Source organism: Capsicum annuum, chromosome 10 (genome assembly GCF_002878395.1).
Source record: "Capsicum annuum cultivar UCD-10X-F1 chromosome 10, UCD10Xv1.1, whole genome shotgun sequence".
Lineage (NCBI taxonomy): Eukaryota > Viridiplantae > Streptophyta > Magnoliopsida > Solanales > Solanaceae > Capsicum > Capsicum annuum.
The window spans coordinates 67,984,974-68,129,152 of NC_061120.1; the positions used below are offsets into that span (position 1 = coordinate 67,984,974).

The 144,179-nt window shown below is 36.1% G+C and overlaps 1 pseudogene; it reads left to right on the plus strand.

The window, feature by feature from the left end:
* The first annotated feature begins 20,672 nt into the window (after positions 1–20,672).
* On the plus strand, positions 20,673–81,193 carry LOC107844268 (annotated as a pseudogene).
* Positions 81,194–144,179: the final 62,986 nt, after the last annotated feature.

Genomic DNA, 144,179 nt, shown 5'->3' on the forward strand with positions numbered 1-144,179 from the left:
CAAATGATAGACTTGACATACACATACTAATGATACATTTGCAAAGAATGACACATTTCATAATTATATATTTAGACTCAAGTAAATACAATTAATTCATATATTTATTTATATACAAATACAATTGATAAATTTTATTCACAGCTAAAATAATCAAATAAAAATAATAAATTTATTTAAAATATATAGTATAATACGAATAAATATAAATATAAAAAGCATATAAAATATTAAATACGACAACAACAACAACAAAAAAATGAGAGAAAAAAAATAAATACAAAAAATAAAAAAAAGGAGAAAAATGACAAAAAAAGAAAAAAACAAAACAGGAATGAAAAAAGAAAAAAGAAAATTAAAAAAAGGCTCCAAAGGAAAAAGAAATAAAAATAAAGAACAAAATAGATGTAAAAAAATGAAAAGGAAACAAGAGAAAGAAAAAAAATATAAAAAATAGAAAAATAAAAAGTAAAAAGAAACAAAAAAGAAAGAAGTAGAATAGAAAAAATAGAAAAAGAAAAAGTAAAAGGACAGAAAAAATGAAAAGAGGAAAAAAAAAACTGAAAAAGAAAGAGAAATAGAGAAAGAAAGAAAATTATGGGAGAAATAAAGTAGGGAGTCTATAAATTGTAATTAATTGAAACCGAGGGTATACATGGTACCATGTAGTTATCCCATATATTTATAGGATAAAGGAATACAAAACATTAGAATCGCTATACCTTGAAATTTTTTTAATAGTTCATATTTGGATGGTCATTTAAGCTAAAATGGGTTAACATGCAAAAACGGCCTAAGATCCTTTCCTAACGCCTATCCTATGACTATGGTACGACTAACCGGGTAGGTTCTAGATTCAACGCATAATGAAAACTGAGTAAGACCTTACACGCACATAGCACACAAGTATATAGCACATCACTACTCATCCGTTTCATGCATTTATTTTCTACAGGTTATTTATTTGCCATACTAATGCCATAAACAGATACACAGTGGTCACGCTAGATGTAATTTACACAATTCATGACAGATTAGACCACTGGAGAGGTACTCAAAAATTATAAAACAAGCTAACTGCCTTAAGTACTTGTACTATTCCTAATTATTTACAAAACATGTTACAACAACAGTTTCCCTATACCCTCAACTTAAAATCAAAAATAAAATGCACTAAGGGTTAGGATATACCTGAAGACAGTTAAGCCTGTGGATCCTGGGTCTCCGAACCTGCTACAACATCATCTACTGTCTTTTTCCCACTCGTAGTATCTGCCTTTGCAGTGGCTGAAGCCTGGCTTGATGAAGCACTTGCAGCCCTAGCTTTGATGGCTACTTCCCATTTTTCTGTGTTAGCTAGGGACTCCAATCTTTTCCTTTTCAAATCTTCCTTCTCTACTTTCTTCTTTGCTTTCTTTTTAGCTTTTCTCTCTTCTTCACTATCTGGCTCATCTCTCTTATTCTTGCCTTTCTTTTCCCCTTTATTCTTCTTTTTCTTCGGGGAATTCGCAATGAGATCGAGTGTATGAATTTCTTCCTCTACATCGTGCATAGTTGAACCTGTTGGCACCATAATTTGGTGCTGTTGCATCATCCCAACCTTAGCTTTCACCTTATCCAACGCATCCCTAAAAGTGGTAAGATTAGCACCGGCCATCTCTCTTACACGGTCATCGAATCTGTTCTTTAGATTTGCCACTCGCTCAGGCAAAGTCATGAAAGGTTCGAGTGCAGTTTTGATTATTTTGTCCACAGCGGTAGAAAACTGTTTGGCGAAGGCCTGTAGTTTCACCTCATACCAATTTGCTTGCTTAGCCACCTTCCTGATATCAATCGGCTGAAATGTCGAACCTGTTGCTGTCGGAGGGACTGAAGTAGTCGGCTCACTTTGAGGCACTGAGCTTGACTGGGCTGAATATGCTGGTGGTAGTGGTATAGCTTCAAAGATTTGCACCCCCATATCTGGTGCTGACACAGTCTCAGTGACTGGAGTATCTGCTGCACGAACTGCATCTTGATTAAGTCGTAAGCCTGATCGAATTTTATTTTTTACTGACAGGGTTGTGAGTTTTCTTGGCATGTATCTCATCATCAATACCTAAAATCTCAGGTACATTAGCTGCTTTACACAACTTAGTAATCAGATATGGGAATGGATATGCAGCATCGGGTCTTGCGAGCCGAATATTGATCTCTTCCGCTATCATTTCTCTAAAATCCAAGGAAGTTTTGTCTATCAAGCTTGCAACTAATATTGCTCGATCATCCCCTAATATGTTGTCTCCCTCGGTGGGTATCAGATGAACCCGTTCTAAACCCCACCAAAATTTGGCCTCTAAATTTAGAGACGCTTTGGTAATCTTTTCTGCTGGATTATTCAGCCACTCAGGTTCCCCATCAGCTATGAGAGTTGCTAGCCATTTGCACTGGTTTTCCCAATATTTTAACTGGGCATAGAAGGTGGGTGAAGTGGATCGTGGGACAAAGGCTGGCCCATGAAGAAAACTGTTTATGGTGGCATCTGAAATATCCACCCTCACTCCACGTACTGAAACTTTGGTCAGCAGAGGCTTATCTGAAGTTCTATTTTCTTTTTTCCACATATTTTACATCGTAACTGGTAGTTCTTGTAGAACTTCCGGACTAATGAAGGACAGTAAACACCGCTTCCCCTGGTAGTCCACTCCAAGCCATACTCCTTAAGTTTTTGCATCACCTCAGGGTATCTGATCAATCCTGTAGTGATGATTTTCTTTTCTTCTAGAATTGTCCTTATGGCACTTCGTCGATCTGTTCTGCGAAGTCCATCCAAATAAATCGTTTCAGCCCTAGGGATTTTCCATCTCGCATTGTTCCTAACCTTGGGGTTTTTGGATTTTACCAAAGTTCCCCGTACTGGAGAATCCTTATCACCTTGCTACTCTGATGATGGTGATTCAAACTTAGTTTTTTTAGTTGTAGGCCTTTCAGAATCTTCAGTTTCAACTTCTTGTCCAGTGCCCTCAGACTCCTGTTCAGTGTGTTCTGACTCTTGTTCCTTCGATGCTTGCTAGATGAGGTTATTACCTCAGTATCATCAGTATTCTCCACCTCAATAGGATTAGGTGGAGGTGGTGTATTTAGACCAACCCTCTTTCTCGTCCATCTGAGCAAGGGTTCATCATCTTCATAATCAGAGTCCTCATTGACAAGCTATCGAGGTACATTCTCTTTAGCTGCTTTCTTTGGTGTGGTTGGATTCTTCTTCTTGGGTGCCATTACCAGTTCTGTAACAACATATAAATCCTCAATTAGTGTCCATAATCACACAAAAGAAGAAGAAGGATCACCTCAGTTTAACATCATCACTATTTTCAGTTCACAGGTTTGACGACCTTTCTGATTTGCCATCACAGGTGTGACGACGCTTCGAAAGGTCGTCAACCTTTTCCAGAATTTGCAAATTTTTCTCAGCTTTTGACGATATTTTTGAATGGCCGTCACACAGGTGCAAAGCCGTAAACATTGTCGTCAGGCAACATTATAACTTTTAACTTCTTTTTACTTGATTTTTCTTCTACCATTATTCTCAATTTCAACTTAGGTTGTGTTCTTTACTGATATTTCTACGAAATTATACCACATTCTCCTACAAACCCTAGGTTTTGAAGGAACTTGAAGAATGTCAATGGGTTTAGCCCACTCTTTTGAAACCAAGGTCTCTTATAGTTCACAATTGATTTTAAAAAAATAAAGTTGAAGTTTTTCTCATACCTGAGTGTCGATATTTAGTTGATGCACTTTGCGCACTTAGAATTTTGAGTGAAAGAAGACTGAGATGAGAGAGAGAGAAGGTTTCTTGACTTAATTCTTAGGCTTCAACAAGGAAAGTTTTAAAATTTTTGTCTTAAATGGAAATAACTTTGACAAAGGAAGGTAAATAACTGACTAAGGAAAGAAAATTAAAACTAATAGGAAAAGACCTATGGCACGCGGGAATATGAACAACTGTGGCTAGGCTGGGTTAGCCCAAAATTTTTAAGCTGGGTTCAACTCCTTTGATGACATTTTTGACGGTGCTTTAGATACCTGACGACGCTTCAAAATTGTCGTCAGCCTTAACAGAATAGGGCTTTAACTTGAGTATTTTGACACTATTTCTCACAACTTGTCATACTTATGACAGCCCGTCAAAATTGACATTAATCCTTCTTAAGTTGACTGAAACCAGTTCACCTCCTTTGTATGACTCTTAGCTACAAATATTAAAAACACAAGTGCAATAAAATTAAAACATTAGGTTGTCTCCCAAACAGCGCCTGATTTAACGTCGCGACACGACTTGATTATCTTGACTACTCAGACTTTGTCATGATACCGTATAGATACCTCATTATCATTTTCCTAGAATACATCCACAACCGAAAAGATATTTATCTCCTCTAACTGCTTCATAGGAGGGTGCATTTTGAATCTGGCCTCCCTTTTTCCATACCTAAACTTTAGCTCATTGAGCTCTATATCAACTAATACTCTTCCCGTGGCTAATAGTGGTCTACCCAAAATGATGGGTACCTCAAAATCAACATCATAATCCAATATCATAAAATCTGCAGGCAGAATAAAGTCATCCACCTTTACCGGCACATCATGTAATATACCAACTAGTCGTTTCACCGATCTGTTTGCCATCACAAGATGCATCGTTGTGGGGGTAGGTTCCCCCAATCCAATCTTCTTGTAGATATCAAGTGGCATAGATTAATACTTGCTCCTAAGTCACATAATGCTTTAGTAAACTTCATGGACCCAACTGTGCACGGTATGGTAAATGCTCTAGGATCAGGCTTTTTCTGCACTAAGGATTGTGAAGAAACAGCACTACAGTGGCGGATGTTGTCCACCGGCTCACAACTTACCTTCCACTTCTTTGTTAACAGTTCCTTCATAAATTTAGCATAGTTCGGCATTTGCTCAAGTGCCTCCATCAATGGAACATTCACCGTCAGTTGTTTCATTATTACCATGAATTTTCTAAATGTTTTGTTATCTACTTTCTTCTTCAATCTCTAAGGAAAGGGAGGTGGTGATCTTGGCATTTCTTTCAATACCACTTCCCCTTTATTTTTGTATTCTTTCTCTAAAATATCAAAAAAACCATCCATCTTCTCAGACTCCACTGGATTACTTTCTTCTGATTTATCAATATCTACCTCCTTCTTTACATCTTTGCCCATAGAAGGGCCAGATAACATCTTTCCACTCTGAGTGGTAATCTCCAAATAAGAGCCATCAATCCGCGGGTTCTGAACTGTATTACTAAGTAAAGTAACAATTTTTCTCTGGTTTAGAGTAGTCGATAGTTGGCTCATTTGTTGCTCCAACTGCTTAATAAAAGCAGAGTGTGAGCTAACCAACTAACTGAGATTAGAAGATTCGCTTTTCATAGTAGTTAACCTCGAGTTGGTAGCTTCAACTCCCTTCAACTGCTTTTCCATCATGTCTTCCATGGATATCTTTCCAGAACTAGTCGTCGCAGCATCACGACTTCCAGGAGAAATATACAAACCACTCCTGTCATTATTATTTCTCCAATGTCCCTGCTTCCTATCTTTATAATCAGGCTTGTCATAGAAAGTCCGACCTTGGTTCCCTTGACTATTGCCTTGGAAACCCTCTGATTACTCACGTAGTTTGCCTCAGTATCAGCACCTGTAGACACAGTACCCTGAGATTCCACAGCCTTAACCATGTCAGTCTTGCCAGATAACAAGTGCTTAGCCAGTAAGTCCATCTGCGTCTTCAAGTGGGCTATGTCCCAATCTCACTCCTTATCTCTTCTACGCTGCTCTGCAGTAATACCACTAGCAACAGTCAGTCTAGCCACTACAGAATCCCTAGTGTGTGAAGCCCGACTCTGCTTGGTCGTTCTATTCAGTATGTCAGAAGCATCTAGAAAAGAGAGGTCAATGAATGAACCACCTGCAGCGTTGTCAACAATAGGCTTCGTCATAGAGTTGAAAGCTCTGTACAAAGTTTCCATCAAGTGCAGATCCAACATATTGTGGTTCGGACATTGTGCAAGTTTTTTGTTAAATCTTTTCCAGGTTTTGTGAAGTGCTTCAGTCGGAAGCTGTTTGAAGTTACTAATTTCATCCCTCAACTGTACCCTTCTAGAGGGTGGAAAGAACCGTTCTAGTAATGCATCTTTTAACTGTCTTCAGTTGGTTATAGAATCGGGCTCTAACTCATTCAACTATATTGTTGCGTCCCCAGACAGAGACAAAGAAAACAATCTCAACCTGATCGTATTCTATCTCACTCCCGAATTATCAAAGGATTTGCAAATGGTGATGAAGTTCACCAAATGCATGTTAGGATCATCACCAGGCAAGCCACCAAATAACTCCTTCAGATTCAGGAGTTAGATCATGGTACTTGTTGTGCTGAATTTTGCACCTGGTGCCAACGATGGAGGAATGATAGCACCCGTTGCACCAACTCCGTCCATTCCATCATCATCTTTATCAGCCTCATATTGCACAGGCTGTTGCCCATATCTTCCTCGGATTGGATGATTTCTGTTGATATTTTGCTGCTCTAGTGCAGCAACTTGTTCAGCTCGCCTTGGGTTTTGAGGATTCAACAATTCCTCATCACCTAAGTCTTCATCATCAGGGTTCTAGTGACGTGCCTGTTGACCAAAATTTTGCATATTTACCTGAGCCCTGGCCATAGCAGCGAGTTTTTCTGCTTCTTGTTGTTCAGCCATTCTTCCTATCAGTTGAGGTTTCAGATTGATTGGTAATAGTGGTACTCCAGAACTTCTTGTGTTTGGCATAAACAACATAGTACCTAAGATAAACAAAAAGAACAAATAAATGTAAATCAAGGAAACTTAACTATCAATAAATTTTTGCACACAAACTTTTAGTCTACAACCGTATTCCCCGACAACGGTGCCATTTTTGATAACACTCAAATTATACTCTTGAATGGATGTAAACGATCGTTGTCAATATTAAACCCAACTAGGTTGGGATCGAATCCCATAGGGAATAGGGTGTGAACTTCGATTTATTTATGAAATGCTTTACTGATAGTTTACTATTTTCGAAGATAGGGGTTTAAATTTCACAGAGAGTTAATTGTCACTTTTAATATTTTAGTGTTGTAATCAATATAAATGAGAAACTAGAGTTATGTTCACTATGGGTATTGGGAGTTAACAAATACTAGGTAATGCTTGGGATTCTTGGAGTAAGTAGAAACAACAGAATATCCTTGACTATGATACTTTCTGACTTATCTGTCGACCACACCAGACAATTTATTATCTAATTCTCTTGAACTTAGATAACTTATCTATTTCCAATAGGATGTTATCTCAGGTAGATTAATCCAGTTACGACATCAATCATTAAACAGAAGGTTGGTAGCTTCTGAGTCCCTATTGATAATGCACGACCTCTAGTCTATTTCTCTGTTAGAAGCAAATAAAACCTAAGGCATAATCTAATGTTTGCAACCACTAGATTTCAGTTAAAACAATAGAATTTGAAGACGTTCTACTACTCTTTGAATCCGTTAAACACCTAGTATCATATGAAACCCTAATCCATGGATTCCATAACTCCGACTAATGGAATTAGCCACTCATGATTTGATGAACAAACTAACTAGTTGAATTCATGATGATAAGGATCAACTTACGAATGGATGAAAAACAACAAGTAGTTCCTTTAATTTAATCACAAGGTGGAAGACCAAAAATAGTTGATAAGAAATAAGAAGAATAATTGATGAAAGAGAGAAATGCACGTCCCTCTCTTCTCAGAGTTAATGTATAATAGATAATGACCAATTCCTTTTTAAAAAAACTAAAATAAGTCTTTAAATAGTCAACCCTAATTAAGGAAACAAAATTAAAGTTTCAGTTTTCTCTTCGGATTAGACGACGATGCTTTTAACGGCGCATCAGACACTGACGACGTGTGCAAAATATCGTCAAAGGTTCTAGTGAATTGTTATATTCTGACTCTTCAGACGGTAATCCTGATGGCGTGTCAAAGATTTCAACGGCACTTGCAAACTGGCGTCATACTTCACTGGAAATCATCCTAGTCTGCCCTCTGGTTGACGACAATTTTGATTAGATGTCAAATATTTGATGGTCCTTCCGAATCATCATCACAGATCTTCTAATCTTCTCAGGTTCTGTCTAATCTTGATGGTGACTTTGACAGTCTATCCCATGTATGACGGCGCTTCGAAATGATCGTCAGATATATTTCAGCTTATTTCCACCAGATTTCAACTATTTTATTATTTTCCTTTGGTTTTCTCCCCGATCACTTGTATCTGCATTAACACACAAAAACGGTCAAAAACAACAAAAGTTTCTTAATACTTTGCAATTGTTTAGATTTAAAAGCTTTAAATGTGTTAGCATCGGTTCACACATCAATATATATATATATATATATATATATATATATATATATATATATATATATATACACACACACACATAAGATTGGATAATTACCTGGGGGAACTTTGGTGAATTCTTGGACACAATGAAGATGTTTGGACATTGCTGCTGCTAGCATTTTTTAGGTTTATTAATTTTAAATTTAGCTTTTAATTTTTTAAATCATGTATTCAATTAATTGGATCGTGATTATGAATATTATCGGCTAAACCCCCTCTTTCTGAGGTTTAAGCCAAGAACATAATTATTATTGTTTTGGATTAATTTTAATTAATTTTGATTATCATATTTGGTTGTTTGTTTATTTTTAATTTAATTATTTTATGGATTGCTCACCCATAAAATACATATATTATCAACCTTTTGATCTCGGGAGAGGGAATAGGAAGATAGAACACGGGAATAAACAAAGTTTGAATTTTTATTCTTTTATAAAATAAAGAATTGAACTTAGCGTCTAGGATAGGGATGCACTTAGATTCCTTACTTGATTCAAACGTATGATGATAGCTTTAATTAACTTAATTGAATTATTACATCTTTGCTCAATGATGTAGTTGTAATATCCATATTTGGTAACATATTAGAGGTTGGGAAACCATGATCATGCAATTAACCATACGAATCAACGACCAAGATAAGCAAAGTAACAAATAAAATTCAATAACATAGTATGATTGTTCGAAATGCTTTAACCTTGGGATTTAATTCATTGATTGTTTCAAGAATTTTAATTTTTGCATTATTTACTTTTAATTTACAAAATTACAAACTTTTTTTGGTTACCTTTGCATCAAATTAATCTTTGAAGTTAAACTAGAATTAAATCATTGTTAAATCAAGTCATTGTGGGATCGATACTTGGCTTTTATTAGTCCACTTTACTACTTTATAAGACCACATACACTTGCGTGTGTGTTTAAGTGCTGTCAAAAGGCTAAGAAAGGAGTTTAGGCCTTCTGAGAGTAGTGATGGATATTGTGGAAAGTGTCCATAAAAGAAGTGGGCGAGTTCGGGTTCATTTTCCTCAGCTTGTATTTTCTCTCCTTACCTAAAGTCATTGGGTGATCGCCAGTCTCAGTTTAGTGATGGTTTCAGGCATCGAGTACCCAATTCCAGACTAGAGTTGCTCATTCGGCTCTACCCCGTTCTTCTTGTAGATTCTATGGTTAGAGTCATCGTGTTCAGTGTGAGAAGAGGATAAATTAGTGTTTTCATTATGGCTAGGTTAGGCATATGCAGTGTGAGTTCCCCTCTCTAGTAGCTTTTTGGGCCAACAGGCCCCTCCTATTTTTACTCTAGCTCCTCTCACACCAAAGGGTGCTATGTCTCCCTCGACTTCTATTTTTGGTACCAGTGTTGGCCAGAGTCTCTTGTATGAACTTGCTACTCGCTAGGATTCTAAGGCATCTCTTGATATTGTCACAGGTATGTTGAGACTTTTCTCTCGTGATGTGTATTATTTGATTGATTCAGGGTCTACTCTTTTTTATGTGACCCTGTATGCGGCTGTGCATCTTGATTATGGTCCCAAGAGTCTGTCAATTCCTTTTTCTATTTCTACCTCGATAGCAGACTCGATTATTATTTACCGAGTTTATGGGGGTGTATGGTATCTGTTAGTGGAAAAGATTCTCTTACTGACTTTATAGAGTTAGAAATGATTAATTTTGATGTCATTTTGGGGATGGATTATTTGCACTCTTTCTATGCTACCTTAGATTGTTGGACCCGCAGGGTCATGTTCAAATTTCCTAATGAGTTAGTCATTGTATGGGAAGGTGGTTCCCTAGTTTCTAAAGGAAGATTCATTTCTTATCTTAAATCTTGAAAGTTGATTGCAAAGGGGTGTTTGTTTCATGTAGTTTGAGTTAAAGATTCTAACTCAGAAGAGCTTTCACTAGAATCCATCCCCATGTTTAATGACTTTCCCAAGGTGTTTCCTGATGATCCTTTTGGTGTTTCTCCCATAGGGAAATTAATTTTAGCATTGATCTTGTTTCAGTAACTCATTCTATTTCTATCCCTCATTTTGGAATGGCTCCGGCGGAGCTAAAAAGCTGAAGGAGCAATTAAAGACCTCTTAGATAAAGGTTTTATCCACCCTAGAGCATCTTTATGGGGTTCTCCCGCATTGTTTATGCATAAGAAGTATCGTTCCCTACGTATGTGCATTGATTATCATCAGTTGAACAAAGTGACCATAAAGAATAAGTATCCTCTTTCTAGGATCAATGATTTGTTTGATCAACTTCAGGGTTTGAAGTGTTTCTCTAAGATTGATCTTAGATCGGGTTATTATCATCTTAAGATTAGGGATGCGAATATCCCTAAGACTACATTTAGAATCTGGTATAGTCCCTATAAATTTCTTGTCATGTCCTTTGGGTTGACTAATGCCCTAGTGGCATTCATAGATTTGATGAATAGGGTCTTTAGTCTGTTGTTAGACATGTTTGTCAATATCTTCATTGATAATGTCTTAGTGTATTATAAGAGTGCGGTGGATCATGTAGATCACCTCCGTGCCATGTTGCAAACTTTCTGATCATCATATGACTCATACTTACTTATCGTATGGTGTGGGTGTGGTTTAGGGGTCTTAGTTGTATATTACATAATGTGGTTTTAGTTGTTTACTGTCCAAGGTATGACTAGACTTTATACTAGTTGTATGGAGATGGAATGAGATAGGAGATTCACTAGTATGTTGATTACTTTGTCAAGCCCTTGCTAGGCTGCCTAGGGTACAGTTCTAGGGTACTAATTATATGTTGTGGATACGATTTGCCCTATGAAGTCGTATGTTAGATAGGATTGGATACTAATATTTTGTCTAGGGTACGAGTAGTGGGTACCACTCGTATGTTGTGTGTACGAGTTAGGAGGAGTCGTGCCCTCCTGTGCATATTTTCAGCTTTTAAGGTAAGGACATTTTAGACATTCCCACCCCAAAACCCTTAAGACCCCACATCTTAAAATACATTGTAGACTCAAATAACACATTTTGAAAGATCAAATAACTCCGAAAACTCTGTTAAGAAGATTTGGCTAGGGTTTTCTTCAAGTATTCATCTAGAGGCTCAAGAGTCAAGTTCTTTCCATAAATCTTCATGAATAAGGTATGCAAATATTGCCTCATTGTTAGTTCATGAAAATCATGTGTTTAAAGCTTTATTTATGATTTATTAATAGTGATTTTGAAAACCAATGTTGAGGGTTTTGTTGCATATTGTTGAGCATTGTTTACTCTTGGTTTTAATTGTGTTTATACATGTTTTAAGGATTTTTTTACATATCTGGTGCTTGGTAATTGTTGTTTAATAATTGGGTAAATGTTCACTCTAAACTTGATGGCTTTTACCTTAGTTTTTGTCTTGATAATGGTATGCTTCAGCATGTTTGTGAAAATGTCTAAGAGAATAAACTAGTTATATGTTAAATGTGTTTTGAACCAAGGCAATGGCCAAATGAATATGAATGATTGGTAAATGGTTTTGTGAAGGACTTGTTGTTCCTGTAATGATTTAAATGGTAGCCTTGGTGATTTAATTATCTAAAAGGGCTTAAGTCCCTAAATATTAAATTGATTTATGCCTTCATTAGACAATGGGTTTAAGTCCCTAAACTTTGAATTGAATTGGTGTCTTTGTTAGACAATGGTTTGAGTCCTAAAGTTAAATGAATGCTTGGTTGATTGATAATGGTAATGATATGTGGTACACTTACAAGTGGTGTTGGTATGATGATACCAATGAAGTGCCTTTGTAAGTAATTGGCTTAATTATTATGTATGTGAAATGATGGTTTTAAATTGGGCTTTAAAGCGGGATGTGTAGTCGGGCCATGGAAGTAGAAGTCCAAAGGACTAACACTAGAAATCGCGCTAGCTATTGCGGGTGTCTTTGTGATCGGGTGGTTCAAGTCCCCTAAATGAATATATGAATCGAGACCCCCATAATATATGTATTGGTGCTTAAGTAACCTTGGTTATGCTGGGAGGTTCGAGTCACCCATAGGCATATGCAGTTATGGATATTTTCTAGTTCAGCGGCTATATGCATTGAGTCCCTTCTAGCTAGGGGAGAGCTGGGTCCATATAGCTCATGGGTGCCTTGATATATGATGATTATGCTACATAACCCAAGTTAATATTTTCAAAGTTCATGCTAATCTTGTTCCCTATCCTGACATAGTAAATATGTATGTATGTATGTATATATATGCATGTATATATGTATTGCATTGGTTATGTGCATTAGATGATTGGTTTTGAACTGTTGGCATTATATTATCCTTATTCTTAAGTTATATACTAGCACTCCATCCACTAACCGTCTTTGACACTATATCCCTATGAGATTTAGGGACTAGTCATACTATCACCCTTCCTGCTCAGTGACTTAGATTAGGGGACAACTTATGTTTACTTGAAGTGGTGAACTTTCATACTTCAAAACACTTCATTTCTTTCTTTGAGTTTTCTTAGGTCTTTATTGATTTAGATTTGGATATTGGTTTTCGGGCTATGGTCGGTGGCATATCCCAATCGGATATTCTTATTTTATTTTAGAACCTTTGTATGGATAAACTATGGACTTGGGTATGTTATGGAATGGATATGGATTTGGTTAGGTTATGGTTGTTGGTTTGGTATTGTATGGTTTGACTTATTTGGTTTTGTAATGGTTATGGTCCTATCCTAAGGTCTTTAGGTTATAGATTACTTTATCTTGTTATAGAGTCGAAACTTACCCAACTCAGGATACATATTGATTGGTTAGATTAGGTCGCAGGGTAATCTTTGGTCCTCGTTGGACTTGAGATTCCCAATACAACAAAGCCCATTTTGGGTCGTTTCAAGTTGGCATCAGAGCCCAAGTTCATGTTTAGTTGGGCGTCCACAAAGCCGTGTCAAGTAGAGTCTCTTTTATGGGTGTGTAATGCTCTACTCTTATAAGAGAAAGGCTATGATATATTTTGGAATATTTTACTTTCTTATTGTTTTATTTTGACTTATAGAGTCTAACGTCTTAGATTTTTCTGATTTTTGTTTGCTCATCTTTCATATCATGCCTCCAAGAGGATCTGATGTTCATGCAAACTCTTCGATATCGATTAAGGACAATGTGGACTGAGCTCATCTAGCTTCTGGAGTCTAGACTTATTCATGGGTCGCTCCATCTGACTGTCCTCATGGGGTTCCACCTATCCCCACTGATCCTACTTTAGAGGTTGATACTCATACTCAGTTGCCTCAATAAGAGGACACTAATGCTGAGTTCCGTCACTCTATTACCTTGTTGACTCAGTTGGTAGTTTCTTAGTATGAGTGGGGTATTCTTGTTACTCTATCTTTTGAGGCCACACAGGTTGGACAGTTCATGAGGTTGCATCCTCTTACGTTCACTGGTACAAAGGATGAGAAGTATTCTCAAAATTTCATTGATGAAATAAAGAAGATCTTTCGGGTTATGTATGCTTCAAAGGTTGAAGGTGTTAAGTTTTTTGCCTACCAATTGAAAAATGTGGTACACTAGTGGTATAAAGAATGGGAATAGTCGAGGGGAGAGAATGGTGGTTCTACCTTGTAGGAGGATTTCTTTAGTATATTTATGGATTGCTTCTTTCCTCGAGAGTTGAGAGAGGCAAAAGTAGAGGAGTTTGTAAATTTGAGGTAAAGTAGGAGTCTATCAAGGAGTATGCCTTGAAATTTCATCAGTTTTCCTAGTATACTCCTGAGTTGGTCTCTAGCATGAGGTCTAGAATATGTAAGTTCACTTTAGGATTATCTCGTGAGTTGATCCTTGAGAGTAAGGCTTCCTTGTTGGTCAAGGACATGGATACCCCCAGATTGGTTATGTATAGACAACGGGTAGAGAAAGAGAAGTGGAAGCAGACTGAGTTTAGTTAGAGGCAGGGGAAGAAATTTAGGCCTTTTAAGTAAAGTGGTAGAGATGATGGTAAGTGGTCAAAGAAGAAGTGGGAGAGTTTTGGTTCTTTCTCCATGGTTAGTGCTCCTCACCTGAAGTTGTTGGGTAATTATCGGTCTTAGCATGATGGTGTGTTTTAAGCATAGGGTGCCTAATCTCAGTATAGTAGGGCTCAGTCAGCTCCGTCCTACCTCTTTCTAGATTTTATGGGTGGTCACATCTTGGGTTCTATGAGGAAGGGAAGAACAAATATTTTTATTGTGGTCAGATTGGTCATATGTAGCATGACTGCCATACTATAATAGCTTCTGGGGCAAACAATGTCTCTATTGCCTCTTCATATGCTCTTTCTCTAAAGGGTGTTGTTACTACATCTGTTTCTGTTTTTGGTATCAACACTAGCCAAAATTGCTTATATGCTCTTGCATCTCATTAGGATTTTGAGGCATCTCCTGATGTCGTTACTGGTATGTTGAAACTCTTCTCCCTTGATGTGTATTATTTACTTGATACAGGGTCCACTCTTTCTTATATGACCCTATTTATGGCTGTGCATTTTTGGTTTTGTACCTGAGTCTTTTTCAGATCCTTTTTCTGTATCTACCTCGATTGGTGACTCTGTGATTGCTAAAAGAGTTTATAGGGTGTGAGTTTTCTATTAGTGGTTGAGAAACTCTTATGGATTTGATAGAGTTGGATATGATTAACTTTGATATCATATTTAGGATGGATTGGTTGCATTTATGCTATGCCTCTTTAGATTGTCGGACCCATAAGGTCATATTTAATTTCCCTAATAATCCGGTCATTGTATGGAATGGGTTTTTTTAGTGCCCCAAAAAAGGTTCATCTCATATTTTAAGGCCCAAAAGTTGATTTTCGAAGAGTGTTTGTATCGTTTTGTTCGGTTTAAAGATTCTAACTTGGAAGGTCCTTCTTTAGAATCCGTTTCTATGGTTAATGAGTTTCCTAAGGTTTTCCCTAATGATCTTCCTAGTGTTTCTCCCAATAGGGAAATTGATTTTGGAATTGATCTTGTTCCGGACACTCGTCCTATCTCTATCCCTCCTTATAGAATGGCTTCAATTGAGTTGAAGGAGCTTAAGGAGCAATTGAAGGATCTCTTAGATAAAGATTTTATCCATCCTAGTGTATCTCCTTGGGGAACTCCTATTTTGTTTGTGCATAAGAATGATGGTTCCCTTCAGATGTGTATTAATTACCGTCAGCTGAATAAAGTGACTGTAAAGAATAAATATCCTCTTTCAAGTATCGATGAATTGTTTGATCAACTTCAAGGTGTGAAGTGTTTCTCTAAGATTAATCTTAGGTCGGTCTATTATCAACTTAAGATTAGGGAAGTTGATATCCCTAAGACTGCCTTCAGGACCCAGTATGGTCATTATGAGTTCATAGTTATTATTTTAGGTTGACCAATGCTTCAATGACATTTATGGATTTGATGAATAGGGTCTTCCACTAATTTTTAGATATGTTCGTCACTGTCTTCATAGATGATATTTTGGTATACTCTAAGAGTAAGGGAGATGATGTCTATCACCTTTGTGCTTTGTTATAGACCTTGAAAGATCAACATTTGTATACCAAGTTCTCATAGTGTGGTTTTTGGTTGAAGGCTATGACTTTTTGTGGTCATGTTATCTCTAGTGAAGGGATCATAATGGATCCATAGAAGGTTGTAGTGGTTAAGAAATGTCCTAGACCCGCGATTCAAATCAATAGTCAGAGCTTCTTAGGTTTATCCGGCTACTATAGGAGATTTGTGGAAAGTTTTTTTTTTACTATAGCTGCCCCATTGGCTATATTGACCCAAAAAAAGGTAAAGTTCTTATGGTCCGATGCGTGTGAGGGTAGTTTTGAGAATTTAAAGAATAGGTTGACTTCAACTTTGATTTTGATCTTGCATAAGGGTAATGATTGTTTCATAGTGTATTATGATGCTTTTCGTGTTGGGCTTGGTTGTGTGTTGATGCAGCATGGTAGGGTGGTGGCTTATTCTTCTAAGCAGTTGAAAGCTTATGAGAAAAACTACCTTACTCACGATTTGGAGTTGTTGGCTGTGGTATTTGCGTTGAAGATTTGGCGTCGCTATCTTTATGGGGTTCATGTTGACATCTTTTCTAATCATAAGAGACTGCAGTATGTGTTTACTCAGATAGAGTTAAATCTCAGGCAAATGAGGTGGCTTGAATTGCTGAAGGACTACGATATGAGTCTCTATTACAATCTAGGTAAATCTAACGTAGTTTTTGTTGCTCTTAGCAGGTTATCCATGGGGAGTCTAGCACATGTGGATGAAGATAAGCGGGAGTTGGTGAAGGGCATTCACTGTTTGGCTAATCTTGGAGTTCGTCTCATGGACTCTAGGGATTGTGGTGTGTTTGTGTATCAAGTATTGCAGTCGTTTCTTATTGTTGAGATAAAGGAAAAACAGATGTTGGATCCTGACTTGATAAAGAAGAAAAATATGGTTTGGCAAACGGTTGTTGACTTTGAGATTAGTGGTGATGGTATCTTGAGGTACCAAGGCAGGTTATGTGTTCCCGATATCGATGGTTGAGGGAAAGGATTTTGGATGAAGCTCATGGATCTCGTTATGCGATTCATCCTGGTTCTATAAAGATGTACCATGATCTTAAAGAGTTTATAGGTGGAATAATATGAAGCAAGATGTGGCTAACTATGTGACTAAGTGTATGGTTTGTCAACAAGTAAAAGTTGAGCACATGAGACTTAGAGGTTTGTGCCAATTTCTTTCCTGTGAGGGATAGTTGTCTGGCGGAGGATTATGTTAAGTTGTATCTTGTTGAGATTGTGAAGTTGGATGGTGCTCCCATTTTTATCATTTTGGATCATGGTACTTTGTTTTCAACTCATATTTTGAGGTCATTTCAGAAAGGTTTGGGGACTAAGGTGTGCCTTAGCACCGCTTTCCATCCGCAGTCGGATGGACAAGAGGAGAGGACCATTTTGACATTAGAAGATATGCTTTGTGCTCATGTGATTGACTACGGTGTTAGTTGGATTGACCATTTTCCACTTATAGAGTTTGCTTATAATAATTGTTATCACTCTAGCATTGGTATGGCTTCTCTTGAGGCGTTGTATGGTAGGAGATGTCGTTCTCCTATTGGGTGATATGAGGTTGGTGAGGGTAATATGTTTGGCCTTTATTTGATTCAACAATCCTTGGAGAAGGTGAAGGTGATTAGTAATAGATTGAAAGCCGCTCAAAGTTGCCAAAAGTCCTATGCGGATGTGAGGCGTAGGGAGTTGAAGTTTAATGTTGGTGATTGGGTGTTTTTAAAGGTGTCTCCCATGAAGGGAGTAATGCAATTTGGTAAGAAAGGGAAGCTTAGTCTCAGGTATGTTCACTACAACAAATTTGATTATTTGAGACGAATTATTTTGTCACTTATAAATCATATTTTGTCGCAAAGGATTTGGCGTCACGAAAAAAAATTTGTCAATCAATCGTCTCCAAAAGTGGGTCACTAAAAGTTGACAAAGACAAATTAGTGCTTCGCCGCTAAAAAAATTAAATTAGCTACAAAAAAAAAATCATCCCCAAATGTGTAACATTTATGACGAATATGTTTGTCATAAAAATATAATTTCTTTTGTAGTTGATGATATGCTTTTGTCACTATAAATTTATCAATATCGATAAAATTTCATCGTCCCTAATTATTTAGTTCAATCAGCGACGCTATTAATTGTCTCTAGAGTTATATATATTTCGTGGTTGAACAAATATATTTTTGCTTTATTGACAACTTTTTGTATACAACAAAAATTTTCGTCCTTAAATCTATGAATTAGTGACACATTTATTATTATAATTTTGTCATTAAATCTATTATTATGTCATTAAAAATAGTATTTTTTATCGACGATGTAGAATCATCACTAAATTATTATGATTACCGACAATTATGATTGTCATAAAATACAAAATAAATTTGTATCAAATAAAAAGGAAGATATTGAGACAAATACATTTGTCACTAAATATAGTCAAACTTATGATGAACTTTTTTATTTCGTGGCGAAAATAATTGTCTTTAAAAATCTAATTTAATCATTGCTAAAAGTTATCTTTGATAATTTAATCTTTTGTCACCAATTTAGAAAAGGCTTAATTATTTCATATTGGTATTATTTTTAATTAGAATTGAATAAATAAAAAATAAAATAATAAAACATGTCAGATTGATAAAATTCACTCACAATCATACAATTAAAAAATCTAAAACTGTACTAAGGTAATATCTCCTCACAAGGCAAAGAAAAGTAAAATAAGTCCAACACAAAAGAAATCTAACTGAAATATAGTACTAAATATTACTCCTATTCTAAACTAAGGTAGATATATAGAAGTTTCTTCCAAAGTAACAATAACGTGTTGAGCTTGCAATTGGTCTTCATTCAACTCTCACTTCTACACCTGGAAAAAAGAGAAGAAGATTAAAATTGATGATGATGCTTTCAGATTTAATAGTCAAAATGATTGTACATGCTACTGCTATTCCATGCCACAACTAGAATCCATTAAAAGTGTAATTACGAAAAGCAAGGCTACCCAAAAATTAGATAAATACTATCCAGTAAACACATCAAACTTTGATAACAACAACAATAACATACCCGATGTATACCCACAAAGTGGGATTTGGAGAGGGAAAAGTGTTTATACTTTCCATAAGTTACTAATCTAAACTCTTGCACGCACTATATCAATCATAATAAACCATTTCCCTAAAACTAGTATCATCACCTTCATACGGTCATTTTTTCAAAGCAGTAATCATGTAAAGTTCATGCATACTGTCTAGTACTAAACATAAATGTAAGAAATTATCCTTTATTCACAAAGTTATATCTGTTAAAGGAAAATCAAGAAATACTAGTCTATTAAAAGTTCATCAAATGGTCGATCTTAATCACTCGACTATCTAATTACAACTTGTCAGCACATTCTACTTCACAACATCATTATTACTTATTCACAATACATATTTTTTCTAAACTATGTTCTTAAACCTGCAAGTATCATAGGGTCCTTTCTTAAAAATCATAAAAATATAGCCTAAATCTGTCAATTTTTGACTACTTTATCCTTTCGCTCACAATTTATACTTGCACTTTACTAACACATAACGTGCCATCATAAACTTCTTCCCTATTTCAAGCATACTCTAAGTTATTTTAACCAATAATCAAATCTCTACTTACTACCACGAAATCTCCACAACAACAACAAAAACAACAACAACAGTGTATTTCCACATAATGGGTCTGGGGAGGATAAAATTTATATAGTCTATACCACTACCTCCGAAGAAGTAGAGAGGCTATTTCCAATAGACCCTCAGCTCAGAACAAAGGACAATAAATACAGTCGTAATAAAATATGCCCCTTTTTAGATTCCACTTACCAATACTCCTCCAACTTTCCCTCTCTGCTCAATCACTTTCTCCCTCATCTTTAATTTGCTTCAATATTTTCCTCCTTTCTTTTCTACTCTTCTGAATCTCTCCTTCCAAACTCTTTTCTGCAACTGTTTTGTTTCTTCCATCTCAATACTTTTTCCCCTAACACACGGTGACATCCTCAGATTGGAGGGAAAATATCCTCTATTATCCTCACCCTAAAAATAAACTACCTCCTTATAAAAACAAGAAACTTCACCAGGAACTCACTTCAAAAAGAAAAAAATACCAACGATCTCCTATGTATAAACAACACGAGACATTCACCAACATAAAACTATCCGCTCACTGAACCATCAGAGGAGATTCAAGGTTCATATATACACTATTTTTTTTCAAACTCCATTTTATTGATTGCTTAGAATTTATTGTTTATCTTTAAGTTGTTCTCAATTACATTTCTAGCTTTTTAAAAGAAACTCAAATAATGAATACAACAACAATAACAACAAACCCAGTGTATTCCCATAAAGTGAGGTCTGGGGAGGGCAAGATGTACACAATCCATACCTCTTCCTTCAAAGAAGTAGAGAGGTGGTTTCCAATATACCCCCGGCTCAAGTTAAAGAATAGTATAGGAACCAAATGCATAATCTTTCTGTCTACTAGAAAAGTAAATTTTTCTGTCATACCTTGATCTGAGGACATCCTAATCCTCTTCTTTTTGGCTTTCTCTAATTAGTTCACCCACCTGTATAGGAATGCAAATATTTGGTTGTGTATAGGCAGACAAATTTACTCATGATATTGAAATGAAAAATTGTAAAGGGGATGCTGGAATGGCCACTGCAGGTAAGTGATATGTTCTTTGTGAAAGAAATACAACTGATTCTTTTGCTCTAATTAACTTCCCTGAAATACTAAAGGCGGTGGCAGCCAGGTCAGTCTGTTATCACTCCTTAGATGCCAATAGTAGTTACTGCACTAGTTAATTGCAGTGATTATTTTCTTGTAGTAGGAAACTACAGCAGTAGTTAGTGCACTAGTTAATTGTAGTTTATAAGTCCAGAAGTAGTTACTTTTTTGGTAGTTTTGCAGTTTTTCATTCCAGTAATTCTATGAAGTCATGTACTCATTTCTAAGGTAAGTTATCTTATCAATATTTTATATTTAGACTCTTATGTTTATCCCAGGAAATCTAGGTAGAAAATATTTCAGTTTTTGAGTACTTTAACTCAAGAGATTGTAGGTTTTGTCTTAATGAACCATCATCGTAGGTCATAGAAATAAAACACCATATTTCATCTTACAACATCCCATAACTATATCCATATCCGGGACCGTAAGCAGTCATACAATTTCTTTCACTATATCCAAAATGAGGTTTAATTGGGTCAAGAAACAGTATGTTTGATTTAGTTTGTAACCAAAAAATTTACAATTCTGCAAGTACAACAATGTTTAAGTGAGATCAAGAGACAGCAACACATACATTTGGACAATTTTTAGGAACTGCTTTTTGGAAACTTATTGGAGAAAAGGTTAGTGAAAAAATGTGTTTAGATGTAGTTTTTGTCAAGATTTGTATGTGGTCAAGAAGATTTTTTAAAATTATGCCAAGGCTTCTTGGAGAAAAGGTTAGTGAAAAAATGTGTTTAGATGTAGTTTTTGTCAAGATTTGTATGTGGTCAAGAAGAATTTTTAAAATTATGCCAAGGCTTCTTGAAAATTATGAGTTTGTCCCCAACATTATCGATTCATATGTACGAGATAGTCACTTCAATTTCGGAAAAAAAAATCTCAAATTAGTGCTATTCATCCAAAATATTTTATTAAAAAGGCTTAAAGTCATTTACCTTGAGCTTTTGAACAATAACAAAGGACAAATGTTTGAATTTGCAAGAGAAAAACCACCATGTATGTATACGTTAAGAGTCACATATCTAACTGTGGCATATTTTTGGAAGGTTATTTTTACCAATATGCAGTCTGTTGCATATCAGTTGACATGTCCAGTGTTGTTTACTAATGCCATTAATCAATTATATGAGTCATCTAACATGTTCCCTATTTCATATGTCTATGTGGTACATTGGATCAAATTTTGTTTTTTCTACAAATAGGGAATGAGGCCACACTAACGCCGCCTCAGTTAGTAAGGTCGTGGAATCCCTAAACACTTCTCTGGAACAACCGATTTGGAACCATTTTGGACAAATCTAATATCTTTATAGCTTCAGGAATGATCCAACCGGATGTATTACAGTGGATTCAATGAAGCTAATCCATTAACTACTTTGCTGCTACTTTTTGGCCTTTTCACTAGTGGAGCTGAACCCTCAGAAAAAGGCATATCCAGTACAAATAAAAGCTAACTAAATTAGTGTCATCCTGAAAAAAGTCTCTAATTTGTAGTCTTTGTGGTTTCTATTTTCTTTCAGCTGGACCTAGTCCTTTCCAGTCAATATTTGTAAAACCCATCTAGAATATGTTGGAACATATTGATGCACATAATTTATATATTTAATAAAGATAAATTAAATAGAACTTATCATATAAATTTATGTTACCTCTAGCCTTGACGACGATGGGCTAACAAGAAGTTGTATTTTCTTAAGCATTTTCTTTTAGCGTGCCGCTACAGTATTCAACTAAAAATTTAATGCTTTGATCTGCGACTAATGGTCTTGTATTTGTGATTGCTGGCTTTCAACCACAGTTTCAGCTGTATTTAATCATTTCTATAACTCATTTTGGGCACTAGTAGCTTCCAGTTTTGCCTTTTTGAGGGAATCTTCTAACTCTGCCATTTTCCTTTGTGTTACCCTTGTAGTATTAGATTTAGGATCATAACCAAGACCTTTTATGTACCCTAACTTAGTACTAAGTACAACATCCATAATTTTATCAATAGTCATGGAAGACTTTCCTGAAGTATATAGAGATTTCAAATCATTCATGTTGTTCTGCATAAAATAATAACATATTTAAAGAAGAAATGAAGAATATTAATCAAATAAATGCAATGGTATGTTACTAATATATTAATTTTTTACATAGTTAGTCTCATCTTCCTTAGATGACCATCCTTTTTCACTCGTGTAATGAGTATGCTTGTAGAACTCAATTTTGTCAGGCTCTATACCTTCAGATTCCTTTTTACCCTGTATAACAAGAAAACAATATAAAATAGTGTTTAGAGATATTTGACTGAAATGGGCTACAACTTACATGCCTGTTCTCTTATTTACCAAACAACACAATATTAAATAGTACCAAAGTGTCACTAGTGAAAAGTGTAAAAATGATATAACTTACAATTTCAGCACGAGCTACTACAAATACTTTTGATCCCATGAAATGGTTAGATTTAAGCTTTGTTCGATTGCCCTTGTTTATTTTTCATCGTTTCTACAAAGAAAATATAAACATCATAACTTAAATATCAACGAGAATAACATGAGTATAAATTACCTTGTGCTCTACATCGTTCCACATGTTGCTAAGCTTATTTCATTTTTTTGAGGTCAACTATTTGACTTCTATTTTACGATCCTCTTCCACGGAGTGTACACTTTCAAATTTTTGTTTTAACTTGTAGTGCCATTGTCGGCTTCTATTTTTCAGAATATTCTCACAGCTATCTTTCACATAATGCTTATCAAAATTAAAGTCAAACCTCTCCTAAAAAACAAATAAGTATTAAAGAAACACACAAAACAACCGAAATCCCTTTTAATTTAAAAATTAAAATCATAACATCTGCTAACATGCTTATTACCTTAAAACTCCAATGTTCTTAAAAGCATAGATTTTCGTTTGTCATGTAATATATAAATTTTAAAAGAGTACAAAATCCTTATGTGGCATCTAATTAGTGTTGCATCTTTGTCCTATCTTGTAAGTTCCTTCCACTTGTTTGGAAGTGGAAGAAAATTTCAAGCAATTATCCCTAATTCATTGGATAGTTTGGCTAATTGAATTGGCTTAGTTGGCCTTCCTTTACAAATTGGGATCTCTATTTTCATATTGCTTCCCATAGCCTTCTTCATTTTTTCAAGAACTTTCTCTCTAGTCTTTCCATGACTTTTCCTGAGTCTAGAAGAATCAATTGATAAAAAAACATCAGTACAAAATACCACCTAAATCTAAAAATGGTAGAGTATATACGTAGATATATTTACACATATATTAATAATACACAAGATAAAGACTGAAAATCCTTAAATTTTGGTTTATTTTGTAGTGTCTAAACAACCAATTCAAGAAATGCATTGACAAAAAGGAGAAAATATAGGAGAGCTAATAGCATTTCTTTGAACTATTAGAAAATTGATGAGCACATAAAACAATTATCTGTTTCTATGTAGCATTAGATTTGCTCAAATACTTTTATTACTCTTAAAACTTGGTGTCCAAGTTGGCCTTGTTACTGTCAAATGTCAATGATATCTTTTACTTGATCGAAAAAAACTTGATGTAAAAAATAGAGTACCTTTACAATTATGTCTTGATCACTATGGTGTGTACAGGTTATTTCATTTTAGTACCTTTGGATCAATATGTAATATATATTTTTTTGAGAAGGTTGTTGACATGTAATATATTTGCAAATCCTTTCAAGGAGGCAATGGTATAACTTGTTTTATCCCTCTGGATATTTGTAACTAGCTTATGATTGTTCCTCTGGTAGAATATTAGATCAAATTTTGTTGATGTCATAGTTTTCAAGAAAGTGAGTACAGAGTTAAATTACTCTCTCCCTTTCATTATAAAAAATACTGAGATTGACTTAAAATGGTGATCTACTCCCTGACTCTTGGTGTCAGCTACTATCAGTAAAATTGCATAGTTACGATTATTTTTTCTCTAAAAATACAAAATCCTATTAGTATAACTTTATAGTTACAATTATTTTTTCTCTAAAAATACAAAATCTCTCTCTTCATAAGAATGCATGGTGTTTGTATATCTATAAGATGCTTCTCTATGCGCTGTAGGTGGGGGGACTAGGTCAATCTACCAGGTTTCTGTGGCATTTCACTTCAGATTATTTTCTAGATTCTTTGTGGCACATTTAACTTTGTACTTCCAATGTACTATTTTTCAGATCCACTTTTGGTGAAGGTTGCAAGAAGAGAACGGGTGATTCGTCCACTTGCATGGAAGATGCGTCAAGTGGGAAGGTATATTGATGTTTATAGAAATCTTACAGAGAAGCATACATCCTTCAGAGAGAGATCAGAGTCACTCAAACTCATTGAGGAAATTTCTTTGCAGCCTTGGGAAGCTTTTTTTCTAGATGGAATAATCATCTTTTCGGACCCCCCCCGCATTTGGTGTTCAATTTGACATTGAAGATGTTAGAGACCCAGTCATTCCGTATCTCATTTGTTTTGAAGAGGAATTGAAATCATTGCACTCCATTGGATTGGAGAAACTAAAATTTATGGGAGACTCACTTATGATATTGCGGAAGGATATATTTGTATTGGTTCCATATTATTTATGCTGATAGGATGTTTATTGTGATGTCTCTTAATGTAAAGTTAAATGGGACAAAATGTTAAAAGCTAAGGTATTTACTCACCTCCCATAAAATTTCAGGTTGGAGAGCAAGCTCCAATTTTGGGTTTTGTCGGAGCTCCTTCACCAATTGCTACCTACATAGTTGATGGAGGTACAAATCGCGCGTAGAAAAAAATTAAGTACATGTGTCATACTGCTCCACATATTTTGAGGGCTCTGTTATCTCATTAATCAAAATAAATTGCTGAGTATATTGTTTATCGAGTGGAGTATGGAGCTTATTGTATCTAGAAATTTGATTCATGGGTTGGGCAACTCCTACCTTATATGTAGGACTGCTGGTTAAAGCCTTATATTAATGAGGTTATGGAGTTGCTGGAACAATTAGGTTGTTGGCAGGTATCAACTGAACTGAATCTTCATCAGTTTCAAAAAATCAACTAAAATGAATCTTCATCATATACTACCTCCATTGAATTTTACTTGTCACTTTTTGCTTCACGAGAGTCAATTTGACTAATCTTTGCGGTTAAGTTCAATTAGATTAGTTCTATATCTTAAATTTAAAATTTAGATGTTCGAAAGCTATATGATAACTACTATACGTTACAATATTTCTCATAATAATAAGGTGAAAAACTACATCTTAAAATGTTGGTCAAAGTTTATACAGTTTGACTCTCTATAAGTGAAATGACAAGTAAAAGTAAATGGAGGGAGTACTTGGTTGTTAGTGAATAAATGAAAGTCCAGTAATTTGAATGCTATGAATAAGTTTAAGGTAGTTGATAGGCACAACCTGTAAACTATGGGTTGTATGGATATTGATTTTTTCTTTGTCAAACAGTTCTAGGGTTATATTCAATATCTTTTTTTCCTTTTAAATTTGATGAAGTGTTCAATAGCTAGAGGCATGTATAAGGTAAAACCTAGGATTGACGAGTAATCAAATAAAGGATCAACACATGGAATATCTAGATTAGGTATAAGAACATCTGAGGCTGGTGTAATTCCATCTAGCTTCAGAGATACGATATCGGGTTCAAGTAATTGCCCCGACCAAGATCTCTTAAGCAAACCAACTATTATGTAGGATCTTGAGATCCCTCCCAACTATTGGCTGGGGATAAAGGAAACAATTAACCCTAGTGTTTAGATATAAATAGTCCTCATTATCATTTGTTGTAACCATTGCATGCTCACTATTCTATAATTATAACAACAAAAATTCTTTGTATTCAAGGCTATTTAGCTTGCATTGTTCTAGGGTACTGATTTTTCTTTCAGGGCGGCCACGCAGGACCCTTATTCAAGATTTCATACTTTGATACTTTTATTATTGATCTATTAATTGTTTACCATTTGATTGTTGCAATCTATTTCATTATATATTCATAATTATGTGGATCTATTTCATTATATATTCATTATCATGTAAATTTAATACACATGACCTTAAACTACACTTACAAATTCAACTGTATCTGTTTGAGGGTACATCTTAATTCTAAATAGTTCACTATTAGTTTCTTTGGAAGGGTTGGGTATTTCAGATTCCTTATCTTATGGGGTAGTCCCAATTGAGATCATGGTTCATTAAGTTTTTCGGTTGTTGATGAAGGATGTGGCTTTTGTAAAGCTTCTTTGGAGGAACCATAGGGTTGAGAAAGCTACTTAGGAAGTGTAATAGGACATGAAGTCCAAGTATCCACACTTGTTCCCCATTTCAGAAATTCATGATTGAGGTACATGTTGTTCTTAATATCTTTGTTTCATGTCTTTCTTAAAGGGAATGGTGATTCCTTAATGTCTTTATTTTCTAACTTAGTTAAGAGGTGGTTTGATGGGTAATAAAGTATTAAATCATGCTCATGCTTGCCTTTACCCATCATTCAAGGAAAAATGATCCAAGTGGGATAGAATTGAACCACCTTGGCTTTTGACCCTCAAAAAATTTCTTGAGTTTGAGCTTTCTTATCTTGACACGACTCATTGTTACTTGTCGTATGATGTAGGTACGGTTTTGGGGTCTTGGTAGTATGTTAGTCAGTGTGATTTTGGTTGTTTACTGTCTAAGGTGTAACTATACTCATTATGAGTCATATGGATATGGTACGAGATAGGAGTTCTACTCATATGTTGATCAGTGTGTCAATTCCTTGCTAGGCTGTCTAAGGTACAATTCAGGTACTTATTGTATGCTGTGGATATGAGTTGTCCTGTGAAGTCATATTTTGGATAGGATTGGAGTCCAACATTATGTCTACGATACGAGTGGTGGGTACCACTTATATGTTGTGTCTATAGGTTGGGGGTTGTACCATCCTGCACAATTTTAGCTTTTAAGCTGAGGATACTTTAGACATTTCCCACCTAAAAACCCTTAAAACCCTACGTATTAAAACACATTATATCCTCTTACAACACACTTTGACAAATCAAATCACTCCTAAAACTCTCTCAAGAAGATTGACCTAGGGTTTTCTTCAAGTGTTTATTTAGAGGTTCAATAGTCAAGTTCTTTCCATGAATCTTCGTGAATAAGGCATGCGACTCTTCCCTCATTGTTAGTTCATGAAAATTATGTGTTCAAAGCTTTGTTTATGATTTATTAATGGTGGTTTTAAAAAACAATGTTGAGGGTTTTGTTGCATATTGTTCAATATTGTTTACTCTTGGTTTTAATTATGTTTATACATGTTATAATGATGGTTTTGGATATATGGGTGCTTGGTAATTATGGTTTAACAATTGGGTAATGGTTTACCCTAAACTTGATTGTTTTAACCTTGGTTTTAGTCTTGATAATGGTATGCCCTCAACATATTTGTGAAAATGTCTAAAGAATAAACAAGTCACATGTTAAATGGTGTTTTGAACTAATGTATTGGCCTAATGAATATGAATGGTTGGAAAATGATTTTCTGAAGGCCTTGTTGGCAATATAATGATTTAAATTGTAACCTTGGTGGTTTAATTGGATAAAAGGGTTTGATTCCCTAAATATTAAATTAATTTATGTCCTGATTAGACAATGGTTTTGAGTCCTTAAACTTTGATTTGAATTGGTGTCTTTGTTAGACAGTAGGTTCAAGTCCCAAAGTCAAATGAATGATTGGTTGATTGATAAAGGTAATGGCATGTGGTACACTTGCAAGTGGTGTTGGTATGATGATATCAGCGAAGTGCCTTTGGTAATTAATTATCCTATGGTTGTGTATGTGAAATGATGGTTTTAAATAGGGCTTTAAAGTGGGATGTGTACTATGCCATGAAAGTGGAAGTCCGAACGACTGGCACTAGAAACTGCTAGCTGGTGCAGGTGTCTTTGTGACTGCGTGGTTTGAGTCCCCCAAATAAATATATAAATGGGAGGTTTGAGTCCCCCATAATATATATATTGGTGGTTAAGTCACCTTGATTATGCCGGGAGGTTCAAGTGCCCCATATAGGCATATACAGTTATGGATATTCTATAGTACGTGTAGCTACACACACTTAGGCCCTTCCAGCTAGGGGAGATTTGGTCCCATATATCCCATGGGTGCCTTGATATATGAAGGTTATACTACACAACCCAAATTAATGTTTTCAAAGTTCATGCTAATCTTGTCCCCTATCCTAGCATAGTAAATATGTATATATATGTGTGTATTGTATTGGTTATGTATATTTGATGATTGGTTTTGAACTATTGGCATTATATTATCCATATCCTTGAGTTATATGCTAGTGCTCCAACCACTAACTGTCTTCGACACTGTATCCCCATGCGATGCAGGATTTGGTCATACTATCATCCTTCCAGCTCAGTGACTTGGATTTGGGGGCAGCTTGAGTTGACTTGAAGTGGTGAGCTTTCATACTTTGGAAAGCTCAATTTCTTGCTTTGAGTTTTCTTAGGTCTTTATTGGTTTAGACTTGGATATTGGTTTTTGGGATATGGTTGGGGGTATGTCCCGACTGAATATTCTTGTTTTGTTTTAGAGGTTTTGTATGGACAAACTGTGGACTTAGGTATGTTATGGAATGGATATGGATTTGGTTAAGTTATGGGTTCTGGTTTGGCATTGGATGGTTTTAATTTTTTGGGTTAGTCATCGTCATGGACCTATCCCAAGGTCTGTGGGTTGTAGATTACTGTAATACCCCATACTATTCTTAGCTCAGTTCAGCTTCTAGTTACATGCATAAAGGGATTAAGCCATGAAAATTTCACCAAGTGTTGGGGACTTAGTCATTTTTAAGGCCTCTTAAATTTTGGGATTTTTAATTTGGTCTTCCCAACCCCGAGATGTTGGGTTTTGAGTCAATTCATGTTCAGGGGTGTAAGGAGCATGTCTTAGAGAAGTTTTAGATTTTTTAACCAGAGGTTTATTGCGATAATCTTGAGTCACGGTGTTATTCCTATTGTTATGCAGACCGTGTCACAATGAGGGAAATGAACTACCACAATAGGGCCGTGTCTCGGTAGGCTTGTTGTGTCCAGTTTCGACTTTAAATGCTTGAAGGGAAATTGGGTCTTTTCCCCCTCAACCCAATCATTTTAAACACAACTTAAGCATTAGTTAGGGCATAATTTTTCCCTTCTTCTCCAATTTTCCTCCCAAGAAAGCCATTCCCTTTCCCCAAGAACACAAATTCTATTCCTTTCTCCCCAAGAAATCAAGAATTCAAGTTTCCCAAGTCAAGCCTTCAAGAAAGCATCAGGATTGGTGTTTCTCTTTCAAGTTAAAGGTTTAAGGTATGTGGGATGTACATTCATTGGTTTCTTTCACCCATGGAGCCCAAAAATCCTTTTTTCAATTAAAGATTGAATTTTTCTATCCTTATTGTATTTTGCATTGCTTAAGACGAGTTTTATTTATGTTTTCATTGTAATTTAAATGCAATTCAGTATTTTGAATTCCCCATGCTATGAATTTGAGTTTCCCATGCTCTATTCAAGTGAATTTTATAATGAATTCTAAATTTATTATTCTTAGTAGCATTCCCATGTTAAATTCATAATCCCTATATATTTGATGAAATGTCTATGCTTATTGGTTTTGAAACATGATCCTTTACTACAGTTTTAAGCTTGTTATTATATTTAGTGGTTATTCAGTGCTGGTGGGTTATGAACACCTGATACCTATGTGTTTTACATAATTTTTAGATTTTTAAGTATGATTCAGATAAACCATGTTTTTTTTTTATTTATGGACAAGAGGCTATGAGACATTTTAGGAAAAAGACTCCCTTCTTTCAGTATTTATGACGTGTGAACTAGAATGGGCTCTATTTAAACTATCTTTCTAACTCATACTTCATTTTGTTACAGACTATGCCTCCCATAAAGAAGAAGGGATGAGGACCAACCCACACCTCTATCTGTTCAGGAAGATCCCCTGAATGAGCATGTTTCTCATGCTGAGTTCAGAGCTTGTTTCACTACCTTATCTCATTCAGTCGTGGCTCAGAACAACCAGCGAGATGTTACCCCATCGAACCTTATGGAAAATATAGCTGAATCAAGGATTTGGGATTTCACCCGAATGAATCCCTCTTTATTTTCAAGATCCAGGTCTGAAGAGGATCCATAAGAATTTCTTGATAAATTTTAAAAGGTGACTGATATCATGGGTGTCACATCGAGAGTACAGAGTTGGTTGCATATTAGTTGCAGGATGTAGCTCACACCTAGTTCAAGAATTAAAAGGATGTAGGGCTTATTAAGTAGGAGGATTTTTCCATGGCTTTTCTAGATGGGTTCTTTCCATTAGAGTTGAGGGAGGCTATGCTTCAGGAGTTCATTAGTTTGAAGCAGGGTAGCATGAGTATGAAGGAGTACTCACTTAAGTTTACTCAGCAGGCGAGGTATGCTCCTAATGTTGTTGCAGACAATAGGTCTAGAATGAGTAAGTTCATGTCTGGTGTAGCTGATAGTGTGGTTAAGGAGTGTAGGACCGCAACGTTGATTAAGGAGATAGACTTATCTAGACTTATGGTTTATTCTCTGCAAATTAAGGAAGAGAAGCTTAAGAAGAATGAAAGAGAGAATACTAGGGCTATAACAGGAAGTTTTAACTTTTCTCAGCCAAGGTCGGGAGGTTGTAACCATTCTTACTTCCGTTAAAAGTTCTCAGTCCCATCTCCATCTTCAGCTAGTGCCAGTTTCTAAGTTCAGACAAAAAAGTCAAGATAGGATGCCAGGCTCTAAGTCCAAGGGTAGTGCAAACAATGGTCATACTAACACACTCTGGGGAAATGTGGTTGACATCATTTTGGTATATTTGGAGCTGGCAGTGATGTGTTTTTTAGATATGGCAATCCAGGCCACAGAGTCAGATATTGCCCAAAGATTGGTTAGCAAGGTCAGTCTAACCGTCCTCCAGTTCTAGTTGATTGCCCGACTCAGCAGGGTGCCGCTTCCAGTGCAACCAGTGGGTAGCGTCAAAATAGGTTGTATGCTCTCTAGAACTAGGATAATCAGGAAAGTTCTCCTGATAAAGTTACAGGTGTGTTACAAGTCTTTCATCTCCATGTTTATGCTTTATTAGACCCCAGAGATTCACTCTCCTTAGTAACCCCTTATGTAGCAGTCAATTTTGGTATCAGTCCCAAATCTTTAGTAGAACCTTTCTCAGTGTCTACCCCAGTAGGTAAATCTATTATAGCCATATGGGTATACAGAAATTGCCCGATCATAGTATCTCAGAAAATCATCTTAATTGATCTTGTGGATTTAGAGATGACATATTTTGATGTCATTCTCGACATTGATTGGCTCCACTCATGCTATGCCTCAGTTGATTATAGAAATAGAGTCATTCAGTTTCACTTTTCCAATGAACCCATCATTAAATGGAGGGGTAATACTTCGGTGCTTAGGGGTCAGATTATTTCTTACCTTAAGGCAAGAAAAATTATATCTAAAGGGTGCATGTACCATCTTGTCCGAGTAAAAAATGCTAGTTCTAAGACTCCAAGTCTTGAGTAAGTTTTAATAATAAGGAAATTTCTAGATGTGTTCCCTGAGGACCTTTCCAGAGTTTCTCCCAAAAAGGAAATTGACTTAAAAATAGATCTCATTCCAGATACCCAGCCTATCTCTATTCCGCCCTACCGAGTGGCTCCAACTAAGCTTAGGGAATTGAAAGAGCAGTTGAAATATCTCTTATATAAGTGATTCATCGGGCACAGTATTTTCCTATAGGGCGCTCCAGCCTTTTTCGTGCGTAAGAAAGATGGTTCTCTTAGAGCGTGAATTGATTACCGTCAGTTGAACAAAATCACAATCAAGAATAAGTATCCACTCCCCAAGATTGATGATTTGTTTGACCAACTTCTGAGTGACAGTTACTTCTCTAAGATAGACACCAGATTCGGCTATCATCAGCTCAGATTCATAGAATGTGACATTTTGAAAACAGCTTTCATAATTCATTATGGTTACTTTGAATTCCTAGTTATGTCTTTTGGACTAACGAATGCCCCTGCAGTTTTCATGGACTTGATGAACAAAGTGTTCAAGTATTACTAGAACATGTTCATCATAGTATTCATTGATGATATTCTTGTCTATTTCCATAGTGAAAATAATCATACAGACCATCCCAGAATTGTATGTAGACCCTTAGAGCCCATCTGTTGTTCGCCAAGTTCAGTAAGCGCGAGTTTTGGCTAAGATCAGTAGATTTCCTTTTCTATGTTATCTCTGATGATGCCATTCGATTTAACCTACAGAAGACTAAACAATGAGAAACTATCCCAGACTCATCATTCTGTCAGATATCAAGAGTTTTTTGAGTTTGGTTGGCTATTACAGACGGTTTGTTAAAGGGTTCTCTTTTATTAAAACTCCATGTATCGATTGACTCAGAAGAAAGTCAAATTTCAGTGGTCAGATTCATGTGAGAAGACTTTTTAGGAGTTAAAGACTCGACTCACTTCAGCCCTATATTGACTTTGTCAGATAGTTCAGATGGGTTTGTCATTTACTATGATGCTTCCTGAGTTGGTCTTGGTTATGCATTGATGCAGAGAGGTAAGGTCATAGCCTATTCCCCTAGATATCTTAAACCCTATAAAAAGAATTATCCTACCCATGATCTTGAGTTGACAGCTGTTCTTTTTGCCTTGAAAATTTAGAGGTACTATCTCTATAGGGTTCATGTTGACGTGTTCACGGATCACAAAAGTTTGTAGTATGTATTTTCAAAGAAAGATTTGAATCTTTGATAGAGATGGTGGCTATTACTGTTAAAAGATTATTACATGAGTGTTTTGTATCATTCGAGCAAGCCCAATGTAGTATCAGATACCCTTAGTAGATTATCTATGAGTAGTGTTGCTTATGTTGATGATGATAAGAAGAAGTTAGTTAGGGAGGTTCATCAGTTTGCTAGATTGGGTATCCGATTGGTTGATTCAGCTGAAGGTAGTATATGGGTTTAGAATGGTTTGGAATCTATTTTGGTTGCTGAAGTAAAGAAAAACCAAGATAGGGTTCCCAGTTTGGTTAGATTGAAGGAATCAGTCAGAGATAAGATAGTAGAGGTTTTCTCCAAAAGGGGAGATGGTGTGCATCATTGTCAGGGCAGGTTATGTGTTCTATGTGTTGATGGTTTGAGGAAGTAGATTTTGGCAGAAGCGCATAGTGCATTGTATTCCATTCATACAGAAGTCACTAAGATGTACCGTGACTTGCGGAAAATATATTGGTGGAATGGTATGTAAAAGGATATTAATGAATTTGTGGCTAAGTGTTCAAATTATCAGTAGGTTAAAGTTGAGAACCAGAGGCCTAGTGGTGCATTGCAAAAATTCAGCATCCCCACTTGGAAGTGGGAAGTAGTGAACATGGATTTTGTGATGGGTTTGGCTCATTCTCGTTGTCAGCATGATTCAATATGGGTCATTGTGGATAAAATGACTAACTCAGCTCACTTTTTGCCAGTTCATACTTTGTATTCGACTGAGGATTATGCCAGGCTTTATATTAGAGAGTTGGTTAAGTTACATGGATTTACATTGTCTATCATATCAAATAGGAGATATATGTCTCCTATTTGTTGGTTTGAAAAAGGTGAGGCTTCTTTGATAGGGCGAGATTCAGTGTTTGGGGTGATAGAGAAAGTTTGGTTGACTCAGGAGAGGCTGAAGACAACCTAAAGTTGGCAGAAATCTTATGCAGATATGAGAAGGAGAGACCTTGAGTTTGATGTTGGTGAATTACTCCATTTGAAAATCTCAACTATGAAGGGAAGGAAGAGATTTGGCTAGATGGGGAAGCTCAGTCCCTGCTATGTTGGTCCTTATATAATTTTGAATTATTTTGGGAAGGTAGCTTATAAGCTAGAGTTGCCTGCAGATTTGGCACCAGTGCATCTGGTATTTCATGTTTTTTCGTTAAAGAAATGTATTGGTGATTCAACTATTATTATTCCTTTAGAAAGTACAGGTGTTTAGGAAAACTTTTCTTTTGAAAAAGTCCCAGTTAAGATCCTTGATCGTCAGATTCGTAGGTTGAGGACCAAATAAGTTTCCTTGGTTAAAGTCCTATGGCGGAATTAGTCCGTTGAGGGAGCTACTTAGGAAGAAGAAGCAGATATGCATACCAAGTACCTTCATCTTTTCTTCGCAAACTTAGACTCAGCTTGAGGTAATAGTTTTCTTTAGATTGAATCTTTCCCATTCTCAGTTCCATCTATATAATAATTGTCATGTCATTTCATGCATTTACAAAATTAGTTCAGTTCATGTATCATATTTCAGACACAGTTATATATTTATGTTTCCAGTCATACATGTTCAGTATGTGATCTCAGTTGCCTTAGTACAGTACTCTCAGTCTAACCAGTCTTATTCGAGGGAGAATATTCCCAGGGGGAATTATTGTAATACCCCATACTATTCTTAGCTCAGTTCAGCTTCTAGTTGTATTCATAAAGGGATTAAGGCTTGAAAATTTCACTAAGTTTTGGGGACTTAGTCATTTTAAGGCCTCTAAACTTTGAGGATTTTTAATTTGGTCTACCCAACCCCGAGATGTTGGGTTTTGAGTTAATTCATGTTCATCTGTGTAAGGAGCATGTCTTGGAGAAGTTTTAGATTTTTTAGATGAGCTTTGGGGCATGTTTGGATCATAAAACTAAAGGATTATCATGATAAGTCCGTGTCACAGTGTTATTCTCGTTGTCATGCAGACTGCATCACGGTGAGGGAAATGAACAACATGCAATAGGACCGCATCGCGGTAAACCTGTCACATCTAGTTTCAAATTTAAATGCCTGGTGGTCAATTGGGTCATTTCCCCCTTAACCTAATCATTCATAACATGATTTGGGCATCAGTTAGGGTATAATTTTTCCCTTCTTCTCCAATTTTCCTCCCAAAAAAGCCATTCCCTTTCCCCAAGAACATAAATTTAATTCCTTTCTCCCCCATAAATCAAGAATTGAAGTTTCCCAAGTTCAAGAACCTTCAAAAAATCATCAATATTGGTGTTTCTCTTTCAAGTTAAAGGTTTAAGGTATGTGGGATGTTCATTCATGGGTTTCTTTCACCCATGGAGCCCAGAAACCCTCTTTTCGATTAAATATTGAATATTTTTATCCTTATTGTGTTTTGTATTGTATAAGGTGGGTTTAATTCATGTTTCCATGGTAATTTAAATGCAATTCAGCCCATGTATTATCCCATAAAGGATTTTGAATTCCTCATGCTATGAATTTGAGTTTCCCATGCTTCATTCAAGTGAATTTTATGATGAATCCTAAATTTTTGATTCTTATCAAGCATTCCCATGTTAAATTCACGTTCCCCACATATTTGATGAAAGGTCTATGCTTATGGGTTTTGAAACATGATTCTTTACTACAGTTTTAAGCTTGTTATTACATTCAGTGATTATTTAGTGCTGGTGGGTTATGAACACCTGATGCCTACGTGTTTGACATAATTTTCAGATTTTCAAGTATGATTCAGTTTAACTATGATTATTCCTATTTATTTAGTTATTATGATCATAATGAGCACTATTAGTCATGAAATAATGTTCAATTAAGCTCAGTCTATATTCAGTTCCAGTATCATTCAATTGGGAGTAGGATTTAGCACCGAGTGAACCCAAGGATGGGGGCTCATCTGCCAGTAGAGGAATGTGACCCTTAGTAGCAATCCTCGAGTTCTAGAACTATGTAGCCAGCATATGTTAGAGATGTCTACCTGCCAATTGAGGGTTGACAAAGTGTTACTTACCATTTGAGGGTGACATATATCTTAATAGAGCACCTACCAGTTGAGGGTGACTCATTAGTCCTTTGGGACACCAGTTTAGTAAACCCACACAGCCAGTGTTGGTACCCATGGCATTGTACTGACATCTTTCCAACTAGGGTTATAAGTTGGACTTTGATTAGTTAAAATTGGGGTATGTCTATTGCATGATACCTTGCACAGTCTCATTACAGTATTTAGTGTATATTCAATTCAGGTTTGATTAACCAAAGCATACAGATTTACAGTTATTTAGTTATACAGATTTTAGCCTTTCAGATTTAAGATTATTTTAGAAATATGTATATGCTTGGTCTTGCATTCTCAGATATCATAGTTTCCATGCCTTCATGCTAATTCATTTCATGCTATTCACGTAGTCCTTATCTCATACGCATAGTACCGCATGTATTTCATCTAGACCTTATCACATATACTAGTACATTCAAAGTACTGACCACATACTTTCTTTTGCACTATGATGTCTTTTATTATATGTTCAGATGCTCAGTTTCCTAACCATGCTTAGATAGTTCAGCGTACCCAACTCCAGTAGTGGTGGGTCCTCATCCATCGAGGGCAGGATTGATTATTTCAGTTATTTTAGTAGTTCCGTATTTTCAATCAATCAGCGTTAGTTGGGGTTTTGTCCCATCAATTCCTCAGTAAGTTAGAGGCTTTTCATATAGTTAGACAAGAGGACAGTCAATTAGACAGTTATTTAGTTTATCAGTATTTTCAGTATTATCAGTTTTTTTATATTGACAGTTGGATTTTAGTACTTCATCAGATGTTTCAGACTTGTGGTTAAACTACTTTTTAGTATTCAGATTAGTATTACATTTAGCAGACTATTTTTCACACACGTGTACTATTATTACTTTTCTTAATGCTCACAACTGGTTCCAGCTCATGAGTTAGCTTATGGTTACTTATGACTGTAAGCATCGTTGTTGCGACTAGTGGGTAGCCTAGGGTTAGGAAAATTACTCTATCTTGTTATATAGTCAGAACTCAGTCAACTCATGGTATATTTTGGTTGGTTGGATTAGGTAGTGGGGTGATCTCCGGTCCTTGTTGGACTTGAGATGCCCAATACGACAAGGCCCTGGTTCGGCCCATGTCAAAATGGTTAAGGAAACTATTTATAGCATTGCCTTTACAAAAATATCCTATAACAAATATAACAAAAAGTGACTATTTTTTAAATAACCCACAAAGGCCCTTTATGATATCTCAAATGGTATCTTTATCACCCATGGCTTGTGCATTTGTTTCTCCATGGCTTACTCTGGACTCCAACTATCATCTATTTGTGGAAACCCTCCTTATAGGCTTCAATGTAACCATTCTTGTATCATTCTCTCCTTCTCAAAAGAATTCATCCATGAATTCTTACCTTGCAAAATATAAGGAACAACAAGTAAACATTCCTTATAGTATGATGGTTAGCACAAAAACTATCACACTAATGATTCCCAAGGTCTAAATGTAGAAGACCATAGGTCTATAACAACAAATAGACCATATAAAACAACCCTTAACTCTATATAAAGTATATCCAATATAACTTAAGACATCATCATATGTAAAGAAGTAGTAGAGACAGGTGTTAAGAAGACTAATCTTCTCCAATATGCCCTCACTTGTGACCTCGTAAATAAAGTCATGGCTCATATCAAGAACATTACACAAGTTGAGACACAAGAAGAACATAACATGCCTTGTGGAAAAAGACCACCTTTCTTTCCCAAACAAAACTCCCAAAACGGTGGGTGACTATATGGAGTCATGTTGATAGAAAGGTGGAGGGACCTACTAGACACAAGTTCATTTAAAAACAAGTGGTCCTCCAAAAGGTTTGTCTTTCCTCTACTCATAAGTGTAAGCATGCTCCCAAGAGTCCAATCCAATACTTTAATTTGTACATCCTTGTGAAGGTGATAGCAAGTACTAAGCATGGGCTTGGTGACGCTCACATCAAAGGAATGCTCATGGCTCCCTTCCTTTGAAGTGTATTCCTTGTCATTGGATATTTAACCAATACACAATGTAGGTCCATAAAGTGGATTTTAAAAAACCAAGAAAGAACTTTCATCATGGGAAAGGTTCCGAACAACCACATCCGAGTCATTCTTTTCATTAGACCAATCATCTCATTCCAAGTGCCATAATTTAAACTATTACCAACGTCAAAGGGAAAGAAAATTCATAATCATGGGTCAAGTATACACTTTTGCTCTTATCAATAATTTCTCTCCCATACAACAAACTCCACTCAAAGGAATGAGTATCATCATATTCGAACAAATATTATAAGGTGTCACACAAGTTAACTCTATCCAAGGTGTCTTCGTGTGAAGGTTCACTCATTGATTCAAGCACGTTAAGACCTTGACTAAGAATGAGAACACACAATAATAAAAGGATGGTTGTAACACACACATCACCTTCATTTTGAACACCATCCTTTCTAATAGACGTACTATCATGTTTCAAAAAGATAGTTTTTTTTGAAAATGTGTCATCATATCATAGAGGATTCTCAATCACTTGGTAGCCTTCAAGAGGGGAAATGCCAAGACATGCCGCTATGTATTTCACCTTCATTAGTCATGTCAGTCATAAATATAAGATTATCTTAAAAAATATCCCACCTAACGTGAAATGAAATCATAATTCAAGGATTCATAATTTAGGTGCAATAAATTCACATGACTATCTTTATGATCAACTATATCGATATCGGGTACTGGCCCTATATTCAGTCCTTACTATCGAATGGCTCTAATAAAGTTGAGGGAATTCAAAACTCTATTGTAGAAACTACTTGACATAGGATTTATTCTTCCAAGTCCCTCACCTCAGGGTGCTTTAGTCTTATTTGTTAAGAAAAATGATTGTATTAAGAGGATGTGTGTTGATTATAGACAACTGAATAAGGTTACTATTAGAAATAAATATCCTTTGCCTTACATAGATGATTTGTTTGACCAGTTACAAGGTTTGATAGTGTTTTTTAAAATTGACTTGCTGTCGGGTTATCATCAACTAAAAATTAGATCGACGGACATACCATAGACAACTTTTAGAACTTGGTATGACCATTTTGAGCTTCTGGTGTTGTCTTTCAAGTTAAATAATGCATATGGAACTTTCAAGAGCTTAATGAACAGTATATTTAATTCATTCTTAGATTTCTTTGTTATTTTGTTTATTGATGACATTCTAGTGTACTCTAATAGTAAAAAAGAGCATGCAAGTCACCTTTGTATAGTTTTGTAAATTCTAAGAGAGAAATGACTATTTGTCAAGTTTTCAAAGTATAAATTCTGGTTTTCATCATTTTTCTTTTTTTGGGAATGTTATCTCTGAAAAGACAGTAATGGTGGACCCCCAAAAGATAGAGAAAGTTAAACAATGGATTTGGCCTAGTTTAGTCACTAAGGTAAGGTACTTTCTAGGTCTTGCTAGTTATTAATATAGGTTTGTTAAAAGTGTAGCATCTATTTCAACTCACTTGACAAGGTTAGCTTAGATGAAATTACCATTTATTTGGTAAGATCAATATGAAAAAACCTTCCAAAAGCTCAAGACACTCTAGAATGCAATGCCAATCCTTTCATTACCGATTAAGGACTTTTTACTATTTTATGATACTTCACTTTTGGGATTGGATGCTTTGTTGATGATGAATAGGAATTTTATTGCTTATGCTTCGAGGTAGTTGGATCCTCATGAGAATAACTTCCCAGACCGTGACTTGGAGTTGGCAGTGTTGGTATTTTAATTAAAGATATGGAGACACTATCTTTATAGTGTTAAGTGTGAGGTTTTCATGGATCATCACAGCCTACAAAATGTGTTTACTAAAAGGGATTTGAATCTAAGTGAACGACAATAGATGGAATTATTGAAGGATTTTGATGTGGTCAATCTGTACTATCCAGGTAAGGGTAATATGGTGGCAGATGCACTATGCTAAAAAGTTATAGGTATAGTAATTTCTCATTTTTGAGGGTGTCAAGGAGACCTTTAGTGAAACAACATGGTTTCTAGACCTTAGAAAATTTCTTGAAATTCTAGTTTTTGTAACTATTATGACTCATGGGTACGAGCTGCATGTTGGGGTATGGATGGGATGGTCTAATCATATGTTGACCAGTATTTGTTGGTGGGATAGAATTTTGTCACTAAAACGGGTACGACTTGGTGGTATGAGTCATATGAAATTCTTCACTTAACCTTAGACTTGGTAACTTAAGTTGGATCTGAGTACGAGTGGATCACCGAGAATAGTAAGCCAGGGTATGAGTCATACCCATGACCCATATGGTAGATAGTATTCAAATATCCTGTGATTTTATCTTGATAGGGATATGGGTTAAGGGTATGGATCGTACGCTGTCGATATGACTTAGGTAGGAGGAATCATACAGTGTATAGTATTGGGTCCAATGGTTAAGGCTTAGGATACGTGAGGTGGGTACCATACATATTGAAGGGTACAACTCGTGTGGGTCAGTCGTACCTCTATGACGTGATTTTATGTATCTTAAGTGGGGGTATTCTAGTTATTTCTCCACTTATCCTAATAAGGTCCCACGACTTCTAACCAACTTGGGAGGCTATTTAGCTTATTATTCTATTCACTAACACTTATAAACTTTCCTAAATACTTTATAATTCTCTCAAAAGCTTTTGGAAAAGGAAGCTAGGGTTTCAACTAGAGGACTAATTTGGGGATCTTTTTGGTAGTTTCTCTCGATCTACTTTGTCAATTAAGTCATGTTCTCTTCCCTCATTGTTAGTTCCAATTAAAGGCATGGTTTTATACAATGTTTTATGATTTCATTATTGTATGATTTTGGGTTTTCAACTATGATTTAGGAGTTTTGGTTATAAATGCTTGGTTATGGTTTTCCCATGCCTTAACTATCCTTTTATATTCATTAATGGTGGTTTTTGGTAATTGGTTACATGGTAATGGTTCTTTGGTAATGGTCTTTGGTTTCAAAAATACTATGCCCCCAATGTGTTTGATAAAATGCCTTTAATAATGTTTTCACTATAAAATTGGATTTTCAATGGAACTTATTCATGGTTTAAACTTGGTAATGGAACCCTAAATGATATGAATAGTTTAAATGGTTTTAAGTGGATTGGAAAGTCCTAGGTAGCCATGGTTTTGGTTAATTGAAAATCATAAAGGGTACATGGAATCCCTTAAACCTATATATAGTTGGCTATGGGCAAAACTTGCAAGTTATTATTAGTATGTCAATACCAATATTAATGGCCTTGGTTAATAAAAGGTTAATGGATTGGTTGGTTGATTGGTAATGGTTTTATTGGGCAATAATGGCGGGGTATGTAGTAAAGCCATAGAAGGTGGAGGTCCCGGGGGGACCAACATTGGAAACTCATATTTTTTGATGTGAGGTTGGTCTTGGTGGCTATGTGCATGATGTCACACTTTATATTTGGGGGATGTACTAGTCATCCCAGGTTTTCTTCCCTAGTCGTGAGTCTTCATGCACTAGGGCCCTTTCAGCAGAAAGAGCTGAACCCATATAGCTCGTGGGTGGTTTAGGATGGAAAAGATACACAACCCAGGTAAAGGTTTTAATGGCATGATAAACCTGGTTTCCTTTCCCAGCATATATATATATATGTATGGTTTTACTTGGTTTTATAAATGGCATTATTTTATCCTTATCCCGAGTTCATGCTAGTGATCACTCGCTAACCTATCTTTGGGAAACTATATACCCATGCTATGCAGGAACTAATAGTTCTACCCCTCTTACATAGTTATTAACTCGGGGACAACTATTGGATTAAAGTGGTGAGCTTCCATCTTTCTGAAAGGCTTTATTTCATGTTATGGACATTTTTAGACATTTTGGTTTATTTCTGGATATTGGTTTTGGCTACAGTTGGGGGCATTTCCCAACTTGATATTCTTACTCTTTTGGTTAGAGGCTTTGTGGTACTGCTATGGGTTGGAATGAGCGGGATCGGTATTGGTGTCAGCCTTAATATTGGTATTGCAATTGGGGTGATATCATTGGACTTAATTTCTCACTGTTCCATCATATCGTATTTTGGGATTAATCATATTATGTTTTAGAACTTATTTGGTTATGGTCTGGTTTATGGCACTTGTTTTGGTTTTGTTTGGTTTGGTATGGTGGGACGGATGGTATGGGATGGTTGAACTCGATTGGGTAGGTCACAGTTGTGATCCTATCCCAGATTCTTCATGTGAGTTGTTACACTATCTTATTATATATTATAAATTTAGCCAACTCAGGCCAGGCAACTGAAGGTTGGATTGGGTAATGGGGGTGGTCTCTGGTCCCAGTCAACTTGGGATGCCCACTATGACAAGGACCCTGGTTGGGTCGGGTCAAGTTGGTATCAGAGCTTTAGATTCATGATCAATTGGGAGTCCACAAAGTTATATCGAATAGAGTCTCTTTTAGGGGTGTGTAGCATGCCATATTCATAAAATATAGGCTACAAGGAATTTAGGAAAGTTTCATTTTCTTAGTATTCTATTTTCAAGCTTAGATTATATGTCCTAGAATTTTTATCTAATCCTTGGTTGTTCACTTTTCAAATCATGCCTCGAGGATCTGGAACATAAGGAAACTCTTCAGTCCTATCTGGGGACAATGTTGATGGGGTAGTTCCTATGTCTGAAGTTTGTTTTCAATCTCAGGGTCCTATCCTCGATAGTTTTGGAGTTCCTCCGGTTGGTACTAGTCCTCCTCAGGGTGCGGTCACTAATGCTAAAATTCGCTAGTCTATTCATGTGATCACTCAATTGGTTGCTACTTAGGCTGAGCGGGATACGTCTGGTGGGTTGTTTGCTGAGACCACAAGGGTTGGTCAGTTTATGAAACTGAATCCTCCTACTTTTACTGGTGTAAAGGTGGAAGAGGATCCTCAGGGTTTCTTGGACGAAATAGAGAATATATTTAGGGTGATGCAATCCACTAAAGTGGAAGGTGTAAACTTATAGCTTATCATCTCAAGGATGTCGTGTACCAATGGTACGGAGAGTGGGATAGGGATAGAGGAGATATGGAGGAGTCATCCTTATAGGATTTTTTTCTGGAGCTTTTCTGGATTATTTCTTTCCTCAAGAGCTGCAGGAAGTAAAAATAGAGGAGTTTGTAAATCTTAAGTAAGGGAGAATGTCGGTTAAGGAATATGCCTTGAATTTTCATAAGCTATCAAGGTATGCTCCTAATTTGGTGGCTGACATGAGAGCGAAAATGAGAAAGTTCAATTCGAGGTTGAATCGGGATTTTATATTGGAAAGCAAAAATGCCTTGATGATTAAAGATATGGATATTTCTAGGTTGACTGTTCATATACAGCAAGTAGAGGATGAGAAGAGAAAACAAGTAGAGTTCAGAGATTGGAAAGGTAAGAGGAGCAGGTTTTCTGATCAGGGAGGTTCTCAGTCTTAGGGTGGTCAGATGACAGTAAATGGTAGAAAAAAAAGTGGGGGAGTTCTGTAACCTTCGCTACTTCTAGTGATCCTTACCCAAAGCAATCGGGTGACAACATTATCAGAGTTATGATAATTTTTGGGCAAAGAGTACCTAATCTCAGGCAAGTTGGGATCAGTTGGTTTCTTCATTCCCTCCTTGCCGGCTCTGTGGTTGTCCTCATCGGGGTTATTGCAATGAAGGAAGGGACAAATTCTTCAAGTGTGGCTAGGTAGGCCATCGTCTTAGGAATTGTCCAACTATGGGAGAAAATAAGGTACCGGTGGCTACATCTTCTGCTCCTTCATCTAGTGGTTCCATAGCTACTTCTATTACTTCTCCTAGTTCTAATGTTGGCCATAAAAAGTTGTATGCTTTGGTGTCCCGATAAGAATTTGAGGCATCGCCTGATGTTTGCTTGATCTAGGGTCTACTCTTTCTTATGTGACACCATTTATGGTTGTATGTATTGGTTTTGTTCGTGAGGTTGTCTCGAATCCATTTTTTATTCTACCCTAGTAGGTGACTCAGTTATTTTTAAGAGGGTCTATAGGTGGTGTATGGTATCTGTTGGTGGTAGGCAGACTTTGGTGGATTTGTTTAAACTTGATATGGTGGATATTGACATTATTCAAGGGATGTATTGGTTATATTCTTGTTACTCGTCCTTGGATTGTCGGACCTGTAAGGTTGTCTTTAGGTTCCCTAGTAAATTAGTTATAGAATGGGAGGGTGGTTCCTTAGATCCTAGGGGGAGGTTTATTTCTTATCTTAGAGTTCGGAGGTTAGTCTCTAAAGGTTGTCTTTATTATTTGGTTTGGGTTAAAGATTCTAACTCGGAAGGTCCATCTTTTCATTTGGTTCCATTAGTAAATAAGTTTCCTGAGGTCTTTTCAGATGATCTTCCTAGTGTTTCTCTGGATAGGGAAATAGAGTTTGCTATTGATTTGGTTCTGGAAACTCATCCAATATCTATTCCACCTTATAGAATGGCTCCGGCTAAGTTGAGGGAACTCAAGGAGTAACTTAAGGATCTTCTGGATAAGGGGTTTATTCATCTTAGTGTATCCTCGCGGGGTACACCGGTGTTGTTCATGCGCAAGAAGGATGGTTCCCTTCGAATGTGCATTGACTACAAGTAGTTGAATAAGGTAACGGTCAATAACAAGTATCCTCTCCAAAGGATAGATGATCTGTTTGATCAGTTTCAAGGTGACAAATTCTTTTCTAAGATAGATCTTTGGTCTGGGTATCATTAACTTAAGATTAGGGAGGATGATATTGACGCAGGCTGAATCAGGGCCTTGTCATAATGGGCATCCCAAGTCCAACCAGGACCGAGGACCGCCCCCTTAACCCAACCCAGCCACCTTATATAGTCTTGGATGAGCTGAATTTTGAGCATATAACAAGATTGAATAATGCTTTCATAAAGCCTTTGGGATAGGGTCACAACTATAACCGACCCAACCAAGTCTAACCTACTAAACCAACCATCCATTTTGAAAATATCAAACATAATATGATGATCAAACCCAAAATGTAATACGATATCACAACTAACAATATCGTTCAATGATGTCAGCCCCAACTTCAATGCCAATGCTAAGGCCGAAACCAATACCGATCCCGCCCATCCAACCATCCAAAGTACCACAAGGCCTCTATCCAATGGACAAAACCAGTATCCATAGAGAAAGCAAAATGTCTAAGAATGTCCTACATGAAATGATGCCTTTTGAAATAATGTAAGCTCACCAATTTAGTCCAATAAGCTGTCCCCAAATCAAGTACTATGAAGGAGGAGTCAAATAGCCTGTTCCTGTAGAGCGTGGGTAAACAACCGCCAGTAGACGGGTTAGTAGGTAAACACTAGCATCAAACTCGGGATAAGGTTGAAGTAATGCAAGTTATCAAATCCAAGTGAAAAACATCCAACGCAAACAACCATATATATATATATATATAAGTGCTGGGAAAAGGGACCGGGTTTAGTATGTCATTAAAACCTTTACCTGGGTTATATAGCTTAGCCATCCTACCACCCATAGGCTATATGGGTTCATCTCTCTCTGCTGAAAGGGTCCCAGTGTATGTAGTGGCACGATCAAGCAATATCCCTAGGAAGACTAGAACATACCTCCAATATAAATATGACACTCTTACGTGGCCATTGAAGACCCCTCATATCGGTAAATATAAGTTTGGGTATTGATCCCCCCCGATACCACCACCTTCCATGGCTTAGCTTACACTCCCCGACATTAATACCCCATTAAATCCATTAACAAACAATCCAATCATCCATTTATTATCCAAGTCTATTAAATAAATTAGTGGTATCATCATACCACCATACTTGCAAGCATTATCCATAACCAAACCATTTAGATTAAGGGGACGTTCAAGTGCCCTATCATTTTCCATATTAAACCTCTTTGGAGACTAATATGTTCTCTACAAGCATAACCAATTATCCTTAAGCCTTTGTAAACCATTTAAAAACATTTAAGGTTTTATGCATAAGCCAAAAACAAGCGGGAGTTCCATTAAAATAAGCCAATGCAATGAACATATCTTTATAAGCATTTTATCAAACACCTTGGGGGCATAATATAACCAAAACCAATTCTATTTCCATGCAATTCAATTGTCCAAAACCACCGTTAATGCATAGAAAACATAATTAAAACCATAGGAAATCGTAGCCAAGCATTTAACATCAAAACCTCCACATCAATAGTTGAAAGCCATAATTATACAAGAGAAAAACCATGAAATCAACCATGTAACCATGCCTTTAATTGAAATTACAATTAGGGAAGAGAATCATTCCTTAAACCAAGACGATTGAAGGAAAGAATTCACCAAGACAAGCCTAAAAGTAATCCCTTAGTTGAAACCCTAGCTCTTTGTCCCAAAAGCTCTTGAAAGAATTATGATATGTTTAGGAAGAGTTCCTAAGTGCTTAAGAATAAAATAATAGGATAAATAGCCTTCTAAGTGTATTATAAGTCGTGTGTCCTTATTTGCGTAAGTAAGAAATTATCCAGAATACCCCCATTTAAGTCCCATAAAAACCCGACACAGGGTCACAACTGACCCACTTACGAGTCATAACCTTCCTTACGGTTGATACCCATCCTATAGTAACCAAGACCCAACCATAGATCAGACACTACCCAGTATACGACTCACCCACCCAAGTCATAACCTCAACATATGATCCATACCCATGATTCATATCCCTAGAAGAATGCAACACCAAGAGGATCAAACACTATCCACCTTACGAGTCACCTATACGACTCGTACCCAACTATACAACACTTACCCCTAAGTCGTATCCATTCCAGTGACAAAAAATATCCCACTAACTAACACTGGTCAGCTTATAACAGAACTTCACCACTCGTACACCATCATATGACTCGTACCATGAGTCGTATTTGGTCTAAAGAACGGGATTCCTAGAAATTTTCTAATGGTCCAAGCCTAAGATGCTTAAATATTCCTCACTTGGAACATTCATCCCCAAATGAGGGATAAGGTAGGGGTAACCACACACAAAGTTATTTGCATTATCAAACATCAATTCCACATTTTGATGTTTCTACTCATACCTTTAAAAAATGAAAAACACTGATGCAAAAGATGCAACTCTTCCTTTAACAAACTTAGAAAATAAAGATGTGTTCAAGAACACATACCTTCCACAAGAATATCAAGAGAAGAAAACAAGAGCGAATACTTATACTTCATTTCCTCCTATTCTTCCCACATGGCCTCTTGAACTTTGTGGTTCCATCATAGAACCTTAACCAAAGCCACATCCTTGGTCCACAACCAACGAACTTGCCTATCCAATATCTCGATTGGGACCTCTACATAAGATAGAGAATCCAATACTTCCAACCTCTCCAAAGGAACAATCAAAGATGGATCACCAACACACTTCCTCAATATAGAAACATAAAATATCGGATGAAACAAATGCAATTTGGATGGAAACTTTAACTCATAAGCAACATTATACCTCTCCAAAAAATCTCATAAGGACAAGTATACCGAGTACTGATCTTTCCCTTTTTGTCAAACCGAACTACTCCTTTCAAAGGAGATACCTTAAAAAACCTTATCCCTAACTGCAAAATCCAACTCTCTATGCCTAACTTATGTATAGGAATTTTTATAACTCTAGGCAGCCTTGATCCTATCCCGATTTGCCTTCACCTTTTCCATAGCTTGACAAACCAAATCTGTACCAAATAAATCATCTGCACCGAGCTCAAACCAACCAATAAGAGATCTACACCTCCTACCATACAACACCTCAAAATGATCCATACCAATTCTCTTATGATAGCTATTGTTGTAAGCAAAATCTACCAAAGGTAGATGCTCCACCCAACTGCCACCATAATCAATCACATAGGCTCGAAGCATATCTTCTAATGTTTGAATATTTCTATCCACCTTCCTATCTGACTGCAAATGGAAAATAGTACTTAAACTTACCATAGTCCCTTACCCTTTCTGGAAAGACTGCCAGAAGTGGGACATAAACTACGTACCATAATAAAAAATAATTGGAACGCATACCCCATGCAGTTTCACAATCTCTTAAAGATAAAGCTTTGCATAATCCTCTGCCAAAAAGTTATTCTGCTCTGACTTTGTCATCCTATACATGATGACCTAAATCAAATCAAATTAGTTCCTAAACCAAGAAAGATCAGTAATGAAATCTATATTGATCACCTCCCACTTTCATTCAGGCAACTTAATTTCTGGATACAACCAACTAGGCCTTATGTGTTCAATCTTAACTTGTTGACACACTATGTATTTAGGCATAAATTCAACCACATCCTGCTTTATGCCACTATACTAATAGATCTCCTTGAGATCATGGTACATCTTATTAGAACCAGGATGGAAAACATAGCGCGACTCATATGCCTCTGCCAAGATCTTTTGCTTCAAACCATCTACATCTAGAAAACACAACCTCCCTTGGTATTGTAAAGTACCATCATCGCTAATCTCAAAATCTGCCATCTTTTGACCACCAACTCTACCCTTGATTTTTATCAAGGCAGAATCCAATACTTGCTTCTCCTTTATCTCTTCACTAAGAGATGATCTAACCACTTTGTGAACCATCACAAAACCATATTTTTAGTCTAATATATAAACCCCAAGATTTTCCAAATGGTTAATATCCTTCACTGGTTCTCACTTTCTTTAATACCCCGTATTTCCCTAAGCATAATCTAAGTCCCAAGGCATGACTATTCATATATAAATTTTTTGAAAAAATAAATATTTTTTAGTTTAGATACTTTCATTGTGTAGGAAATTGAATTGTCTTTCCAACGATATAAAATTTACCCAAATCCGATAATTGGGTAAGAAGTTATAGCGATTTTAAGTTTTAGTCGTTAAAACTCGTCATTTGACCATTAGCGCATTACGGAAAAGGCTAGTTTCCCATTTGTCGAATTCCATAAAAGGTCCATGATATTGGCACACCAGTCCAAGGACCAAATTAACGATTGTCAATTTCCAGTAGAGCAACGTGATTTTAGCGCGCCATGCCAAGCTTTCAGGTCGCATCCAAGGTGTCAACGCGATACCACCGCGTCACACGACCATATATATTCCAAAATATCATTTTATAGAGGCTTGTCGTGGTAGTGAAGCATCGCTCTAGCCCACAAAATCAAATTTAAGGGCATTAAAGTCTTTTTCCCCTCACCCTAGTCATCCTTTAACACAAAATTCACCCTAAATAACTGATTACTTCATTATTTTAATAGCTTTTCCCTCAAATCAAAGAGGATTCTCTCTTAATAAAGAACCCTAACTCTCAAGAATCAAGGTCAACCCCAAGAATTTCTCAAAGAACTCTAAGAATTCGTCAAATTAAGGTATGATATATTTTCATCCATGGATTTGTTTTATCCATAGAGCCCAAGTAACCCATTTTAATCACCAAGTTAAAATCTTTTCAAGTTATTATGTTTTAATATGATTTCATCCATGAATCTCCGTGTACTATTGATTTTATACCATGTTACCATGAAATTATTGTTATTATTCAATCCTCCATGTTTTAATTTTATTACTTATTGAATTAAACCTTGATTTAATACTATTATGTCAAATTTATTCTATTTCTATAATTTTTATGACATTCCTATAATCGTTTTAAACCATGAATCACAAGTGTTTGATAAAATGCCTACAAGAGTAATGCATTTAATAAAAGGCTTTATGCTTTGTCTCCCAAGCTTTAGTGTCATTTTTACTATTGATGTTTTTGATCCCTGGGGGTATTGAATACCCAAAAATCATAGTTGTTTACTTATTCATGTCTCATTACATTACAAAATAGTCTTCAGGACTGTAATACCCCATACTTCTACCTAGCTTAAATTTATTTCAAAGATGTCAAAGAATTATTTTAAAAATGAATCCACTTTTATACATGTGGTATTTCTAAGATTTTCACTCTTTGTCACGTGAAAAATTGAATAAGCTTTCCATAATACCAAATTCGCCTAAATCCGATAATCGGGTAAAAAGTTATGGCAATTTAAAGTTTCAGTCGTAAAACACCATCATCTCAGTCAGTAGTGCATCGCGCCATAAGCCAAAATGACATTTTTTCAATTTCCAGTAAGACTCCATGATTTTACCGCATCGTGGAGGGATCCTAAATCCCAATTGTCAAATTCTAGTGAATCCCCGCGATGACCTCGCATCGCGCCATCGTCCAATTTCCCAGTTGTCAAATTCCAGTGACATGGCGTGATAGCGCGGCATCGTGCCAGGAGTTCAGGTTGAGAAATTTTCACAAAATTTAAATGACACATCCAGGGTTAAATGGGTCTTTTTCCATGATTTTAATTCAGACTTAAACACAAAATTTAACCCTACATGACCTAAGGATATCATTATTTACTCTATTTTTCCCCAAATTAAATTGCTCTCTCTCAAGCCAAGAAAACCTAGCTCTCAAATTCAAGGGCCAAATCACAAAAACTCTCCATCAATCCTTCTAAATTCATTATGTCAGGTATGTCATATGTTGATTCATGGGTCTCTTTCACCCTTGAATCTCAAGAATCTCTTTTCAAAATCTAAGATTTGTATATTTATGAATATTCATGATTTGATTAAACTAAAAAGTGATGTTCATGTTGTTGTTTGGTTTCATTCCATGTTATGGACTATTAATTACAAGAATTGATTCTAATATATGATGAATTATGCAATATTCATGATAAACCCTTCAATTTACAAGTTTATTGATGTATCCATGATTATGAGATGTGTTGATGATTGTATAACCAAAGCATGCTCCCCATATGTTTGATTAAATGCCTATATGAAGGAAGAGTGCCATTCTAGCATGATAATATGAAATCCCCATTTATGTACAAGTTATGTACGTTAAGTGTTTGATGAAATGTCTTAGTAAATGGATTATGGATATATGTGTCGCCATTGTTGTGCTTTATCATTCATGTCATGAATTACTCTTATGCTATCGAGTCTTGGGGGTACTTGTACCCGACAATTTAGCTGTGTGCCTAGAGCCAGTGTCATGTTTTCACGATACTCTCAGTCAAGCCATGATCCCTAGAACTCAGTTAGTCATGTGACTCAGAAAAACTCAGTGAATTTAGTATCAGTCCAGTAATCTCAGAAATTACAGTAAATCTTAGTAATCCAGTAATCTAAAAAATCTCAAACAGTTATCAGATCTTAATAGCATTCCATCAGTACACAAAATTTAATGAACTTAGTCTAGTCCAGTTCAGTTAATAATGTTCAGTGTCTATCCATATGGGAGTAGGAATTAGCACCGAGTGAACCCAAGGATGGGAACTTACCTGTTATATGAGGGTGTGATTCTTAGAAGTAATCTTTGCATTCTAGAACTACGTAGCCAGCATAAGTTGAGACATCATAGCCTATTATATGAGGGTAGATGAGGTGGCTTAGCTTGTTATATGTGGGTTCCCACCGTTCTCACTAGAGTTACCTGTTATATGAAGGTTACTCATAGATTTTCCTTCCAATTGGGGTTGCAGATTGGACCCCAACTCAGCTATATTACTATATTTGGGGCATGTTGGTTAGATGACTATTTCCTATAGTTTTAGTTATAGAATTAGGACTGTCAGATATAGTCATTCAGTCTCAGTAATAGAACTCAGATAGTTCTACAGAATTTGGGACGTCAGATACAGTCAACTCAGAACAGTACAAAACTTAGCTAGCTCCATCAGAACATATACTGTCAGATACAGTTGCTTTGTATCAGTTATTTTAGTTATACAGTTATCAATATCTCATGTTATCAGTACTCAGGCTCAGTAATCATGTTGTCACAAACTCAGTTACAGTAATAATGTATTCATGCATGCATTCTCACATTTATGTTATCTAGTCAGTTAGTATTTTGTATTCAGCCCGCCTCACATGCATACTAGTACATTTAATCGTATTGCTGCATTTGCGCTATGGTGTTTTATACCATAGGTTCAGAAGCATGAGCTCCAGAGCATCAGTAGCAACCAGATTTAGCAGTGAGTCCTTATCATTTGAGGGTGATATTATGAATTATTTCATTAATTTAGTTTAGCTTTCAGTAGATAGAGTTAGTTAGGGACATGTCCCATCAACTCCTTATTCAGACAGTTAGAGGCTTTTCAGACTATCATAATTAGAAAATTTATTTCAGTGTTTTAGGTATTTCATACCCATCCAGATGTTATGTTTTATCAATTATGTTAGAGTTTTGAACCTTATTGCCTTTCATCCTTTATTTCCACATTCATATAGTATATTATACAGTTCTCAGGTATATATATTAGTCATGGTTAGCTTATGATCCTTCGGGGTCATAAACACCATGTAGCATTTCAGGTTCCAGATTCAAGGCATTACAAACTTGGTATTAGAGCCTAAGGTTCAATAGAGTCCTAGGAAGTCTAAAATCCGCATCTAGTAGAGTATTGTACATGGGTGTGTTGCGCGCCACATTTATCTACAAAAGACTATGAGATGTTTTAGGAACGTTTCCTTTCTTTTAGTATTCATGTCATGCTAGTGAGTATGAGCTCAAATTCAACTCTCAGTCTAATCTATTTCTCCCTTTCTTCTATAGAACATGCCTCCCAAAAGAAGAAATAAGAATCAGCCAGCCCTTCAGCCCAAAGATTCTTTAGGCGAACATGTTTCTCATGCATAGTTCCGAGCTGCATTCACTACTCTTACCAATTCAGTTGCTTCTCAGAATGAATGACCAACTATTATTTTGGCTAACCCAGTGGCGAACACTGTTACATCTAGGATTCAGGACTTCACCTGAATGAATTCTCTATGTTTTTTCGAGTGTAAGTCAGATAAGGACCCTCAGGAATTTATCGATCAGGTTTAGAAGGTTACAGACATCATGGAGGTTAATTCTAGTAAGAGTGTTGAGCTAGCTTTATATCAGTTGCAGGATATTTCTCATACTTGGTACAAATAATGTAAGTCAGAGAGGTTAGTTAATGCAGGATCCATAGAGTGGGAGGAGTTTGTCACTATATTCTTAGATATATTCTTTCCATAAGAGCTGAGAGAGGCTAAGGTGTTAGAATTTATCAACCTCAGGCAGGGTAACATGATGGTGAAAGAGTATTCTATAAAGTTTACTCAATTAGCTAGATATGCCCCTTATGTAGTTGTAGACAGCAGGACCAAAATGAGTAAGTTTGTTTCAAGGGTAAACAATAATGTGGTCAATGAGTACAGGTCTATGATGTCGAATAGTGACATAACTTTAGCTAGGCTTATGACCCATGCTCAACAGATAGAAGAGCAAAATATTAAGATGATGGAGAAGCAGAATAAGAGAGCAAGGACAAGTAGTTTCAACTTTACTTAGCCTAAATTAGAAGGAGGGAATCATTCTCAATTCCATCCTAAGTCATCCATTCCATCTCTTTTATCAGCTAGTGCCCCAGATCCTAAGTTCAGGGACGACAATAGTGATAGAGGGCCAGGTCCTAACTCAGTTACAATTATTATATATTTATGGATGTATTCTCATATTTATGTTATCCAGTCAGTTAGTATAGTTCATGCATGCGAACCCTTTGCATTCAGCCTATCTCACATGCATACCAGTACATTCAATTGTACTGACGCATTTGTGGTATGGTGTTTTATACCATAGGTTCAGAAGTACGAGCTCCAGAGCATCAGCAACAGCAAGATTTAGTAGTGAGTCCTGATTATTTGAGGTCGATATTATGAGTTATTTCATTAATTTAGTTTAGCTTTCAGTAGATAGAGTTAGTTGGGGACATGTACCATCAACTCCTTGTTTAGACTATTAGAGGCTTTTCAGACTATCATGTTCAGATAATTTATTTCAGTATTTTGGGTATTTCATACCCCATCCAGATATTATGTTCTATCAGTTATGTTAGAGTTTTGAACCTTATGGCCTTTCAGCCTTTATACAGTATATTATACAATGCTCAGGTACAGATATTAGTCGTGGGTTAGCTTGTGGTCCTTCGGGGTCATGAGCACCATGTAGCATTTCGGGTACTAGATTTGGGGTATTACAAGAACATACTATGAGAATTATCAGAATAGTTAGATATCAGTCAGTTAAACTCAAAATAGTCTAGTAGTTCAGTATTTTTCAGTTGGGAGAAGGATTTACAACCGAGTGAGTGTAGGGATGGTGGATTCCCTATCAAATAGGCAGAGTCGCTAGTAGAAGTCCCTATACTCCAAAACTATATAGCTAGTTAGGATATGAGTAGTCACCCATCAGATTAGGCTTGACTATCTTGAAGGGGTCACCCTTCAGTTCAGGATTGACACCCTTAGTCCTTTGGACAATATAAAAGTTTAGTGGATCCACACAGCCATTGTTCTTACCTGTGGCATGGTATTAACACCCTTCCAGCTGGGGTTACACGTTGGACCTCGATTAGTTCAGATTGAGGCATGTAGATTAGATGATACCTCCCACAGTCTCTGATACAGTCTCAGCTACAATATTAGTTCAGTTATGTAGATCTTAGTTATTTTAGTATTTCAATTTACTGATTTTACTCAGCTCATATTATATGCTTGGTCATACATCCTTAGTGTCTACAGATTTTCATGTATCTTCAATAATTATAGATTTTTCATGGATACACAGTATTTACAAATCTCGCCTAGTTCTAGTATTTATAGATTTAATGCTTTCTATTCAGTACTCCATGTTCTATATGTGTACGCATGTTATTAGTATTCCTTTTCATGAAACCATGCATATAAGCCTACCTCATTTAGCATACCAGTATATTAAAGTACTGATTGCATACCTTTTTTTGTGCTATGATCTATTATATCATAGGTGCTGCTGCTCAGTTTTCGGCTCGTGATTAGACTTATCAGATACTTAGTAGTAGTAGTGGTGAGTCCTCACCATTCGAGGATAGATTATTATACTTTATATCTCTATTTTAGTAGTTAGTAGAGTTAGTTGGGGTCTGTCCCATCATCTCATAGTTATTCAGTTTAGACGCTTTTTAGACATTAAAGTTAGCTACTCAGTATTCAGATTTTTAGTTGATATGTTAGTTCACCAGTATTTCATTATATTCAGATAGTTTATTTCTAGATTCATAGTTCAGTATTGATTTAGTAATAAATCCTTATGGAAATATCAGTTGTTTTTCTACAATTATGATATTATTATTTAGTGCTCACAGAATGTACCAGCTTATGGGTTAGTTGTGGTCCCTTAGGACTGTAAGCACCGTATAACGCCTAGGGTGTACTCTCGAGGCATTACAAACTTGGTAGTAGAGCCTAAGGTTTTAAATTGTCCTAGAAATTTTGAAAGTCACATCGAGTAGAGTCTTGTGCATGGGTGTATAGTGCTCCACACTTATGGATGAGAGGTTACAAGGCATTTAGGAAAAGTTTCCCTTCTTTCAGTATTCTTTTCATGTAAGTGTGCATAAGCTTAAGTTAAACTCCCTGTCTAATTCATTTCTTTCTTCCATTTACAGAACATGTCTCCTAAGAAGAACAGAAAAAGAATAGAAAACCAGCCAGTATGTTGACCTATCCAGGCAGATCCTCTGGACAAACATGTCTCTCATGTAGGATTCAGGGTTGCGTTTACCACTTTAGCAAACTCTGTAGTAGCTTAGAATGAATGACCAACTACTGTTCTGGCCAACCCAGTGGCCAATACTGCTACAACTAGAATTCAAAACTTTACCCAGATGAATCCTCCTTCTTTTACGGGATCCAAGTCTAAAGAGGATCAACAGAAATTCCTAGATATGGTTCATAAGGTAACAGATGCTATGGGGGTGACATCTAGTCAGAGTGATGATTGGCTGCATATTAATTATAGGATGTAGCCTATACTTATTTTAGGCAGTGTAAAGTTGATAAGGGTGTTGTGCGGGCTTGTAGAATGGGAAGAGTTTGCCACAACTTTCTTGGATAGATTCTTCCCATTGGAGTTGAGGGAGGCTAAAGTATTAGAGTTTATTAACTTGAAGTAGGGCAGCATAAGCGTGAGGGAGTATTCCCTCAAGTTTACTCAATTATCTAGATATACTCCTCACGTGGTAGCTAATAATAGATCCAAGATAGATTTCGACGTCATTCTCAGCATGGTTGGCTTCACTCATGCTATGCCTTAGTTGATTGTAGAAACAGAATATTTTATTTTTAGTTTCCAAATAAACTGGTCCTTGAATGGAGGGGTAGTACTACAGCTCTTAGAGGTTAGTTGATTTCGTACCTTAGAGCGAGAAAAATGATATCGAAGGGGTTTATTTACCATTTTGTGCGAGTCAAAGACTCTAATTCAGAAACTTTAGCTCTTGAGTCAGTTCCAGTAGTAAATGAATTCTCAGATATATTGCCTGAAGATCTTCCCAGAGTTTCTCCTGAAAGGGAAATAGACTTCGAAATAGACCTTCTTCTAGATACTCAGCCCATATCTATTCCTCCATACAGAATGACTCCAACTAAACTCAAAGAGCTAAAGGAACAGTTAAAGGATCTTCTAGACAAGGGATTCATCAGATCTAACATCTCCTCGTGGGGTGCACCTATTCTATTCGTGCATAAGAAAAATGGTTCTCTCAGAATATGTATTGAGTACCGTCAGTTGAACAAGGTCATAGTCAAGAATAGATATCCACTTCTTAGAATCAATGATTTTTTTGACCAACTTCAGGGTGCCAACTACTTTTCCAAGATAGACCTCAGATCAGGATATCATCAGCTTAGAGTTAGGGAGTTTAAAATTCTGAAAACAGCTTTTCGAACTCGATATGGTCACATCAAACTTCTAGTCATGTCCTTTGGTCTCACAAATACCCTAGCAGCTTTCATGGACTTGATGAACCGGGTGTTTAAGTAGTACTTGGACATGGTCGTCATAGTCTTCATCGATAACATTCTTGTTTACTCCCGTAGTGAAAATGATCATGCAGACTATCTTAGAATAGTGTTGCAGACTCTTAAAGCTCATCAGCTATTCGCTAAATTTAGTAAGTGTGAATTCTGGCTAAGATCAGTAGCTTTCCTTGGCCATATTATTTTTGGTGATGGTATTAGAGTTGATCTTCAAAAGACCAAGGTGGTGAGAAACTGGCCTAGACCTATCTCTCTATTAGATATCAGGAGTTTCTTAGGTTTAGCTGGATATTATCGTCAGTTTGTTAAAGGATTTTCATCTATTTCCTTCCCCATATCCAAATTGACTCAGAAGAAAGTTAAGTATTAGTGGTCAGATTCATATGAGAAGAATTTTTAGGAGTTGAAGAGTTGACTCACCTCAACTCCAGTTCTTACCTTGCCAAATGGTTTAGATGGGTTTGTTATGTATTGTGATGTATCCAAAGTAGGTTTGGGTTGTTTCCTTATGCAAAGAGGTAAGGTCATAGACTATGTCTCCAGACAACTTAAACCTCATAATAAGAATTACCCTACTCATGATCTTGAGTTAGCAGCTGTAATGTTTGCCTTACAGATTTGGAGGCATTACTTTTATGGGGTGTATGTAGATGTGTTCATAAATCACAAAAGACTTCTGTATGTATTCTCTTAGAATAATTTGGATCTACTTTAGAGAAGGTGGTTAGAATTATTAAAGGATTAGGACATGAGTCTTTTGTATCATTAGGGCAAGGCCAATGTAGTGGCTGATGCTCTCTATAGATTGTCTATAGGTAGTGTAGCTTATGTTGAGGATGGTAAGAAGAAGTTAGCTTAAGAATTTCATCATCTTAACTGTCTATGTGTCCGCTTACTTGATTCAGCAGAAAGAAGTGTATGGGTGTATAGTAGCTCAGAATCATCTCTAGTTTCTGAGGTGAAGGAAAAGTAGGATAGAGATCCCAGTATAGTTAAGTTGAAAGAATTAATCAGAGATCAGAAAGTGGAGGTTTTCTCCCCTGGGGGAGATGGTGTATTGCGTTGTCAGGGTAGGTTGTATGTGCCTAGTGTAGATAATTTGAGGCAACGAATTCTTGCAGAGATACATGGTACGTGTTACTCTATTCATCCAGGGGTCACAAAGATGTACCGCAATTTGTGAGAGATCTATTGGTGGAGTGGGATAAAGAGAGATATTGCAGAGTTTGTAGCTAAGTACTCTACATGTCAGCAAGTTAAAATTGAGCACCAGAAACCTTGTGGGTCTAGTAGGAGTTTAGTACTCCTACTTGGAAATTAGAAGAAGTGAACATGGATTTTGTGATAGGTTTTCCTCGTACCCATCATCAGCAAGATTCTATTTGCATCATCGTAGATAGGATGACCAAATTAGCTCATTTTTTGCCAGTTCATACCTCTTATTTAGCCGAGGACTATGCCAAACTCTACGTATATATCAGAGAGTTGGTTAGGTTGCATGAAGTTCCTTTATATATCATCTTAGAAAGAGGTACCCAGTTTACCTCTCACTTTTGGAAGGCATTCCAAAAGGGTCTTGGTACCTAAGTCCACCTTAGTACAACTTTCCACCCTCAGACAGATGGTCAAGTAGAAAGGACCATTGAGACTCTTAAAGATATGCTGAGAGCATGTGTTGTTAATTCCAAGGGTAGTTGGGATGACCACTTTCCTTTAATTGAATTTGAATATAATAACAGCTATCATTCTAGTATCCATATGGCTCCATTTAAAGCTCATTATAGTCGGAGATGTAGATCTTCAATTGGTTGGTTTGAAGCAGGTGAGGTCACAATAGTAGGGCCTGACTTGGTTTTGGATGAGTTAGAGAAGGTTTAGTTGATCAGAGAAAGGCTTAGGGCTTCGCAGAGACGACAGAAATCATATGCAGGTGTGAGGAGAAAGGATCTAGAGTTTGAGGTTGGCGATTTTCTGTACTTGAAAATCTCTCCCATGAAGGGAGTGAAAAAATTTGGCAAGAAAGGGAAACTCAGTCCCTAATATGTTAGTCTTTTCAGAATTCTCAGTTGTTTTGGAAAGGTAGCTTACGAGCTTGAGTTGCCTTCAAATCTAGCTTCAGTACACCCAATTTTCTATGTCTCGTTGTCGAAGAAGTGTATTGGTGATCCAGTTGTACTTGTTCCCTTAGAAAGTATATAATCTTTCCTATGAGAAAGTTCCAGTCGAAATTCTTAGTCATCAAGTTTGTAGACTAAGGAACAAAGAAGTTCTACTAGTCAAAGTTCTTTGGCGGAATCAGTCAGTTGAGAGATCCACTTGGGAAGTAAAGGCAAATATGCAGACCAAGTACCCTCATTTTTTTTTTTGCGAATCTAGATTTAGTATAAGGTAATAATCTTCTTAAGATCTCTCTATATAATGCATAGTTTCAGTTACACATCACGTCCATGTCAGTTGTGCATTTACAAATTAGTTTAGTTATGCATTCCATGTATCAGATATGCATGTTCAGTGTGTAAGTTCAGTCCATCAGTTTTCCTCAGCTTAACTAGTTTCATTAGAGGATGAATGATCCCAACGGGGAGATATTGTAATTCCCCGTATTTCCCTAAGCATGATCGAAGTCCCAATGCATAAGTATTCATATATGAAATTTTTGAAACACTTATTATTTTATATTTAGAGCCTGTCATTGCGTAGGAAATTGAATTAGCTTTCCAATGATATAAAATTTGCCCAAATCTGATAACCAGGTAAGAAGATATGGCGATTTTAAGTTTCAGTCATTAAAACTCGTCATTTTGACCATTAGCGTGTTGCGGAGTAGGCCAGTTTCCTATTTGTCCAATTCCAAAAAAGGTCTGCGATATTGGTATGGGACCAAATTCAACATTTTAATTTCCAGTAGAGCAACGCAATGTTGGCGAGTCACGCCAAGCTTCCAGGTCGCATCCAAGGTGGCAATGCGATACTACTGCATCGCACCACCATGCATATTCCCGATTGTCATTTTCCAGTGGCTTGGAGTGATAGTGGTGCATCGCGCCAGTCCACAAAATTGGGAAATTTTCAGTAATTTTGAGTTTTAAATCTGAGGGAATTAAAGTCTTTTTCCCCTCACCCTAGTCAACCTTTAACACAAAATTCACCCTAAATAACCTATTACTTCATTATTTTAATAACTTTTCCCCCAAATCAAAGAGGATTCTCTCTTAATCAAGAACCCTAACCCTCAAGAATCAAGGTCAACCCCCAGAATTTCTCCAAGAACTCTAAGAACTCATAAAATTAAGGTATGTTAGATGTTTATCCATGGATTCCTTTCATCCATGGAGCCCAAGTAACCTATTTTAATCACCAAGTTATAATCTTTTCAAGTTATTATGTTTTAAATTATGATTTCATTCATCAATCTCCATGTACTATTGATTTTATGACATGAAATTATTGTTATTATTCAATCCTCCATGTTTTAATATTATTACTTATTGAATTAAACCATGATTTAATGCTATTATCTTGAATTCATGCTATTTCTATAAGATTCATGACATTCCTATAATCGTTTTAAACCATGAACCACAAGTGTTTGATAAACTGCCTACAAGAGTGATGTATTTAATTAAAACCTTCATGCTTTGTCCCCCAAGCTTTAGTGCCATTTTTACTATTGATATTTTTGAGTCTTGGGGGTATTGAATACCCCAAAACCATAGTTGTTTACTTAGTCTAGTCGTAGTACATTATAGAATAGTTTTCAAAACATACTATGAGCATTATCAGAACATTCAGATATCAGTCAGTTAAACTCAGAACAGTCTAGTATTCCAGTGTCTTTCAGTTGGGAGTAGGATTTAGCACCGAGCGAGTGTAGGGATGGTGGCTTCCCCATCAGATAGGCATAGTCGCCAGTAGCAGTCCCTATACTCCAGAATTATGTAGCCAGTGTAGGATATGAGTAGTCACCCATCAGATTAGGCTTGACTATCTCACAGGGGTCGCCCGTCAGTTCAGTCTTGACACCCTTAGTCCTTTGGACAATATATCAGTTTAGTGGATCAACACAACCAGTGTTCATACCCGTGGCACGGTATTAACACCCTTCTAACTGGGGTTGCAGGTTGGACCCCAATTAGCTTAGATTGGGGCATGTCGATTGGATGATACCGCTCACAGTCTCTGATATAGTCTCAGCTACAATCCTAGTTCAGTTATTCAGTCTTAGTGTTGTCTGACCAAAGCATGTAGATATTAGTTATTTTAGTTTATAGATTTTACTCAGTTCATGTTATATGCTTGGTCATGCATCCTTAGTGTCTATAGATTCTCATGTATCATCAATAATTACAAATTTTTCATGCATACAAAGTATTTACAGATCTCACTTAGTTCCAATATTTACAGATTTTATGCTTTCTATTCAGTACTCCATGTTCTATATGTGTACGCATGGAATTAGTATTCCTTTTCATGAAACCATGCATATAAGCCTACCTCATTTAGCATACCAGTACATTTAAAGTACTGATTGCATACCTTTTTTTTTATTATGATGTATTATATCATAGGTGCTAACGCTCAGTTCCCAGCTCGCAATTAGACTTATCAGATCCTCAGTAGTAATAGTGGTGATTCCTCATCATTCAAGAACAAATTATTTTACTTCATATCTCTAATTCAGTAGTTAGTGGAGTTAGTTGGGGCTTGTCCCATCAACTCATAGTTATTCAGTTTAGAGGCTTTTCAGACATTAGAGTCAGTTACTCAGTATTCAGATTTTCAGTTGACATATTGGTTCACTAGTATTTCATTATATTCATACAGTTTCTTTCTAGATTCATAGTTCATTATTGATTCATTAATAAAACCTTATGGCAATATCAATTGTTTTTCTGCAATTATGATATTATTATTCAGTGCTCACAGCAGGTACCAACTCATGGGTTAGCTTGTGGTCCCTTGGGACTGTAAGCTCTGTGTGACGCCCAAGGTGTACTCTTGAGGCGTGGCACTTCCCTTATTCCACATGAGCCAAACTACCCATGAACAACCTGCTAAGAGCATCAGCAATCACGTTAGCTTTACTTGGGTGGTAGTGAAGACTTATATCATCGTCCTTGAGAAGATCAAGCCATCTCCTCTGCCTAATATTATGCTTTTTCTGCGTGAACACATACTACAAACTCTTGTGATCAGAAAAGATATCTACTACAACACCATATAAATAATGATGCCATATCTTTAAAGCAAACACAACGGTCAACAGCTCCAAATCATGAGTAGGATAATTCCGTTCATCCACCTTCATCTGCCTAGAAGCATAGGCTATCACCTTTCCATGATGCATCAACACATAACCAAGACCAATCTGAAATAAATCACAATATACCACAAACCCATCATTGCTTTCCAGCAAGGCCAAAACTGGAGCCGAAGTCAACTTATCCCTCAACTTCTCAAAACTCCCATCACACGCATCCGACCAAGAAAACTTAACCTTCTCCTGAGTTAACTTAGTTAAAGGGGCAACTATCAATGAAAAACTCTCACAAACTACCTATAATGACCAGCTAAACCCAAAAAGCTCTGAATATCAGATGGAGTCTTAGGTCTAGGCCACTTCTTCACCACAACCACCTTCTAAGAATCTACTATGATCCCTTCTCTAGAAATGATATGACCCAAAAAATTCACAACATTCAACCAAAACTATCACTTAGAGATCTTAAAAAATAATCATTGTTCCTTTAAGGTCTACAACACCACACGGAGGTGATTATTATGATCCACCTCACTCTTTAAATACAATAGAATATCATCAATAAATACAATAACGAAGAGGTCTAAATATTGCCGAAACACGTTGTTCATCGAATCCATAAATGTTGCTGGGGCATTTGTCAATCCAAATAACATAACCAAAAACTCATAATGCCCATATCGAGTGAGAAAAGACATCTTAGGTATATCCACCTCCCTAATCTTTACTTGATGGTACCCAGACCAAAGATCTATCTTAGAAAAGATCTTAGCACCTTGCAACTAGTCAAATAGATCACCTATCCGAGGAAGAGGATATTTGTTCTTGACTGTTACCTTATTCAACTTCCTGTAGTTGATGCACATACAAAGAGAACCATCTTGCTTGCGCACGAGCAACACCGTTGCACCCAATAGAGAAATGCTAGGATGAATAAACTCTTTGTCTAGAATATCCTTAATTTGCTCCTTGAGTTTCTTTAATGTAGCTGGAGTCATTCTATATGGAGGAATAGAAATTGGATGAGTGCCCAAAAGCAAATCAATACCAAACTCTATTTCCCTATCTGGAGGAACACCTGGAAGATTATCTGGAAAAACCCCTGGAAACTCATTAACTATCAGAACTGACTGCAATTAAGGACATTCCATGTTAAAATCTTTAACCCAAACTAAGTTATAAGGACAAACCTTAGAGATTAACCTCTAAGCTCTAAGATAAGAAATAAACTTCCCCCTTGTTGTTAAGGAACAACCTTCCCATTCTATTTTTGGCTCACCAAAGATCTTAAAGATGACCTTATAGATTCGACAATTCAAATTTTCATAACAAGAATGCAACCAATCCATGCCCAAGATTACATCAAAATCTACCATACCCAACTCAAACAGATCTGCCGAAGTTTGTCTAGCACTCATAGATACCACTCCCTATACACCCATTCAATAACGACCGGATCTCCTACCAGGGTAGAAATAGAAAACGAATTTGAAATAATCTTTGAATTGAAATCAAAAGATACAGATATATAAAGAGTCACATATGAAATGGTAGAACCGGGATTAAGAAAACAATATATATCATGAGAGAAAAGATGTAACATACCAGTAACAACATCAGGTAATACCTCAGATTCCTGATGAGACTCCAAAGTATTTAACCTATTCCAACCAATACTGGAACCAGGAGCAGTAACAGAAGTAGATGCCATACCACCGGGTCAGGTGTAGGATTAAAAGATGAAGCCACCAAAATCTATTCACCCCCATTGCAACCTTGTTATATGGATAATCCATGAGTCGATGGCCTACTTGGCCACATTTGAAGCATTTATCCCTTCCCTTCTCAATGAATAATTGTTAAGAACGACTACAAAATCGACAAGGAGGATACAAAGAAATAGATTGACCTCTACTTGCCTGAGATTGAGCTGCCTGTACCAAAAAATTATCACCACCATGATGACATCTGTCGCCCGACTGCTGAGGTAAAGAGAATTGGCTGTAGAGAAGAACCAGAATTCTCATACTTTTTTTCTGCCACTTCCCACTATCTTGATCACCCTGAGACTAGGCACCTCCCTGATCATAAAACCTACCCTACTTACCCTGCTTGTCTCTATATTCTGCCTGCCTTCTTTTCTCATTCTTAACCTACCGTCTATGATTAATCAGCCTCGACATATCTATATTCTTCATGAGCAAAATAGTCTTGTTCTCTAGAATCAGATCTCTGTTTAGCCTAAAAGCAAACTTTCTCATTCTCGACCTTGTATCATCCACCAAATCAGAAGCATACATCGAAAACTAATGGAACTTTAAATCATACTCCTTCATAGATATTTTTTCTTGACTGAGGTTTACAAACTCTTCCATCTTAGCTTTCCTCAGCTCTTGTGGAAGGAACTGATTCATGAAGGCATTTGAAAAGGCCTTTCATAAACCATCCTTTTCTACACAACCGTTATCTCTATCCCACTCCTCATACCAAAGATATGCAACCTCTTTGAGCTGATAAGTTACAAAGTTTACTCTTTCCATATTAGTAGCCCTCATTACCTAAAAGATCTTCTGCATCTCACCAAGAAAATCCTATGGGTATTCCTCCACCATCACTTTCATAAAAGTTAGAGGACCCATCCTTATAAACTATCCAAGCCTAGAAAATTTAGTAGACATAACTCTAGTCGTACCTCACTTGGCCTGAGCAGTAACCAGTTCAGCAATAACATGCAAAAACTGATGAAACTCTGCATTCGTTATGTTGCCCTGAGGGACCTGAGGAGCATTAGAAGGAATGAAAGGAACTTCGGTATAATTAGGAATAGGACCATGAGATCAAAGATGAACCCTAGGAGTAGAACGTGCTCCCTCAACATCATTTCTAAATAGGAAAGAAGAATTTTCTTCTGTTCCATATCTAGGTGGCATAATCTGAAATATAAATAGACAAGGATTATAGGATATTCCAGGACTGGGAAGTCAAGCTTGAAGAAAGAATATAATAAAAGTAAAATATTCCTAAATGTATTGCATCCTCTCCCTTATGAGGATGGTATGCTACACACCCCTAAAAAAGATTCTACTCGACACAACTTTGTGGACTCTCAATTGAACATAAATCTAGGCTTTGATACTAACTTAATTCAGCCTGAACTAGGGCCTTGTCGTAATAGGCATCCCAAGTCCAATCAGGATCGAGGAACGCCCTCTTAACCCAACCTAACCACCTTATACAACCTTAGATGAGCTAAATTTTGTGCATATAAAAAGATTGCATAATGCTCTCATGAAGAATCTGGGATATGGTCACAACCATGACTATCCAACCGAGTTTAACCACACCAAACCAACCATCCATAAAATACTAAACCATGTAGAATATATCAAACATAATATGATGATTAAACCCAAAATGTAATATAATGGATGAGCCCACAATATCATCTAATGATGTAAGCCCTAACACCAATGCCAATACTAAGGTTGACACCAATACCAATCCCGCTTATACCTACCCCCAAAAGTACCACAAATCCTCTATATAAAAGATTACAAACATCCAGTTGGGACATGCCCCCAACCATGGCCAAAACTAATATTTAAAAAGAAAGAAAAATGTCTAGAATGTCCAACATAAAATGATGCCTTCAAAAAAGATAGAAGCTCACCACTTTAGTCCAATAATCTATCCCCAAATCAAGTACTATGAAGGAGAAGTCGAATAGTTGGTTCTTGTATAGCGTGGGTATATAGTCTCCAGTAGATGGATTAGTGAGAGAACACTAGATAGAAACTTGGGATAAGGATAATGTAATGCCAATTATAGAATCCTAGTGAAACTAATCCAATGCAAACAACCATACATATATACATACATATATATATATATATATAAGTGCTGGGAAAAGGGACCAGGTTTATAATGCTATTAAAACCTTTATCTGGGTTGTGTAGCTTAGCTGTCCTACTACCCATGGGCCATATGAGTTTATGTCCCCCTGCTAAGAGGGTCCTAGTGTGTGTAGCAGCATGACCAGGCAATATCCCTAGGATTACTAGTATATCTCTCTAATATAAATGTGACACTCGCATGTGGCCATCGAAGACCCTCATATCAGTAAATATGAGTTTCGGGTTTTGATCCCCCCAGGACCACAACCTTCTATGTCTTAGCTTAACACTTCACACCATTAATCCCCTATTAAAACCATGAAAAAAAATCCAATTATCCATTTATTAACCAAGGCTATTCAATAAACTAGTGGTATTGTTATACCACCATACTTGAAAGCATTATCTATAGCCAAACCATTTAGATTAAGAGGACATTCAGGTGCCCTATCACTAGCCATATTAAAAATCTTGGGAGACTACTATGTTCTCCACAAGCATAACCAATTATCCTTAAGCCTTTTTAAACCATTTAAGAACATTTAAGGTTTCATGCATAAGACAAAAACAAGCAAGAGTTCCTTTAAAATAAGTCAATAGAATGAACATATCTTTATAAGCATTTTATCAAACACCTTGGGGGCATAATATAACCAAAACCAAATTCCATTATCATTAAACCATTATCATGAAATTCAATTGTCCAAAACCACTGTTAATGCATAGAAAATATAATTAAAACCATAGGAAATCATAACCAAGCATTTAACATAAAAACCCTCAAATCAATAGTTAAAAGCCATAATCATGCAAGATAAAAACCATGAAATCAACCATGTAACCATGACTTTAATTGAAATTACAATTATAGAGGAGAATCATGCTTTAAACTAAGAAGATTGATGGAAAGAATTCTCCAAAACAAGCCCCAAAGTGATCCCTTAGTTGAAACCCTAGCTCTTTGTCCCAAAATCTCTTGAGAGAATTATGATATGTTTAGGAATATTTTCTAAGTGTTTAAGAATAAAATAATAAGAAAAATAACCTCCTAAGTATATTAGTAGTTGTGGGTCCTTATTAGGGTAAGTAGGAAAATGTCAACAATACCCCCACTTAAATCTCATAAAAACCCGTAATAGGGTCACGACTGACCCTCATATGAGTCGTAACATCCCTTATGGTTGATAACCACCCTATCGTAACCAAGCCTCAACTATGGATCAAAAACTGTCCAGTATACGATACATCTACCAAACTCGTAACCTCAGTAGGCGATTCATATCCACAGAAAAATACAACACCATAAGGATCAAACAGTGTCCACCTTACGATTAACCTATATGAGTCATACCCAACCTTAAACACTCACCCCTAACTCATATCTATTCTAGCCCACCAACTAACACTGGCCAGCTTATAATAGGACTTCACTATTCATACCCTTGCATATGGCTTATATCATGAGTCATATTGGGTCTAAAGAATGGGATTCCAAGAAATTTTCTAAGGGTCCAAATTTGGGATGCTTTAGATAACCCTAAGATGGTTTTTCATACTCAGTATACGTACTTTGAATTCGTAGTGATGTTATTTGGATTAACTAATGCCCCGACAATATTTATGGATTTGATGAATAGGGTTTTCAGGCAGTTCTTAGATCTCTTCGTCATTGTGTTTATTGATGACATTTTAGTTTATTCCAAAAGTTAGGTAGATCATTCTAATAACCTCCATGTGGTATTACAGACCTTGAAGGAACAACACTCGTATGCCAAGTTATCCAAGTGTGAGTTTTGGTTGATCATTGTGACTTTTCTTGGTCATATTATTTCTAGCGAGGGGATCATGGTGGATCCACAAAAGGTGGTTATGGTTAAGAGATGGCCTAGACCTATGAATCCAATTGACATTCGAAGCTTCTTGGGCTTGGCTGAGTATTAAAGGAAGTTTGTGGAAGGATTTATATTGATAGCTGCTCCTTTGACTAAGTTGACTCAGAAGAAGGTTAAGTTTTCTTGGTTGGATGCTTGTGAGAGAAGTTTTGAGAAGTTGAAAGACAAGCTAACTTTGGCTCTAATTTTGACTTTGCCAAAATACAATGATGGATTTGTGGTCTATTATGATACATCTTGAGTAGGTATTAGTTGTGTATTTATACATCATGGGAAGGTGATTGCCTATGCTTTTAGGCATTTGAAGGTACATGAGAAGAATTATCCTACTCATGATTTGGAGCTGTTGGCGATGGTTTTTTCCTTGAAAATATGACGACATTATTTTTATGTTGTACACATGGATATATTTTTAATCATAAGAGTCTATAGTATGTGCCTACTTAGAAGGAGCTCAATCTCAGGCAGAAGAGATGCTTAGAGCTTTCCAAAGACTATGATATGAGTTTTCACTATTACCCAGATAAGGTTAATGTGGTTGTTAATGCTCTAACTAGGTTGTCCATGAGGAGTTTGGCTCATGTGGAGGAAGGAAATAGGGAATTGGTGAAAGATATTCACCACTTGGCTAATCTTGGAGTTTGCCTCTTGGACTCCAAGGATAGAGACGTAATGGTATAGAAAGTGGTTTGGTCATCTCTCGATGTAGAGATTAAGAAGAAGTAAGATCTAGATCCTATATTTATGAAAGTGATATAGGTATGTAGAAGTTAATGGTGTTTGAGATCAATGATGATGGTACCTTATAGTACCAAAGGAGGTTATGTGTTCATGATGTCGATAGTTAGCGGCAAAAGATTTTGGCTGAGGTGTATAAGTTATGCTATGTGCTTCATCCTATATCCACAAAAATGTATCATGATCTCAAGGAGATGTATTAGTGGAATAGTATGAAGAGGGATATGGCTGATTTTTTGGCCAAGTTCTTGGTGTGTCAATAAGGTAAAGTTGAGCACATGAGACCTGGTGGGTTATATTAAGAGATTGTTTTGATCGAATAGAAATGGGTGGTAATAAATATGGATTTTTTTATCAGTATTTCTTCATCTCAGAATCAATATGATTTGATTTGGGTCATTGTGGATAGGAAGACAAAGTCTGCTCACTTTTTGCTAGTGAGGACTACCTTTTCAGCGAAGAATTATGTGAAGTTATATCTTCAGAGAATGTAAAGTTGTATGGGGTACCTATTTCAATTATTTCTGATTGCGGCACTTAGTTTATATCTCACTTATATCTCACTTCTGGAAGTCTTTTTAAAAAGGGTTGGGGACTAAGGTGAGTCTTTGTACTGCTTTTCATCTGCAAATAGATAGACAAGCAGAGAGAACTACTCAGATGTTGGAGGATATGCTTCAGTCTTGTGCGATTGATTATGGTTGAAATTGGGTTGAGAATTTACCTTTGGGAGAGTTGTCTTACAATAATAACTATCATTTTAGTATTAGTATGGATTCTTTGAGGCATTGTATGGTAGGAGGTGTAGATCTCCTATTTGTTCATTTGAGCTTGGGGAGGTATAAACCTTGCATTTTTAGGCTAGACCTTAAAGCATTATTCCTGTATGTATGAACTTTAATCCCATGATTTTTATATTAATACACGTGTCATGATCATTATCTTATGAAGTGCTTTTTAAGTGAAAAATATTCATAGGACTCACTTAGAAAATAATTGAGCTAAGAGCCATTGATTCGTCCAAAGTTTGGTATTCGATTCTACAAGGGTCTACTTTGAACGTATATAAATATATCTAGAATTTTCCATTTCAAGACCCACCAAATTTTAGATAAATGAGTCAGCTTTCCAACAATACAAATTTTTCCTTATTCCAATACCTAAGCAAAAAGTTATAGCCATTTTCGTGAGAGAGCCAGTGAGGGCATGCGATTAGCCTGTGGTGCATGCTCCATCTTCCCGCCCCTCTTTTAAAGATTTTGGTTCCACATTATTAAGGGAAAATAGGTCATTTCACCTACCTAAATTCATCCATAACGCATAATTAAAGCCCCCAAGGAGCATTATTTGTCCCTTTATTCATAATTTCTCTCTAAGAAAGCCTTTCTCTGCAAGAACAAACCCAAACCTTCACCCAAAAACTTCAACTTCAAGTTACATTCTTTTCAAGATAAATAATAATTTAAGTTCTCTAGTCCAAGAATTCCAAGAAAAGCTTTCAATAACATCTCCAAGGCTTTCAAGGTCAAGATTTCTCCATCAAATCAAGCCTATTAAGGTATATGGGGCTATGAACAAGGGTATCCTTTCACCCTTGTGCCCAAATTGCATGATTTTAAGATTTAATTCACTTGTTTTGAAATGGAGTTCATACCTAGGTTTTTATATTCTTGAAGCATAGTATTATCATGAGATTAAAGCTTTAAGTATGTCAATAAGTGCTTATGTTTATGTTTTAACTTATAAGATTTATATTATGAATGAGATTGCACAATCTTGACTTAATATTGTTGAAGTATTTCAAGATTGTTATACGGCATAAAGTTTGGTTACGAATTGACCATGAGTATAAAGCATGAATTTTAAGCCTTAAGTAAAGTGTTGAGATTTTGGGATGATCATGCTATTAAGTTTTATTTGATAAGTTTATACCAAGAATGAGTGTGAGATTTTAATAAGACTATGATCTTAAGCTTCTTTGATGGTTTTTTACCAAGATTTAAATAAAGATTGATCTTTTGATCCTCATCTAAGATATGGAATCCACATTTGTCATTTTGATTACAGTTTAATGCAAAGAGAAGCATAACTAGTTTTCATTATAAATCCTTAAGCTAAGTTATTGTAGATTTCCTACAGTATGAGCATATAAGTAATAAAGGAGTGGTATTTAACACCAAGTTAGGTATGCATCCAAGGTCGCATGTCCTAGAACTATGAGCCTCCATAGGTTTAAAGTCCCAATATGGGTTAAGTATAGTGATCACTTAAGTTATGGTCCTATTCCAATGAAAAGTGTAGGACAACTTTTCTAATCGTGAGCTCTCCCTACCATGGGTAAGACGTTAGACTCGATGTATCTCACATGGTGTATGTTGGTTAGAAGAACCTACCTAAGAAAGAATAAAATAAAGCTTTTAGAAATGAAGTGTTATGGCTCACAGAGATTGTCTTTATGATTTATTACTCATGTTTATGATTTTACAACTTTTGTTTTATTCAAATCCAAGGTGAGTCATTTACACTTAGCATGCATTGTTTAAAGGGTTATATGTAAGTTATTGTTTTTACTTATGAATTCACCCTATATACTCAGTACATTCTAGAAGTACTAATCCACATATATGTCTATGTGCTACATTGTCTCATAATGTAGGCACATGTTGCAACGCATACTTCATAATCAGACAGTTTACAACTTTCAGTCAACAGGTGATGAGTCCTTTTTATTCGAGGGCTTGAGTCAATCAATGTTCGAGTAGCATCTTGTTTTTTTATTTATTCGTATTGATTCGAGATAGCTAGGGGTCATGTCCCATCTACCTATAGTCAATACTAGTAGAGGCTTCATAGACAACTAGTAGAGTTAATGTATTTGATTTCGGTTTTGTTTTGTATAACCAGAGTTGTAATCATTTGAATAATTTTATTCTGAAGATGTTCAGCTAAAGACTTTTCTCCAGCTCATTTCTTCAAGATTTATGTATCTTATTTTGTTCCTTACGAGTTATGCCAGTACAAGGGTTAGCTTGGGATCACTTATGGTCCTAAGCACCGTGTGACGTCCAGGGGATAGTCTTGGGGCGTTACAAACTTGGTCATTTTCCCCCACCTAAATTTGTCCATAAAACGTAATTAAAGTCCCCAAGGAGTATTATTGGCCCCTTTATTCATAATTTCTCCTCCAAGAAAGCCTTCTTCTCTAAGAACAAACCCTAACCTCCTCCCAAGAACTTTTACTTCAAGTTACATTCTCTTCAAGATCAACAAGAATTTAAGTTCTCTAGTCAAGGATTTCTAAGAAAATCTTTCAAGATCATATCCAAGGAATTCAAGGTCAAGCGTTCTCCATCAAATCAAGCCTATTAAGGTATGTGGGCCTAGGAACAAGAGTATTCTTTCACCCTTGTGCCCAAATTGCATGATTTTAAGATTTAATTCACCTGTTTTGAATTAGGGTTCACACCCAAGTTTCTATATTCTTGAAGCATGTGATTATCATGAGATTTAAAACTTTAAGTATGTCAAAAAGTACTTATATTTATGTTTTAACTTGTAAGATTTATATTATGAAAGAGATTGCACTATCTTAACATGATATTGTTGAAGTATTTCAAGATTGTTATTGAGCATAAAGTTTGGTTATGAATTGACCATGAGATAAAAGCATAAATTTTAAGCCTTAATTAAAGTGTTGAGATTTCAAGAAGATCATGCTCTTAAGTTTTATTTGATAAGTTTACATCAAGAATAAGTTTGAAATTTCAAGAAGACTATGATCTTAAGATTTTTTAATGGTTTTATGCCAAGATTTAAAGAAAGATTAATGTTATGATCCTAAGCTAAGATATGGAATCCACATTGATATTTTGATTATAGTTTATATCAAAGAGAAGCATAACTAGTTTTCATTATAAATCCTTATGCTAAGTTAAGGTGGATTTCCTAAAGTATGAACATATAAGTAATAAGGGAGTAGTATTTAGCACCGAGTTGGGTATGCATCCAAGGTTGTATGCCCTAGAACTACGAGCCAGTATAGGTTTAAAGTCCCAATGTGGGTTAAGTATAGTGATAACTAAAGTAAAGGTCCTATTCTGATAGCAAAGGCAGGAAAGCTTTCCCCAACGTAAGATTTCCCCACTGTGGGTAAGACGTTGGACTCATTGATATCTCACATGGTTTATGTCGGTTAGAATGGTGTATGTCGGTTAGAAGAACCTCCCTGAGAAAGAATAAAGTCAATCTTTTATAAACAAAGTGTTATGATTCACAAATATTATCGTTTTGATTTATTACTCATGTTTATGATTTTATAGATTTTGTTTTATTCAAGTCCAAGGTGAGTCATTTATACTTAGCATTCATTGTTTAAAGGTTTATATGCAGATTAAGTTATTATTTTTACTTATTCATTCACCCCTACATTCCAGAAGTACTGATCCATATCTATGTCTATATGCAATATTGTCTCATAATGTAGGTACAAGTTGCAGCGCGTACATCATAATTAGATAGATTGTAGCTTCCAGTAAGCAGGTTATGAGTCCTTTTAATTTGAGAGATCAATTCAATCATTGTTCCAGCAGAATCTTATTTTTTAATTTAGTTGTATTGATTTGGAATAGCTGAGGGTCATGTCTCGGCTACCTATAGTCAATACTAGTAGAGGCTTCATAGATAGTTAGTAGAGTTGATATATTTGATTTCAATTTTATTTTGTAAAACCAGGTTGCAATTATTTTAATAGTTTTATTTTGAAGATGTTCAGCTAAAGACTTTTCTTTCGCTCATTTTTTCAAGATTTATGTATCTTATTTAGTTGCTCATGAGTTATGCCAGTACAAGTGTTAGCTTGGGATCACTTTTGGTCCTAAGCATTGTGTCACATCCAGGGGTTATGCTGGGGCATTACAAACTTGGTAATTTTTCCCCACCCAAATTCTTCCATAACACATAATTAAAGCCCCCAATGACCATTATTATCCCCTTTACTAATAATTTCTCTCCAAGAAAGCCTTCCCCTCCAAGAACAAACCCTAACCTCCTTCCAAGAACTTCAACTTTAAGTTACATTCTCTTCAAGATAAAAAAGAATTTAAGTTCTCTAATCCAAGAATTCCAAGAAAAGCTTCAAGATTATATCCAAGGCTTTCAAAGTCAATCTTTCTCCATCAAATTAAGCATATTAAGGTATGTGGGTCTATGAACAAGGGTTTTCTTTTACCTTTATGCTCAAATTGCATGATTTTAAGATTTAATTCACTTGTTTTAAATTATGGTTCATACCCAAGTTTCTATATTCTTGAAGTATGTGATTATTATGAGATTTAAAGCTTTAAGTATGTGAAGAAGTTCTTATATTTATGTATTAACTAATAAGATTTATATTATGAATGAGATTGCACTATCTTGACTTGATATTTTTGAAGTATTTCTAGATTGTTATTGAGCATAAAGTTTGGTTATGAATTGACCATGTGTTTAAAGAAAGTATTTTAAGCCTTAATTAAAGTGTTGAGATTTCAAGACGACCATGCTCTTAAGTTTTATTTGATAAGTTTAGACTAAGAATAAGTTTGAGATTTCAAGAAAACTATGATCTTAAGCTTCTTTGATGGTTTTATACAAAGATTTAAAGAAAGATTGATCTTTTGATCATAAGCTAAGATATGCAATCAACATTTGTCATTTTGATTATAGTTAAAAGCAAATAGAAGCATAACTGGTTTTCATTATAAACTCTTATGCTAAGTTAAAGTGAATTTCCTACAGTATGAGCATATAAGTAATATGGGAGTAGTATTTATCACCGAGTTGGGTATGCGTCCAAGGTTGCATGCCCCATAACTATGAGCCACCATAGGTTTAAAGTCCCAATATGGGTTAAGTATATTGATCACTTAAGTGAAGGTCCTATTCCGATGGCAAGGGTAGGATAGCTTTTCCCAACATGAGCTCACCCCACCGTGGGTAAGACGTTAGACTCCATGATAGCTCATATGCTATTTTTCAGTTAGAAGAACCTTCCTAAGAAAGAACAAAATAAATCTTTTAGAAATAAAATATTATGGTTCACAAAGATTGTCTTTATGATTTATTACTCATGTTTATGATTTTACAGCTTTTATTTTATTCAAGCCCACGGTGAGTCATTTATACTTAGCATGCATTATTTAATGGATTATATGTACATTAAGCTATTGTTTTTACGTATGCATTCACCCCCACATACTCAATACATTTCGTAAATACTAATCCACAAATATGTCTATGTGCTATAATGTCTCATAATGTAGGTACAAGTTGTAGCGCACATATCATAATTAGAAAGTTTGCAGCTTCCAGTTTGTAGTTGATGAGTCTTTTTAATTCAAGGGCTCGAGTCACTCATAGTTCAAGTAGCATCTTGTTTGCTTTATTCAGTCGTATTAATTTGAGATAGCTGAGGGTTGTGTCCCGGCTACCTATAGTCAATACTATAGAGGCTTCAAAGACAGTTAGTAGGGTTGATGTATTTGATTTCAGTTTTATTTTGTATAGCCAGAGTTGTAAACATTTTAATAGTTTTTCTTTGAAGATGTTTAGCTAAAAACTTTTCTTTTGCTCATTTCTTATTCAGTTGCTTATGAGTTATGCCAGTAGAAGGGTTAGCTTGGGATAACTTATGGTCCTAAGCACCATCTGACATCCGGGGGTAGTATTGGGGCATTGCAAATTTGGTATCAGAGCACAGAGTTCAAGTGTCCTAGGGTGTTTGTGAAGTTGTGTCTAGTTAAGTCTTACAGAATGGTACGCAGATGTTTTTAGTTTTCTTCAAAAGGCTAAAAGGCATTTAAGAAATATTTTCCTTCGTCATGCTCTAGGCCATGCTGTAAAGTTGTTCTCTCAAAAACTTTTGTCGATTCATGTGTTACTCCATAATCCTTCTTCTATGACTTATTCTTGTGATAACATGATTAGCAAGTTCCAATTACTCCCAAGATGATGCTCTCAGATTTACTATTAGTAACTTCAAAACTCATACAAGGGGATTGAGAGGAGCTTGCTAGTGTGTCATAAGTTCCTCAAGTTGAAAGTTATTTTCTCATCCTTATGAGTTTTTCAGTTAAGACAGAGTAAGATATGTATTCAGATTCCTAGTTAACCCTTCAATATAGATAGTGATTATGAGAGGAGATAGTGTGAACCTACATTGTTAAATAGAGTTTACATTTGAGGGATATTTCAACCTAGAGTGTTATGATTTATAAGTAGTAGAACCTTCTTATAGTTTGAAGTATGGGTTTATAAGTGTAGTGACAAGAAAGGTGGGAATGGCAATTGATCAAAAGTATATAGATGAATTTATGCATGCTATTGAGTTTGTATTAAGGTAATACGTCCTTGTGTGTCAGCTTAGGGGTAGTGAATTTAGTACTATTTTCCTAGTGGAATGCAGAGAAAAAGTTATTAGTTAATGTGAATTGTGGTCTTCTTGATGTAGGAAAAGAGATCTTGATGGTATGTTATGGTTTTAGAATAGTATAGGTCATTAATTAAGATATTAGGTTATTAAGGATTGTTAATTTAGGGTTCCCCATGTGGTTGTGAAAAAGAAATTGGTTAAGGTTTGTAGATCTAGGGGTATAATTTAAATATATGAATGGATACGTTCTAGAGATGTATGGAAGAAGGATATGCTTATGGACTATAATTAGATAGAATATAGGATTATGATCAAATATCATTATTATAAGGTTCTAGCATACTAGAGTTTCCTGATGTTTTAACATGTAAGAATGGTGTGTGATGTAGTGGTTAATCATGGCTAGCACTAGACACTAAGTAAACATGGATGATCATAAACGTCAAAATAATGATGGTTTAGTTAGTGATGCTAGTTATATGGAAGTGATCTAGTAGGGTTAAAAAGTGCATGCAAGAGTTTAAGTTCATTTATTCATAATTAAGCATGATGTTGTAGGTATAATATAGAGGTCTGCCCAAGGTGATATGGGGATTGAATTATTTTTTATGATTATTAAGTGTCATGTGTGCTTTGGTAATTCCCATGAGTTTCTAAGTGTGAATAAGGCTAGTCATATAGTATATGGCAATCTTGATGGCTATGTTAAGGAGCTAGGGATAAAGGATGCTGAACCTTTTGGTGTGATTTGAGTTAGTAAGACAGATTATGTGTCTAGTGAGGCAGGTATGTTTGTCGAGTTAATAGAGCGTAAGTCTATGATGATGATTACTGATGCTAAAGGAAGTTAAGGGTGGTATGCACTAAGAGAGTGACCAAGAATGGGATTAGTATCATTTAGATATAGTTTATTTAGGTAAGTGAACATTCATGTGTAGACCGTTAGAGCAAAGAAATTATGTGTAATAGCCCACATGTTTCTAAGCTAGGAGACGAACCATTTTTCTTACATATGAAATCTCCTATCCTGTGATTCATACTTGAGTACATAACTTAAAATGAGTATTCTAGCTATAAGATAGCTTATGATGCGTTAAGCATGTTCATATGAGTCACTTAAGGTAATACAAGCTAAGAGTTTTTGAATCCATCAAGTTTTAGTGTTCAATTTCATAAGGTTCATATTTGAACGAGTATAACTCGATCTTAATGTCATATTTCTGCATATTTCTACCCACCAAATTAAAGAGAATCGAATTAGCTTTCCAAAGATACCAATTTCATCAAAATTAGACACCTGATCTAGGAGTTATGGCTTTGCGAAGTAGAGTGCGTTGCCTAACCAATCGCACATGGCCACTGGAAAGAATATGCGATAGCATATGTGGTGCCTATGTAAATATAGGCAATAGTATATGTGGAGCCTATGTAGATATAGGCGATATCATATGCGGCGCCTATGTAAATTTAGGCGATATCATATGCGTCACCTATGTAAATTATGTGATATCATATGCGGTGCATATCTTATGGTTTCAAGTGACTTAAACACTTCGTTTTAAGTTATTTTGAGGGTAATTGAGTCTTTTAACACTCCTTACACGTCCCTAAACTTAACCCTACAAAATATATATCTCCTAATTATATTACAACCCTAATAACATCTTAAGTTCATCATCCAAGAGCACTAAAAGAGAAAAACAACTATTGTTGCATAATTAAGCTTGAAAATTCAATTTCAAGGAAATTCCTCCATCAATCATCAAGAATCTTCCTTCTAAGGTATGCATGAGTTGATTCATGGACTCTTTTCATCCACGAAGCTCAAGAACCATCTTCTAAATTATGTATTATGATGTTTATGTTGTTGGTGGTTGATGTTCATGTGGTTGGAGTTTGATGATGCCTAAGATGGGATCATTGTATGTTTTGTGTGAGGATATGGTGGTATTTAATGTATAAATATGTGAAATTGGTGGTTGAATATTTGTAATCTTGATGAATCCACCTATTCCTAAGATGTGCATGTAAGGTGTTTGTGAAAATACCTAAGGGAATAGAAATCATGCTTTTATGACATAATAAGTCCTAAATGACTATTCCATGTTCTAAGTTTATGTTCAACATGATCCCCATGCTATTGTCTTGAATTGAAGATGTTATATGAGATGCTCATGATATTGTTGTGATATGGGATGACTATGTTATTGAAGCCATGCAAGTATAAACATGTTGTGTGCATTCCCAATCATGTGATAGTTTGTTGAGAATCATTCTTATTATGAAATCCTTACTTATGATATTGTGAATTGTGGACTCTACTCTTATGATCAAGTCAGTCATGTATGTCAGTTTCCTTCCATCGAGTCCTGGAGGTACTTGTACCCTAAAACTATAGTTGTGTGCCTAGAGCTAGTGTCATGTTTTAAAACATCCTCAGTCAAGCTATGCTCCATAGATTTCAGTTAGTCACGTGACTCAGAAAAACTTAGAAATCTCAGTAGTTCAGTAGTCCCAGTAGTTTTAGTACTCTTAGTCAGACCTCAGATCTCAAGTAGATTTTCCGTCATTCAATAGAACTCAGTGAATTCAGCTTAGTTCAGCTAAGAAAATATTATCAGATCAGTTAATCAGTTTATAAATCAGTTCAGTTCAGTTAGACAGTTCAGCGCAGTTAATCTTTTTAGAGTTTTTCAGTTGGGAGTAGGGACTAGCACCGAGCGAGTGCAGGGATGGCGGTTTTTCTCGTTATAAAGACAGAGTCGTTAGCAGAAATCCCTGTACTCCAAACTGCATAGCCAGCGCAGGACAGGAGTCACCTATCAGATTAAGGCTATACTTGACTATTATATTTCCTTAGGCTTGATTTTCTATTCAGGGTCACCCGTCAGAGAGGCTTGACCATAGTAGAGGTCTCTACCCGTGGCACGGTATTGACACCCTTCCAATTACGGCAAAGATTGGACCCCACCAGTATAGTATCGGGGCATTTTGGTTAGGTTACTACTCCCACAGTCACAGTTATAGTTACAGTTTCAGTATTAGTCTTCAGAGTAGAAATCAAGAATCAGGACTGTCAGATACAGTCATCGATCTTAGTAAGGAACTCAGATAGTTCCATTGATTTCTGGACCATCCCATCAGATATACTTGGTCCCATATTCAGATGCTTATTATTAGATCTAGAGTCACCCGGCAGACAGACTTGATCTCAATCTTAGATTCAGTCGAGTATTCTCATTATCAGTTTCAGAGATCACTTGTTAGCTAGACTGATCTCAGACTTAGATGTTCAAATACAGTTTGGAACTCAGATAGTTTTCCCCAGAATTAGGACTATTAGATACAATCATCCATGTTATCAGTCCTTCAGTATCTCAGTATCACGAAACTCATGTTATCAAAGTTCAAACTCAAGTAGTTAGTATCTCCACGAGTTCAGTAGCAGTTACGTATGTATGTATGTATGTATGTATTCTCACGTTCATATTAGTCAGCATGTTCATGCATATAAACCCTATGCATTTAGCCTACCCCCACATGTACTCAGTATTTTAGTTGTACTAACGCATTTACACTAGGTGCTTTCTTTTTATGTTACACCATAGGTTCTGAGGTGCAGATTCCAGATTAGTAGTAGTAGTTCCGTAAGCAGTGAGTCCTCATCTTTTGAGGACATGATCGTTACATTTATTATTCCAGTATTTCAGTTTATTTTCAGTTTAGGAAGTTAGTTGGAGACATGTTCCTTCAACTTTTTATTCAGACAGTTTAAAGGCTTTCAGACGATTATAGAGTTTTCAGATTTAGACTTTAGTATTTTCAGTTTTGTTTTGGTCCTTTGATACCACCTTATTTCAAATATTTTATTGTTCAAGATTGAACCTTTCGCCCTCTTTGTTCATGTTTCTGCATTATATATATATATATATATATATATATATATATATATATATATATATATTATGTAGTTATAGGTATAGATATGAGTCATGGGTTAGCTTGTGGTCCTTCGAGGTTATGAGCACCGTGTAGTATTCTGCTTCAGAAAATTGGGGCGTTACAAACTTGGTATTAGAGCCTAAGGTTCGATAGAGTCCTAGGAAGTTTGAAAGCCGCATCTAGTAGTGTCTTGTACATAGGTGTGTTGCGCGCCACATTTATGTACAGGAGGTTATAAGATGTTTTAGGAATAGTTTTCCTTTTTTCAGTACTCATATCGTGCCAGTGAGCAAAAGTTTAAGTTAAACTCTCAGTTTAATCCTTGTTTTTCTTCTGGTTGCAGAATATGCCTCCTAAGAAGAGAACAGGGAATCAGTCAGCCCCGCAGCCTATAGATCATTTGAATGAGAATGTGTCACATGCAGAATTTCAGGCAGCTTTTTAGGCGCTAGCCCAGGTTGTGACCACTAGTGTTCAGGGCAACCGACGGACTGCAGCCCCACCCCAGTAAGATGGGGATTCAGCTGCAGCCAAAATCAGAAATTGTATGAGAATGAACCCTCCAAAATTCTTTAGGTCAGTAACAGGTGAGGACCCATAGTTGTATCTAAAAGAGGTAAAAAGATCACCCAAATCATATATGTGTCAGAGGAGGAGAGTGTAGAATTAACGTCCTATAGGCTGAAAGATATTTCTTATGATTGGGTAGTGTTGTAGAAGAAGAGTAGAGGGGGAGATGCAACTCCCATGACTTGGTAGATATTTCAGGATGCCTTCTTAGATAAGTTTTTCCCATTAGAGATGAGAGAAGCTAAGGTAGAAGAGTTTATCAACCTGAGACAAGGCTCTATGACGGTGAAGGAGTATTGTCTTAGGTTCAACTAGTTAGCTAAATATGCTCCTGACTTGATAGTTGACCCCAGAGCGAGTATGAGTAAGTTTGTGATTGGTATTTTTAGGTTAGTATTGAAAGAGTGTAGAACAGCTATGCTCAATAGGGACATGGACCTTGATAGGTTAATAATGCATGCTCAGCAGATAGAGGTAGATAAGTCTAAGGAGAGGGAGAGATCTAATAAGAGATTCAGAATAGGTAGTTACAGCTTTTCTCTGGTTAGGTCACAGGGTGGTAATCGTTCTCACCATAGTCAAAAAAATTCAGCCCCTGTTCCATCTTTAGCTAGTGTACCCACACCTAACTTTAGAGATGTTAGTCATGGGTGGGGAGCCAGGATCCAAAGCCTAGAGTAGTGTTAGAAGTGAGCGTACTTATCCTTTTTATGGAGAGTGGCAAGAATCATCTAGGTGCATGCAGAGATAATAGTCAAGTATGTTTTGGGTGCAGTAATCCAGGCCACAGAATGCGGGAGTGTAGAGTGTTAGCTTACAAAGGTATTCGTATGATCAGGCCGCAAATCCCAGCACCAATAGTGGTCAGCGTCAGAATCGACTCTATTCACTCCAGACTCACCATGATCCAGAAAGTTTCCCCAACCTAGATTCGGGTACGTTACAAGTTTTTCATGATAATTGTATGCATTGTTAGATATCTTGCACTCGTTTGAGCTTATGTTTCCACATAAATTAATAACATTAGAAGGTCTAGTTCAGTTCATGCATCATGCATTAGTCTCAACTCTCCAATGTTTAGTTATAATCTAGCTCGTAGATGCCCTGTGCATCACCCCAGTATCTCAACAAGTTAAACATTCCTAGAGGGACATAGTGTCCCAAGTGAGAGATACCCCACCTTTTCTTAATGCTTTCATGTTCCCATTATAAATTAGTTATCAAGTGCCATGGCATAATCAATCAAGCTTTCAAGAGTTAGCTCAGTCAGATATTCAAGCATTAGATATACGTGTTTAGTAGACAAAGTACTATTTATCAGTATCTTCACTCATACATTTTCATAACATGTCAATCATGTAATCATGCATCAGATATGTATGGATTCAGTCTTTCAGTTGTGCATTAGATATGCATTCGCATTTTGAGAAAACTCACTTTATTAGAATCCTTAGTCTTATATTCATGAATCAGCTTCCCATGCATCAGATATGCATGTTCAGTATATTGTGCTCAGTTTTCAGTTATGTCAATCATGAACCCATGTTTCAGTAGTGTATGTCTTGTACATACTTTATCTTATCATCTCTCTCGCCTTACTTAATTTCCATTCGAGGACGAATGTTCCCAAGGGAGAGATATTGTAATACCCTACATGTTTCTAAGCTAGGATACGAACCATTTTTCCTATATATGAAATCTCCTATCCTGTGATTCATACTTGAGTAAATGACTTACAATGGGTATCCTAGCGATAAGATAGCTTATGATGCATTAAGCATGTTTATATGAGTCACTTAAGGTAATACAAGCTAAGAGTTTTTGAATCCATCAAGTTTTAGAGTTTGATTTCATAAAGGTCATATTTGAATAAGTATAACTTGATGTTAATGTGGTATGTCTGCATATTTCTACCCACCAAATTAAATAGAATCGAATTAGCTTTCCAACAATACCAATTTCATCAAAATCCGACACCCAAGAAAGGAGTTATAGTTTTGCAAAGTAGAATGCGTTGCCTAATCAATTGCACATAGCCACTGGAAAGCATATGCGATAGCATATGTGGCGCCTATGTAAATATAGGCTATAGCATATGTGGTGCCTATGTAGATATAGGTGATATCATATGCGGCGCCTATGTAAATTTGGGCGATATCATATGCGGTACCTATGTAAAAATATGCGATATCATATGCGGTCCATATCTTATGGTTTCAAGTGACTTAAACACTCCTTTTTGAGTTATTTTGAGGGTAATTAAGTCTTTTAACACTCCTTACACGTCCCTAAACTTAATCCTATGAAATATATAGCTCCTAATTACATTACAACCCTACTAACATCTTAAGTTCACATCCAAGAGCACTAAAAGAGAAAAACAACTAGGGTTGCATAATTAAGCTTGAAGATCCAATTTCAAGGAAATTCCTCCGTCAATCATCAAGAATCATCCTTCTAAGTTATGCGTGAGTTGATTCATGAACTCCTTTCATCCATAAAGCTCAAGAACCATCTTCTAAATTATGTATTATGATGTTTATGTTGTTAGTGGTTGATGTTCATGTGGTTGGAGTTTGATGATGCCTAAGATGGGATCTTTGTATGTTTTGTGTGAGGATACGGTGGTATATAATGTATAAATATGTGAAATTGGTGGTTGAATATTTGTAATCTTGATGAATCCACTTATGCCTAAGATATGCATGTAAGGTGTTTGTGAAAATACCTAAGGGAATAGAAATCATGCTTTTATGACATAATAAGTCCTAAATGACTATTCCATGTTCTATGTTTATGTTCAACGTGATACCCATGCTATTGTCTTGAATTGAAAATGTTGTATGAGATGATCATGATATTGTTGTGATATGGAATGACTATGTTATTGAAGCCATGCAAGTATATATATGTTGTGTGCATTCCCGATCATGTTATAGTTTGTTGAGAATCATTCTTATTATGAAATCCTTACTTATGATATTGTGAATTGTGGACGCTACTCTTTTGATCAAGTAAGTCATGTGTGTCATTTTCCTTCCATAGAGTCCTGGGGGTACTTGTACCCTAAAACTATAGTTGTGTGCCTAGAGCTAGTATCATGTTTCAAGACATCCTCAGTCAAGCTATGCTCCATAGATTTTAGTTAGTCACGTGACTCAGAAAAAATCAGAAATCTCAGTAGTTCAGTAGTCCCAGTAGTTTAAGTCTCTCAGTCAGACCTCAGATCTCAAGTAGCTTTTCTATCAGTCAACGGAACTCAATGAATTCATCTTAGTTCAGCTAAGAAAATATTATCATCTTAATTAATCAGTTTATAAATCAGTTCTGTTCAGTTAGTCAGTTTAGTGTGGTTAATATTTTTAGAGTCTTTCAGTTGGGAATAGGGACTAGCACCGAGCGAATACAGGGATGGTGGTTTTTCCCGTTATAAAGGAAAATCCATTAGCAGCAATCCCTATACTCCAAAACTGTGTAACCAGTGTAGGACAAGAGTCACCCATTAGATTAAGGCTATACTTGACTATTATACTGCCTTAGGCTTGATTTCCAGTTCAGGGTCATCCTTCAGAGAAGCTTGACCATAGTAGAGGTCTCTACCCGTGGCACGGTATTGATACCCTTCCAATCAGGGAAAATATTGGATCCCACCAGTACAGTATTGGGGCATGTAATTTAGGTTACTACCTCCCACAGTCATAGTTAAAGTTACAGTTTCTGTATCAGTCTTTAAAGTACAAATCAGGAATTGAGACTGTCAGATACAGTCATCAATCTTAGTAAGGAACTCAGATAGTTCCATTGATTCCTGGACCATCCCATCAGATAGTCTTGGTCCCATATTCAGATGCTTGTTATTAGATCTCGAGGTCACAAAGTAGACAAGCTTGATCTCAATCTCAAATTTAGTCGAGTATTCTCATTATCAGTTTCAGAGATCACTCGTTTGCTAGGACTGATCTCAGACTTAGATGTTCAGATACAGTTTGGAACTCAGATAGTTTTCCCCAGAATTAGGACTGTTAGATACAGTCATCTATGTTATCAGTCATTCAGTATCTCAGTATCACGAAACTCATATTGTCAGAGTTCAAACTCAAGTAGTCAGTATCTCTACAAGTTCAGTACTAGTTACGTATGTATGTATGTATGTATGTATGTATGTATTCTCACATTCATATTAGTCATCATGTTCATGCATATAAAACCCATGCATTTATCCTACACCCACGTATACTCAGTATTTTAGTTGTACTAACGCATTTGCGCTATCGTGCTTTCTTTTTATATTACACCATAGGTTCTGAGGTGCAGATTCTAGATCAGCAGTAACAGTTCAGTAAGCAGTGATTCCTCATCTTTTGAGGACATGATCGTTATATTTATTATTCCAGTATTTTAATTTATTTTCAGTTTAGGGTGTTAGTTGGAGACATGTTTCTTCAACTCCTTATTCAGAAAGTTTAGAGGCTTTCAGACGATTATAGAGTTTTCAAATTTAGACTTTAGTATTTTTAGTTTTTTTTTTGGTGCTTTGATACCACCTTATTTTAGATATTTTATTATTCAAGATTGAACCTTACGCCATCTTTGTTCATGTTTTTGCATTTTACATGTATATTATGCAGTTACAGGTACAGATATCAGTCATGGGTTAGCTTACAATCCTTTAGGTTCATTAGCACCTTGTAGCATTCCGGTTTAGAAAATCAGGGCATTATATTATGGTTCAGTATTTAGGATATGGAGTAAACCCATAGGATTAGAATGTCAGCTTTGATCTAAGGGGGAGATGGTAGAGTGAAGAACCAAATCAAGTTTTGAGAGTAAATAAGAGTTGTGATGAGATATTTATCCGTTCTTACTCAAGAGTGTTCCTTGGATTTCAGTCATTATCAACCAAATTTATGTCTAGCATGATAGATCCATGCCAAAAGCCAATGCTTATACACTTTATGCATATTCAAGTCCATTCTCAGCTTCTAGTAAGTAAGTAATAGCATCACTCTGTGATTTGAGTCATCCCTCATAAATCTATGAAACTCCAACTTATGTTAAATAACTTATAAAAAGTATGAACTCATATTTCAGAGTATGATCAGTTCTCAGAACTCATGATACTAGTAAAATTCACATATATATCATGTACGTCCTCAGTTTAGGTCTCTTTAATGAATCCATGACTTTGACATTCTATTCCTCAAGCCTCAGTTAAGTGTCAAAGTGTAACGCCCCGATTTGCTGAGCTAAAATGCTATACGATTCTTATGGCCCCGCTGGACCACAAGCTAACCCATGACTGATATCTGTACATGTGCACTGCAATATATAATGTAATAATGTGGAAAACATGAACATGTAGACCATAAGGTTCAATTGAATGAAGAATCTGTAAAATAGTAACACCCAAAACAACTGAAAACTGAATCAAATCTAAACTAAATCTAAAAACCTCTAAATACTGTCTGAATAAGGAGTTAAAGAAATATGTCTCCAACTAACTCCGTCTAGCAAAACTGATCTGAAATAATAAATAAAATAGAATAATATAGTATCATCCTCGAATGAAGAGGACTCACTGCAACTCTGTATACTGGAATGCAGTAGCTACTGCTGGTCTAGAACTCGTGTCTCTGAACCTATGGTGTAACATAAAAGGAAAGAACCATAGCGCAAATGCATCAGTACATGAATAATGCTAACTGACTGACTGATATGAACGTAAGAGTACAAATATACATACATAGTAACTGAGATCGTGAGTACGTGATAGCTAAATCTGTACGCTAATACATGGTTTACTAATAACTGACATGGCTGAAACTGTACTTCTGATAACATGGGCAACTGGGTCTGAGAGTCTTTAATCTGATAGAACTTTCTGAGTCCCGTGCTATAACTGAATTTGACTGTATCTAATAGTCTTGTCATAATGATATTTGAAGAACTGTCAGAGTTCTTTTACTGAGACTAAGTCTAAAATTGTGGGAGGTAGTTGTTTAACCGACATGCCCCATGTGTGCCATTATGGCTAATCTGGGGTCTAATCTCTGCCCCGACTGGAGGGGTGTCAATACCGCGCCACTGGTAAGGACCGTTGTGAGTGACCCTTAGCTGGAAGGTACTCAAAACAAGAGCGGTGGGAACCCTGAACTGACAGGTTAATACACCTCATCAACCCTAATCTAACAGTTTAAGATGTCTCAACCTATGCTGGCTACATAGTTCTGGAATGCAAGAATGACTGCTAAGAATTACACCCTAAACTGGTAGGTGAGTTCCCATCCTTGGGTTCACTCGGTGCTAACTTCTACTCCCATGCAAGAGACTGAATATGATTCAACTGACTGTACATGGACTGATTAACTAACTTCCGTTGATTGATGGAATAGTACTACTATCTGAGAATTAACTGAGATCATGAGATTTCTGAGGTTTCCTGAGTCACATGACTGACTGAGTTCTATAGATTATAGATTGACTGAGATTATCGTGACAACATGACATGGCTCTAGGCACACAACTATATTTTTTCGGTACGAATACCCCCAGGACTCAATAGAAGGAAACGGACACACATGACATGACTTGATCACAAGATTGGAGTCCATAAGTAGGGGATCTTATACTTCATGTAGTTATTCAACATCTTAAACATTATAGGGATTGCATGGATATATTTTGTGTACATATTATACATATCCATTATCATACATGCTTCATACCACAACAATAGCAACACATCAATAGCATGGAATTCATATTTAAGTATATAGATAACATAGACTTGTCATTTAGATATCATGGAACCATGTAAACATACATTCCTATATCCCAAGCATTTTATCAAAAACCTAGCATGCATTCTTTAAGGCATAGGTGTGTTTCATAACTTGCACCATATTACACCACCTAAAGTTTAAAGTTTTCAACTAACAATCATATATATTCCATGAAAACACCTTTAGATATCATCTTAAAACTTAAAAAACAATCATCAACATGTACATGCTTATATCACCACAAAATGTTTACAAAATAGTATTTAAAACATGGTTCTTGAGCTCTATGAATGGATTGAATCCATAGATGAACAATACGCATACCTTAGATTAATAATCCGTGAAGATAGTAGTGAAATAAGCTTGGAATTTGAAACCCCCAATTGAACCCTAGACTTGTTCTTGGTTGTTCTTATGAGAATTTTGATAAAAAGTAAGGTAAAGAGTTGATTTGGTGCCTCAATCCCATGTTTAGGACTTATATAGGGGGGAAAATCACCCAAATACCCTTTTAGATGCGTCATTTAATTTCTGTGAAAATTACCCGATTTGGGCCCCTGATGCGATGCGGAGACATCGCATTTCCACCCGTTTGTGACCTGGAAACTCGCACTAGCACACTGGAATCATGGAGAGACACTGGAAATTGGTGAACGTCATTTTGTCTTACGCGATGCGCCACTGACTGAAATGACGCTGTTGAAACTTTAAATCGCCATAACTTCTTCACCGGGTATCCATTTTAGGTGAATTTGGTATCGACAAAAATCTTATTCAATTCTCTACAATTTGGAGGTTATAAATCTGCTAGAATACCACCTATAAACCAAGTTATTCTCATTTAAAGATGAGATATGTGAAATCACACACGAAAACTTGGTGGATTCAAAAGTTCTTAGCTTGGCTTACTCTAAGTGACTTTTATGAACATGCTTAACACATCATAAGCTCTATTATCACTATGATACTCATCCTAATTCATGTACTCAAATATGAATCATAGGATAGGAGGTTTCATTTGTAGGAACAATGGTTTATTTTCTAGCTTACAAAATATATGGGGTATTACAAAAGTTATGTATAGTATTTTTTCGTGCTTCAGGTATTTGTGCATTATCCCTTCGGTGACCTCTTCCTATGTTAAGATAGTGGTGATGATAATGTATAATCAATGGTTTAGATGAGAGGGGATTGATGACCCTCATTAAGAAAGATTATTTATGTTTTTGTATCTAAGAATAAAGGTTGAAGGAATTTTAAGGTAAATCTTTGGTATATGTCATACTTAGTTGAGAATTCTGGGTATTCCATCTTAAGAATAGTGCAAGAAAGTTGTTGTTGATAGAGGTTTAGATAATATGAGAAGTATACCTTTATGGGTGTTTGCCTTGAAATTCATATGTGGTTATAATTATAGGCTTGAATGTCATGTTGGGATATAAGTGAAGGAATGCAATATGCGTTAGTGAATCCATAGTAAGAGTTCAAAGTTAGTCATTGAAGTGGTAAGGCATGTTATACTTAGGTTATGAGCTCTGGAAGAGACATAGAAGATTGAATCATGTGGTTTAGACTAGTATTATGGGGTAGAGTGCTGTGTATTGTGATTTTGAGTTAGGTTTGATCATGGTGAGAGAATTTAGTTCAGTTTAGACTTTAATAGATGGATTTATCAATGCCCATGTGAAAATCTTAAGTTTAATCAAATGACTATTATATTTAAGGAGAATAGTATAGTTGAGGGATTATTTGAGACGTGTTGCTAACCTTGAAAGTAATAAGTTGCATTGACTAAGACCTAGTAATTCTATCCTAGCTTATGATTTATATGTCTATGTTCCATGCTATTGAGTAGTATCAATGATGTGATTCCTTAGTCAGATGTCTTGTTCATGATCATGCCCAAAGTTCTTTGCTTCATAATATTATTAGAATTCCTTAGAAGAGTGTTGGGGAAATACTTCATTTGAGTATGGGCAGTCTGTATGGTCCAATTCATAAAGCATGCGGTCTAGTTTAGCAAATAAGCTATTATAGATTTCCAACATTCCATATAGTCTTACTACCCAAAGTTTCATGAGTAAGGCCATTCCATGAGGTAAAATGTTTGCATTCATGCAAATTACGAATTCAGCTCAGTTCATGCATCATGCATCAATTTCAGATTTAGATATTAAGTCATGATTCAGCTCATGAGTGTTCCGTGCATAATCTTAGCGTTTCCTTAGTATTTTATCCAAGTCAGTATCATTCGGGGGAAAAACTATCCCAAGGGGGAGATATTGTAATACCCTAAGTTTTTATGTCCTAAACCTCTCAACTTTTCTTTATGAAACCAGATCCAGCCTGAGGCAATGGTTACTCATAAGTTGACATTTCAATATTAACCTTAAAACTATTTTTATGTCATTGCATGTAACCAAGAAATTAGTCCAGTCATGATATTTAGTACTCTCAGTCTAACCAGTCTCATTCAAGGACGAATGATTCCAAGGGGGAGATTATGTAATACCCCAAATTTTTGGGCTAGACCTTGAAGTGTTGTTTCTACGTATGTGAACATTAATACCATGACTTGTATGTTAATACATGTGTCATGATCATTATCTTAGTATGTGAAGTGCTTTGTAAGTCAAAAATGTTAATAGGAATCACTTAGAATAAAGTTGAGCTAAGATCCTTTGATTCGTCAAAAGTTTGCTATTTGATTCTACAAGGGTCTAATTTGAAAGTATATACTTTTAATATACATAGAATTTTGTAGCTCAAGACCCACCAAATTGTATATAATTGAGTCATCTTTCCATTGATAGCAATTTCAGCTTAATCCATTACCGTAGTAAAAAGTTATAGCCATTTTTGTGAGAGAGGCAGTGAGGGCACGATATTAGCCCATGGCGCGCGCTCCATCACCCGCCCCTATTTACAGCTTTTGGTTCCAAAATTTAAGGGCAAATGGGTTATTTTCCCCACCCAAATTCATCCACAACAACTAATTAAAGGCCCCAAGGAGCATTATTGGCCTCTTTGTCATAATTCCTCTCCAAGAACAAACCCTAACCTCCTCCCAAGAACTTCAACTTCAAGTTACATTTCCTTAAAGATAAATAAGAATTTAAGTCCTCTAGTCCAAGAATTCCAAGAAAAGCTTTTAATATTGTCTCCATAGCTTTCAAGGTCAAGCTTTCTCAATCAAATCAAGCCTATTAAGGTATACGTGGATATGAACAAGGGTATCCTTTCAACCTTGTTCCCAAATTAAATGATTTTAAGATTTAATTTACTTTTTTTGAATTAGGGTTCATACCCAAGTTTCTATATTCTTGAATAATGTGATTATCATGAGATTTAAAGCTTTAAGTATGTCAAGAAGTGCTTATGTTTTAACTTATAAGATTTATATTATGAATGAGATTAAACTATCTAGACTTGATATTGTTGAAGTATTTCAAGATTATTATTGAGCATAAAGTTTGATTATGAATTGACCATGATTTTAAAGCATGAATTTTAATCCTTAAGTAAAGTGTTGAGATTTCATGAAGATCATGCTCTTAAGTTTTATTTGAAAAGTTTATACTAAGAATGATTTTGAGATTTCAAGAAGACTATGATCTTAAGATTCTTAGATGGTTTTATACCAAGATTTAAAGAAATATTGATCTTTTGATCCTAAGCTAAGATATGGAATCCATATTTGTCATTTGATTGTAGTTTAAAGCAAAGAAAAGCATAACTGATTTTTATTTTAAACCCTTATGCTAAGTTAAGGTGAATTTTCTACAGTATGAGCATATAAGTAATAAGGGAGTAGTATTTAGCACCGAGTTGGGTATGCGTTCAAGGTCGCATGCCCTGGAACTATGAGATACCATAGGTTTAAAGTCCCAATGTGGGTTAAGTATAGTGATCACTTAATTTAACACCCTATTCTGATGACAAGGGTAGGACAGCTTTCCCCAACATGAGCTCTTCCCACCGTAGGTAAGACGTTAGATTCCATGATAGCTCACATGGTGTAGGCCAGTGAGAAGAACCTCCCTAAGAAAAAATAAAGTAAAGCTTTTAGAAAGTAAGTGTTATAGCTAGTGTTATAGCTCACAAAGATTGTCTTTATGATTTATTACTCATGTTTATGATTTTACAACTTTTATTTTATTCAAGCCCAAGGTTAGTCATTTACACTTAGGATGCATTGTTTAAAGGTTTATATGTACATTAAGTTATTATTTTTACTTATGCATTCACCCCGATATACTCAATATATTCCAGAAGTACTGATCCACATATATGTCTATGTGCTACATTGTCTCTTAATATAGGTACAAGTTATAGCGTGCACATCATAATGAAATAGTTTGCAGCTTTCAATCAACAGTTGATGAGTCCTTTTGATTCGAGGGCTTAAGTCAATCATAGTTCGCATAGCATCTTATTTTCTTTATTCAGTCATATTTATTCGGGATAGCTGGGGGTCATGTCCTGGCTACCTATAGTCAATACTAGTAGAGGCTTCATAGACAGTTAGTAAAGTTGATGTATTTGATTTTAGTTTTATTTTGTATAGCCAGAGTTGTAATCATTTTAATAGTTTTGTTTTGAAGATGTTCAGTAAAAGACTTTTCTTTCATTTATTTCTTTAAGATTTATGTATCTTATTTAGTTACTCACGAGTTATGCTAGTACGAGGGGTTTTTTGGAATTATTTATGATCCTAAGCACCGTGTGAAGTCCAAGGGTAGTCTTAGGGCATTACAAAAGGAAAATATTCTTGGTCCTGACTTTGTTTACTAGGATATGGAGAAGGTAAAGGTGATTCAGGAAAGGCTTAAAGCTGCGCAAAGTCGCCAAAATTCCTATACTGATGTTAAGCGTGGAGTCTTAGAGTTTGAGGTTGGGTATAAGGTTTTCCTCAATGTATCTCCCATAAAGAGAGTACTGTAGTTATGTAAAAGGGAGAAGCCCAGTCCCTGGTATATTATTCCTTATATGGTTTTGAGTTGGGTTGGAAATATTTCTTATGAATTGGATTTTCCTTCTAGATTGAGCTTGGTTCATCCTGTATTTCATGTCTCTATGTTGAGGAAGTGTCTTGGTGATCCTTTTTCAATTGTTCCTTTGGAGGGGTTGGGTATCCCAGAGTCACTATTTTATGAAAAGGTCCCAGTTGAGGTCTTAGATAGACAAGTTTATCAGTTGTGGACCAAGGATATAGCTTAAGTTAAGGTTCTATAGAGGAACCATAAGGAGTAAGAAGCTATATGGGAAGTGAAGGAGTACATGAAGTTCAAGTATCCGTATCTATTTTCTGCTCTTGGGATTTGTGTTAAAGGTATGTGTGTTCAACATATCTTTATTTTTTGAGTTTTTTAAAGAAAAGATTAATGTCTTTGCCTCTATATTTTCAAACTTTATTAAAGATTGGAAATATATTTTACAATGAAAATGACTCGTGCGTGTGGTTACTCCTACCTAGTCCGTCATTCGGGGACGAATGTTTCTAGTAGGGAGACTGAAACACCCTAGTTTTTGGACGTTACAAAATTTCCTGGAATTTTGGTTTCTAGACCCAATATAAATCATGGGTATGAGCCGAATATTGGGGTATGGATGGTATAGTCTAGTTGTCTGCTAACCAGTGTTGGTAGGTGGGATAGATTTTGGTCACTAGAATGGGTATGACTCAGTAGTAGAGTCATATGGTTGGATGCGTATAGTTTGGTTTCTTTACTTAACCTTAGACTTGATAACTTAAGTTGATCTGAGTATGAGTGGCTCACCAGGAACCGTAAGCCAGGGTACGAGTGGTACTCATGACTAGTATGGTGGACAATGTTCAAACCTCATATGATTCTATCTTGCTAGGGATATGGGTGAAGGGCAGGGATCATGTGTTTTTGATACGACTTGGATAGGATGAGTCATACACTGGATAGTACTGGGTCTAAGGTTAAGTCTTAGGATATAAGGGTATTGAAGGGTACGACTTGTGAGGGTCAGGCGTACCCCTATGATAGGATTTTGTGTAACTTAAGTAGGAGTATTCTGGATATTTCCCCACTTATCCTAATAATTAACCACAACTTCTAACCCACTTGGGGGGCTATTTATCCTATTATTCAATTCATTAACACTTGGAAACTTTTACTCTATAATTCTCTCAAAAGTTTTGGGGCAATGAAGCTAGGATTTCAACTAGAGGACAAATTTGGGGATCTTGTTGGTGGTTTCTCTCTATCTACTTTGTCAATTAAGGCATGTTCTCTTCCCTCATTGTTAGTTCCAATTAAAGGTAGGGTTTTATACAATGTTTTTATGATTTCATTGTTGTATGATTTCAGGTTTTCAACTATGACTTGGGGGTTTTGGTTATAAATTCTTGGCTATGGTTTTCCCATGTTTTAAGTATGCTTTTATATTATTAGTGGTGGTTTTGGATAATTGGTTGCATGGAAATGGTTCTTTGGTAATGGACTTTAATTTTGGAAATACTATGTCCCCAATGTGTTTGATAAAATGCCTTTAACAATATTTTCACTATAATATTGGTTTTTCAATAGAATTTATGCATGGTTTAAACTTGGTAATGGAACCCTAAATGGTATGAATGGTTTAAATGGTTTTTAATGGATTGGAAAGGCCTTGGTGTCCATGGTTTTGGTTAACTGGAAATCATGAAGGGTACATGAAATCCCTTAAACCTATATATGGTTGGCTATGGACAAAACATGCAAGTTATTATTGGTATGACTATACCACAATTAATGTCCTTGGTTAATAAATGGTTAATAGATTGGTTGGTTTCTTGGTAATGATTTTAATTGGGCAATAATGATAGGGTATGTAGAAAAGTTGTGGAAAATGGAGGTCCGGGGGACCAAAATAAGAAATTTAAATTTGTCGATGTGAGGTTCGTCTTGGTGACCGTGTGCATGATATCATACTTTATATTTGGGGGATGTACTAGTCATCCCAGGTCTTTTTCCCTGGTCATGAGGGTTCATCCACTGGGGCTCTTTCAGCAGGGAGAGCTGAACCCATATAGCCCGTGGGTGGTTTAGGATAGCAAAGCTACACAACCCAGGTAAAGGTTTTAATGGCATGCTAAACCCGGTTACCTTTCCCGGCATGGATATATATATATATGTATGGTTTATATGCACATGGATAGTTTTACTTGGTTTTATAAATGGCATTATTTTATCCTTAACCTTAGTTCATTTTAATGATCACTCGCTAACCCATCTTCGGGAAGCTGTATACCCATACTATGCAGGAATCGACCATTCTACTTCTCCTATATAGTGATTGACTCAGGGATAATTGTTGTATTAGAGTGGTGAGCTTCTATCTTTTCGGAAGGCTCTATTTCATGTTATTGATAATTTTAGATATTTTAGTTTATTTTTTTATTTTGTTTTTGGCTATAGTTGGGGGCATGTTCCAAACAGATATTCTTACTCTTTTGGTTAGAGGCTTTATGGTTTTGATATCGGTTAGAATGGGCGGAATCAGTATTAGTGTCATCCTTAATATTGACATTGGAATTGGGGCTGACATCATTAGACATAATTTCTTACTGTTCTATGATATCTCATTTTAGGATTAATCGTATTGTGTTTTGGCATATATTTGGTTATGGCTTGGTTGATGGCCCTTGTTTTGGTATTGGTTTAGTTTGGTATGGTGGTAAAGTTTGTATGGGATGGTTGGATTTGGTTAGGTTGGTCACAGTCGTGATCTTATCCCAGAGTCTTTATGTGAGTTCTTACACTATCTTATTATATGCTCTAAATTCAGCTAACTTAGGCAAGGCGGCTAAAGATTGTGTTGGGTAACAGGGGTGGTCTTCAGTCCTGGTCGAACATGGAAGGCTTGTTATGATAAGGCCCCCGGTCGGGTCATGTTATTTAGCTAAGAGTTTCCAACTCTAGCATATCAGATTATGTAATTTGGGATTTTAGATAGGGGTGGCGTGTTGTCTTGTGTTGAGGTAGAGTCAATTTTTTTAGAATAAATTAAAACCAAGCAATTTTAGGATAAGAAGTTGAATGCACTGTGGAATAAAGTGGTGCATTGGGAGGTGGAGGATGTCACTGTCGATGTGAGTGGTGTGTTGTGGTTTAAGGAAAGGTTATGTATTCCTTGGGTTGATGATTTGATTCATGGTGTGCTTTCCCAATCCTATGATTCTATTCATTCGGGTACAACCAAGATGTACCGTAACTTGAGGCAGCTTTATTAGTGGCCCGAGATTAAGAGGGATAGTGTATTATGTGTACAAGTGTCATAATTATTAGTAAGTAAAGTATGAACATCAAAGACCTGTGGGGTTACTTTAGAGAATGCCTATACTTATGTAGAAATGAGAGCATATCACTATGGATTTCATGGTGGGTCTTCTTAATACTTTGGAGAAGTATGACTCCTTTTGGGTAGTAGTGGATTTATTGAAAAAATTAGCTCACTTCTTACTAGTTCGAATAGATTATAGCTCTCAATAGTTAGCTAAAATCTAAGTTAAAATGATAGTGAAACTTCTCGGGGTGCTCCTTACCATCTGATAGAGACACAAAGTACACTTATAAATTTTGGGATATGTTGCATGAGGAGTTAGGAACCAAGCTTACCTTTCACGTAAATTTTTTATCCTCGAATTATTGGTTAGCTGGTGAGGACAATTCAAGTGCTAAAGGACATGTTGAGATCTTGTGTTATTGATTTTGGTGGTCTTTGGGACCAATTTCTTCCATTTTATGAGTTTTAGTATAATAATAACTAACACTCCAACATTGATATAGCACCATTCAAGTCATTCACTGAAAAAGGTGTAGGTCATCTATTGAATGGTTTGAGACTAGAGATGTAAAAGCATTGTGCACTGAATTGGAAAAGGAGGCTCAAGAGAAAGTAAGGTTAATTCAAATTAAGTTGTTGGTTGCTCAAAGTAGGCATAAAGAGATGTGGATATTCAGAAGTTAAGGATGAAAATAAATTGTTCAGTTAAGGTTTAATGTAAGCATCATCATATTAAGAAGACACTTGAAAATAGAGAAGAGCGGTATAAGTACCCTTAATTGTTTGAGGATACAAGTACTATCTTCCTTTCTTATTTTAGCTTGTTTTTCTCATTTTGATGATTTGGAGATGAACAATGGGTAATTGTTATCTATTGTAATGACCTTATAAGTTGTTATGTATTAGTCTTCCATTTAATTTTTTTTTTTGTTAAAATTTTTCCTAGATTTGAAGTTACAAATTTTAGGCTAGGCCAGTTTTGAATAAAATCAAAGCAAGGTGTAGTATAGGGAGATCTGGGAATGAGTTAGGCATATTGGATGGTATTTCATTTGATTTCTAGTTAGCTAAGATGATAAGAAATAGGTAGCAATTTTCAGAATTGAATTTAGGTGAGTAGAACACCTAGAATCGATCTTAGCATAAAGGGCATTATTTGAAATATTTTAGATTTAAGGTGTCTTGTATAAATTGAGATTTTTGGGATACTCTGGACATTATAGCCCGTTGATGTTGCTATAGCTACATGCATATCGCTATAGAGAAATTTTACTAAAAAAAAGAGAGTAGAAATTTCATAAGAGGATTTGGTAGGTCCCGTAGACTTAGGAAGTGAAGAGGCTATAAGATAATTTATTGTAATAGCTCCCCCCCCCCCCCAACTTAATAACAACTTAATAACGCTAGTCTTCTGACTTTCAAGATTTATAAGGGCTTCTCTCAAGATATTTCTTGCTTTTCTATGAGATTTCAGTTGAGGTCCAGAGGTTTAGAGTCGTGATATAATAGGTAGATTAGAGAGTCATAGGTCTGCCGCATGATACTTTTAGTCGAGCTCAATCTCAAGTCATTATGCACAAATAATCTAAATAGGAATATAGGGTGGGTCTTATCTTCTTGAAATAGCAGAGCCCGCTATAGTTATGGTCAACCCAATCAACGACCACTATAGCGATATGTGTTGCTATAGCGAGTAAAGTCATAATTTGTTTTAAATTCCTCAAAATAGTTTAATCTTTTTCAAACAAGTTTTAGAGTAAGGAAGTGACAATTTTTAGCAATTTTCATTAGATTATTATTTTTTAACTTCACAAAGGTAAGGATTTCATCTTCATTAACTAGTAACTAATTATTTATCCTTAGAATTGCTAATTTACGGAGTTCAGAGAGGGTTTAGGGCTAAATTTAATCATCTTTCTCATGTAAGGGAGCAAATTATGTATAAAGTTAATGAGTTTTAATTATTAATGGTTAATATACCCTTGCATTCTATTAATTCGCTAGCTTATCCTTGGAATTTGTAGTTTTAGGTGAATTATGATAGAAAAGCTTAGAATGGAGAGGGAATGATCATGAACTTGGCCTAGGGGTTGGGTATGAGTTATAATTTCCCATATAGTATGTCATTTTATTAATTATAGTTTTATATGTATTTTTTTTGACCGAAATCAAGCGAAAATGATAGAAAGAGCAAAGCTACACCTTAGAAAAGTTGTGCAAGCTTGGTCCGAGGTTGGTAATGTTATTATAGTTCAATCCAATTTATATTATATATGTTAACTACTTCGTAGAGTATCTTGTTAGTGCATGTTGTTTGGTGTGGTCAATTCAAATAATTTTACCTTGTTATGTGATTTTGACCACTTATTTATAATTATGAAATGTCTTAGTATTTAAGACGTTCTCATGGCTTGTTGGTGAAACAAGGCTGGCAGACACTTGTGTCTTGAATTAGGTACATGGATGGAATTTATTCCCTATAGGTCATGGATAGAAAATATTTATGATAGCAAGTATGTACGAGATTCAAGTGTGTTTGACAATTCCGTGAGTGAATTAGGGATATAGTTATATATTTTTGATATTTTCATAAGTTGCCTTAACTTGTTTGACTTGGCTTGACTGAACTTGACTTGATTGTAAGTGTACTGCCTTGTTTCTTATAAACCTAAATAGCTTATTTGATATTTATTGTGCTAGCTATAGGTTGTTGGATGATATATTAACTCGTTAAACTATGTTTTAGTTCAGTGGTCATATTGTAATCTTGGGTTGGCCAAATGACCCTACTAGTACACAATTGTTTCCTTGAATGTGATACTATACGTGCTCTTACTTTTGTGAGTGCAGTGCATATTTTAGCAGATCTTAAGAGACCTTATTTGTGATTCCAGGGGGTGATTCAGATTTTAGGGTGAGCAACATCTTTTGGATGCCATGAGATCTTTCTCTTATGACTTTGTCCTTTGTTATTCGGACTTATGAATTTTCTTAGTTTTGAGGTTGCATCCCCTTCTTGACAATCTTCATCCTTTTGAATCCTAAGGATAATTTTGTTAAGTACAATATCCCGCATTAGTTGTACTTATCTTTTGTTTTTTGGTACAGATTAGTTCATTGACTTTTCTAAGTGTTGATTATAAAATGGTTAATTGAGTTAGATAATTCTTCCACTAGGTGAGTAGTATGGGCTCAACTCATAATAGGTTTGGATCATGATGTTTTCCACCTACAAAATTAGCGAACAAGTTAGTAATAAAAAGCCTCACATCACTTGTATATGAACTCTCACCTCACCTTCTATGGCTTCTTTCCCAAATTGATAGTGTTATTAGTGTTGTCCAATCAATTCAAGGTTATCTATTTTTATGGTGGAATGGATCTTTATGACTCTTGAAAGAAGGACGACTCAAATAAAGCTAAAAGGACTTGAATCAAGAAATTAATCTGCGAACTAAAATGAGGAAAGCACACAAAGAAAAGTACAAGAAAAAAAATCAGACTCAAAGAATCTATAATATTTAGTAGAATAATATACCTATTAAAATCAACTTATGAATCTAAAAAAGGAATAACATTAGTAAAAATAAACTAACTTACCAAGATTTGAACTTTAAGAAATATTTTTAAAGAAATTTGCTTGAAATCCATGGACAAAATGCTTGAATATTGAAGAAAACCTTGAAAATGGAGTTGACAATAGCTGATGCAGGTGGTAATGCATGCGCTGATGCAAGAGCTGACATATGTTGATGCAGGAACTGATTTATGTAGGTCGACATGGCAGCCGCTGGTTGGTCCATAAAATAAATGCTGAATTTTTTTAAAAAATTTAAATTTTTAAAAATTTTCAGACCTACAAACACTTTGACCAACTTTGACTTAGAAAATTTGATTACATTATATATTTCTTCTTTTTCTTAAAGAACAAATGAAGACTTCAAAAACACCAAGAACAGACAATAATTTTCAATACCCTCTAATCAACTTAAAATTTAGGATTAGCTTCCCATCGACACAGGAAACAAACCGCAATAATTTTTAAGTTTAAATTTTAATTTAAAAATAAATTTATTTTCTCCATCTTCAAGCTATGGAGAACTCCATGAACATTCGAAATAAAATTCAACTCCAATCAAATGAGCTCAAATTGACACAAAATTTTAAATATGAGCTTCGTTCAATATCATGAACTCCAATAACTTTTAAGCTTCAATTTCAAATCAATTGCTCCCAAAAATTAAACACACTTGCAATTTCTTCAAACCATGAAGAACTAAAATTGACCCTAGTAAAATTTAATTCTGTTTTCCTTTAAATTTTATATCTGAGCTCTAATTGACTTGAAAAATAAATCCCAATCTTAATCAACAAACTCACTTCACCTTCTTAAAACTTTTTCAAACTCAATAATGACCAAATTTTCAAACAACCCCAAATCAAGTCAAATTTTAGATTTTGACCCTTAAACACAAGAGATATATGTATCTAGTGTTGGAAACTCAAACAAAAATGTGAACCACATAATTTTTTTATTTTAAATTTTTTGACAAAAAATATTTTTGACATGATTTTCAGATTTATGAACCTAGAATTAAGAGTTGTTGGAACAACTCGTTAGCCTAAGCTCTTACACCAAAACAATAATGATCTCAATTGAGTGACTAAAATCAATATAAAAAATGTATAAATTAAACAACACAAATTGAAGATAGAGCGATGGATTAAAAAGAAAGATGAGAATATAAGATTGAAAGGCCTAAATGATTCGCAAATATACCAAGGAAGAAGAGAACTCAATCAAATACACAAAAAGCCAAATCAAATCCACAATATGATAACTCAATGATCAATCAAGAGATGAATAACAAAAGCAATTTAGGAATCCACCCTAACCACTTGATCTAAGATAACAATTGAAATAGAACTCAATCACTGCCCTAACCTAGAGTACTCAAATATCAAATATATTCAATACAATTCAATCATCCAAAATCTAAGCATGAAATGGGTAAGACAACCGTTTCTGGTATTACCTTTACAAAAATAGTCTATTATAAAATAAAAAGTAACTATTTTGGATATAACTCATAAAACCCTTTTTGATTGTCCAAATGGCATTATTGCTCATGGCCTTGTGTATTTGTTTGGTCCATGAATTGCATGGGCTCCAAGCTATTATCCATATGTGGAAGCCCCTCCTAATATGATCCAAGATAACTTTGCTCATACCAAGTTAGGCTGTATCAACAAAATATATGTTGCATCGACGAATACAAGTTGTACCGACGAATATAGTCAATACAAATTTGTTCAATTTTCGTTTGATTCTTCACCATTGAGATTTAGTTCATAGTTTTGAATGAAGTGTTAGAACTTTATTTGGTTTCTCATAATTTAGTTTGAACTTAAAGTTGAAGTTCACAACATTGAATATAAATTTTATTTAACAAAAATAATAGACATAGATATGTGTTGTTTCATAGTTTCATCGATCCAAAGATATAAATCGCTCAAATTGTACTTTGCTAGATATTGATACAACAATACAAACATTGGAGAAGGAGGAGGAGAATCTACATATTATTAATAAGAGAGGATAAAACATCCATATTTAAGCAAGTGCCAACATAAGAATAAGCCACTTGGATGTTTAGGACAAAAAATAGTTAAGTTAATTGTTAGTTATAAGATACTATTTTTGAGTTTAGTCATTTTTTAAAAATCAAACTTTGATAGTTATTCAAATTGCATTTGAATTTTTCTTGATCATTTTGTCAAAATCTCTCGCCTTAGCTATTTAAATTTGAATATAAATTAAATGTTTGTTAATGAAAAATGTATCTTTACCTTAATCTTTCAACAAAAAGAAAATTAGAAAATATACCAAATACATAAGTTTTTTTGTTCTTTTTTACTAAACAATAAAGTAAATTAAAAAATTAATTGTTAAAAAAATTATAAAATTTATATTTTTTATTATAATAATTTTTTTTTGAATTGGAAAGTTATCAACATCAAATATAACTCCATTCCCTCTTTCACATTCTCATGCATCGATTTTAGAATAATGAATGCATCATATCTCTTCGGTCAATTTCTGTTTTACAACATTCTTCTTCATGTAGCATTTTTTTTCCTTTCAATTAACTTTATTTATACTCTAACAATTGAAACCCTAAGTTTTCCTAATTGAAAAGTTATAGCTTCGCCAATAATCGGATAAAATAACAACATAATTAAAGAAAAAAGAAAAATCATGTTTTCCAAACTACATGTGGATGTTACCACTTAAATCAACAGTTTCCAACACAATCCATATAATATGATAGTTATCAAGAGTTTGAATTTATGCCTGCAATCAATTCAGGTTCAACACTCAGTAGATGTCTCAGTACATGACAATCGAGTTACTTTTAATCAGCACACAACAATAGAGAAAGTAGTGATGGTGGTGGTGGTGCCGCCACTCCTCCTTATGTTTCTTTGAAATTGATCTTCTTATTAAAAAAAATTCTTTTTTTCTACTTTCTAATGATTCTATTATATCCATTGTTGTTAGATCTTTTTAGTTTCAACAAGAAGAGGATAACCTAAGGTATGTGTTACCAGCCCAACCTTTGTTGTTTTGATTTGAAACAATCACCATGTTGCAATGTGCATACATGTTGTTATGTTGTTGAGTATTTTTATCAATTTAGTTGTTATACTATTGTGAACTATTTAGATTGCAGGGTTTTTGGAAGTTAAAGTGGCTAAAGGAGAAAAGAAATACTTGGGATGGTCAAAGTTTGTTTCCAACTTTACTTTTACATTATGAACTGTTAATAAATTTTCATGCTTTAATTTTCAATACCAACACATTTATATGAACAGTAATGCCAATTTCATGAAAATATTAAGGTATTGAGCGGAAAAGTTGAATTTCTGATAGCAATTTTTTTGCACAATTTTGGATTCATAAATTTGTACTTTTGAAATTTAGTTTTGCTTATGAATATTAATTGGGGGTGAATCTCTTATTTTATACCTCTTCTCCTCAAGCAAGCAGCAACAAATTGCATTTCTTTATTGTTCTTATTTAGATACGACCCAAGACAACATTAAGTTCTACTCAATTTATGCGCAATTGAGTCAAAATAGCCTTGTATTAAGGTCCATTAATTTAATATATGTATTTTTATACATCATGGTCAAATTCTTTATGTTAGTTTTGCGTTTTGACTTAGAAGAAAACACTGGCCATATATCGATAGTTAGGGAGAGATATCAAGGGCCATGGATTTATCGAGGAGTTAGTAGTGGCGTTCTTCTCTTTCAGTGATATATAAAGTTGAGGTAAATTTACATCGAAAATCAATTGTCAAAAATGACTTGATAGTTAATTCACTATGCAAAGACACCTACAAAATATTGTGTATGAGTAATTCTTTTTAGCAGTATTGTGACAAATATTTAGATCTATATAGGATTTATATTAAGAAGAATGGAGGAAACAGATTTTCTTATTAAAACTAATATTTTTCGATCTATGAAACAAAATCAATCCAGGTCTGACACTCGCTATATGTATCAGGTGAGGTTTTTTATTGTTTCTTGGCCATTCTCTAAAATTGATCATTTTATAAAAAATAAAATACTATATTTTTCAAATTTGCTAATGATTCTGTAATATCCATTATTGTTTGGTTCTTTTAGTTTTAACAATAAATATAATAAATTTCAAAGAGGACTAAACTAGGGTAAGTGGAGAGTGATGATGTAACACTCTGTATTTTTGTGCTAGAATTCTAACCACTGTTCCTATGTGTATAAGCTCTAATCCAAATGTTTTTCATATGAATATAAGTTTTATGATCATTATCCTGTTTTATGAAGTGCTTTTGAGGTGAAAGATGTTAGCATTTCCTGTGCCATATCCCAATGTAGACGCATAAATGCACCTCCAGATACAAAATCCGCCATTTCCATAAAACTTATATTAAGGGATCTGTAGAATATCTCTAGAAAATTGGATCCTTGAATCTGGTGATTACGTATTATGCTAACCTTCTTTTTGAACCGAAACAATGCCTCATACATAGGCTCTGTAGGCAACTACCGAAAATTGTAAATTTCATCTTTTAGATATAGCATCTTAGTAAAAGGGAAGAATTAATTCACAAACCATCTACACAACTCGTTCTTTGTCATGGTTGAGCCTCTAGGAAGTTCCCCCAACATAATGATGCTTTTTCTGTCTGCAAAAAAGGGAACAACCACAACCTTAATGCTTTCTGATCCAACCCCAGAAATAGCATATGAAGTATAGATCCCAGCAAACTTTGCAAAATATGTTCTCATAATCTGTTGACAATCCCAAAAATACACCCTTTAAATTCAACAGCTGGATCATCCCGGTATGTTAATGCTAGTGATAACAAATTTAACATACCAGGATAACGCAGGAGAAATAATGACTCCTGTCTCAGCAGGCTCAACATAACCCATATCTTTATCTTCATCTTCATTATATGGCGGTAGATAGTGATAGGCTGGAATCACTCGAGATCTACTACCCACACTCTACCAAGATCATCTTTGAGTGCTACTCGACGATAAGATACTAGTCTTGGCTTGGCTTGGCTATCTCAGCCTACTAATCCAACCAGGCTTTCTCAGTCTCTCTTCTTTTCTCTTAAGCTGCCTCTACTAACATCAACTCTATCTGTCTATTAGTAATGTTTTGTGGATCACCTAGAGTAGAAAGAGGTACAACAAGAGGGTCATCCTGAAACCCTTCTAGAACACCATCATAAAAGTGCTTTATCGTCCTTCTTGGTGTTTACAGAATTTTCTTGGGTTCTGGATCAATAGGTAGTAAAGGTTTTCCTTGACTCTGAGTGCTATGCATAAATCATCATATGCCCACTAAAATAGAAAATAAAACCCTAAAACTTCAACAAATCTAATTAACAACTCCATTTATATTCCCCGGTAACAGCACCAAAATTTGATATCGCCTAAAAACTAACCTCCAAAGAAGTATGCTATGGTCGATGCCAAATATAGTAACCCGAAATAGGTTGGTGTCGAACTCACAGGTAAAATATGGAATTATATCTCAAACTTGATGAAATCACGGGCAGTATAAAAAATTTAATGGAGGGATTTGGTAGTCAATAGTAATAAGTTACCAGGGTTGAGTGCTTAAGATTGTAAACGGTATAAGATGAACACTAGGATAGTCTTCCCTCTAGTTTATCAACTCCATAAGTTTCTTGTGTTCAATTCACTTCCCTCTGGTTTATCAACTCCATAAGTTTCTTGTGTTCAATTCACCTAACCCATTGCTCTACATGAAACCTTGACAAACTATGTATTATCAACCATCTTGTGAATGCATTAATAAATCTCACCCTTCACCTTGTGAGTCTCAGGGATTCACTTTACTATCTCTTATCTATAATCTCAGTACAACTCACATCTTTTTAGTATTGAGTTGATTAGACGAGGGTTGATAGCCTTGAATTACTATCGTAATCTCCTTTTCCTAATCTTAAAATCCCTTGTGTAGACGTTCTCAAATACAAGAAATTCCTAAGCTTCTGTAATAGTTTAGGATATGATGAATATGAAGAAGATTGCAATACGCACATTTATAATAGAGTAGATAAATCTCCCACTTACATTATTAATCTACCAGGGTTCCCACAACCCTAGTCAAGAAAGTTAGTTGCTCATGATTTTCCAACAATCTGCGAAAATCAATAAAGAAGACATGCAATTAGTTGCACAATAATGAAAGATTAAAATCCAAAATCTCCACTTGAATATGAAATCGAAAACTCAAGAACAATTGTATCAATGATCAAAGTATGTGAAAGTATGATGAAAATTGTAAAACGTGTATAACATAATAAAGGAACAACCCTAGGGTATTTATACTATCTCAAAATAATAAAGTAAACCTAATCAAAACAAAATAGGATAACTTTTTTGGCAGTGGTTACGCCTCTGGCAATGAGTCATTAAATCTGGTTACGACTCATTGCCTGTTGTCAAATCTATCTTTCGACTTCAGTTGTTATGACTCGTAGAGTCTCCTTGTGGTCGTATGTTACTTGTCGTAGGAACTCCAATGAACTTTTATCTTCAGGCCTTTTGAATCTGCTATCGTTACGAATCCTCACCATGAGTAGTAATCAGTCCTTATGACTCATGGTCTTCAATCTTAACCACTGGATCATTAACCTTCAGGACTTCATATACTGTTATCAGTAAATTTTTTTAGTAGAGTAGTAGTCTAAGCGTATGACTCATAGTCTTCTATGATTTTACTTTTGAAACTCAACTTAGCTCACTATTATCTTGACAAATATGGATACGAGTCGTAAGGTGACTTAACGACTCATAGCATGACCAGTACTTTAGCTTTTTAGACTTCATTTTCTCCTTCTTAGTCCAAAACCGTTTTTGACCAAGTTTTTCTATAACACACATAAACATGCATCATATCAGAAAAACAATCTAAGTCAATACATAATTTCATTATTTTTAGCATCGAATGTGCCATATTTCTATGAAAATTAGACACCAAATAAAATCATATATCAATGTGGGAGTACCAAAATCATGATCCACTTTAATCTATAGATACTAGATAGATGCATCTATAACATATCCAAAATTTAGAATTCAAAACCTTCGACCCTAAATTTTGTCCCCCAAAGAATTTTAGATTTGCACTGTCTTGGCAAATAATTTACATATTGATGCCAAACCATTTCCATCAAAAAGTGTTTTGATTGAAATAAACTAGTATTAGGGAAATTGGAGCACTCAAAGTAGTGTTGTGATTTCAGTTATTGTAGATGTTTTAATATAGAGTAGGTCATATAGGCTATTTGCAGGATACAAAGGGGTAGTGAGACAGGGCCTGATGAGATACCTGTGTATTTTTAAAAGTTTACTGCGGGGCTGGTCTAAGGTGGTTGACTGAATTATGTAATGATATTTTCAAGACTATGAAAATGTCTGAGGCCTGGAGATGGAGTACTATGATTTCTGTATATAATAACAAGGGTGACATCCAGAGTTGCAACAACTATAGGGGTATTAAGTTGTTGAGTAACAGTATGAAGATTTGGAAGAGGTTGGTCGAGCGGAGGTTAAGGAGGATTGTGTTTATTCCAGAGAATCAGTTTGGATTTATGCCCAATTGCTCGATGACAGAGGTAATTCACCTGGTGTAGAGACTAGTGGAGTAGCACAATGAAATAAAGAGGGACTTACATACGGTGTTTATCGACCTGGAGAAGGCATAGGAAAAAGTCCTTAGAGAGGTTCTTTAGAGATGCTTGGAGGTGAGTAAGATCCTCGTGGCATAGATTAGATCGATTAAGGACATGTATGATGGAGAAAAGACTTAGGTAGGGATGGCAGGAGGAGATTTAGAGCATTTTTCTATCTTGACAGGGTTGCATCAGGGATCGATTCTTAGCCCATTTTTGTTTACGTTAGTGATGGATGTTTTAACACAGCGTATTCAAAGAGAGGTGCCTCGGTTATGCTTTTTACAAATGATGTTTTTTTAATTGATGATTTTCGAGGGTTATGAATGATAAATTGGAGGTTTAGAGACAAACCCTTGAGTTTAAAGAGTTTAGGTTGTATTTGGAGTGCAATTTTCATAACTTGAGGCAAGAAAATAAGATGGTATTACGGTTGGATTCCTAGGTCGTTTGTAAGAGGTATTATTTAAAGTATCTCGAGTCTATGATTCATGAGAATGGGGAGATTAACGAAGATATCTCCCACCATATTGGGGCAGGATAGATGAAGTGAAGGCTTACCTCGGAAGTGTTGTGTAATAAAAAGTGTCTTCCAAGCTTAAAGACAAATTATACAGAGTGACGGTTCATCTAGCCATGTTATATAGAGCGAAGTGTTGTCTAGTCAAGAACTCCCACATTCAAAAATTAAAGGTGGTAGAAATACGAATGTGGCATTGGATATATGGCTTACTAGGGGTGTAAGATTAGGAATATGACTATCCAAGAGAAGGTGGGAGTGACTTTGATAGAGGAAAAGATGCAGAAAGTTAGGCAAAGATAGTTCGGTCATATGATGATAGGGGCATGGATTCCCCAATTTATAGGTGTTAGAGGCTAGCTTTGGATGGTTTTAGGTGATATAGGGATAGGACAAATAAATACTAGAGGGAGGTGATTATATGAGATATGGAGCAGTTACAGCTTACTGAGGACATAACCCTCGATAGCAAAGTATGGAAGAGATGAATTAGGTTAGAAGGCTAGTACATATAGGTGAGTCATAGCTAGTAGTTAGGAGAGTTTTGGGGTAATTGGGATGGTAGTCTTAGGGCTATGTCCAAAGGTGTGAGTTACTAGTAGGATAGTATGGGAGTGGTGAGTGCCTTTGTGTCATTAGTAAAAGGTATTACTTTGTGGGTGTCTTATTTCTAATATTCCATCTTATTTCATGCTTTATTACGACTTGTTTACTATTCTTTTTATTGATTTCTATTGTATCTTATTTTGTTACTATTCCTTATTTTATCTTAGATTTCTTTATTTTGAACAGGGGTCTATCAGAAATAGCCTGTCTATCTCACATTTGAGGTAGTGGTATGGACATATATACTTACCTTCTCCAGGCCCCACTTGGTAGGTATATATTGGGTATGCTGTTGTTGTTGATGTTGTTTTTGTAATGACTTCAACTTAAAGACTTTGTGAACTTGAAGACTTCAATGTAGTTGATTTGTGTAACGATCCAAGTCTGTACCCCAGATGCTACACGGTACTAGAGACCTCAAAGGACCACCAGCTAAACCATGACTGGTACCTGCCGTGAGCACTGAATAACAACAACACTACAATGATAATATATCTAAAATAAATGTGTAAGATAGGCTGAAAATTGCCATAAGGTTCATAACTGAAAAAAATGCTGAATACTGAAACATCTGTCTAAAATACTCTAGTCTGAAAGCCTCTAGCTGTCTAATATGGTGTTGATGGGACAAGCCCCCAACTAACACTGACTACTGTATATTGAAATACTGAAATAATACTCTATCCTCTAACTATGAGGACTCACTAATAAGTCTGATACTGATAGATTGGGCTACTAAGTATGGTCAGGAGCCCGTATGTCTGAACCTAAGATATAAAAAATCATAGCATAAAAGAAAGGTATGTATCAGTACTTTGAATGTGCTGATATGCTAAGTGAGGTAGGCTAATATGAATGGGTTCATATGCATGAAAAAATAACTGAATGAGTAACATGAATATAACTGAATGAGAATACATGTTTAAATACATAAACTGTAATTGAGATCATGTTAACACTGGATACTGAATTTTGAATACTAATTAACTGATGTCTAAGTTTATTGATATTGTAATACTAATAACAGAGTGACTATTTCTGATTGTCCTGATTCTGTGGAACTGTTCTGAGTTCCTTACTGAGCTGAGTGACTGTGTCTAACAGTCCTGATTCTATAGAACTGAACTAAGTTCTATATTGAGACTGAAACTATGGGAGGTAATCATCTAACCGACATGCCCCTTCTCTGAACTAATTGGGGTGCAACCTATAACCCTAGTTGGAAGGGTGTCAATACCGTGCCATGGGTAAAGATAAGTGTTAAGTTACCCTCATCTGGAAGGTGCTCTGAATAAGAGCGGTGGTACCCTTAATTGGCAGGTAAGACACCTCATCATCCCTCAACTGACGAGTTGATGTCTCAACCTATGCTGGCTACATAATTCTGGAACACAAGGATTGCTTCTAAGGATCACACCCTCTACTAGCATGTGAGTCCCCATCCTTGGGTTCACTCGGTGCTGAATCCTACTCCCAATTGAATAGACACTGAACGGATTTCTAAATTGTATCAGGATGGACTGAACTATTACTAATCACGCTGTCTAACTGAACTGAACTGAGTTCACTAGATTCCGCCAACTGACGGAGTACTACTGAGTTCTATTAACTGTCTAAGTTTTTTGAGTTCTAAACTGATTACTGAACTAAGATCATGACTGATTACTGAGTATTACTATTTGTGACACTACTGATGTTATTCTATAACTACTGTAGCTCTAATTAAGTAGCTAGATTTTTTGGTATTGAATACCCCCAGGAGTAGCATGAAAAGTAAAGCATTGAATGAACTTGAAAAGCATAGCAATTCACACTTGTTCATAACTCATTCATAGAGATATTTTATCAAACACTTGTGAGATATAATCTTACACATATGCTAGCATGGCATGACAATTAATCAAGCACATTGGGAGCATAAGATATTGTAACGCCTTGAGATCTCATCCCGAGACGTCAAACGGTGCTTATGACCTCGAAGGACCACAAGCTAACCCTTTACTGAAATCTGATCCTGTACACTGCATAAAATCTAAAATAAATGTGGAAACTAGCCATAAGGTTCAACACATCTATGAATACTCAAAATAGATAACTGAATACTAATACATCTGTCTGAAATGCCTCTAAACTATCTAAACTGTGGAGTTAATGGGACATGTCCCCAACTAACTTTGTCAACTGAAAGTAAAAAAAATATGATGCAATAATAGTAAACTGAGATTCGTCCTCGAAAGAAGGGAACTCATGGCAATGGATACTACTACTGGCTAGGACTGAACTGCTGAGGAAACTCTGGATCCTGTACCTCTGAACCTATGGTGTCAAATAGAACACCATAGCGCAAATGCGTCAGTACAGGAATGTACCGAGTATGTAGATGAGGTAGGTTAAATACAAGGGCTCATGCACGGATAATATCTAAACTGAATAATCATGAAAATGCCGCATGAGAACACATACACATACACATACATGAATGCATAGACCATAGTCACAATCACCACAACTCTAGAGACTGAAACTTGGATACTGCCTTACTGCAGACTGAACTCACTGCTGACACTGAGATACTGAGATACTGACTCATCTGATACTAATAACTAAGAAACTGGATGTACTTACATCGATAACTAAATTTTGAGCTTACTGCTATCGACTGACAAGATTAAAGATCAACCTCTCTAACGGATGATTAAGGAAGCTATTATCAATGGTAAGGAAATAATTATATTTGAATCTGACAACAAGAATACTTAATAGAATTTGAGACTATGATCAAGCCTATTTGGTCGCATATCTTTGAATATGATATCAAATACCTGTATATGAGACCAAGCCTATCTGACAGATGGTCCATGAATCAATGGAACTATTTGAGTTCTATATAGAGACAGATAATTGTATCTGATAGTCTTAATTTCTGAAGATTGATATTGAGACTGAGACTGAATCTCAAACTGAAATCGAACCTGTGGGAAGTAGTTACTTAACCGACATACCCCAACCTACCACAGGTGGGGTTCAACTTATAACCCCAGCTGGAAGGGTGTCAATATCGTGCCACGGGTAAAGACCTCTCTCTGGTCAATCCTCTTTGACAGATGACCCTCAATAGGAAGTTGACCTAAGGCAATATCATAGTTAAATACTCTTTCTCTGGAGGTGACATCCTTTACTTATGGAGACTCCTGCATCCTGCACTAGCTACACAGTTCTGGAGGTCAGGGATTGCTAGTAATGACTCTGACCTCTCTTTCGCTGATGGGAGAAGCCGCCATCCCTTCCATCATTCGGTGCTAGTTTCTACTACTAACTGAAAGACTCTGACTGAATTCTTAACTGAACACAACTGAACTAAATTTGATACTGATCATGTTTATCAAAAGATCTAACTAAGCTACTCTAAGATCACTTAGTTCCGTATATGACAAAAATGGCATTGAATCACGGTATCTGACTGATAATACAGAGCTTGAATAGATTATTCAGTCACTACCGAGATTAGAATTGAACACTTGCATACTGTTAGATCTGAGCTGAGTACAGAGCTGAGGCTAGATTATAAGCGATACGAAGATTACAGAGATTACTGAGATTTCTGAGCTTTCTTACGTTCTGCAATTGTCTAAGGATACAGAGTTCTATAGCTCCCTGAGTTCTAAGAATATTGGCTCGAATGGAATTATCGTGAAACTAACATGGGCTCTAGACAACAGCTATATTGTCCGGTGTAAATACCCCCAGGACTCGATAACATAAAATTAAAGCATAACCATTCTAAACTAGTCACGCTGCAATCATTCATTCATCATAGCAATCATTAAAGCATCTCCTCAAGTAATTAGGAATCATATCATATGTTCATCCTCACAATCACTAAGACATCACTTCAAGCATTTAGGGATCACAAATATCTATTCAACATCACAATCACCAAGACATCACTTCAAGCATTTAGGGATCACAAATACCTATTCATCATCACAGTTACCAAGGGGTCACTTTAAGAATTTCAGAATCATAAACATATAATAGCATAGGGGAAACATGCTACTAGATCATACTCCATTCAATAAGGTCTTACATCAAATACTTCGCATGTATATTAGTATTGGCATGTATTAGATAGCACATGATTTGGGAAAAACTTCATATTATCATGTCACAACTTACTCGTGAAGCACTTGGCACGTATTAAAGGCTTAGCGTGTATCAAGAGCACAAAATTAGGGAATTTATTACTATCATGTCTCCACGGGTTCACACTTATTTGGGGATTTCCTACTATCATGGAATAATTCATTCACTTGGGCATTTTATCAAACACTAGGTATGCATAGACTTGCTCATACTTTGGGGTTTCCGAATCAACATACTATAGTGACCCTTATGCTTCACCTAAGCTTTTTATCAAACTTATGGGGAACATGCTTTTCTTATTCAACCATTTCTACACCCAAATGACATGGACACATCACATAGGAAACCACTTCAAGAGGGCTCATCACAAACATCATATAAATTTCACATACTAGGGTCAAAGCTCATAAATCTTGTAAACAAACATGAATCAAAACTCAACAATAGCTGGAACATCAATTTTAACTCACATAAATCATTAACAACTCATAAACATAAAATCTTTGAGTTTTAGAAAAGGGTACTTGAGCTTCTTGGATGAAAAGGACCCAAGAATCGACATCTACATACCTGGGGAAACTCTTTTTGAAAGTTCTTGGAGAGATTCTTGATTTCTCTTGATTCTCCCTTGATATCTCTTGATTTTTCATGAAGAAAAAAAGGGGATTTATTTTTTTTGGAAACCCTAGTTTTTGGAGTGGAAGAGAAAAATGAGGCTGAGATCCCTTAATCGGGTATTTATAGAGGCTGGGGAAAAGGAAAAAAGGGCCAAAAAGCCCTTGGAATTAAGCTGAAAAAAATCCCGATTTTACATGTTGGCACGACGTGCCATAATCACGCCAGTTCACTGGAATTTGGACAATTGGGAAACTACACGATGACGCGACGCAGTGGAAATTGCATTACCCCCTGGGTTGCAAACTGGAACTGTTTTACGACGTGGTGGAATCACGGAGTTTCACTGTAATTTGACAATTGCCATTTTAGCTGGCTCCGCGATGTGCTAAGGTGCCAGGTGGCACACTGTCTCACTAAAATAGCTCTAACTCTTCTCCCGAGTGTCTGATTTGGGCGAATTTTGTATTGATGGAAAGCTTACTCAATGTTCTACATGACAAAAAGTAGAAATTAGGGAAATTCCACACGATTCAAAGTATTTCATACTTAGGAAGATATTTCTAAAACTTTTAGACTCAGATTTCTTCTTTACTGAATACGCTCTAAGGCTCAGACTTGGAAGAGGATTTTATGGGGCATTACATTATCTCCTACTTGGGAACATTCGTCCTCAAATATCACTTGATAAACTGAGAATACGGATCAACTGAACTTACTCAAGGAACGGGAACATCTCAGAACATGACTATGCAACTGGAACAACTGACATACAAAGTTCTCATACTGGGCATACATATCTGATGCATGGAATACTCAACTGAATCTACTCATAGCTGAATTCTTATAACATAAATGCATATCTGATGCATGGACTCATAACTGGGCTAATCTCATAAATACATGACTGACGATGCAATAACAACTGATGGTAACTTCATAAAGAAAATCTGAACATGCATCTGGATGAATCTAATGACATGAAAACATCGTAATACTATGGGGTATCTCCCCCTTGAGACTCTATAGACCTCTAAACACACTTCGTTGAAATACTAGGGCGGTGCATGGGGCACCTACAGACTAGGTCATAATTGACCGATTGAGATCTGAAACTCATGCATGACTCATGCTAGCATATAAGCTCAAAATGAAAGAAAAGTATCTAACAATGTATATCATAAAGATGAAGGGCTCATACCATACTCGGGTTTATTTTAGGGAATCCTTATCGATCAAGGAGAGCCTGAAGCGCATAGAGTCTACCCCTTTGATTCAGTACTCTACATTCTCGTATTCTATGGCCTGGCTCACCACACCCAAAGCATACATCACTACCGGCTCTATACAGACCTTTGTGGTGCTTTCCATACTCTCCACAATGCAGATAGGTACGAACACCACTAGCACTACTATGGGCTTTCGAACTGACACTCCATCAGATCTAACATCCCCGAACATAGGTGCAGGCATGCTAGCTAAAAATGGAGCTGGGACTATAAATCTCTGACCATGCCGAGAATGACTACCACTTTGGGAACCTACCTGAGAGAAACCACGACTACTTGTCTTGGCTCTCTTGCCCACTCTCTCTTTCTCCTTCATATTATCTGCCTCAATCTATTGTGCATACATCATTAGCCTAGAAAGCTCCATATCTCTATTGAGCATAGTAGCACTACACTCTTTCAACACATAACTGAATACCCCAGACAAAAACTTACTAATACTCGCTCTAGGGTCATCTACTAGGTCGGGAGCATACTTAGCTAATTGGTTAAACTTAAGACAATACTCCTTCACTATCATGGAAACTTGACTTAGGTTTTGAACTCTTCTACCTTAGCCTCTCTCATCTCTAGCGGAAAGAATCTATCTAGAAAGGCACTCTGAAACTCTAGCCAAGTCATGGGAGCTTCATTCTCCCCTCTACTATTCTCCCACATCACTACCTAATCATGAGCAACATCCTTCAACCTATTCCTCCTTAGAAACATGCATAATCTGGGTGATCTTCTTCACATCCTCTAGATAAAGCTACAGATCCTCACCTACCATTAACCCAAAGAATTTTGGCGGGTTCATTTTCATGAAATTTCTAACTGGCTGCAGCAGAATTCCCATCTTACTGATGTGGGCCTGCAGCCTGAAGGTTACCCTGAACAGTAGTCACAACTTGGGCTAGTGCCTGAAAGGCTGCCCAAAACTCTGCATATGACACTTTCTCATTCTCAAGATCTACTAGATGAGGGGGTTGGTCATCAACCCCATGGACAAAATCTCTGCGAGGAGGCATACTCTGTATATAGAATGAAGAAGTGGATTAGACTGAGAATCAACTTGAGCTCATGCTCACTCGTACGATTTGAATACTGAAAGAAGGGGAACTACTCCTAAAACATCCTGTAGTCTCTTGTACAGAAATGTGGTGCGCAACACACCCATGCACAAGACTCTACTAGATGTGGCTTTTCAGACTCCCTAGGATACTCTTGAACCTTAGGCTCTGATACCAAGTTTGTAATGCCCCGAGATCCCATCCTGAGATGCCATACAGTGCTTGTGACCCCAAAGAATCACAATCTAACCCTTTACTGATATTTGTACTTGTACATTGCACAAAATCTAAAATAAATGTGGAAACTAGCCATAAGGTTCAACACATCTATGAATACTCAAAATAGATAACTGAATACTAATACATCTGTTTGAAATGCCTCTAAACTATTTGAACTGTAGAGTTAATGGGACAGGTCCCCAACTAACTCTGTCAACTGAAAGTAAAAAAAATCTGATGTAATAATAGTAAACTGAGATTTGTCCTCAAAAAAAGAGGACTCATAGCTATGGCAACTGCTGGTGGTTGGGACTAAACTACTAAGGAAACTCTAGCTCCTGTGCCTCTAAACCTATGGTGTAAAATAGAACACCATAGCACAAATGCATCAGTACAGGAATGTACCGAGTATGTAGATGAGGTAGGTTAAATGCAAGGGCTCATGCATGCATAATATCTAAACTCAATAATCATGAAAATACCGCACGAGAACACATACACATACATGAATGCATAGACCATAGTCACAATCACCACAACTCTAGAGACTGAAACTCGAATTCTGCCTTACTACAGACTAAACTCACTACTGATACTGAGATACTGAGACACAGACTCATCTGATATTGATAACTAAGAAACTGGATACACTTACATCGATGACTGAATTCTGAGCTTACTGTTCTTGACTGACAAGATTAAAGATCAACCTCTCTAATGGATGATTAAGAAAACAATTATCAATGGTAAGGAAATGATCATGTTTGAATCTGACAACAAGAATACTCAATAGAATCTGAGACTGTGATCAAGCCTGTCTGGCGGCACATCTTTGAATATGATATCAAATAACGGTATATGAGACCAAGCCTATCTGACAGATGGTCCATGAATCAATGGAACTATCTGAGTTCCTCATAGATATAGATGACTATATCTGACTATCCTAAATTCTAAAGATTGATACTAAGACTAAGACTAAATCTGAAACTGAAACTGAAACTGTGGAAAGTAGTTACTTAACTGACATATCCCAAACTACCATGGTGGGGTCCAACCTGTTACCCCAGCTGAAAGGGTGTCAATACCGTGCCATGGGTAAATATCTCACTCTAGTCAATCCTCTCTAATGGATGACCCTCAACAGGAAGTCAACCTAAGGCAATATCATAGTCAAATACTCTCTCTCTGGAGGTAATAGCCTTTACCGATGGAGACTCCTAGATCCGACACTGGCTATGCAGTTCTGGAGGTAAGGGATTTCTATTAATAACTCCAACCTCTCTTTTGCTGATGGAAGGAGCCGTCATCCCTTCCTTCACTCGGTTCTAGTTTCTACTCCCAACTAAAAGACTCTGACTGAATTCTTAACTAAACACAACTAAACTGAATCTGATACTGATCATGTTTATTAAAAGATCTGACTGAGCTATGCTGAGATTACTTAGTTCTGTATCTAATGGAAATGGTATTAAATCACGGTATCTGACTGACGATATAGAGCTTGAATAGATTATTCAGTCACTACCGAGATTTGAATTGAACACTTGCATACAGTTAGATACGAATTGAGTATAGAGCTGAGGCTATAGTACTAGCGATATGGAGATTACAGAGATTACTGAGATTACTAAAATTTTGGAGCTTTCTTACGTTTTGCAATTGTCTAAGGATACAAAGTTCTATATCTCATTGAACTCTGAGAATCATGGCTCGACTGGAATAATTGTGAAACTGACATGGGCTCTAGACAATAGCTATATTGTTGAGTATAAATACCCCCAGGACTCGATAACATAAAACTAAAGCATAATCATTCTTAAGTAGTCATCACCGCAATTATTCATTCATCATTGCAATCATTAAAGCATCTCCTCAAGTAATTAGGAATCATATCATATGTTCATCCTCACAATCACCAAGACATCACTTCAAGAATTTAGGGATAACAAACCTCTATTCATTATCCCAATCACCAAGGGGTCACTTTAAGCATTTCAGAATCATAAACGTATAATAGCGTAGGGGAAACATGCTACTAGATCATACTCCATTCAACAAGGTCTTGCATCAAATACTTTGCACGTATATTAGTCTTGGCATGTATTGGATAGCACATGATTTGGGGAAAACTTTATATTATTATGTCACAACTTACTCGTCAAGCACTTGGCACCTTTTAAAGGCTTAGCGTGTATCAAGAGCATGAAATTAGGGAATTATTTACTATCATGTTTCAATGTGTTCACTAAGGCCTTTCAAAAGACACTAGGAATGCACGGGTTCATACTTATTTGGGTATTTCCTACTATCATGGAATAATTCATTCACTTGGGCATTTTATCAAACACTAGGCATGCATAGACTTGCTCATACTTTGGGGTTGCCGAATCAACATACTATAGTGACCCTTATTCTTCACCTAAGCTTTTTATCAAACTTATGGGGAACATGCTTTGCTTATTCAACCATTTCTACACCCAAATGACATGAACACATCACATAGGAAACCACTTCAAGAGGGCTCATCATAAAATCATAGCAATTCCACATACTAGGGTCAAAGCTCATAAATCTTGTGAAAAAACATGAATTAAAACTCAAAAATAGCTGGAACATCAATTTCAACTCACATGAATCATTAACAACTCATAAACATATAATCTTTGAGTTTTAAAAAAAGGGTACTTGAGCTTCTTGGATGAAAGGGACCCAAGAACCGACATCTACATACTTGGGGAAACTCTTTTTAAAAGTTCTTGGAGAGATTCTTGATTCCTCTTGATTCTCTCTTGATCTCTCTTGATTTTTTATGACGAAAAAAAGAGGATTTAATTTTTTTGGAAACCCTAGTTTTTGGAGTGGAAGAGAAAAATAAGGCTCAGATCCCTTAACCGGGTATTTATAGAGTCTGGGGAAACGGGGAAAAGGACCAAAAGGCCCTTGGACTTAAGCTAAAAAAAATTTTGATTTTACATGTTAGCGCGACGTGCCATAATTATGCCAGTTCACTGGAATTTGGACAATTGGGAAACTGCACGACGGCGCGATGCGGTGGAAATCTCTTTGCCCCCTGGGTTATGAACTGGAACTATACCTTGATGCAGTGGAATCATGGAGTTTCACTGGAATTTGACTATTGCCATTTTGGTTGGCTCCGCGACGTGCTAAGGTGCCAGGTGGCACACTGTCTTACTAAAATGGCTCTAACTCTTCAACAGAGTGTCCGATTTGGGCGAATGTTGTATCAATGGAAATCTTATTCAATGATCTACATAGAAAAAAATAGAAATTAGGGAAATTTCACATGATTCCAAGTATATCATACTTAGGAAGATATTTCTAAAACTTTTAGACTCGGATTCCTGCTTTACTGAATACGCTTTAAGGCTCAGACTTGAGAGAGGATTTTGCGGGGCATTACAGCTATGTACATGATACTAAACAACATACAGGTATCATAATTTCAAATTCCAATTTACCCAATCAAAGGTTTTAATATGAATTCACATGATACTACACACATGTTAAGTAATTTCACATGAAATTTATAATAAACAATGGATTAGAAACCAAATTAACATCATAATCATCATCATACTCAAATCCAACATGGAATTCATGAAATAAACTAACTTGAAGTTTTAAAAGTATTTCTTGAACTCCAAGGGTGGAAGGAAACCCTAAGGTGAACACTCCACATACCTGGGTACTTGAATTAATGAAAGATGATGGTGAGTTCTTGAGTCTTGAATTTGAAATCAAAGGCCCTAAGGTTTGTTCTAGAGAGAAATTTGTGATGAATGAATGAATTTTACCCTAGGAATGACTTAATCTCATGTTTTTAGGGCTGAATAAGGTGGGAAAATGACCCAATTACCCCTGAGGATGCGGCTTTTTAATGACTGAAAATGTGTCCAGTGACGCACAGCCCGACGCATCTCATCGATGGAATCGATGCTATGATCGATGCGTCGTGCTGAGTCTGTATTGACACACTGGAATTTGACATTGGAAGCTGGGATAAACATTTATCGGCATAATAGGAAATGCGGCGCATCGAGATCGCGTCCATCCACTGGTTTGGACTCCCAAATTTGATTCAAATGAGGTCCAAAAATTCCCAAACTTGTCTGGGGACACCTACTGACATTCCTGATAATGGATCAACATAAAAATAAATATTTAAAGGTTGTAAGGGTTGTAAAAATAGAATCTCCAACTTATGAAGGTTAAAATAGATTCTAAGTGTAAATACTTAGCTGAAATTTCTAAGTCTTGGACCTCTTTTCGTGCTCTAAGGGGCTGAGTTAGGCTTAGAATTTTATGAGGTCTTACATAGCTCACCCTTGGGAACATTCATCCTCTAATAAGTATGACTAAGCTGAGAATACTGATAGACTGAGTCTACACACTGAACATTCACAACTAAGACATAATTACATGCCTGAAATTCCTGATATACTGAGTTTTTTCCATACTGAACATGTATAACTGAAACATGACTAAAACTAAATCTTGAAAGCATGTCACATGACAGTTTTTTCATGAAGGTATGCATGATATGAGAATGCTATGCAACTGAACTAATATCAAAATCACAAAGAAAATCTAAACATGAGACTGTGTAAATTCAAGGAAAGTTGTTACCTTGAGCTGAATCTAAGTTTGTAGAGAAGAGGTGAGGATACTTGGTCTACATATCTACTTCTGCTTCCCAAGTAGCTCCCTCAACGGACTAATTCTACCAAAGAACCTTGACCAGAGGAACTTCTTTGTTCCTTAGTCTACAAACCTGATGATCAAGGATTTCGACTGAGATCTCTTCATAAGAGAGGTTGTTCTAAAAATCTATACCCTCTACAAGGATTACAACTGTTGGGTAACCTATGCATTGTTTAGCAAGGAGACATAAAACACTGGATGCACTGAAGCTAAGTCTAAAGGCAACTCAAGCTTGTAAGCTACCTTTCCAAAATAGCTACGAATTTGGTAAGGACCAACATATTGGGGACTGAGCTTCCCCTTTTTGCCAAACCTCTTTACTCCCTTCATAGGAGAGATTTTCAAATATACATAGTCACCAACCTCAAACTAGAGATCTTTTCTTCGCACATCTGCGTACGATTTCTATCGACTCTGAGCTATCTTGAGTCTTTCCCTGATCAACCAAACTTTCTCCAATGTATTAAATACCAAGTCAGGCCCTACCACTACGACCTCACCCACTTTAAACCAACCAATAGGAGATCTATATCTCCTCCCATATAGCACCTCAAACGGAGCCATCTGAATTCTAGAATGAAAGTTATTATTATATACAAACTCAATCAGTAGAAAATGGTCATCCCAACTGCCCTAAAGTCAATGGCACACGCCTTTAGCATATCTTCTAAATCTGGTTGGCTCTTTCTGCATGACCATCTGTCTAAGGGTGAAAGGTTGTACTGAGGTGAACTTAGGTACCAAGACCTTTTTGGAAGGCTTTCCATAAATGAGAGGTGAACTGTGCACCTCTATTAGAAATGATGGACAACAGAACTTTGTGCAATCTGACCAACTCTCTAACATAGAGCTTGGCGTAATCCTCAGTTGAATAAGAAGTATAAACTGGTAACAAAATAAACTAATTTTGTCATCTTGTATACAATGACCCAAATTGAATCATGCTGATAATGAGTACGAGGAAAACACATTATAAAATCTATATTCACCTCCTCCCACTTCTAAGTGGGATTACTGAACTCCTGCATAGACCCACTAGGCTTCTGATGCTCGATCTTAACCTGCTGATATATTGAGCACTTAGCAACAAACTATGAAGTATGTCTCTTCATCCCACTCCACCAATAGACTTCCTGCAAGTCGCGGTACATCTTGGTGGCCCCTGGATGAATCGAGTAACGCGCGACATGCACGTCTGTAAAAATTCACTACCTCAAGTTATCTACACCTAGCATACATAGCCGAACTTGGAAATGCAACACACCATCTCCCCCTATAACACCTTGAGTCTGTACCCAAGACGCTATATAGTGCTCATAATCCCAATGGACCACAAGCTAACCCATGATTGGTACCTGCTGCAATAATTGAATAATAATACTGTAAGTATGCATAAATAGATCGAACTTTCCATAAGGTTCAAATCTGTAAATAAATCTGAATACGGTATCATAATATCAAAACTGAACATCAATACTAAAAACTAAACAACTATCTGAAAATACTCTAGTCTAAAAAGCCTCTAAACTGTCTGAACTGTGAAGCTGATGGGACAAGTCCCTAACTAACTTTGACTACTGAAATAATAATGAAATACTGAAATAAACCATGTCCTTGAACTATGAGGACTCTCCACTACTGTGGCTACTAAAAGTCTGGTTTGCTAAGGGTGCTCGGGAGCTTATGCGTCTGAACCTTTGATATAAGACATCATAGCGCAAGAGAAAAGTATACGTCAGTACTTTGAATATACTGGTAAGCTAAGTGAGGTAGGCTTAAATGCATGGGTTCATATGCATGAACAATACTGACTGAATGACATGAATAAAATTAAATAAAAGCACGTGCATGAATACGTATACTGCAACTGGTATCATGATAGTACTGATTACTGAATCTATATACTGAATAACTGATGTCTCAGTTTACTGATACTATATTACTGATAACTAAATGATTGTATGTGAAAATCTTGATTTTATCAAACTGTATGGAGTTTCAAACTAAGCTGAGTGACTGTGTTTAATAGTCCTGGACCTGTAGATCTAAACTGAATTCTATACTGAGACTGAATATGAAACTGAGTCTATAGGAAGTAATAATATAATTGACATGCCCCTTCTCTAACTGATTTAGGGTCCAACGGGTAAGGACAAATGTTGAGTCACCCTCATCTGGCAGGTGCTCTGAATGATAACAATGGTACCCTCAACTGGCAGGTAGATCATCTCATCAACCCTCAACTGGCTAGTTGATGTCTCAACCTACGCGGGCTACGTAGTTCTGGAATGCAAGGACTTCTTCTCAAGATTTCACCCTCTACTGGCAGGTGAGTCCCTATCCTTGGGTTCTCTTGGTGCTGAATTCTACTCCCATCTGAATAGACACTGACTAAATTCTAAATTGTACTAGGATGGACTAAACTGTTACTGATCATACTGTATGAATAAACTGAACTAATTCTGCTGAACTGAACTGGACTAATTTTGATTTCAATGAGTTTTCCTAAGTTTTGTAAGTGACTAAATTCTATTGATTGTGACCTGACTGATACTACTCTGTGACTAACAATGGTATTAAATATCCCCAGAACTTGATAGCATTAATTTAAAAGACATGGCATAATCTTGATACATGATAACTAACTACTTGGTCATTATTCATTAATTTGGGCATTTAAGTAAACATTTGCATGACATAAACTTGTATACATGCTAACATGGCATAATTTCACTATTGAACTCACATGGACAATCATCAAACACTTGTGGGGCATAAAATATGCACATAATACTAAAACCACATGGAAGCATCGTGATTCAATACCAATTTCACAATTTCAAAGGTTTTAAACACGAATTCACATGATATAGCACACATATCAGTTAAATCTACATGAATCTTGATGTAAATCATGAAATAGAAACCCAATTAAGGAATAATCATGAATACACTTTAATTCAGATTATGGAAATCATGAAATTATTCTACATGAACTGTTAAAAATAGTTTCTTGGACTCCAAGGGTGGAAGGAACCCTTGGATGAACACTTCACATACCTTGGTTAGCGAATTCTTGAAAATTAATGGTAAAATCTTGAGCTTTGAATTTGAAATTTAAACTCCTAGGGTTTTGTTCTTGAGCAATTTGTGAAAGAATGAATGTATTTTGCTAAAAGAGGGCTAAATTTTATGTTATGGGGGCTGAAGGTTGAGGGAAAAAGATTTAATTAACCTTGAGGATACAACCTTTTTAATGACTAAAAACTATGATATCAATGCACAGACCGACATGTCGCATTTTTGGCATCGACGCGATAGCCAACGCACCGCGTTGAGTCCATGTCTGCTCATTGAAATTTGACACTTCGAGCTGGGGAAAACATTTTCCAATGCAATAGTCAATGTGACGGATCAAGATCGTATTAATTCACTAGTTTAGGATTCCAAAGGTTCTTCAAATAAAGTTCAAAAAATCCAAAACTTATCCGGGAACACGTATTGACATTTCTGATCATGAAATAGCCTAAAGATCGACACTTTAAGGTTATAAGGGTAGTGAAATTGGATTGCCAACTTTTGAAGGATAAAATGATGCTATGTATGGACACTTACCCCAAACCATCATAATACACCCCAAACCAACTCTGGAGGCATTGCAATACACAACAAAATTGTCTGATTCATATAGTAAGGTTAAAACAGGAGTAAGAGTGAGTCGAGTCTTCAACTCCTAAAAATTCTTCTCACAAGATTCTGACCATTGGAATTTGACCTTTTTTTGAGTTAATCTAGACATGGGGGATGCAATAGACAAAAATCCCTTAATAAACCATCAGTAATAGCCAGCCAAACCCAAGAAACTCCTGATATCTGATGGAGAGATAGGTCTACACCAGTTTCTCACTGCCTCAATCTTTTGGAAATCAACTCTAACTCCATCACCAGAAATGATGTGGCCAAGGAATACTATTGAACATAGCCAAAATTTGTACTTACTTAATTTCGTAAATAGCTGATGGTTTCTGAGGATCTGTAATACAATTCTAAAATGGTCTGCATGATCATGTTCACTGCGGGAGTAGACAAGAATGTTATCGATGAAGACTATGACAAACATGTCCAAGTACTCCTAGAACACATGGTTCATCAAGTCCATGAAAGCTACTGGGGCATTGGTAAAACCAAAGGACATAACTGAGAATTCGAAGTGACTATACCAAGTTTTGAAAGTTATTTTCAAGATGTAACATTCTCTGAATCTGAGTTGATGATAGCCTGATCTGAGGTCTATCTTGAATAAATAACTGGCATCCTGAAGTTGGTCAAACAAGTCATCGATTCTGGTAAAGAAATACTTGTTCTTAACCGTGACTTTATTTAACTGATAGTACTCAATGCGTATTCTGAGAGAACAATCTTTCTTACGCACAAATAGAACTGGTGCACCCCACGGGGACATACTAGGTCTGATGAATCCCTTATCTAGGAGATCCTTCAACTGCACTTTTAGTTCTCTGAGTTCTGCAGGTGCTATTTTGTATGGCAGAATAGATATGGGCTGAGTATCTGGGAGAAGATCGATTCTGAAATCAATTTCCCTTTTGAGAGAAACTCTGAGAAGATCTTTGGAAAATACATCTGGGAATTCACATACTACTAACACTGATTCAAGATTAAGGGTTTCTGAACTAAAGTCCTGGACTTAAACGAACTGGAAGACACATCCCTTAGCTATCATTTTTCTATCCTGGAGGTAAGAAATAAGCTGACCCCTAAGTGATGAAGTACTACCCCTCCACTCTAGGATGGGCTCATTCGAAAATAGAAACTGGACAATTTTATTTCTGCAGTCGACTGAGACATTGCTAGAATGAATCCAATCCATGCCGAGAATGACATTAAAATCAGTCATCTCTAATTTAACAAAGTCTGCTGAAGTAACTTTCTGAGATATCATAACTAGAAAGTTCCTGTATACACACCTGAATATAATGGATTTACCCACTTGGGTAGAGACTGGGAAAGGCTCTGCTAAAATTTTAGGACTGACTCTGAAATCAATTGTTATATAAGGAGTAATAAAGAATAAAGAACCTACTGGAACTAGCAAAGCATAAAAATGTAAATGGAAAACTTGTAACGTACCAGTGACCACATCAAGAGAGCTTTCCTGATCCTGTCGGGATTGAAGAGCATATAGTCTGTTTAGGAGTTTCCAATTGGTAGCACTGGAAGCGGTACCCTGCTGACTCGAGCGATCGGACTAATTTGGAGGATGGTTATACTGACCCTAAGAACCTGACTGGGGATAATCTTTGACTCTGTGGTATGTCTTGCCACACCTAAAACACACATCGTAGCCCGTTCGATAGATACCCTGGTATTTTTACCATATTTCTAACAAAGAGGATTTGTTCGAGCACTGCTAACACTACCTTGGGGCTTAGGTCCTGACGCCCTATCCCTGTTGCCATCTCTGAATTTTCACATAGGAGCACTGGCTGAGGATAAAGCTGGAACTAACGATTTTAGGCAAAACTTAGAATGATTCCTGCCCTCTGACTTAGGCTGAGCGAAGCTAAAACTACCTATTCTCGCTCTCTTATTCTCCCTCTCCTTTTCGTTATTCTTGGCCTCCTCTATTTTCTAAGCATGGACCATAAGCCTGGATATGTCCATCTCTTTAATCAGCATTGTGGTCCTATACTCTTTGACCACGCTTCTAGACACCCTTGACACAAACTTAATCATTCAGGACCTGTTGTCTACCACTACATGAGGGGCATACCTAGATAATTGAGTAAACTTAAGATAATACTCTGTCATTGTCATGTTGCCTGCTTTAGATTGATAAATTCCAAAACCTTTGCTTCCCTCAACTCTAGTGGAAAGAACCTATCCAGGAAAATAGTGGCAAACTCCTCCCTCTCTATGGGCCCTGCATCCACGGCCCTTTATGCTTTCTACTATTTAAACCATGAGTGATCCACATCCTGTAACTGATATGAGGCCAACTCAGTGCTTTCAATATTTGTCATCCCCATAATATCGGTAACCTTCTACACCTAATAAAGAAATTCCTGAGGGTCCTCATCTGACTTTGACCCGATAAAAGATGGAGGGTTCATTCGGGTGAAGTCCCAAATCCTGGTAGTAGAAGTATTGGCCACTGGGTTGGCCAAAATAGTAGCTGGTCATTCATTCTGGGCTACCGTAGAATGAGCTAGGGTGGTAAATACTGCTCTAAACTCTGCGTGGGATATGTGTTCGTCCAGAGGATCTGGATAGATAAGCTAGGGTTTTGGCTAGTCTCCTGTTCCTCTTCCCTTAGTCCTCTTTAGAGGCATATTCTGTAAATGGAAGAGAAAGGATTAGACTGAGAGTTTAACTAGAGCTCATTCTCACTCGCACGACAAGAATACTGAAAGAAGGGAAATTTTCCTAAAACATCTTGTAGCTTCCTATCCATAAGTGTGGTGAGCTACACATCCAAACACAAGACTCTACAAGATGCAGCTTACAAACTTCCTAGGACTATATTGAACCTTAGGCTCTGATACCAAGTTTGTAATGCCCCGAGTATGTACCTCGGATGCTACACAGTGATCATAATCCTAAAGGACCATAAACTAAACCATGACTGGTACCTGCAGTAATAACTGAATAATAATACTATAAATATACAAAAATAGGTAAAACTTTCCATAAGGTTCAAATCTGTTAATAAAATCTGAATACGGTATCACAATACCATAACTGAACATCAATACTGATAACTAAACAACTGTCTGAAAATACTCTAGTCTGAAAAGCCTTTAAACTATCTGAACTATAGAGATGATGGGACAAGTCCCTAATTAACTCCGACTACTAAAAAATCATGAAATACTAAAATAAACCATGTCCTCAAACTATGAGGACTCACCACTACTCTGGCTGTTGAAAGTCTGGTCTGCTACGGGTGCTCGGGAGCTCATGCATCTGAACCTATGATATAAAACATCATAGTGCAAGAGAAAAGTATGTGTCAGTACTTTGAATGTACTGGTATGCTAAGTGAGGTAGGTTGAAATGCATGGGTTCATATGCATGAACAATACTGATTGAATGACATAAACAAAACTAATGAGAGCACATGCATGAATACATATACTGTAACTGGGATCGTGATAGTACTAATTATTAAATCTATATACTGAATAACTAATGTCTGAGTCTACTGATAATATATTACTGATAACTAATTGGTTGTATCTGACAGTCCTGATTCTATGAAACTATACTGATTTTCGAACTGAGCTGAGTACCTGTATCTAAAAGTTATGGACCTGTAGAACTAAACTAAGTTCTATACCGAGAATGAATCTAAAACTAAAATTGTGGGAAGTAATCATCTAACCAACATGCCCCTTTTCTAACTGATTTGGGGTCCAACCTGTAACCCCAGTTAGAAGGGTGCCAATACCGTGCCACGGGTAAGGACAAGTTCTGAGTCACACTCATCTGGTAGGTACTCTAAATGAGAATGGTGGTACCCTCTACTGGCAGTTAGATCACCTCATCAACCCTCAACTGAAAGGTTAATGTCTCAACCTATGCTAGCTACATATTTCTGGAATGAAAGGACTGTTTTTCAGGATTTCACCCTATACTGGCAGCTGAGTCCCTATCCTTAGGCTCACTGGGTGCTAAATTCTACTCTCATCTAAATAATGATAATGCTCAAATTACACCTCAAATTAGTGTAAGACGATCGTCATCAATATATTTACCCAACTTTGGAGTCGGAGTCGAATCCACAGGGAACAATGTGAGTGGCGATTAAGCTAATTTGAAGCTATAGCTATAAGTTCAATTCAAACAAATGGTACAAAAATATAAAATTAAGATGGGGGTTTTGAAAGTATCAAGTAATGTTATCACTTCAATATTAATGTTTGTAATCAATATAAATGGGAAACCAGAGCTATGTTCACCAAGGGTTTTGGGAATTGACAGATACTAGGTAATGCTAGAGATTCTCGAAATGATTAGAATAGCAGAATATCCCTAACGATTATACTATTTGACTTATCTCTCGACCTCACCAGACAATTTATTATCTAATTCTCTCAAACTTAGATAACTTATCTATTTCTAATAGGATGTTATCTCAGGTAGATTAATCCAGTTACAACATTAATCATTAAACAGAAGGTTGGTAGCTTCTGAGGCCCTGTTGATAATTCACGTCCTCTAGTCTATCTCTCCGTTAGAATCAAATAAAACCTAAGGCATAACCTAATGTTTGCAACCACTAGATTTCAGTTAAAACAACAAAATTTCAAGATGTTCCACTACTCTTTGAATCCATTAAACACCTAGTATCATATCAAACCTTAATCCATGGATCCCATAACCCCGGCTAATGGAATTAGCCGCTCATAATTTGATGAACGAAATCACAAGTTGAATTCATAATGATAAGGATAACTTACAATTAGATGGAAAACAACAAGTAGTTTCTTCGATTGAATCACAAGGTAGAAACCCAAAAATAGTTGACAAAAATAAGAAGAATAATTGATGTAAGAGAGCAATGTTACGTGTCTCTCTTCCCTAGGTTAATTTTCTAATAGATGAATTACGAATCAATCAAAAACCCTAAAAGATGATATTTATACTAAATCCTAATTAAGGTAATAAAATAATAAAATCACAGCTGGGCTCATATTTAGGTGACGGCATATTGGTGTTGACCGTCAGGCTTCTGACAGCGTCTCAGATATGTCGTCAGAAGTCGTGCCTTCTTAACCTGTTCTGCCTTACTCTGACGATTTCCTCCAATGGATTACTAGAGGGGTGAAGGCGTGTAGCCAATGTCATCAGAACTTTAGCTTATTTCACCATGTTCTATCCCACTTGACGGCATCTTCTGATGGCTTACCACACTTGTGACGACATATTGAGAATGTCGTCACCTTCATCTAGCAACTCTTCTTCACTGTTCTTCCTGACGCCTTTTTCTGGTAGCTTACCACATCTCTGACGGCTTGCAAAAAATGTCGTCAGACTCATATCAGCTCACTTGCACCGGATTTTACTCTTTTGCTCCATTGTTATTTATTTCCATGCATTTTGACTTTCCTATAAAATCTTAAGAAATAACATCAAAAACACCAATAATTACTTAAGAACTTACAATTATTTCATGTTAAAATGTCTTAAATATGCTACAAAAATCTAACACATCAACACCCTCAACTTAAAACAATTTCTTGTCCTCAAGCAACTACATAACACCATACTACGATGCTTAACCAAGCGATACATAAGATACCTATCATAGTTGATTATCAAGTTTAGCTCAAAACTCATGCCACTCTCTATATTCAATTACTCATAAATCCAATTGTGCATATCAATGAAGATTAACAATGTGACCCAAAGGAATCAAGATATGGCATTAATTTAGCAACAATAACCATGCATATATACAAGTTACACTACCCAAACAAGTAAACAGCTAGCAATGCAACCGATGTGCCCTTACAACAAATAAGTCCCTCCTCACTCATATATGAACTCAAGCATGTCAATGCAGGGACGGTCAAGATACACTCACTCTCAGAAAGAAATTCCAATCAATGCATATCAAATACCATATGTTTGCCCTTATTTTCATTACCAAGATGTCCAGATAGGTAAGTTAGGATCATTATAGATCTTTTCTTAGACTTGTAATGTAGGATAAGGGCTGGTATGATATTCAATGGCATTTAGTGTAACTAAGCCTCCTTGGCACTACCTTAACTTTTAGGGTTCACTTATTAACCTTTTTTTTCTTTTTCTCCTTTTCGTGATCACACATTATTCAGGATGGATGTGGCTTTTCTTTTTCTTTTCTTATTTTTCTTCCACACCACCTAGCTTTTTATTTTTTTCACTTATTATTTTCCTTTTATTCTACCTTTCTTCATACTCAGTTTACATCACGCACCCCTATGATAGCCACCCTTAACTTAGGTTGTTTACCTAAGTCTAGGTGCACAGTGTCCAAGGAGGACCAGGGCCAAAACAGGTTCATTATGATCTAAATAGGAAGCTGATAGGTGTCATAGAAAGAAATGGTCAATTCAGGCTCAAAATAGGGATCAAGAGATATCATGCATATAGGGAAGGTCATTTAGGCAAAAAGTGACTTAAAAATCAAAATAGCCTATGATCCTTTCCTAACCCCTATCTTTCAACCAAGGTAAGACTAATCGGGCAAGTTCTGGATTTAACACACAATGGGAACTAAGTAGTAGCTCACACACACATGGCACAAAGGTGCATCACAAGCTACTACATATCTGGTTCATGCGATTGTTTAGCAGTGGATATCATATCACTAGTACTAATATCATAACAAGATGCACAGTGGTCACACATAAATGTTTATAACACAGTTATAAAATAGACCAACGGAGAGGTGTTTATCAGTCTCAAAAATCAACAAAAATATGTCAACTGCTCTAGATACTTATTTTTCTCCAGTTAACCACAACATATTACAAAACAAACACAGTATACCTAATATATGCTGGCTTTACTAGGAACAAGACTTCGGGGAAAAAAGGCACGGCAACAAAAACCCCAGGAGGACATCAACACCCATAAGTAGCCCCACCCTTAACTTAATATCATGCATTGTTCCCTACACGTCAAATCAAAATAAGAGAGTTAGAAACATACCTGTGGCACCATGGGTGCAAAGATCTGATGTCAATCACATAATATGAATACAAATAACAAATTACCTTGGGTTGCCTCCCAAGAAGTGCCTAGTTTAACATTGCGGCTCGACTGAGTTATTTTGACCACTCAGACTTCGTCAAGATATCTTGTTGATAATTATTTATATCTCCACTTGGAGGATTTGAAACGCCGGCCCAACTTTTAATCAATACATCTTTGGGGTGTTTTGGAAAAATGTGAGGGTATGATGAGGAATGTTCTATCACGCTACTTCAAAGACTTGAACTACTTGCCCAATTTTGCATCAAACTTTCAAGTGGGATCATTTGGCAATGGTGAGAATCTTAAACAGCCACTAAATGGATATCGATCTTTAAGCTCCTTGGCCTTCAATTTTGGGGTTGTATTATACCCTTTTGGAAGGACAAACTCCAAAAAGTAAGAATTTTCCTCCTCATTTCAAAATTCATCATTTGCTTGGGTGATTCAACTTTCATCACATCCACTAAGCATAATGTTGAAAAGTGATTCAAATGAGAACTAACCCTCAATTTTAGAATAACTTACCTATTAGTATTTTTACCTTAAAATGGACTAGAGTTTTCATGAGGGTTGTGCTTAATTTCTTCTTTTGACTCTAATACCATTTCCTCATCCTTGGCATCTTCATTAATGAATGGTTCAATTTGTTGGGAAATCACCAAGGGTTGCTCAACATCAAGTTCATCATTAACATCGGATTTTTTCTCTTCATTCTCACACTTTTCCATTATTATAAATAGTTCCGCAGACAAGATATCATCTAAACATAATGTAAAAGAGTGCTGAGGATGATTGACCTCTATATCTATATCTTCATGAATGATTGGCCGTATGTCTTGATGCATATCACATATGATATAATATGTTTCTTTCTGGAGATCCAACATTCTTTGCAACATAGCTTCCTTGCCACTCTTTTCGGTGTTTCGTTCTTCCATTTCTTGACCATAAGACCTGTCAGACTCATAAAAAGAACTAGAATTTAGGTTAGCACAATAGGGGGAGGGTGAATTTGGGCAATCACTCTAATATCCATCTTGACCACCACATACAGAACAATCATACTCCCCATAGGATGGAGATGGTGCACACATCTCTCTCCGGGGAGCATATCCACAGTCTTTCCAAAAGTGAGGCCCATCACAATATGGACATGGATCATTTAGATAATATGTCCAACCACCAAGATCATGTTCATTCCACGATGCCATAGTAATAAGTAAACTAAAATAAAAATCTGCCTAACACAAGAAATAAAAGAAAACTAAAAACATATTTTTACAAGTTTGAATTCAAGCAAGTAAGCTAACATTCCAAACTAACTCAATACGTCAAATTGTTCCCCGGCAATGGCGTCATATTTTATAACGCTCAACTTACACCTCAAATTAGTGTAAAGCGATCGTCGTCAATATATTTATCCAACTTTGGAGTCGGAGTCAAATCCACAGGGAATAATGTGAGTGGCGATTAAGCTAATTTGAAGCTATAGCTACAAGTCCAATGCAAACAAATGGTACAAAATATAAAATTAAGATGGGGGTTTTGAAAGTATCAAGTAATGTTGTCACTTTAATATTAATGTTTCTAATCAATATAAATGGGAAACCAGATCTATGTTCACTAAGGGTTTCGGGAATTGACAGATACTAGGTAATGCTAGAGATTCTCGAATGATTGGAACAGCAGAATATCCCTGACGATTATACTATCTGACTTATCTCTCGACCTCACCAGACAATTTATTATCTAATTCTCTCAAACTTAGATAACTTATCTATTTTCAATAGGATTTATCTCAGGTAGATTAATCCAGTTACGGCACTAATCATTAACCAGAAGGTTGGTAGCTTCCGAGTTCCTATTGATAATTTATATCCTCTAGTCTATTTCTCCGTTAGAAGCAAATAAAACCTAAGGCATAACCTAATGTTTGCAACCACTAGATTTCAGTTAAAACAATAGAATTTGAAGATGTTTCACTACTCTTTGAATCCGTTAAACACCTAGTATCATATCAAACCCTAATCCATGGATCCCATAACCCCGACTACTGAAATTACCCGCTCATGATTTGATGAACGAAATAACAAGTTGAATTCATAATGATAAAGATAACTTACAACTAGATGGAAAACAAAAAATAGTTTCTTCGATTGAATCACAAGGTAGAAACCCAAAAATAGTTGATAAAAACAAGAAGAATAATTGATGTAAGAGAGCAACATTACGTGCCTCTCTTCCCTAGGTTAATTTTCTGATAGATGAATTATGAATCAATTAAAAACCCTAAAAGATACTATTTATACTAAAGCCTAATTAAGGTAATAAAATAACAAAATCACAGCTAGGCTCGGATTTAGGTTATGGCATATTGGTGTTGGTCATCAGGCTTCTGACGGCATCTCAGATATGTCATCAGAAGTTGTGCCTCCTTAACCTATTCTGCCTTACTCTGACGATGTACTCCAACGGCTTACCAGAGGGGTTAAAGTGTGTAGCAAATGTCGTCAGACCTTCAGCTTATTTCACCATATTCTGTCCCACTTGACGGCATCTTTTGATGGCTTACCACACTTGTGATGATATATTGAGAATGTCGTCACCTTTATCCATCAACTCTTCTTCACTGTTCTTCCTGACGCCTTTTTTTGGTAGCTTGCCACATCTCTGACGGCTTGCAAAAAATGCTGTCAGACTCATATCAGCTCACTTGTATCAGATTTTACTCTTTTGCTCCATTATTATTATTTTCATGCATCTTGACTTTCCTACAAAATCTTAAGAAATAACATCAAAAACACCAATAATTACTTAAGAATTATAATTATTTCAAGTTAAAAAGTCTTAAATGTGCTACAAAATTCTAGCACATCAAATAGACACTAGACTGAATTCTAAATAGTACTAGGTTGGACTGAACTGTTACTAATCGTACTGTATGACTAAACTGAACTGATTCTACTGAACTGAAATGGACTGATTCTGAGTTCACTGAGTTTTTATAAGTTCTAAATGTGACTAAATTCTATTGATCGTGACCTGACTTATACTACTCTATGACTAACCATGGCTCTAGACAAGCAGCTAAATTGTTGGGTATTAGATAGCCCCAGGACTCGATAGCATGAATTTAAAAGACATGGCATAATCTTGAGACATGATAACTAACTACTTAGTCATCATTCATTCATTTGGGCATTTAAGCAAACATTTGCATGACATGAACTTGTATACATGCTAACATGACATAATTTCACTATTCAACTCACTTGGACAATTCATCAAACACTTTTAGGGCATAAAATATGCACATAATACTAAAACCACATGGAGGCATGTGATTCAATACCAATTTCACAATTTCAAAGGTTTTCAACATGAATTCACATGATATAGCACACATATCAATTAACTCTACATAAATCTTGAAGTAAATCATGAAATAGAAACCCACTTAAGGAATAATCATGAATACACTTTAATTCAAATCATGGAAATCATGAAATCATTCTACATAAACTTTTAAAAAAAGTTTCTTGGACTCCGAGGGTGGAAGGAACCCTTGGGTGAACACTTCACACACCTCGGTTTGTGAATTCTTGAAAATTAACGGTGAAATCTTGAGCCTTGAATTTGAAATTTAAACTCCTAAGGTTTTTATTATTGAGCAATTTGTGAAAGAATGAATATATTTTGCTAAAAGAGGGATAACTTTTGTGTTGTTATGGGGGCTAAAGTTTGGGAGAAAATGACTTAATTAACCCTGAGGATGCTGCCTTTTTAATGACTAAAAACTGTGTTATCGATGCGCAGACCGACGTGCCGCATCATTGTCATCAATGTGATAGCCAATGCGCCACATCAAGTCCACGTCAGCTTACTAGAATTTGACACTGGGAGCTGGAGAAAACATTTATCAACACGATAGTTGGCGCGACGCATCAAGATCGCGTTGATTCATTAGTTTAGGATTCCAAAAGTGCTTCAAACGAAGTCTGAAAAATCCAAAACTTGTTTGGGAACACCTATTGACATTCCTGATCATGAAACAACCTAAAGATTGATACTTTATTGTCATAAGGGTCATGAAATTGGATTGCCAACTTTCAACGGCTAAAATGATGCTATGTATGGACACTTCGCTAAATTTTCTAAGTCTGGGACCCCTTGACAAGCTTTAAAAGACTGAATTAAGCTTAGAATTTTGTGGATTCTTACACCCCTTTGGGAGAAAACCTCTAAATCTAATCTCCGACTAACTCTTTTAACTTAGCTAAACTGGGATCCTTGTCCTTCTTTTCTTTTACTTCGGAAACCAGAGATGATTTTTAACTATTCTGCACCCATACACTACCCTTTGTTGAATTGACTAAGCGAACACCAAGTCAGGCAAGCTGATGTACTTCCTTAACTAAATTCTTCTTATCATCCTCCACGTGAGCAACACTACCCATAGACATTCTACAGAGAGCATCAACTACTACATTGACCTTACCCGGATAATACAAAACCTAATGTCATAATCCTTCAATAACTCCAACCACATTCTCTGATGAAGGTTTAGGTCTTTCTGACAAAACACATACTGGAAACTCTTATGGTCTGTGAACACATCAACATGTGCCCTTTACAAATAGTGCCTTCCAATCTTCAAGGCAAATACTACAGGTGCTAACTCAAGATCATAAGTGGGATAGTTCTTTTAATGGGGCTTACGCTGTCTAGAGGCATAGGTTATGACCTTACCTCTCTTTATTAAAACACAACCTAAACCAACTCTGGAAGTATCACAATATACTACAAATCCGTCTGAACCATCTGGTAGAGACAAGACTGGGGCTGTAGTGAGTTGAGCCTTCAACTCATGAAAACTCTTCTCATAAGGTTTGACTTCTGAAATTTGACTTTCTTCTGAGTCAATCTGTACATGGAGGATGCAATAGACTAAAATCCCTCAACAAACCATCGGTAATAGCCATCCAAACCCAAGAAACTCATAATATCTAATGAAGAGATAGGCTTGGGCCAGTTTCTCACTACTTTGTTCTTTTAAGGATCAACTCTAATGCCATCACCGGAGACATGTGGCCAAGGAAAGCTACTGACCTTATCCAAAATTTGTATTTACTAAATTTAGTAAACAACTGATGGGCTCTGAGGGTCTGTAACACTATTATAAGATGATCTGCATAGTTATGTTCACTGCAGGAGTAGACAAGGATGTGATAAATGAAGACTATGATGAACATGTCCAAGTACTACTTGAAAACATGGTTCATCAAGTATATGAAAGTTGTTGGGGCATTGGTAATAACAAATGACATGACTAAGAATTCGAAGTGACCATATCGATTTTTGAAAGTTGTTTCGGAATGTCACATTCTCTGACTATAAGGTGATGATAGCTTGATCTAAGGTCTATTTTAGAAAAGTAACTAGCCCACTGAAGTAGTCTAAATAAGTCATTGATTTTGGGAAGTGGATACTTGTTCTTGACTGTGACTTTGTTTAATTAACGGTAGTCTATACACATTCTGAAAGAATCGTCTTTCTTACACATGAATAGGACTGGCGCACTCCAAGGGGACATGTTGGGTCTGATGAATCCCTTATATAGGATATTCTTCAACTGTTCTTTTAACTCTTTAAGTTCTGCTAGAGCCATTCTATATCACTGAATAGAGATGGGCTAGGTATCTTGAAGAAGGTTAATTTTGAAGTCAACTTCTTTCTCGGGAGGAACTCCAGGAAGATCTTTAGGAAACACATCTAGAAATTCAAATTCTACTTATACTGACTCAAGAGTAGGGGTTTTTGAACTAGATTCTTAGACTCGGATGAGATGGTAGACACATCTATTAGATATTATTTTCCTTTTCTTAAGGTAGGAATTAAGTTGGCCCCTAAGTGCTGAAGTACTACCTCTCCACTCTAGGACAGGTTCATTCGGGAACTGAAAATGAATAATTTGGTTTTTGTAGTCAACTAAAGCATAGCATGAATGAAGCCAATCCATGCTGAGAATGACATCAAAATCTGTCATCTCTGATTCTACTAAGTCTATTGAGGTAACTTTCTGAGATACCATAACCGGACAGTTCCTGTATACCCACCGAGCTATGATAGATTTACCCACTGGAGTAGAAACCAAGAAAGGCTCTGCTAGAATGTTGGGACTAACTCCAAAGTCAACAGCTACATAAGGATTTACAAAGGATAAAACAGCTCCTGGATGTAACAAAGCATAAATATGTAAATGATAAATTTGTAACTTACCAGTGACCACATTAGGAGAACTTTCCTGATCCTGTCGGGACTGAAGTACATAGAGTCTGTCTGGGTGTTGCCCACTGATGGCACTGGAAATGGTACCCTATTGATTTGGGCGATCAGACTGAGCTGGGGATAATTATACTGACCCAAGAAACCTAACTGAGGACATTCTCTGACCCTATAGCCTATCTTGCCATATCCAAAACATACATCACTGTCAGTTCTGGAAATACCCTGATAGTTTCTACCATATTTCTGGCAAAGAGGATTGATTGGGGTACTGCTAGCTCTACCCTGAGGCTTAGGGCCTGTAGCCCTGCCTTTGTGGCCATCTCTAAATTTTGGTGTTGGGCACTGGCTGAGGATAGAGGTGGAACTAAGGATTTTGGGTGGAACTAAGAGCGATTTCCACCCTCTGACTTAGGCTGAGTGAAGTTAAATCTACTTATTCTTTCTCTTTTGTTGTTCCTCTCCTCCTTATTCTTAGCTTCCTCTATCTACTGAGTATGGACCATGATCTTGGATATGTCTATCTCCTTAATCATCATTGTGGTCTTACACTCCTTTACCACATTGTTAAACACTCCTGACACAAACTTACTCATCTTAGATCTGCTATCTGCTACCATATGAGGGGCATATCTGGCTAATTGAGTGAACTTTAAAGAATACACTTTCACTGTCTTATTGCCCTACTTCAGATTAATGAACTCCAAACCTTATCTTGCCTTAACTCCATTGGGAAGAACCTATCCAAAAAAGCACTGGCAAACTCCTCCCATTTATAATACCCTGCATTTTTGGGCTAGTCTTTAAACCATTGTTCCTATGTGTAAAAGTTATGATCTAAATGATTCCCATGCAAATATGAGTTTCATGATCTTTATCCTCATGTTTGATTTTCTTTTGAGGTGAAAAATATTCCTACTAATCACTTAGAACAAAGTTGAGCTTAGAGCCTTTGATTCGTCCAAAGTTTGGCATTTGATTCTATAAGGGTCTACTTTAAATGTGTATAAATTTTTATATAGGTATAATTTTGCAGCTCAAGACCCACCAAATTATAGATAATTGAATTAGATTTTCAACGATACCAATTTTGCCTAAATCGAATAACTGAGTAAAAAGTTATGGCATTTTTTCTGTGAGGTAGTAAGCCGACCCGATCTCGATACGTCGTGTCGACTGCGCCCAGACACGAAAAACTGACCCAGATCCAAAGTTGTTTTATTTACTAATTCAGTTCCTAAAAGGTCTAGGGACACTTTGGTCAATTCCCCTCACCCAAATACTCCCCTAACACTTAATTTCAGCCCCAAAAATATTAGATACATTATTAATCATTTTTTTCTCTCCAACAAAACCCAAGCCTCCTCAAGAACACCAAGAACTTCATCAATTTTTCTTCAAGAAAAGCAAGAACTCAAGTTTCCTAATTCAAGAATGCTTTCAAGATTTATTTCTCCTTCAAGATTAAAGCTTTAAGGTATGTAGGAGTTCATCCATGGGGCCCCTTTCACCCATGGAGCCCAAAGATCATTTTTTTATTTAAAGAATGAATTTTATGCTTGATATGGAATTTTGTATGTTCAAGACAGATTTAATTTCATGTTCCCATGGTGTTTTAAGTTAATTCAGCCTATGTGTGATTCCATGCAAGAAATTGAATTTCTCATGACATGAATTTGAGTTGCCCATATTTAATTCAAGAGAATTCCATGACAAGATCCTAAGTTCATGATTTTTTTAGCAATATTCCTGTGTTTTAAATTCATGCTTACCACATGTTTGATGAAATTTCCATATCATATTCAATCAAGTTCAAGATGAATCCCCAAGTTATGAATGTTGCCAAGTAACTCTATTGTTCCCTCATGCTTAGGACTTTCTTATGCTCAAGTTATGATCTTTACGTGTTTTGATGAAGCACCCCTGTCCTATGTCAAGCGAATTATATGTGAATTCCCCAATTCATGATTTTAGTTATGTATCACGCTATGCTCTCATGTTTAAGATATTCCCATGTCGAAGTTCATGATCCTCATGTGTTTGATGACTTGCCTACAAAAGTAAGTCTTGATTTATGACCACTCATTATGTCCTTAAAGTTTTAGTATGATATTATTATTATTGCTATCGAGTCCTGAGGGTATTCAATACCTGAAATCTAGCTGCTTACTAGTTATAATAGTTACAGAATAGTCTCAGTAAGGGTCACGAATAGTAGTACTCAGTCCAGTTCAGTCAGTTAATAGGATCCAGTAAACTCATTCCAGCTCAGTCAGTTATAGAATTCAGTAAAACTCGGTCTAGTTTTAGTTAAGTATTCAGTAACCTTAGTCATTTCTAGAACTCAATAGTATTCCATCAGTTAATAGAACTCAGTGAACTCAGTTAGGTTCAGTTAGACAGTACGATCAGTAATAGTTTATCTAAGGCTAGTACAGTTTAGAAATTAGTTGAGTGTCTATTCAGTTGAGAGTAAGATTCTACATCGAGGGATGGGGACTCACCTGCCAGTAGAGGATGTGATCCTTAGAAGCAGTCCTTGTGTTCCAGAACTACGTAGCCAGCGTAGGTTGAGACATCAACCTACTAGATTGAGAGTTGATGAGGTGTATCACCTGCCAGATTGAGGATACCACCGTTCTCATTCAGAGTACCTGCCAGATTGAGAGTGACCCTTCAGATTGTCTTTACCCATGGCACGGTACTGACACCCTTTCAACTAGGTTACAGGTTGGACCCTAATCTATTCAGAGAGGGGTATCTCAGTTAGATGATTACTTCCTATAGTATCAATTTCAAATTAGTCTCAGTATAAAACTCAGTTCAATTCTACAGATTTAGGACTGTCAGATATAATTACCCAGCTCAGTATAGAACTCAATCGATTCTACAAAATTAGGACTACCAAAAATTTTCACCCAGTTATTAGTAATATCAGATATCGGTCACTCTATTATCAAAAGCCAGTATTACGTTCCAATATGAGTCTCAATTATAGTTTCAATTACCATCTTAGTTACAATCTCAGTCCCAGTCCAGTAATCAAATCAGTAAATCAATTTAGTTTTAGGTTTTCTTAACCATAGCATGCAGTTATTAGTTATTCAGTTATCAGTATTTTAGTACCTCAGTTACAGAATATTTCAAAATTAGGTTATATGCTTGGTCTTGCATTCTAAAATACTACAGTTTTCATGAATTCATACTCAGATAACCCATGTTACTCAGTCATTCCTTACCTTATATGTATAATACTCTACAGTTTCAGTCCAGTTGTTCAGACTAAGTACAATTCAGTCTTACATGCTCAGTATTCAGTTATCAGTCATTCAGTTAGTTAGATAAGTTAGTATGTTATGCATTCATGCTTAGTGTGATTGTATATTCAAATCCTCAATTTATATCTGTCTCTATCACATAGTTTCAGACCAAGTATTCTTACAGTATCCATGGTTTATCATATCCCAACTTCAGTTATGCTTATATCATTAAAGTAAAGTTTTACAGAAACTAAGTATAGTGATTCACCATCTTATCAGAGAGTGTTTTTCACTCATACTTTCAGATATTTCAGTTTTCCAGTTTATTCTCGCCTATTGGTAAGTCTACTTACACTTAGCATGCATGTTTTATGATTACGTAAGAAATCAGTTTTACTTATTGCATTCAACCATGCATACTCAGTACATTCCAGAAGTACTGATCCACATATATATTTGTGTGGCTACATTTTTTCATAATGTAGGTACCATTTGTAGTCCGCACATTATGATCAGATAGTTGTAGATTCCAGCCAGCAGGTGATAAGTTCTACTACTTCAGAAATTCCAGATAGTTTCTAGTTCATGTATAGTTTATTTACTTTCATGTGTATTGATTAGTAGTAGTTGGAGTCATGTACCATCTATCTATAGTCAGTATAGCAGAGGCTTCATAGATGCCATTTAGAGTCAGTCATGTAATTTTAGTTTCATCCTTCAAATTTATCAGATTGTAAAGCTTTATTAGTATTGTATCTATTTTATATTTTTAGTATGATTATGTTTTCGCACAACGGAATAGCTATTGGTTGTGTTATAATTAAGTTGCTTAGCATTATGCTAGTTCATGGGTTATCTTGGTATCACTTGTGGTTCAAAGCACCGTGTGACGACTAGGGGGTAGTCTCGGGTCATTCCATCATTCCACAAGCCCTGCATCTGCGGCCCTTTCTACCTTTCACTAGTTGAATCATGAGTGAGCCATATCTTTTGTCTGATACGTGACTAACTAAATACTCACTAGCCATCTCCCATATAATATCTGTGACTTTCTGCACCTGGTCAAGGAATTCCTATGGGTCCTCGTCTGACTTAGACCTTGTAAATATTGGAGGATTCATTCGGGTGAAGTCTCAAATCCTGGCTGCAGCAGTATTACCAACTGGGTTGTCTTGAACAGCAGTTGGTCATTCATTCTGAGTTGCAATGGAATTTGCTAGGGTGGTGAAAGCGGCTCTTAATTTAGCATAGGAGACATACGCATCCAGGGGATCTAGCTGGATGGGCTGAGGTGTTGGCTGGTCTCCCATTCCTCTTCCTTTAGTGCTATTTTTAGGCATATTCTATAATGGAAAAGAAACTTGAATTAGATAGAGAGTTTAACTTGATCTTATGCTCACTCGCACGATATGAATATTGAAAAAGGAGAAACTTTTCCTAAAAATGTCTCATAGCCTCTTGTCTATAAGTGTGGCACGCTACACAACCATGCACAAGACTCTACTAGATGCGGCTTTCAGACTTCCTAGGATTATGTTGAACCCTATGCTCTGATACTAAGATTGTAATGCCCTGAGTCTGTACCCCAAACGCTATATGGTGCTAGTGATCCTGAAGGACCACCAGCTAACCCATGACTGGTACCTACCATGAGCACAAAATAATAACAATACTGCAATGATAATATATCTAAAATAAATACAGAAATAGGCTAAAATTGCCATAAGGTTCATAACTAAAACAAATAGTGAATACTAAAAACTGAATACTGAAACATCTTTCTAAAATACTCTAGTTTGAAAGCCTCTAGCTGTCTAAATATGAATATGGAGCTGATATGCATGGGTCCAAAAGCATGAACAAATAACTGACTCAGTAACATGAATATAACTAAATAAGAATACATGCATGAATACATAAACTATAACTGAGATCATGTTAACACTGGATATTGAAGTTTGAATATTGATTAACTAATGTCTTAGTTTACTGATACTGCAATATTGATAATTGAGTGACTATTTTTGATAGTCGTAAGTCTATAGAACTGTACTGAGTTCCATACTGAGCTAAGTGACTATGACTGAAAGTATTGATTCTATAGAACTAAACTAAGTTCTAAATTGAGACTAAAACTAAAACTGCGGGAGGTAATCATCTAACCTACATGCCCCTTCTCTGAACTGATTTGGGGTCTAACCTGTAACCTAAGTTGGAAGGGTATCAATACCATGGCATGAGTAAAGACAAGTGTTAAGTTACCCTCATCTAGTAGGAGCTTTGAATGAGAGCAGTGGTACCCTCAACTGGCAGGTAAGATACATCATCAACCCTCAACTAGTAGGTTGATGTCTCAACCTAAGCTGGCTATGTAGTTTTGGAACATAAGGACTACTTCTAGGGATCACACCCTCTATTAACAGGTGAGTCCCCATCCTTAGGTTCACTCAATGCTGAATCATTCTCCTAACTGAATAGACACTAAAAGAATTTCTAAACTATACTAGGCTAGAATGAACTGTTACTGATCGCGCTGTCTAACTGAACTAAACTGAGTTCACTAGGTTCCGCCAACTAATGGAGTACAACTGAGTTCTGTTAACTGACTGAGTTTACTGAGTTCTGAACTGATCACTGAACTGAGACCATGATTGATTACTGAGCATTACTATTCATGACACTGCTGAAGCTCTTCTGTAACTACTGTAGCTCTATTTAAATAGCAATATTTTTGGGTATTTAATACCCCTAGGAGTAGCATGAAAAGTAAAGCATTGCATGAACTTGAAAAGCATAACAATGCACAATTGTTCATAACTAATTCATAGAGACATTTTATCAAACACTTGTGAGATATAAGCTTACACATCTGCTAGCATGGCATGATTATCCCATTTAACTAACATGAGCAACTTAACAAGCACATGGGGAACATAAGTTATGTACATGATACTAAACAACATGTAGGCATCATAATTTCAAATCCCAATTTACCAAATCAAAGATTTTAACATGAATTCTCATGATACTAAA